This window comes from Poecile atricapillus, chromosome 2, assembly GCF_030490865.1.
Source record: "Poecile atricapillus isolate bPoeAtr1 chromosome 2, bPoeAtr1.hap1, whole genome shotgun sequence".
NCBI lineage: Eukaryota > Metazoa > Chordata > Aves > Passeriformes > Paridae > Poecile > Poecile atricapillus.
Genome location: NC_081250.1, coordinates 110,666,512 through 110,810,690, shown reverse-complemented (window position 1 = coordinate 110,810,690; position 144,179 = coordinate 110,666,512). Strand labels below are relative to the sequence as shown.

Sequence of the window (144,179 nt, the reverse complement as noted above, 5' to 3'; positions counted from 1 at the left end):
TAAAGGACCTTACTTGAGGCCCTTACCAAAAAATCTGACCTGAGATCTGAGATCCATCTTGCCAGATATTCTTAATGAGATAACACTGTATTTTGTTTGCTATGACTTCCGTATGTTACTTTATTATTCTGTTACCTTATTCTTTTTTTTTCTGTTTGAAAGTCTCCACCAATATTTGTAATACCAGAAGTTTGCTTTATAAAATTCCCATGGCTCACTAATACATAGTCATGGTAGAACAAACACAAAAAACACTGAATACCTGAAACTGGGACTATGCACTACCAAATATATTAGATAAGGACTTTCTTTAATTCCTTTATATAAAACAGCTATATTTTAGGTGTGTTTGCAATCAAATATGGGAAAATTCAGAACATGGAAGAAACAGATGAAGGAGAGTGTAATTACTGTAGAAATGTTCTTCTAGGAAAATTTCTGAAATATCTGTACTGTAAATTTTTTCAGCTGCTAATAATTTTTCCCTATTACCCATCATATTTTTATTTTACTAGTTTTCTTGACCCCTTCACTGCATGTCAGAGAAAGCTATCATTTTAGATCTTTTAAACTGCTTTGGAAATGTCTGTCAGATGGTTTTGATTGAATTTGTTGTTAACAGCTCACAGCCTTAGCTTTAGGAATCCAACTGTGATATGTAAAAGTGGTATCTCGGAATCTTTCTTTTAGCCAAATTCCCAGTTTGAAAAGTCCTAAATGATTCAGTTATTCTATTTTATTTTCACCAAAATCTTATCTAGAACTGGTGGTATAAGCACAGCCTGGACATGAGCAGTGTGTACATAACACCCAGATTTTTATCTTCTTTCAAAACCAAATTCATATTAACCTCTGAATGGGAAGCAGAATTTATGTAACATTGAAATGTTAGGTAGGAGGGGAAATATCCATCAGATTTATTACTCTGTAACAGCTCCTAATATGTCTTTGTATGGTTGAAACAATTTACAACTTTAGCATAGTTCATGGAAAATAATGCAGAAAATACACATGGCAGGGAAAATGTGATTACTTCTCTAAGGGGACAGAAAAGATCCCAGTTTTTCTTACCTAATACAGCTGTGGTTGAGCAATACAAGTCTGAGAATTGATTGTTTGGGAGGCATCTGGGAAAAAACCTGCAGTCTCAAGCACAGACTTTCCTACCCCATAAGCTTCAAGATCTGAAATTTTTCTTTAGAATAGATAAATTTCTGCCCTACATAAACATCTTCCTCCCCCAAACCTGTGTCACTACATCAACATACAGAAATAGTTTGCTCCTTCTAGAAAGGGTCTTTGATCAAACAAATAATATGCAATATTTACAGGAAACACTTTGGTTGATACATCCTGATTTTCATATCTCGTTCTGGTTTGTGAAACCAAGAGTTCCTCTCCCTTTTATTTAAGCCCACTTCTTAAATCCCGTGGGCCTTAATTCTGAGGAGCCTTTGTGGCTCAGCTGGTCCATGTGTGCACCATATTTCATCTACTGAATGTCTACACACTTTAGGACATGGCCTCAGTCATTTGTCAAGTGCTCCCTTTGTACATTGCAGCACATGTGAAGGACATATTATGAATAGAAAATGTAGAGGTATACTGGACAAAATTAAGACCCTGTGAAAGCCATAAACCATTTGAGTAGTTTATTATAGGTCAGTTCATTACCCAAAATGAAATTTTAATACAAAACCTTAAATGCCATCCTAGTATGCTTTTAATCAACTGGATCCTCTCCTTTTAAAAATACTGCTTTTAGAAAATCAAAAGAAAACAGCTGGGGAAGGTGAGTTCCCTTTTGACACATAAGTTGAATTCTAAGCATTGGGGAAATATTTATTATCCTAAAAGAGGAGCAAAAACCTTTTTGTCTGTGAGGAAAGGTGTCTGACAGCAGTATACCAGCTTGTAAAGGTTCAGGGCTTTGTCTTGTCAAGGTCAGGCAAATATTTACCAAATAGCTTTGAAAAATAAGCAATTGTGAAGGACAAAAGAAACAGAATGATTGCACTTCTTTAGACACCATGTGTGCTGTGAAATTTAGCTTGTAAATGATGAGGAGTCAATTTGATAGGACCACTTGGTGTAAAAATTTTAATCTTAAAAATGTTATACCCATTTGGTCTTGTATATACAGCAATCTGGTTTTACATTTCTTTTAAAGAAAAATGAAAATATTGAAGTGGTGTTATAACAGCTTCTTTAATTTTTTTCTTTATTTTAAATTATGCTTATTCACCCATACATTCTCTCTCTGAGTATTCATTTAGAAGGAAGATTTTGCAATAGTCACATTTAATTTATCAGGGTGCAATAATTTGTGTTTCCCAATCATCTTGCAGACTTTGGTTCATTATACTATTGTTTCACATGAGTAAGTTAGCAAAGTTTGGATTGATTGACTCTAATTAACTAAAACTGGTTCCAGGCTGTGCATCTATTGTCATGGTAGCTAGCCACAAAGCCCCAAACTGTTCAGTAATGGCAATATAACGTACTATCGATATGAAAACTCTGGCAAATGTTTAATGTCGGGCTTGTCAGCAAGAGAAAATAGCAATAGTGGAGGACGGAGAAAAGGGACATTAGGACATGCATGTCTCAGAAGGCTTGGAAAAAATGCAGCCTTTCAGAGCTGCTGGTGCTCTGATCTTTTCACTTATTGTCATGTTGGCCTCCAACATGGAAAGAAATGCAAAAAAAACTTACACACTGTTCTGTGAAAGAAAACTCCACATATATTTTTTGTTAAAAAAAACCCATAATGAACCCAAAATTCTAGACTGAAAAAACATCTCTTGAATAATGTATGTGGACATCTCCCTTTGATTTTTTTATATGCAAATATATTTTCCCTTGTTTTTGTTAGTCCACTTGCATAAAGTGTAAATCTATTCTCTGCTTATTACCACCAAAGAGACTCTGACCGATGTTAAATGCATCCTCTTACACATAACATGGTTGCACTGAAAGCTTATGATAATAATTAAATATTTCTTTCTTTGCTCGGTCTTAAGAATCCATCTGAAATTTATCAAAATTAATGAGGATCTCAAAGAATGAGCTGCCACTGCTGGCAGAGGTGTACAGCACCTCAGCATGTCCAGAATGTGAAAGTCTGAAAGTGTAAAACCTTTATTTCATCTTTGTAACATAGGCTGTCTGCTCTCCAGAGATGCTTCACGTGAAGTGCCAACCTCTGTGTATTGCTACATGGAAAATGACACTTAGAAGAACAGTCTTGAAGAACCAAGGTCAAACACAGAAGCTTGGGAATTCCAGGACTGCTTTCCTTTGCTTGATCTTCCTGCAGGATTGCATTGCTGCAGCATCCAATGTCTTGCTTGGGAGCTATTTCTAAGAGGAGACCTGTGGCAGTCAGTATTTACTACTCCCAAGGAGCAATTCTTAGTTGATGTTAAGTCCTTACTGTGCTACGTGGGCCTGTCTTTCCTATTCCCAAAGCATGTGATTCAAAACATGATTCAGTAACAGATCAGCCATTCGTTTCTCATTTTTCTATGTCCTGTAAGTGCAGAAAGTGTCAGAATCTGTCTCCTTATTGTAGGGGTGCACTCTCCCTTTTACAGACTTCTTTGTCCCAGCTTTGCAGCATCTGCATCCTGTGCCCAGGTGGACGTGGCTTCCCCTGAGGTCCCTGGGGTCATCACCTCTGAGGCTGAGGCCCCCTGAGCAGCCTGGCTGCCTCCCCTCTTCAATCCTTTTCCAGGCAAAAATCCTCTGCTTTTCCGTTTGCCAAAATAAGGACTTGCTTCTTATGGCATGACTGGCTTTAACCTTAAACACAGATAGTCACCAGGGTGAGAGGCACCTCCAACTTTTCCAAAGTGGCACAAATTATCACAGGTTGTTTCCAAGAAGCTCTTTGCAGTTTCATTTCTTCCCCAGCCTGGACTGAAGGATTGAGACCAAGGTTCACAGGCAGGAGTCGTGAGAGGCCTTTTGGTCCTGTTGGGTGTAGGCATGCAGCTCCAATCAGCTTTGATACAATTTACAACCCTGGGAGTGATGGAATTGGGTCCCAGAGCCTGGTGCCTCCCTGCTCTGACTCACTGAGTGCCTCCAGGCAAGACATTTAACACCAGGCTGTGATACCTCTCATTGCACTGCACATTACACCAAAAAGGGTCTCGAGGAAGTCAATGGAGCTACTTGTGGAGCACTTGTACTTAGTAAGTGTGTCACAATCTGGCCTTCCCTTAAGTTTCCCCTTTTATAGGAAATTACAGACTCATTTCCAAGGTTGTGGGGCTTAATTAGTTTATGTTTGCAAAACACATCTTATTGCTGGTGAAAAGAAATAACCATTATGATGATGATGATGTGTTCAGTGCATGGCAAGGTCTTAGGTCTGTCGAGGTTTTGCTTCATTTATTCTGTATAAAATAAAATTAAAAAAAAAGTCCTTCCTTTGCAATTATTTGAAAACCTACTTCTTGCAATGGTGCATTCATTCTTCTGTCAAAATTGTTAGTGAGCAAGGCCCCCCCAAACTTCTTGTGCAAAGCTCCCCAGAGCTGGAGCCTATGGCACAAAGCCAGTTGCCGCTGCAGGGTGATGGAGGCTGACCAGCCACAGCAAAGCTGTGATGTGAGTGGGGTTCAGATGGACTTGTTGTCTGATGCTTTCCCAAACATAAATGCCTTTCCTGTACTCAGAATATATGCTTTTTTAACCCCAAGATGTATCATATCTTTAAAACTTGGCATTAGCAAACGGGGGTCTTCTTCATCAGCTGTAATAATTTCTTTTAATTCTGTTTTTTGTTTGGTTTTTTTGTTTTTTTAATCCAAGTATGGTTCTCATGGTGTAGTAAATGACATTAGGCTTTTGTAAATTCTTGCAGAATATAACAGATCATTGATTTTATAACACAGTCACTGCTTTTGCATTCTGATGAGATTATTAGTAGCAGCCTAGAATACAACATCCCTGCATACTGTTAGTTAAAAAAAATAAAAGTTTACTAAATGGTCTCTTGTCAACTGTATCTGAAAATCATTATAGTTTCTCTGGTTTCCTTTACATGGAGGGCTTCTTCTGTGAGCTCTTGGGTTACATCAGTATGAAGTTACAGAATTATTGCAGGGATGCTGTTTATTTCTCTTTAGCTGTTTGTTTTTCTTCAGAAAAACAGTTTTTTTAAGTATTTATAAATTGGTTGTAAAAATTTTCACATGCTCAAGACATGTAATATTGTATCTGAGCTCAGCAAACATATTTTTCCTTTCATACTTCAACTGAAATTACATTAGACATTTATATCTCATATCAAAGCAAACACAAATCAAGCCATTTTCTGATCTCTTCACACATCCTGTGTTGTAGACTTCATTTGCCAATGAAGACATAAGCCACCTGATCTTTCCAGGCCAAATTCCCTCCCTTCCACCCTGCACTGCAGCTCCCCATTGTACATCCATGTGTACCTGCCCCCAGCAAGGGGGGAGTGCTGGTGACCCACACGTAACACCAACACAGGACCATGCTTCACACCCTGCTTACTGGCCAGAGGGGAAGGGGGGATTTAAGCCTGGATATATTTTTAACAGGCTAAAATGCTGGAATTAAAATCCAGCTACTGGCATGCAGCATTTTCTCTGCTTCCGTACTGTTATTAACATACATCTGTATTAACACCATGACAGTCCACCCTACAAATTGATACAATACCAAATAAAGAGCCTGCACTCTGCACCGTAATGACTCTACAGGAGCCATTACATCTGATGTAGTCAATATTATACATTTTTTAAAAATGTATGAATGCATATTTAACTGAGAGATCTGATCTGCTCCAGCAGTTCTGGTCTATCAGGAACATAATATGCATTTTAAAAAACTGCTTGCATCCATTTTACATTTTTACCTGAGAAGCTGAATGCAGGGACATATTTTATTTTCTGCGTCTGCCCATGACATGTTTGTTTGAAAACAAAACAAAAATAAGTGGAAAAGCTGATGAAGACTGGGCTCTGTTGCCTCATAGTGCCACCTCCCGTGTCCCCATTCCCTTTGCACTTCTCTCCAGCAGCTTTTGCTCCATGTCCTTGTGGGTATGTTTGCTGTTTGAACAGGTGTGAGGAGTGAGCATCTCAGCAGAGCATCACTGAGCCTCTGCTGTTTTACACCACTGCAGCTGGCGGCTGTGTCACCAGCCCAGGGTGAGCTGCATGTGCTGCATGCACCCACATGCACGTGTGCTGAAAGCAGAGCGTGTTGAGATGCCACCAGCACTCAGGCCACTTGAGCTGCACAGGGAGAGGGTCAGAGAGAGGGGACCTCAGCTGTAAAATCCTGATGGATACATCTCTCTCTCTTGAATGAGATCATACCCCATGGTTTTGCAGACAGAGCAAATGCTGCTGTGCCCCCACATTCACAGGGTGGGAGCAAATTGACCCGGGGAGCTGATTTTAGGATACCACAGGCATCAGCCCAGGCTGGGGTCTGCACTTGAGCACAGGGCCACTGGAGGTTTCCTCTCAATTTTGCAGATATTGCTTGTGGAAGGCATTGCACAGCCCCAGCTCTTCTGGACATGCTGTAGCTCCCCATGCAGCTGCTGGCCTGCCTGACTTGTTTTGTGTGTTGTGAGCAGGGGACACACAAGTTCAGCCATCCTCGCCACTAGACACGGAGTGGAAGGAAGGCATACAGAGAAAAGACATCTACGTATTTCTATTTTTGAAAAGTAACCTTTGCTTTTATCACTATCATGCAAATATTTACATATTAAAAATACAAGCAAGCAGCCTCATTCCCTTTCCCACCTGTATCTGCATGCATAGGTGTCCCCATACTCTCACCAGGCTATGCACAACAGAACTTAAGTCTGAGAATTCCTGTGGGCTTGTAGGCACTTTTCGTCCCTGGGAAGCGTTCCCCCCTCACCCTTGCAGCCCTCTTTGGCTTCCTCCTTTACACCTTTACAGAGCTCTGACATTCACACACATGTGCATGAAAGAACTAAGTAGTGCAATCCATAGAGGAGAATACCTTATTAATTACCCCTATTCATCCATGGAGATGGATGTAGTTTTGAGGCTAAATATAGCTTGCCCACATAGTGAGGATTTGGACTGCAGTGTCACCAGCATTGCCAGCTCTGTGGCAAATCTTGCTCATAGATTTTCCCTGAAAGCATTCATTCCTGGATTTGGGTGACGATGTGAGCAGTTTGGGCTTCTAAACAAAAGCTGTTTTCTGTCACATGCATCTGTGGTTTGAAAGCATGTAGCTGAAAAACTCTGGCATTGCAGTATTAAGAGTCAGATCTGCTTAGTTGTGTCTGTAGTTGTGGTTCTTTTATCTGGAGTCATGTGGAGGGGTACAAATGTGCACTTTAAGGGACACATGGAAGCCAAGTGTATACTGTGGGCAAAGCAGGCTGGTAAAGGTATCTCTTCAAACACATACAAAGGTGTATTTCAGAACAGCCTGGAGAACAATGGCAGCTCTAAGTGTTTCAGAGGCTGTGGGTAAATGTGGATTTCAGGGAAGCAATCAGTGACAGTAGGGGGTTTGGGGCAGTTTTAAGTGGAAAGGCAGTTTCTTCTACCCTGCACTTCTTTGTTCCTTGGGTGAGAGGATCTGGGGTACAATAATGTTAATAATGTTAATAATGTTAATAATAAAATTAATTTATTGAGTATTTGTTCAGTGCTGTTTAAGACCAAAATATGACTGCCCTTCACTGAGAGAGCTTCAACACAGAGATGGACACTAGCTTAAACAAGTGAAAACTCAGGACAGTGCAGAAGAAAAATGTTTTATAAACAGTTCCTGACCTTAGAGTTATCTTTATTTCTCTTATCAGAAGGGGAATTCAGTGTGCAAATATTATTAAAGAAGAAATGTATGAAATAATGAGGAACCATTTCTGTCAAATGGATATAAGATGCTAATTGGTGATATGCTGAATCCCAGAGATGCTTGACATTCAAAAAGTGAGTGAAGTACGGCAGAGCATTTGTATAGGCCATCTGGAGATGTACACCATACTCTACACTTGATGAGAAAGTGGCATCAAACTGAAATTGCTGATTCCAAGACCTAAATATGCATCAATCCAGGCTTCAAATTTCATAGATTGCTGGGAAGATCACGGATAAACAGCAATCTGGCACATTTCCGACTAGAGCAAGAAAAATGCTTTCTGCTTCCTTCCTTACAAAATTATTAAAGATTTGAAGACCATTCATAAACTTTAGTTGCAAAAGGTTTGGAAATCGCATTCCCATTTACACATATTTCTATCTCCTAGGGTAATTTAAGCATGAAATCTCTGTGCAGACAGGGATATCTAAAATTCCATGTCAGCAAAGAATGGTGCTGTTCCAGAAGAAATATGGTGCACAGCACAGTCAGAAACATCATACGAATCTGCATGGTGATATCCTCAGCTCTTCCATGACTTCAGAATTTCTCTGGTAAGAGAACAAAACCAGTGTAAAATATGTAGTAGCTGTTGAACACCCCCTTCTCTGATTTTCCTCCCTAACACAGGACACTAAAGAATTTTTGTTCTTGCTACAAGTATCTGTTACAAGGCACTTATACAGCTTATTAAACTCTTAAGATGATCCAGATGGTAGTGTTGGAGACATTACTTTGCAGATGTATACATTGCTACTTACTTCATACATTTCCACCAGATCTTAGCAGTGCTGGCAGCCCTTCCGGTCACATATATCCTGAACCCACGGTGTTAGATGCTGCCCCAACACAGAGCTGTGAGTGAATCGCAGCCCAGAGAGCCTGCAAGCCAAGAAGAGAGAGGCAGCACACGGCTGGAGGGTGCATAGAGGGGGACTTTCACATAAAGGCAAGGCAGAGCACTCAGCACAGCAGCTGTAGAACTGGTGTCAATTTTTATAGGTACCTGATGGGGAAAATAAAAAACAAACCAGAACAACTTAAAACAAAGAAGTGAATCTGCTGATGTTGGCACTGCGCTCTTCCCGCTCTTGAAGAGTAGCAACAGAGAAAGTGAGGTAGTGCCTGCTCAAAGGTGGCAGCTGGGTGGGTGGGAGCTTCTCTGATGGTCCAGGGAGCAGTCAGCATCTCACAGGGCTAAGGACACATAGGACATTGTGGTATTTTTTGGAAGGCAGAAATTATGAGAAAACTACATGAACACAGTTTTAGATAGGGCATTGGCACATATAAAAAGAGTTTTTTCAAAGCTGGCCCAGGCCACAGTGACCAACATCTTGATGTTGCAAGCAGGGAGACATTTGAAGGAAAAAATAAGATCTGTTTTTGTCATCTGAGCTTTGAACTGGTGGCTAGCTATCCTTAAAGAGATATCAGAAAAGCAGACAGTATGAAGGATCTGGCATAGAGATGTGTGATGGACTGAAAGACAAATTTCTTTGGCCGGGAAAGATGAACAAGAGATCATTTGAAGGGGACAAGGAACTTCTAGATGATATCTGAAAGAAGAAGAAAGAGAGCAAAGGCAAAGGAGGCTGCAAGGAAAGCAGATGAGCTACAGGAGATTTCAGGCTAGTGCAGTTAAAACTGCTGCCTGAAAATGGGCCCAAAATCTCCTTACTTACTCATTATTTTGGTTAGTCCTTAGCCAAAACAGTCTTCTCTCCCCACCTCCAAAACACAGTCATGCTGGCTGGAAAATGATGTGGGCTTTCACCCTTTGTGCCCTCTTGCTGCCCTCACTGTGGCACCCAGGTCATGCCAGCTCACCAGGTGAGGTGTGGGGCTAGAGAATAAAGCAGTGGGGAAAGAACAGACCTCAAGCAGCTTAATCAAGTTAATTCTTTCAGCTATAAATAATAACTATAAGTAATATAACTATATATATATATGAAAATACAATGAATAAAGCACAGTCGTCAGTAAAACTAGATCGTACAAGGAAGGGGCAAAAAATATAAACACACAGACTGAATGTGCTATTTTCAGGTTCATCTGAAGTTGCTTCAGTGTGCTCCTGCTTAGCCAACCACCCTTTCACTGTCTCCTCTCATTGTCTTGCAAGCTTCCTCAACAAGGTCCATATCTTTCTCAAATGCATTCTGCTTTATAGAATGGCTTTGCATGGGATGAAGATACAGAAAAAAATAACTTACACCATCTGCACTGATTCCTAGGAACAGAAATACAACAGCCCAGCAAAGTCTTAAATAAACATATTAAAAACATGGCATGAGACCTTTGTTACTCCATGCAGATGTCAAGAAACAATATGCAGAAAGGACAGTGTGTTTCTTTTCTAGCATAGTTGAAGGTCCAGGACAAAGTGCTCAGATCTTTTCACTTGTGTTGGATTTAGGCATGCTGGGGATCTCTGCCTCACAGGCTAGAAGTTCTTTTCCTAGTATATTTGGATAAATACATATCCTGGATATACGCTAGATGATTACTACATCAGCAGCAGAAGGCTGCACAGTCCCCCTAAGGCTCTGGTGCTGTCCATGTGTTGATGATGTCCAGCTCCCTCCCAATTTGTTGGATCAAGGTCCTTTTCTACACACAGACCAGGTGTGTAGGACCACAGCTGCAGAGATCACCTTGCCTGCTCCTCTGCCACAAGACACAGGAGTCAAACAAAAAAAAAAAAACCTGGAAAATCTTCCCGACATTTAAAATTTCTCAGTGGTGGAAACTCCATCATTTACTTGAACAATTCGTGAGCACATTTCACTGCTCTTGTTTCCAGAAAGGTTTTACTCAGCCTCTAAATATAATTTTCATTAATACCTGTTGAATTTAGCACTTCCTGTCCGACCAGTTAGGCTATACCCTTAGCATTAGGCTTTGATCATTTATTGTTAACACAGATTTCAATATATAGAGTTGTCAGACACGGTATTCGTGAACAGCTTTCAATTGGGTAATTAATCATTGCCTCTGTTTTCTGTTATTGTGATTCCAATTCTGCATGTGTATACATGATTGATTTTTAGACACGCAAATAGTGCCATTAAAGACAATGACACTTGTGGATTTACAGCTGAGCACGTATTTATAGTTTTGCAGAGTCAGGATATGGTAGTGACCATGTTGTTCCATAAAAATCCTCTAATTTCAGTCCTGGAATTCAGTTATCTCAGGCCATAGGTAGCCTTTAAAACTAGAATTGCTGAAAAGTCATTATTGACATTCTCTACCTTTAAAAACCAGTAACTGGCTTATGGCTACACCAAAATTATTACCGTGGTGATATTGTCTTGACAGCCCATATTGTTATATCCAGGATAGCATGTGCAAAAATAACTTAGAAAGTTTATTACAGTAAAAATTCTTGAAAATAAATATATTAATAAAGTCTGGTTTGACCAAGACACACATAATATTAGGTTATAAACTCAAATTAGCACTTCAAAGTGTTTGACTTTGAAATATATATTATTTTGCCCATTCCATGGGTTTTAATTAAGAAACATTCAGACTATTTAGGGGTGTTGCTGAGAGAAGTTATTATAAAACCATTCTATTGCTATTTGAGTGAAGCCTACTGTTCGATAATGAAATTGCACTAACTCGATCTATTTATTGTCCTTTGTTAAAATCTGATAAGAAATTTTCACTTTCCTGAAAATCCCAGGTTCCTAATGCTGATGTGAAATGTGAAATTTGTTCATAATTCTGTGACAGATGCTATGAATAGTTACGAGATTAGATGGGAGGCAGCTAGCACGAGGATATAAGAGTTAAACTCCACAGGGGAAAATAACATCCTGGAGAACAGCAGGGATGTACCTGAAAACAGCCCTGATAATCCTTGGAGTGGGCTCAGTGACTCCTAAGAAAATGCAGACCCTCAGATTGGAAAATTTCTAGAAAGGTCAAAGAACTGTTGATCTAAAGGCTGACTTATGCAGGGCTTGGGCTATAACTCAGAGGTTCAACACAGTGAAGGTGTCTGCCAGCACAGACAAGAAGCTGCAAGAACTTGTGTTTCTGCTGCTTTTCGCTTCTCTGGTTTCAAACACAGGAGGAACCCTTGCCAACAAGGAGGGACAACACCACAGCATGCACCAAGTGCCAGATCTGTCCTAACCTCCTCATGTTTGTGAGGTGAGAGCACATGGTCAATGTTTTCTGCACTTTAAGGATGAGCAGCTGCTCTTGTGCTGAGGAGCTGCACTGTTCTGCTCAGCCTCAGCTCCCAGGCAGCCAAGGGCACCAGGCAAAAGACAATATACATTTCTCTGAGCTTCAGGACGTACCTCTGTTGGTGCACTGAGCTGTGTGTGCCTGTGCTGAGCTTGAGAAAGCTCATGGGCAGACTATGCTATTTGTCTCTCAGAGCCCCAGGGCACAACAGCATCATGGCACAAAAGTACCTCACTACTCTCCTGAGGCTACAGGACGTTCCCACCGGGCAAAAATGCCACAGCCCTTACCTGTGAATGGGGTTAAATATATCACTAAGGTGGCTAAGGAATTAGAAGGGCTGACTACTGCCCTCCTCTTTGCACAGCATTGATGGTGACTGCAGGACACGCTGAATCTGCTGCAGCGTAGCTTGGGCTGAGCTCTTCACATTCCTGACAATTAGACTGGAAACCATACTATGCTCATCATCTGCTCCCCTGATTACCTCACTGCAGGAAAGAGCTGAGGTGTGAGGGAGAAAATGTCATTTTTCTGCTGCCCTTTTCTGCCCCAGAGGTAGTCTGTGGCTTTTCATCACTGTCAGGCAGGAGGAGATACTGCCCTGCCAAATTGATCTACCCACATAAACCAAACGAAGGCCATGCTTGCTTCTGTACCACCTTAGCAGGAAATGCACTTGTTCTGGCCATGAATTACCTCACTCTTGTAAGTCTCGGGTGCTACATGGAGGTTGCAGCATCTCAGGTTTCCCTCTGGACTCAGTAGAACCACAGGCAAAGTGGTCCTACAGTCCTCCATGCACTTACAAGGCTAAAAGAGTGAAATAACCTGATGTGTTGCACACAGTTTGGTATATCCCATGTCCTTCCAGGGGCTGTCTTCCAGTGGGGAATGGGTTTGCCAGCACCTCCCAGCTCTCCAGCTTGTCTGCAGGACCCTGCCTTCCACCACAACCACTGCACAAAAGGGCAAGGGATGCACAGATGCCATGGGGGCCACCAAGTACAACAGAAGCCCCACCACTGTCCCCCCTCCAGGGAAGCACTGCCCCCAGCAGCACTGAAAGTACCTGCCTGTCCTGTCTGCTCTGCAGAAATGCCAACCCCATGGGAATGTCCCTTGCACTGATTGCCAGAGAGATGTCTTATCCCGCTCTGACACTTGCCATCTTGCTTTTATCCATGGCTTTCAGTGATGAGATGGCCGTAGCTGCTGCCTCTATCTCCCTCAGCAATATGCCATCTTAGCTTTCCATAGTCTGATGCTGACCTAATGTTTCCCTGTGAAAAACTTTTTTTTTGGGAAAAAAAAAAAGCAGGCATTAAATGGAGAAGGAGAAATGACATTGCCTATTAAGAAGGACAGCACGCCAAGCTGCATCAATGTGACACTGAAGGTGTGAATGCAAAAGGGCAGGTAATATGGAAGTTAGACCCCTCACGTTTAAACAAGCAGTAAATAATGAATCAAGTTGCAAAGTGGTGATACAAAATACTCTGTGTGGCATGACCTCTGTTCATGGATTACTTTGGTACACAAAGTTAGGGCCAGAAAAAAATCACTTGGAGATATCTGTTAAAATTTCTTTTTCTTTCACCATTGCTTTATCTGCTTTTATTCTGATGTCATTTATACTTGTCTTTTTCTGGGCAATAGTAACACATCATCCATTCAAGGTGCAAAAGCAAAACAATCTCCCAACTTCAGATACCAATGCTCACTAATAAACATCTGAGATTTTTTTAAGTGAGTTGCGCAGTGCTATGTGCTTCATTTGGATATGTTGGATCCAACCTTGCTTTGGTTAAAGAGGTGTTTAATTAAAAGGACAAAATGTCAGCAATTCAGTAAATCTCACATTAATTTAAAATCATGTCATTACTAAATGTGCATTAATGAAAGATTCATAAATTGCACTCATAGCTGTTATTTTAAAGATTGCTTAGCTCTAATGAATGATTATGCAGTGGTTGCAGTTTGTCTTATTTTGCAGAGGCTGCCCTGCTCATCAGAAGCCATCACGCGGCAGCATCTGGGGTAGAGCAGCCCCTCCACTCTGGCTGCCATTTACACCTTGGCACTGCAACGCTGCCGTGTTGCCTGCAGCATTCCCCAGGCTGCCTGCAGGACCCTTCCGAGCGCGCCAGCCGCGCTCCCGGTGCTCCCAGCAGTGCTGTGTGGAGCCGGTGTTGTGAGCAGGGGAAATGGCTGCTGGTGAGGAGAGGATCCAGAAGGTGCTAACAGAGGCATCATAATGAGTGTGAGGCACTTATGTATGGGTTTCTTAATGCTGCTCTTCTGGAAAAATCTGATATAGTGATGCCTCTTTCCACAGGGCGTTTACATCACCCTATGACATCCTAGAAGAAGTGTGAGCTATAAATGCTGCTTGGTTCAATAGGTTAGCTCTTCAGTTCTCCAAAATTTAAATAATTCTCTAGTAAATCCCATCTGTTATTCAGAGCAATTTCTTTGAATCCCATCGGTTTCACCCCTATTATCTTCTCCAAGTTCCACTGCTCATGGTGAGTCAGCATGGTCTAAAAGTCTGAGTGTGAAGAGCCAGAAATGAGACATTTTTCCAGGAGGAAAAGTACATAAGCAGGATGTCCTTTCCAGATGCTGAGTTAGGGAATTTTATCTCGCTTAGCTAAATTCCCCTTGCAGCTTCTGGTAGGTGCAAAATTTTTCTTTATGTTCTGTCATAAACTCCTCTTCTGTTCTGCACTGCTGAGTACTTACCTCCAGCTCCAGGTTGCATTTCAGTGGTAAGCAGAGTCCTATTGGTTTGTGTTTCTTTGTGTTTGTAAATGCTTGGAGGTCCCTCTCCATAAAAGGTGCTGCATATAGTGCAAACTATATTTTAGTATTATGAACACCATCACTTGCAGGGGAAGCTCTAAATATATTTCACACTCATTGTAGCCTATCAAATTAATGTAATGATGAACATTAAGGCCTTTCAGAAATTAGCTGAAGGATGTAATTTTTTTCTCAAATTCTTAGAGAATGGAATAAATCCATATGCAGAGATAGTCCAAAAAGCCCATCTTAATCTCCCTAAGATCTCTCTTTAAGATTTTTGTGGTTTTTTTTTTTTTTCCTTTTTCTTACTAAGTATGAAAAGATGGGTAGCTGTACTAGATTTACATTGTGGCCAGGTTGATGGCAGAAAAAATCACCTTTGGAATTCCTCAGTACAATTTTCAAAGGTGGAGACGTGGTGTTGGGCTTGGGGCAGGAGGGTGGTGTTTGTAAACTGGATGTATTCAAGTCTATATGATTTGGATAAAAAAGGACCTCATCATTCATTCATGAAGAAGATAGAGCTCTTATATCAGTGCATGGTGAGAGGGCAAGAGACAACGGGGACAAGTTGAAAAAATGACATTGTCACACTGAGCCAAAGAGAATTTCCCCAGGAACACACTGAGGTAGTGCCACAGGCTGCCCAGGGGGCTTGTGCAGTACCTATCCTTGGAGCTTTGCAAGAAATGACAAGAGAAATTCCCAAGCAGCTGATCTGAGCTCACGGCTGAGCCATGCTGAGGTCCCTTCTAACCTGAATTATCCTGTGACTCTGTAGAAATCTTCCTGGCAGAAGCAGTAACAACTGCATCAATAGTTATGGCTGAACAGACTGCCACATCAAGTTTACAGAAAAATATTTTCTGGGATTGGAAGATTTCTGAATAATTTTCTTTCTAAAGTCCTTTTTTGCAACTTGTCCAAGCTTGCTAAGAAAAAAAAAAGTTCTCCTAACGACTGAAGAAGAAACTGTTAGGAAATTGGTTTGCATCGAAAGAGGGGGACGGCTAGAAGAAAATCAAACATCGGGTGCTCAGCAGGTACTAATTGGGTGGTTAGTTGTGAAGAAACTGTTTCCCTCAGGTACTGAGATAAGGCAGCACACAAATGACTTGAAATATGGATGTGACCCAATACCTCCCTTTTAATTCAATCTTTTTCCAGCCCATCGCTGGAATTTACACAACGTTTTATTGACTATGGTATCAGAAGCTATCAATTTGCTGCAGCCTCATAAAAATAAAATAGTGATACAGAAGAGAAACTGCTGTGTCAGACACACTTCAGCTATTCCCAGCTTTCCTCACCCCTTCATCTACCCTCTCATCATAAACATCACTATTCTGTTTGCCTCTTGCTTCTCCTAACCATTAAAACAGGGAACCAAGACCACAGCCCATAGGCTGTTAACATAAGATCCAGAAATGTGTCAAATATTTGGTGTCTGAAATATTTCTTGGCTCCAACTAGTAGAAAGGAACAAACAAGAAAGCAAATAGCATAAAATCAGGTGTGTCTGTGGGCAAGAGAGAGATAAAAGCAGGGCTATATATTTAAAATGGAGCAAGAGTGCTTTCGCACACCATGATTGCTATGGTAATTACCCATTTTAACGCATATTAGTGCAAACAGCTGTGCAAAATGCATATAAGTGGTGGAACATAAGTAATACTCTTTAATTAAAAAAATTACAAGGGTTTGTTGGTTTTTTTTAAAATGAGTTAAATGCATTTTGCTTATAGTGCTTGATCCCTTTTGACAGTAGTATCTCCCAGGGACCAGTAACAGGATGCACAGTAATAATTTGCCTCTTGCTTTAATTCCATGTGTATTACAGATACCTTTGTTGGGTGAATTCAACAGTAATTTTTGGAATAGTACCTTTGTTTTGGACCTGAAAATCATATACTTTCAGCAATACTAATGCTGTTTACTGTAAATCATGCATGTTCACATGTCAAAGACAGAGCATTTAATAAAAAAGGTAAGACAGTTTGGGTTTGGGATAGTTACAGTGCTTCTCTTGTGACTGTGCAAGGTGGCTCTGGTAAAATATATTTAGTAGAGGGAGCTGCAGGTATTTGGACAAAAATTATGGCCCTGTGTGGCTTGAAGCCATGAGGGACCACAACATATTGTTTTCCATAAAGAGACAAAATGTTTAGGACAAAACACAAGATGAGATCCTAAAACTGCAGTCTTCCCCAGGAAGTTTCAAGTCATTCACTATGGCGTTTGCTGACAAGAACAGTTCCCATAAGTATATGCCCAAAGAGATAAACTTTATGCTGTATGCCAACTTTATGATGTGATAAAAGTTTGTGTTTGAGGTACCTTACTGATTATCTATTAGGTGGAAGAAAAAGAATAAAACAACCAATTAAACAGTAGCTCTTGTGTCTGTATCTTAGCTAACCTGGTAATTGAAAAACAGCCCAAATTTTTCCCTCCCCCACCCATTTCCATGTAGCATTTCAAGAACTCTGTCCAAGAATATCACTATATGAAAAAAAAACCATCATCTCAAAATTATTAAAATCTCTGTGGGAATTCATGATTAATTTTAAGGCCTGGCAGATTAAAATACATTATTATGTACACTCTAGTGCATCCTTTCAGATATTTTCAGAATCTGATTTTGCTCTCTTGATACACACCAATGATTCTACATGTATCTAGTAGATTGCAAGGAATAGATTAGCATTAAAGAGGCAGTATTGTGTTGTTAGGTTGTTATGTGTAACTTGTGCTCATACATTAAGAAAAATGTAGCTGGCATTCCCTTGGACATGACCAGACCCCTTAAAAAAAGGAGAGAATTATTACTAGTTGGTTGTAATGCATTTGCAGAGTACTACTGAAATTCTGACCTTTAGTACATTAACTGGCTGTTTTTACCCAGTTCCCAAGCAGAGTAAGATCTACAGTATCTTGTTTAGGGAATGGAAATAATGGATTTATTAGTAGGATTTGTTAAACTTTTGATTCCTGAACATTTTACCTTTAGCTCTGGACCTAGCTTTCCGGTTATTCTATTGTTCTAAACAATAAAAAATCAACAACATTCAACATCAAGCAGACAGAAAAAGGTGGGTTTTATTTGGGACTGACTGACCATTTGCTCATTAGTGCAAAGTCATTCATTCACAGTTTAGCTTCATGAATGTTAAGGTTCCCAGCTTCGGCAGCTGTTGCATTTCTGACTAGAAATCTGAAGACCCATTTAGCATCGATTTTCCATCATTCAGAAACATCTTTATCCTCCATCCTGACCAGGTAAGTAGAAGTTTTCTCATGTGATTCTCACGTAATTAACTTTGGTACTCTTGCACATTCCACCTACAGCTTGGCCTCAACCTGTGTGAGTTGTGGGCACATAGACAGGACAAAGGACTCTGAGAGCCTTATGGCTGACACTGACAGTGTCCTGTTTATATGCTCAGACATCATACAGGGTTCAGGATCAGACCCAGCTGACCTGTCATCACAATTCCCATTTTTTCCCTGGCTCTGTTATGAAGATATTCCCTCTCTTTCAAGTCTTTTCCCCCTAGGTACTGCATATATGGCTTTGCTGAAATTACTGGTGTTTTGCACCCATTGTAACATCAATCAGACCCTCCTGCAGCAGGGATCTCTGCAGGTCATTATTTAACATGGCCACAAATGTCACGCCATCTGCAAACTCCTTCATAATGATTTTATCTTTTCTTCCATGTCACTGAAAATGTTAAATGATACACAGCCAAGAACCAATACCTGCAGAACCCTACTAGCAACCACAAACACAGTGAGTGTTCCTTGTAACTACATCTTGAGAAGTATCTTTTCACTAGCTTTAATGCATTTAACATGAGCCACACTGGTTTTCTTTTGCTGTACTGTGCTAATCAAAATACTTTGAATAACCAAGTAGAATACTTTACAAAACTTCATATATAATAACTCAATATAATTATCAATTAAATTAGCAATCTCACAAACATTTTAGGAAGTTAGTTTTACAAGAATAGTTTTCTATAAAACCATGTTAAATGTCACTAGTTAAACGACTTTATCTATCAATCAAATTCTCTGTCAGTAGTCCCATTTCAAAACTCAGAACTAACATGAGACTGAGAAGCCTGGGATGGAATCATAGTATTTTCCCTTCTTTAAACACCGGCAAAATGCTTTCTTTCTGTTTCTCCTCTATAACATCTCTCTTGTTTAAAAAATTACTGACAATCAACATAAAGGAACAAATCTAAATAAAACATTTAAATATCTCCATAAAACACCTGATGATTTTAAACAGCTTTCACAAAGGCTGTCTATCATCAGCATTACACACTGCTGGGAATGCTGTAAAACAGTTCAACAACAGGTTTTTTTCATTTGGTTATAAGTTTATTTTTTCCCTGAATGAAAAAGAGACTGCTTTTGAATGTTTCCACCATTTTGTATTATAAATGTTTATTCTAACAGGTTCATCTCCTTCATTATAAACACCCTTCAATTCAAGTTATTTTTATTCTTTTTAATCTAAAAAGATTCTTATTTTCTTTTTTTTTTTTTATCCATACATTTCCTCTTGTTCACTAGCTTGGATTCTATTTTTTTTTTCATTTTCTGCTTAATGTATGTTCATTAATATTGGCATCTCATTTTATAACTTTTTCCTTTTTGTTCCGGTGTTTAGAGTGGTTATATTTCCATGCTTTCTTAACTCATATAGCCTTTTTTCTGGACTTGTGTCAATTTGGTGAGATAACGATTTCTCAAACGGTTTGCAGCTACCATTCATATTTTTCTGCTTAAATTACACAGCTCAGATATTTTAGGCTGTGTAAAATACACCTTTTCTAAAGCAACAAACATGTTGTTTGGGGGTTGGGTTGTATTCTTTTTTCACATAAGAAACACAGCCGATTTACAATCATGAGCAGTTGTCAGATTTTATTTCAGACATAAATTTCTCTTCTTCTATTAGATGATTTTGTGTATAACTTTCATCGTTTTGGAAACAGCCAACATGGGGTTTTTTGTTGTTCTGAAAGTTATGAAGCTGTCATCCATGCTTTTAAAAGATTCCAAGAACATTTTAGTTCCAGCAGCCAGATACTTCCTGCACATGTCAATCACATTGAAGTCTGTTCATGTAATATAGCTTTTTTCCTCCTACATCTTATATAATGAAAGATGTTTAAAGGAATGGCCATTCTGTTTTCTTGTGTGATTTGGAAGTCCAGAGAAGCTGCCAATTGTTGCTTCATCTTATTCCTTATCTGCTATACTTTTGATTGTAAGCATTTGAGATAATTTCCTTCAGAGCTGCCAATGACTCAGAAGCAAGCAGTGGTGTAGTTGAGGCAGAGTGCTTTTCTTCCTGTTCCTTTGCTCATCTGGCTCTTCCTAAAAAAAAAAAAAAAACAAACAAAAAACCCCTCAACCAACCAGCCCAAAACACCACAAAAAACACCCCCAAAAAATCGAACAACAACAACAAAAACAAGCAAGCAAAAAACTATAAAAACCCCCGCAAAACAACAAAAAAAACCAACCAAAACTACGAAACAAAACCCCCTTATCAAACCAGGCATGAAATTCTTTTCATTTCATAATAACCACTAAGTAAAATAAAAGAGTTATTTGTGTTTGAAAATCACAGTTGTTTTATTGATTCACAGAAACATTTTCTACATAGCATTGCTTACAGACTCAAGACATTCCTAAGCCAGGGGGACTGTCCATCATGTGCTTTTGTCTCATTGCAGAATGACATAAGCAGTAGCAAAATGCAAGACAATGCAGAATCAGGCTAAAATGAGGGTAAATTACATATACTGTTGCTTTCAAAGGTGACTCCCTCTCCAAATGCCTCAATCCCTGGCATCTGAGCAGCATGAGAACATCTGCACTATCAGAGGCACCACACATCCCATTCCCATGTAACTTACTAAAATCTCTTAGTTTGGAGTTCATCCCCTCCTCTCTCACCCTTAGGTGCCTCTGAGGTAGAAGTCAAACATTGGCCATGCAGGCTGCTTCTCTAGTTCCTTCTGATGAGCCAAAACTAGAAACTGTTTTTGCTGGTGTGGCTATTTTCTTCCCTACACTTCAATGCACCTGCTTCTATGAAGCAGAATTGGTGAGAGTAGTGGGTGTGGAGAGAGAATTCTGTGAGGGCTCTGACAATCTAAGGTACATACACTGTAAAAATATGATCATGGAACATGCTTCTGCAGCTCCAGCGGTGCCGTCTGAAAAATGTATTGTGTTGCCTGCAGTGAAGGTCTGGAGCACTGATGAAACTTAGCACTGTTTTGTAGGCACTGATTTTTGTCAAATACTATTTTTTGTTTCTTTGTTTATTTGTTTGCTTCCCCTTGCCTTGCAGATGAGTTGTTTGTTTCTTACTTAGAGCAGCCCTGAAGAAGACTTCTCCTTCCTCTGCCACTTTTATAATTGGCTGAATCTTGGAGTTCAGTTGGGAAGCCTCAGGATTTCCAACAATCCCCACAGCTAAGCAGGTAGAGCAGCTTTATATCCTGTCACCCTCCCATAATGACAGGGTTGGCTGCACGGACATAGGGAAATAATGTGCACCTCTTCAATCAGAGAAATAATGAATGTATCTTTAAATAAGGGTTGGGGAAAGTACTCTGCAAGGTATCAGGTATTGCGTTAGAACAAATTTATGGCACTTGCTCACTACCCAGATCTGAGACTTGCATCCCTACTACAGTTGTTAAATGAAAAACTAAAGAGCAAGTTGATGGGCTGGTGCAGTATCCTGCACCACAGGGCTCATCTCCTCACCAGCAACCACAGGAGAAATAGAGAATGAGGAAAAACAATGAAACTGCAGCGCAGTTAGACAAGATCAGTCTAGACACAGAAGAGAGAATAAAATCAACAAACAGAAGTAGTGGTCACTCCTTGAGATGCATCTGAGAGTTCGTTTTGGAGGTAAACTTCAAAATAACTGGAAAGCTCTTTTTTTTTATTTTCTTGATTATGTGGGTCAGAGACTGAAGAAATGTATGCAAGTGTAGTGGGTTTAACACAGCAAGAAAACAAGGCAAAACTGAATGTGATTAGTCACAAAATGGATCTGAAGATTTAGAAGAGAATCACATGAGAATAAGCCAATAATGTTTAAAATTGCTTTAATTTCTAAAAAAAAGAATAACTGGCATTGGTGTATATTTTACTGCCTTTGACACTTTTTTACTAAAAAAAACCCCAAGCCTGCAAGAACTCAAGCAGTTTGCAGTCTTCATTTCTTCCTCGGCAATATAAATGGCAGAATTTTTTCCAGTGTAGAAAAACCCAAACTATCTCACTGCACCATCTGTCCACTACACCTCAACAGCAGGACTATCTCAACTTCAGAGAGACCTCCTCTTCCTGCCAAACATGTAAGACCACAACTTCTCCACCAAGCTGTGTCCATACCTCATTGGGAAGTACTCTGCTGCTTTGCACCAAAACTGACCTTTGTTTTTGTCTGCCAGGTGGGAAGAAGATTAAACATACAGCATCTGCAGTGACTCTATAGGTACATTTAATGCTTAACAGCTTAAATATCTCCACAAGGAGTTTCATCCTGGGTACTCATCTGCCGGTGACCCAAATGGACTAAAGAGGAGAAAGTTGGGCATGGAGGAGGTCAGGGTGTGGAAGTTACAGTACTCATGTCAGGAGGTGATCAGAAAGCTGATACTCTGCACTTTCCTGCTCCTCAGTGAACTGATTCACTCTGAATGGTTCATTTATTTATGTGACCATCTAGGGGGAAAACGTCTTTAATTGCAGGCTCCATAATGTGTTCTTCACATTAAATTCCAAAGTGCTGATTTCAGAGGATTCTGTTTAGAGGTCCATATAGTTTTGTTGGTGAACTGTGCTCATTCTTTAACTCTCTTGGTTTTGTTGACATTATATTTTTTATAACACTATAAATCACCTTTTGAAGGCAGCTAACTGTTATTAACCCCTTTGTACAGAGGGAAAACAAGTTATGACACTAAAAATAGTAATATACATTTACTCCAGTGCAGTCTATGTAGGGATAAAGTATAACTAAATATAGAAATGGGAAGTACATTCCATATTTTGAAGTAAAGCTCTCCTTAAACCCTAGTGTTCATATTTTGACAAAGGTAGATATATTTTTTTCTCTCATGTCTCTTTCTATCCTTGAGCAGGTTGGGGATTTTTACCCCCAAAGACATTATCTTTCCATGTCTTCTGACTGCTTTTGTAGGTTTTCTTAAAATAAACAGGAACAACAGGGCAAAAAAACCCATCCAAATATTTGCTGCCTTTCACTGCATCTAAAGATCAGTCTCAAGAGTGCAGAGACCTTCATGAAATCTAAAACAAAAAAAAAAATCAGTCTTGGAAGTCAGCTTTTCCAAATGTTAGAGATTAGTTCTTCAGGAAACAAAGTCCTGCCAAGGATTTCTCTGATACAAGTGGGTTTATCATGTGAGTACATTTGCTCACATCTCTTTTCCAGAAACCCAGGTGTTGTGTATGACACGTGACTCATCTTCTAGGTTGTGAACTACATTTTAACCCCATTTCTGAGATGCTAAACTCATGGATGATGGTGAAAAACAGTAAGGCGAACTTGCCTTGCAGCCAAGATTTTAAAAGCATAATAACTCTACTTTTTTAGATAGTCAGAAGTTAGTGAACCATTGAAAATGACCCAGTTCATTGAGCACAGCCAAACAGATGGAATTCCAGCCTTGCCATGCTTCGGTGACTCTCTGAACAATACAAAATCTTCCTTCAAATATGACTCCACCAAACTTCCTGCCTTATGCACATAATATTTGGGTATGTTTTGGTCACTTGTCAGTTCAGCTCACCATGTTTTGGGATAGAGTAGGTGACAAATTGCTGGCCTATTTTTTGGGCTTTTTTCCTCAGAGCTTCTAAAACTTCAGCTGTTTTTTTTAAGGCTTAAAAAAACAAACAAAAAAAGGAACCTATAGTATGGTCTTTGTTGGAAAATGTCTGACCAGGCTCTGGTCCTTGAAATGCAGTGGCTATTTTCCCTTTTTTCATTTGACTTTACTACAACTGAATGCTGACAAAATACATTTACTGCACTTTTGTGATTTACAGCAAGCTTCTTGCTCAGCAGCTCTAAAGGACATGGTGGCCCTGTGGCCACCAAAGAGAAACCACCAGTACTACCTGTGAGCTGCCTGCTGCAGCAGGGAAATGAGGAGGAAGATAGAGTAAATGTGGAAAAATTAAGTATAAATACAGTCAGAAGGCTGCCATCACTTCCTATGGGGCAAGAGCAGAGAAAGATTAAGGATGGAAGGCTTAGGGTGAGGTATTGATTTGCTAAATCAGTGCTGAGCATGGCAGAGACCTTCTCTTCGAGCCTGAGTATTGTATGTTTTCCTAAGAGAAACTGTCCAGGGCTCTGGTGCTCATGGACTGACAGCAGTGAGCAGGCCTAGGTGGGATGGGCTTCAAACTAAGTGCAGGAAGCTGTGTTTAGAAGTACTGTAAGGTATAAATCTTCCACCATGCCTGAACTCCTTGGAAAAAGATCTCCATTTCAAATTCATTTTGAAGTGCCTTTAGCAAACTCCCCACTCCTCTTCCTCAAAAAAGTAGTAGAATCTTAGTGTTTGTTTCTTTTTTTAGTGACTCCTTTTTTAGGAGTTGATTGACTAGATACTGCTTGGTGTCCTGGTTTTGTCTGGGATAGAGTTTCTTTTTTCTCAGTAGCTGGTGCAGTGGTCTGTTTTAAATTCAGTATGAGAATAATGCTTCTAATACACTGCTGTTTTAGGTCTTGCTAAATACTGCTTACCTTGAGCACTTAGTTGCAGGTTGGGGTTAAACTGTGACACTTGTGAAAAGAAGGACCCATACCAGTACATCAAAGGGTAACAAAGTAAAAATGGCCTGCTGAAGTCATTCAGCCTGGGCTGTATTAGATCACATAGCTGTGGCATGAATAGGGAAATATTCATCCACTGTGCAAGGAAAAGGTATCATCTGAAATAGAGAGGTGACTAAAAGGCAAGAAAAGGAACATGGTCTGGGCAGGCATGGAGAAGGGCTGGAAGGATCAGGGGAATGAAAATCTCTTTGTATGTCAGACCATAGGGCACTTACTTTGTGTAAGAAACAAAGCCTCTGAAGAGGTATTTCTCCTCTGGCTGTGTGCATCCATAAGGCAAGTAAAAAGATAAACACAGAGATGGAGCAGAGTCTACAGGACAGTGTAGGCAGAAGCACACATGGGTATAGGCTCATACTCAACCTGGATGTGGCTCTGAAACACCTGAAGAAAGTTCACTGGCTTCCTGCTAAACTGGGGTAAGCAAGACCAAGCAGAGCTCAGTGGTATATCTGGCATGGCTTCACATAAGGAGGGGCTCCCTGACCCAGAGCTCATTTCTCAAGTAAAGATGTCTGCACCTGTAACTAGTACTTGGTATTTATCCTAGGAGAGACATCTATCAGGTGTAAAGACAAAATCTTCCTTTTTTCCCAGGTTGGTGTGGTGGCCCTCTCCCAAGGCAATGCAGCCAGGTTTGTCTGCATTTCTACTATAGCAAAATCTATCTTTGCTATACCCATTTAGCAAATGAGGGGCTGTCATTCAAATGCTTTCCACCTGCACCTTTTTCACTGTCTTTTCTTTAAGAACATGTCCCTGAAGCCTCTCTGTGTGGTAATGGGGGACAGCAATCTATTAAACCTGCAACAATAACAGGCAATAACAGTGTCCTTGGCATGTGGGCAAGTCCCTATCTTCCTGGAAAGATTTTAGCCAATTTGTACAAGTGCCTCCCTCTTCAGTTCCTCTCTGTGTGCGTACACCAGCTGGGTTACAGACAGCTCTGCTACCTGCAAATGGCTGTAGCCACACCTGTAAAGGCCCTGTCCATCACACAGCCCTGGTCAGCAGCCCTCCTTGGACAGGCAACCGGTGCTGAGTCATGAGCACATCTGCTCCTTTTCAGGGAGCTGGCACAGATACCTGCTGTATTACCTCCTGGGTGAACCAAGAAGGGAAATAAAATGCAAAGAACTTACCGATCATCAAAAATAGTGACTCACATGAGAGGAGCTCTTCTCTGGTAGCTGTCAGCTCAGACTGTAAAACACTTGAGGATGCTCCAGTGGCTGGGTGAGGTTTATATCCATCCCCTGAATTCTCCAAGTACTCCTGTTTGGGGTACTTTGGGATTTACTAATACTAGGTGAGCCACACCACAGCCCTGTGGTAGGCAAAGATCACACAGGATTGTCACCATACACCATACTGACCAGATGGGATGCTGGGGTAGCCTGACTAGTGACTCACAGAAACATTTTCTGTCCTGTCTCAACCCGGGCAATTGCCAGCAGGCTCTCCTGGCTCCATGCAGGCCCTGAACTTTGCAGCAGGCACCCTGGAGTCCAGGGGAGGCCATGCCCTGGCCCCCACCATCAGCACGAATGGGGTTTGACTCGCTGGCTCCTAAACCCTTGGATGGGTTGCCCTCACTGGGCAGAGGGCAGGGCAGGCACTGCCAACCACCCTGGTCTGGAGCACCTTCCCCTCTTGGTGGGGTGCATATTCTCTGCTGAAGGCAAATAATCTTTGTTAAGCCTCTGCCCTAGCCACAGTGGCATCCATTTAACCAACAGAGAGAGGCAAAAAGCAATCATCTTGTGTGATCCAGCGGGAAGCTGGACAAGGAGAAACTATTCACAATATATTAATGCCTGGCTTGAGCCTAGTAAGTGTTGTTATAATTAGGTGGCATTAATTAGTGCTGGAAAAGACTGTCATGTTTTATACCAAACCTTCGGCTAAAAGATAGGAGCAGAATACTTTTCTTGAAAAAAATTCCATGTATATTTTCTTGTTTTACTAGTAGGGATTTTTAATCAGTTGAATGAACTTGTATGTACTAGTTAACTTTGCTGGAGTTTAGTGGTTGTATTTAAAGCAGATTTTATCCTAGAATGATATTAATTTGATAGGATCCCTGATCTGTAAAACCATTGGTTATCTTGGTCTCTCCTGATAAGAAAAAAAAAGTGCCGAGGGTTTCCAGTTGGTGAGCACATTTGGGCAGAATCTTTCACACGTCACAAATTGCAGATGGGAGGCAGTGATCTCGAACATGCAGTCACATTGCGTGACCATCTGACACCTTCCATTTAGAAAAATAATACTTTCCTCACAGCATACGCTCCCTGCTGCAACCAGCACCAAAAATTATGCCTGGGAGAGCTGTTCCTCCTAGACTAAGGTCTTAAATATTTCTTAGGCTGCTTTTAAAAGATTCATGCAGCAGCACCACCTCACTCACATCCTGCTAAACCAGAGAAAATACTGAAATTCTTCCCCAGACGGTGTTAATCACAAAATAGCTGAAAAGAACAAAAGGGGGAAAAAGACAGCAGGAAAATTATATACTCACACTAGCAGAGTGAACAATGGAAGGCTCTTGTATGTGTAATTCAAACATGTCCATGTAAAACACCACATGGAGTTATTTCCTATTGCTACCAGTCTCAGCTGCATAAAATCCCATAACTATGTGGAAGTTCAGCTTTCAAATGCCCTGGTTTTGTGGATAATTCCTTTTGACAATGTGGTGTACTGATGTTCGTTCATTTGAAATAGCAATGGCCATTTCAGGGTGTCCTTTGCTATATATTGAGGTGTCAGTAGTGATAAAAAAAATCTTTACTGTGTAAGGACAAAGCCACGTGAATTTAAAGGGTGACATCTCACACTAGCCTATTGTGTCCTCTTTGTTACTATATCCCAGCAAAAAACAAGAATAAAAATCAACCAATTCTCACTCTTTCTACCCAAATCACAAGGCTGACTAGGTACATATATATTAATCTATGTTATTATCAGCTGTAGCTTGGTGTGACCTGAACCAGGAGGCACCTCCTTCTGTTCTGCCTGAAGAGTGTAATCTTAAAGACTTGACCATGTTTTCCTATTCATCTGCCTAGCAGATGTGCCCCACAGCCACACCAGCCAAGTATTAAATTTCTGCAGTGTCTTCCTTCCCTCATCACATCATCACCATTTCAGTCTCTGAGTGCCATTGAGATCCACGAAGAGGAGATGCCTGGTTAGCTGTTAAAATGTGGGTGTTTTCCTAGAGGGTGGGGCACTGTTTGGTTGTTGTACTGGTGACATTTATCAAACTGATGGGAGGGCAAACATCTCACCTCATTTTGTACAGGGATATGCCACTCTGGCTGCTGTGCATGTCCTGTGAGCCACAGAAAATCCCTGCAAGGACCTCTCACATCTACCTTGCAGGGCTGAGTCAGGGAATGTCTCCTCCCAACACCCTAGCAGGGACTCCTCCAGCCTCCAGCAGTTTTTTGGCAGTTTTGTGTCACTGCAGATTTCTGGCCATTTTGGCCATCCTGAACCCCCCGTGTAGAAATACGGATGTTGCAAAGACCCATCATGCAGAAATAACAATTAGTGTCTGCCACCATGGGCCAAGTGTGTACTCATGGACCAGAGAAGAAAGGCTCTGCCTTCTTTCCTGTCTTCTTGCATATCCAGAAGATGTGCCAGAAGCACTGGGGAGGCCACACCTCAGTACTGGTGAGGCTGCACTTTGAGGGCTCTGTCCAGATCTGGGTGCTCACTACAGGAAAGATGGTGATGTGCTGGAGCGTGCCCAGAGAAGAGCAGTGAAGCTGGTGAAGGGTCAAGAGAGTGTCATGTGAGAGACATGGGGTTTATCCTGGAGAAAAGGATGGTCAGGGGAGACTTTGTTATTCTCTACCACTGTGGCCCTGAAAACTCTACTTTTCGATCTTGTTTACACGATTTCTAAGCACTTTCCCCGGACAGTGACTGTAAAAACAGATATGTGTACATTCTTTCTGATACACATCTTGTGATGGACGTCTCACACGACCAGTGTGATTGGAAAGGTGGTAACCTAACTATCCAGTCCCTGGTTATTGCTGAGAATCTATAAATACTGAAAGTTGTAAGAATAAAACCAGTTTTTTCCCTGTCATACAGGAGCCGTGTTTGTGTGAATCATTGTGTGTCCTACAGCAATATACCACTGCCTGAAAGGAGGTTGTAGATTGGTGGGGGTTTCTCCCTTCCCACTGCAAGCAACAGGATAAGAGGACATAGCCTCACCCTGGACATGGGTGGGCTCAGGTTGAACATCGGAAAAGGGTATTTAAGCACTGGAATGGGCAGTGTAGGAAGTCAGAGTCACCATCCCTGGAAGTTGTCAAGAAATGACTGGATGTGACATGTAGTTTAGTTGGTTTAGTTGGCATGGTCCTGTTCACTCAAAGGTTGGACTCAAACTTGGAGATCTTGTCCAGCCTAATGGTTCTATGATTCCAAGATCTTTTCAACACCCCAAGTCCTGAACTGGCTCTTTGAAAGCCAGTTTGAGAGATTAGATCCTCCAAACTCCTGTCTTGTACTTTCCAGCTCAGGCCTCCACAGACTTCCTCCTTCCCACAGCATCCTCTCCTGCAAGGTCTTCTTTGCTATGTTGCAGCTGTGTGAAGACTGTGCTGCTTTCACAAGGCACACATGACTTCTGGGCATGGTGTTACCCACTGCCTCTTTCCTGGTAGAAGAAGGTGGGCTCCCTCCCTGGCAGAGTGGTGAGTGCTGCACCTCTAGAGCTGCAGCTGCATGCAGTGTGCAGTTAGTGTGTCTGTGCCAGGATCTACAGGCAAGGAAATCACTGTGCACGGAAGCTGGGAGGACAAGGAAGCCCTGGTTCATGGCAAACAGCCAAGATGGGCATGAGGGAGATGTGCAGCTGCCTTATTCTTCCTCTAGCCCCCACTGTGGATGTGCATGCCACCATGGCCAGTGCCAGCATCTCCGTTCCCTTTCAGGTGATGTCCCCTGTGTGGTGTCTGGCTACACAGAGGCCCCTCCTGCCCCTCCCACCAACAGCCTTGCCGGAGGTGCTGGTGCCTCCTGGCCCCACAATCAGCTACTCCATCTACCCATGTGGTCATGGACTGCCTTGTACAGTGTCCTGGAGAGCAGGGGTTGCAGTTTTAGGGTGTTGCAGGACTGGTTCACTTTGGGCACTGAGGCAAAATTTTTCCCCTTGGAGCTAAAATGATCTGATTCTGAAGTGTCTCCCTCCTGAGATTATTTAAGCAGAGTATGGGCTTAAACCTCTCATTTTAAGTCTATAGGCACCTACATAGATCACCACAGACTGTGACTGTTGCCTTGTTAGGAACACAAGCCTCACGTTTTCTTCCCAAAAGCAAAGATCAAGTGGTGATTCCAATGTCCATCACAGGAAGAAAAAAAACTAATGACTTTCCAGAATAAGTTCTCCTCCCCAGTGGGAGTACTGCCTGCAGGTGAAGCCTGGGGGTACTCAGAATGGGAGCCAAGTCCTCCCTGTGGCTCAGAACAAGCTACATTATTTTGGGGCAGATGGTTGGATACCCAAACCCTAGACTTTTCTGCCTTGAATCCCATTTTTCTGACCTATTAGATTAAAAGTTGTGACCTGCTTCTTATATCTCATCCTTGTGCCTGCCAGGAGTCATCAGTGTGTCTGGATCAGTAAGGCTGAGCCAACTGGTGAACTTGTCTCATTATCTCCTTGCCGAAAACTTACAAGCGTTACTTATTCTTGGATACTTGTAATTTTTATGCTTTTCCTACCCAGAAGATTAGCTCAGGCATAGCAGAGCTCAGAGCACAAACCCATCTTTTGGCATTAACTTATCCTGGGCTGGCTGTCATTTTACAGTACTTGCACAAAAAGAGTAACTAGCAACAGCACTTACAAATCATAGATTATATTGTATTGGTTTAGCTCATATTGTTTGCCTTAAATTTATATTGTGCTTTAAATGTCACCCATTAAAATTATTAGGGCAAGGTTTGCCCTCAGTTTACAACCCCTCTCCCAAGCAGCTCATAAGAGAAGCTGCTGCACAGTTGTCCTCACCTCATTTTAGTCATGCTGTAGAAGTCAGAGAGAGTGTCCAGAGAGCTGTAACACAGCCTTGAGCTGTTTCACTCCCAGAGATCTCAGTTTGTTAACCCTGGTACCAAACCAGGTAAAGTGCCTTAGAAAGATGCATTTGCTTTCATCAAACCCCCCCCCCCCTCCCCCCCGCTAAATTCTTGACTTCTGGTTGGGTGCAGTTGTGCAAAAGTGGATTAGGGACCAAAAAGCCCCACCATGCCTTTGGCAATAGGTTTTTCTGAGTTCCCATCTAAGCCTAAAGATGGCCACTCCTTTATCTAGGAGAGTAGTTTAATTAATGTACTCCTTCTTACTGTTATTCTGTCCCATGTGTTGCTTTGCATTTTTTGTCTGTCCTCACATTTCCTCTAAAACACAGTTCTTAAATAGCTTCAGCCGTGCATACAGAACTTTCTGTGGATGTTCTTAATCTGTGAAAACAAGATGTGTAGCAGAAACAGTAATGCAGCCCTAAGCACAGAGATGCCAGTGACACTTCTTCAGTGCCTTTAAACTGGTGAATGTGATTTTATTTTGGCTAGTGACAAATCCCAGTGATGAAATGTCAGCAGTGTTTACACAGAAGTCAGACAGTGCAAAATTAACCCTTCCCAGCACTGCTCTCAGGGCAGAACAGAGCTGTTGTTTCCTTCTGAGGATGAGGCTGGCAGAAAAGAAAGAAACGGGTATGGAAGAATTGCCAAAGGCCCATCTGGAGGGTCAGCAAAGACCACAAGAAACTGGCCATGCTCTGTGTGACACACTGAACAAGCCATGAATTTCTTTTGAGTTGTCCTGGGCAGAGTTTTCCTGATGAAGACAACATCACAATTTGTGCAGCTTTCCCCGATGGGAGTTTGAACCAAAATCACAACTGTCTTCCAAGCCCATCTTTGCCTTTACATACATGATGCCCTGTTCTCCCAGCTTCTGTAGGACAATTTAGGTGTGATACAAAGCTAGACAAAGTTTAAGTGAGAAACTGGAAATATATTTCACCATGCAACCCACTGACTACTCATTAACAGCATGAGTAAAGCCTTGTGCAAACCTGAAGTTTTATTGTTGCTAACCAAAATAGCTGTAAAGCTCAAATGAAGGAAGAGGTCAGCTTTGAGTTTATGTGCACAGAAATACACAAAGGACTATAGACTTCCTTGTTGGCTTTGTTTGGAGCAAAGAGAAGTGCTAGCTGTGCCTGAGAATATGTAGGGTTCCCTGCACTGGTAAGGGAGGAAAGTGTTAATGAGGAAAAATTTACTAAGTCAGAGCTATTAACCTGTCTCTTTCAGAGATTTTATGACAGTAGCAACACCTTTCTTCTTCCAGATGTGCTGAGCAATTCTAGTTCCCCTGGAAGTTTAAGGTAGGTGCAGACATTTAGTTGCTTTGAAAATTATGTTGCATCATACTCACCATGTGAACTTTATTTATTTAAGCTCAATCCTTAAAATGCTCCTTGGAAGCAACTGCCCTATGGCTCTGAAATGTGAGCTGAATTAAACATAACCATCAAAGACAGACTTACCATGGCCTGTGTCTCAGCTCATGCTTTGGCACAATGCAGTATCTTTTACACACAGACAAGTAAGATAAGACATAAAGCTTCACACCTGATGCAACACACACTGAAAAGCAAAGAAACAGTGAGAAGAAAGGAAAATAGAAGGAGGGGTCTGAATGTTTGCTTCCTGGCACAGTTTTCCCCTTTTAGGAATTTGATTTAGGCTTGAAATGCCCTTATAGAGAAAGAAACTGCAGTCTTTGTTTCTGAGGCTTTAGAGCAGCCAAAGTCCTCTCTCCTTGCTTTTTGGTCATTGGTTGTGCTCTTCAGAGGCCATTTCATCATGTTGTAAGGTAAGACAAGAGTGTGACCCAGATTCTGCTCTCTTGGGTGCTGTGGCTCAGCTGTATATACTAATGTTGCTTGGGGTTTCACTGCTTCCACCCTTCCTACTGTTCAGGTAAATTTGATTTCCCACTGCAACACATAAAGAGCAACAATACATGCTCCAAGGCATCATCTCACACCTCTTTGTCTTCAGCCATGAGAAAAAGTCCCTTTTAAAGGCACTTTGCTTGCATTCATATGGCTTCTTCTCTTCTTTATAATATGTAATATTTTCATTGTATTTTCCTATGATTCTTTCCCCAAGATCTTAGATAAACCACAGAACACCAAACAAACTTGCAGTTACTTCCCAGGGCAATAAAAGCTAAGGGTCAAATGAAGGAGAAAACCTGACTTCAAGGTAGACCTATAAAACCTTGTTCATTTCAGGGTCAGCACAGGAGTCTGCAGTAGAGATGTCTGTCTAACAGCTGGTTGCCATGTCCTACAAACACTTTTCCTGCTGGAAGCATGTTGGAAGGCATTTTAAGGGCAGTGCTGGTTAAGGAGAGTCAGCCCAACAATGAGCATGGAAAGATCATTGGATTCTTGAATGCAGAATAATTCCCGAAGGATCCTTTTATATTTCACGTGACATAGTATCCTTCAGAATTTCATAGGGCTTTAATCAAATAACAGCCTCTCAAGTGCATGTGGTGGTGTACATTTTTCACTGGTTCCTCAGAGACTCTTCCCTCTCCCTCTCAACCTGGAATTACATACCCCTTACGCTTGTCAATTGAGAGAACACATTATTGACTGCACCTCTTGCTGGTTACTTATGGAGTGAGGAGAACAAAACAAGCATAGGGCCAGGCATGGCTTGAGAGGAAAATCCCCCTCTTCAGAGTCGTGGCCAACTTACTTATTGTGATGAAAGACAATAATAATGCTAAAAATGAAACAGACAATGTAGAGCTGACAACTTTGTTCCTGAGAGAGGCATAAGGGATTTGAAAAGGTTCTGAAGTATTTTCTAAAGAGATCACTTTACCCATGACAGAAAAGACAGAAACATGGCAACAGCTGTGGTAGCACACTAGAGCTGGGGAATAACAGCTCACCGCTTAATTCCAGTGTCTGAAAGGGTCATTTGACCATCTGATTCCATTTCAGCAAATCATCTTCTATGCAAAGCTTGTGCCTGTTTGTTGCTCCTTTCTTAGCAGCAGAAGAGATGCTTCTGAATGTTCACATCTGCCCCACACTAATATTTTTTAAAGGCTTTAAGTTTTATTCTCGACATCTCTGCGTGAAGTCCCTTTCTTCAGACAACTCAAGAATGCTTTGAAAATATTTTTTTATTGTAATTCTGGTGGCCGCAGCATAGGTGGCATTCAGAAGGATGCAGCTCACTGGACTGGAGCCATGGGGAGGGTGGAATTCAGCCCCCTGCATGCTTCACCAGGCTGTGCCCTGCCAAGCTTTCTCCTGCCTTGCCTCCTTGGAGCTGCCCTGTGCTGGAGAGTTAAAAGAAAACTGCAGCCATATCATGGGGGCCAACAACAGCTGGAGGTATAGTGTGAGAAGCACTTGCCACCATGAATAAACATTGAAATGTATTTTTTTTAAAAGTTGCTAATTCTGCTTGGCATTTCTGAGCCCAGCACTGAAAGCATCCATCTTGTTAAAAATTATGTTATTTGTGACAGTAGTAGTATTAGAAGAGACTGCAAACAAGTTTTCAACCTGCTTTCATAATGATTTAACAACCAAGAAAGTAATCAATATTTTAGGGATACATTTTCTACTGTGCCTTTAGTAGACTCCATTTTTGCCCATACAGAACTAAATCTACAGATCTAGTGGTGAAAATATCTGAGTGCATGTGTCAAAAATGTACATGGGAAATAATACACCTGCAACATTTACAGCCCAGCACTGAGTTTATACTGTGACTTCATAAAGTGAATTAAAAATCCCTTTGTCTTTACCAAGGGTCTGATAAAACCAGTCCTATCTATCTCTCTGATGAATCTACAAAATAAATACTATAGCTGTCTTGTCTTACATGTGTCTAAAAACAACCAAAAGAAGCTGGGGAGTTTTTGATATAGTGCAATATCTAGTACAAGGCACCAAAATGTCATTTACTGATAGAATCGGTTGACATTTGAATTTCACATCCTGGTCACAAAATGAGATTATGGCATTCTCAAGTGCTTGGGTAATTGATGTGCGGATGCTTTTTTTAAAGAAGTGGATTATTCAAACTGAATGGTTTACAAAGGGAAAAAAAAGGAAAGAAGCTCAGTTTTCTTTGTTTTAATGCTGATTCATTCCATAGCTATGCCACTAAAAACAGAAGCATTTCAAATGACTTTGGGGTCTTGTTTGTTTGCTTGTTTTGGCTGAGTGAATTGTTTTTACACAGTTTCACTCCTACATAAGAAATATTCTTATAAGACTATTTAATCAGAGAGAAAGTTCCTGAAAAGGTAGGTGTGGAATCTATGTCCTCTCTTCTTGTGAGAAATAGACTAATATTTTCTGGACTGGGTAATAATTATATTAGTTAGTCTTTAATTAGTCAATATTTTAACTGAAAAGTGCTCTGAAGTTTTTAAACCTGAGTCACTCAAAATCACTATTCCCTTAAAAAATTTTTTCCTGCAGCAAAATTCTCTGTATGGCCTCATTTCCCTGAGGTTCTTTTTAATATATCCCTGAGATAGATAAATATTCACATTATTATTTATAATAAGTCATACTAATGCAAATAGTAGCATAATTAACTTTGGTTGGTTTATAAGAAGCTTAAAAAGAAGCTTAGATGATCTTTTAGATAATTAGAAAATAATTAGACGCAGAATATCCAAAGGGTTCATTTCTAAGGGCCTTGTTTCATGTATGTTCAATTCATTAAGTCACATTCTCACTTTGAAGTTAATGGGAGTCTCCCTACATCCCCACAGGTTTTGATCTAAGGTCGTGGATGCCACAATACTGATGAATAGTTTTACCAACTTTTTTCTCTCAAATAAAATCCTTGTGGATATTTGGCCAGTGAATGACTCGTGGTGATAATGTTAAAAGTCTTGTTAATGTCTAGCAAGATTACTAGCTACATTTTCATTTTAGAGCACATGTGATAAACACATCCTTGGAAACTGATGCTCAGCTCACCTGGAGCTGGATTAGGGTCTATTTTTAATGGCAAGGCAATTGGATTATTCCATGCAGGGGCTGCTCCAAACTTCAAAACTTGATATAATACAAAATTTTACAAGGGTAAATGAACCAAATGACTTCTCCCTTTTATTTTAATTCAGACTTTTTCAATCTGGAGGTGGCCCAGCTGTCATAAAACACAGCAAGGGAAGCCAAGATAGCATGGATGGGTTTATGTTGTGGAGACTGGGAGGGCAGAACAGGATGGGACAGGTGAGGAGTTGCTGGAATCCCCACCTGAGCAGAAAGCCTGGTTCAGAGACCAAGCTGCAGGTTTGCAGTCCTGGGCCAGGCATGATGGCAAGTGCCATGCATGACAGGAAAGGGATGGGGCTGTGGGTGGTGCTGTGCAGCTCTGTCACTGCTTGGTGCTCAGCTCTGTGAGGGGAGAAGGGGGTCCTTCATCTGCAGGACAGATGTCAGATGGAGCAGCATTCCCTGGCAAGTGGCAGGAATTATTAGGGAGGTGGTGAACAGCTGTGGATAGAGCACAGCATGAAATGGAGTCACATTGCAAGGGACAAAAAGTGAAAATTGAGAAATCCTGATGCTGGGACATTTTGCTTAAATGGTATGCTACAGTAAAATCTCTGTTGGGGCATCTGAGATAGAAGTTGACAGTAAGAGTCTCAGAAAGTTAAACATTTCCTTTCCTCTGATCTTTACTCCAAATTTATCTCAGATTTGATTAGAAATCAGACCTGCATGAAAAGTAATATGCATTTTCTGACCACCATTCACTAATCCTCATACAACAACAGCTATGACCCTACTAGTCATTCCAGATATTGCTGACTTGGAGGATCTGTGTCTTCAGAAAAACATATGCACCTGTGTGAGAAATATGTGAGTCTGTAATGCCATCCCTAGTACCAAGCAGCAGCCCAAGATTTCTTAGCTGACCAACTCTGAAACCTGTGAAGTAGAGGAAATGCCTTCTTTGGGCATGGTGCAGAGAGACCCTTTTGGGAAGTAGAAAGATTTAGGAAGGATGTCCCAGACATGAAGACAAATGTTTCAGTTGTCTTTATGAGCATGTTTCCAGTAATTCAAGTAAGTGTCTATGGGTCCTCTTGCAAAGTAAATCCTTCAATGAAGCAGGAAATGGTACCTGAACCTTTCAGAGAGGAAGGTGCAGCTGCTGGGAGGTGCAAATAGTCCATGCAGGCTTCACTGTGGTGTCTTTTTCTCCTACCAATCTATCAGGCTCAGCAGCCAAGAAGGGCATACCAGGGCATCCATGCTGGGAAATGAGATGACTTGGGAAGCCTTGGTCTTCTGTGATGCTGAGGAAGCACCAGCTTCCCACTGATTGGGAGAGCAATGCCAGGCATAAGGTGTTCCACTGGTGAGCTATTCAAGACACAGACAAAAGGAGAATGAAAATAAGTCTTGTCTCTCCACACTGGGCTGGTGCAGCTATCCAGCCAACTTAACACTGGTGTACCAATCAGCTGGAGCCTTATTTTATCCCTGAAGAGCCCTGAAAAAAGTTATGTTGAAATAAACCTGACTAGAACATATGCCAGAAAAGTTTTCCACTGGAATATATTACTTCCATGACTTGATATCTTCCTACAAAAAATATCCCAGAGGTCTTCACTAGCTTTCCTACTTTATTTTCTGAATGTGTGAACCCAGATCCTCCCAAAGTTACCCATTTGCCCATGTTCTTTCAGTCTACCAAGCAAAACATTTGCAAAGCACTTAGCTAAACCAGAATTTTTAACAAATTCCCCTTCTGTGTGAAATGAAACAACACAATCCTACACCCCAGCAAGCAACCTAGTCTGGAAATTTTCCTTTTTATTTAGAATAAGAAATATTTTGACTATGTAAGGAGGCTAACAAAGATATTTCAGATGTTTCTATTCTTACTATTTCTATCATGTATGTGTTCTTAGGAAGGAAGAGGAGTGGGTATGAAGAGGAGTATCATCACACAGATCTAGGGGTTCACTGAAGGGCAGAAAACACCGCAGAGAGGAGAGAGCCACAGGACTATACAAGCAGGCACCATTAGTTACAGGCTGCAACATCCACAGTGGGTTCCTGTTGTCTGTTTTTGTTGAGGGTGTGCTCAGCCTTCGAAACCTGAAAAGTACAGGGGCAGGAGGTGACAAGTGGTTTAACAATTACAGGATGGTCACATGTTCTTGGTCCTTGGTCTGACCCAACTCCTGACCTATTACACAACTGCAAGCAAATTCTTTAACTGTTCCAGTCCAAATCCTGCAGTCTGCATCCAGGCAAAACAGTCCTTGCAATAAAATTCTGTCTTGCTAAATGTTTTATGGGTAACCACAATAATACTCTTTCCTTCCTCTTGCCCACAGCAAGATCTTCTGGTACCACAGTCCCCTGAGGGACAAGGCTAAATGTGCCACGATTTGGCAACAGGCTGTGATCAAAATCAAATCTAACACCAGTGTATAGCAGTGGTGACCCACTTTCACTCTTTATTTTCTCCTCTCCTCTGTGGTTCTCAAAAATCACTTGCCTCTAGCATTGTCACTTCTTTAACTCCCAGCCTAGAAGATCTGCTGTGCCAGAGCACCCCATGACTCAGAGAGATCCAAAAAGCCTGAGCTTAGCAGCATGCCTACTGAACTGAGACAAATAAGATGAGCAGGTCAGTCTGACGAGCTAATCAGAACTCTCCTCTAGGAAAGATTATGCTTCCAGGACATACTCCACATATTGCAGAAAGCATGTGGAATAGTGCCAAGGCAGAGATACCAACTCCAGCATAACCCACGTTCCCTCAGTCTTGCACATCCTCAAGGACAGTTTGTCTTTTGACCTAAAACTACAAACCTTTAGAAATATAAAATCCCTTCCTTCTCAGTGGGGGAGTGTTTCTCATCCCATCATTTTCTCTGGGGATTCTGCAGCTACCAAAAAATATCTCCAAGTGCCCAAGACAGTGTAGGTACAAGACAAGCCCTCTGATATTCCTCAGTTTTCCATGTGAGCCCACAAGGCCTGTATTTGTGACCCTAGTGGGTCTTGGAAGGTTTCTTAGCTGTGGCAATAGAACTGAAGTTATTACTTCCCTGTCTCAGGCAGGAAGAGCACATGCTGTGACAGAAGAGCTGCAGACGGCACCTATTGAGTCTATACAGCTTCATGAACATCATTTCAACTTCAATTCCAGTAACATTACCTAGACAAGCATTCTCAAGCCTGAAACTCATTGTTCCTCTCTCTGTTTTTTTTCCTTAATCACTCTATGGTACCCATTTCTCAGTCTTGAAAACACAACAGAAGATCTCAGCTGAAAGAGCAAATAAGCCCCTGATTTACACTCTCATGTTTTCTAATCTGAGCTCATCTTACCTAGACAACCATACAGCACTTACTGCTTATCAGTAGTCCTATTCTAATATAAAAAACACATCGTATTGGCTAAATAGTGCTCTGGGACTGACCCACAGTTCAGATCTAGCAGAGTTCATATCCATTCTGTGCATGGTCTGGCCTTGTGTGGCTTTGGGAAAATGGCAGGGAACTGATGAATAGCAGCCCCCCTCTGTGCATACTGATCCACATACTGCTGGTTAACACATTTGTGAACCCCTTTGGAAAACAGAAATTACACAGCTCTTCTAAGAAGAGACATTAAATGACATAGCAAGATTTTGTTTTGCTTTGCTTCCCTTAGGTTTTACTTAGGAGAATAAGGGCTAAGTCCCCATTTCAGAATTTTGAAGATTGCTATTTTACTTGGGCCACAAGTGAAACAGCCATTTTTAGTTCCACTCTTCTTTATAATTTTTGCACTGGACAGGAATAGTAAGACTTTGCATACTAATACCCATATGTTAAGGAGAGATCTGTAAAAAGAATAATGTGGTTCTTATCTGCAATATGGCTTTTAAAAAAGACTCAGCTACCACTGTTCTTTGGTTGTTGTTGCACCAAATTTACATGCAGGTTTAACACTGAAAATAAATAAGCAGTGGCTTGTGTGTGTGTGTGGTGTGTGTAGTGTAGCAGATACTGGGGCAGATCGTCAGATGGTGTAAATCAGCCTAGGTCCATTGACTTTAATGGAAACGTGCCAACTTACCCCAGCTGAGAATCTGATTATTGTTTTGCAAGTTCTTGCATTAAAGATAAGCATTCACACTCTGCTCTGTTACACCAGTGTAAATGGGAGTAACTTCACTGAAGACTCTGGGGCCTTGCTGCATGCACCTGACTTGAAAAGCAGAATTTGTTTCAAAATTTTAATGACAGTTAAAGCAGCCTTTAGCTCTCTACATTTAATATCTTCCCTTTTCCTTAAGAAAAAAAAAATAGAAAAAAGATAAGGAAAAAATATCTATCTGTCATGGAAGATCTCAACTAAATGTTTTTTCTTTCTGACTTTCATTTCCAGGCTTTGTGCAAATAGTTTATTTGATTTGACACCTACTGCACAAAAGGTTGCCCCTTCTGTTCTATCAAAGCTGGTATCAAGAAAAGAGAGAGAAAAATCGCACAGCTGGTAATACAGAGAACCCAAAAATATACAAAGCCGTACCAGAGGGAATAGTCATCAACATAAAGTGAACAAGCACCCAGACTATTGATTACATGCTGCTCACAGAACACTAGGCATTTCTGCCAACTTCTTTCCACTCTTACGCTGAGCTGCAGACAGCATGTTGTACTTTGCATCATCAGTTTTGATGAATAATGCACTGATAAACACTGCAGCCAATATTCTGGAGGAGCTGAGAAGCCAGATGTCATCTGGACCTCCAATAGTTTTAACCCTGGGTCTCTGACAGACACTGAAATAAACACTAGACATGCACTGCAGAATGGGCGATGCCCAAATGTGAAGTTAGGCACAATATTACACTGGCAGGCATATGAAAAATGAAGGGGCCTTGTAATCCTTTCACTAACAACTTCCTGAGGCACTGAGTTAGTGAGAAGGCAGCACCCTGCTGTGAGCTGCTCACTGGAAACACCTGCCAGGTGCAGCATCCCTGTGTGAGTAGGGGTGCCTGGACAAAAGGAATGCCATTATATGTGTCAGCTTGGCCCTGCAAGACACTGCTGGCTCCCCGTCGAAGGGACTGAGCGAGGGGCTGGCAGGCTTAGCCCCTTGAGGAAGCAGGATCCTTGTTCAGAAACACAGATGAGTTCCTCCCATGGCTGAGGACTGGGTGTGTTAGGATGTTAGGATGGCAGTCAGCTGGGCATCTTAGTAATACACCAGAGCCTACCTGCTCACAGGCAACAACATATAGCAAGGGCTCTCCAGCCCTTAAGTTTTATTTGGTATTTATTTCACCTGCATCCTCACCAGTGAGGTTCAATTGTTTGAAGCAAGAGGCCCCTTAGCCACCCCCTGCTCCCACCCACAATGAGTCCAACGCTCAGGGGACCTTGAGACCTGCGAAGGTTTCGTTTCACTGAGTCTCAGCAGCACCAGGTTCCATTTAAAATTGCACACAGTTTAGCAGTATCAGCACTGAGATTATGCAGTTTTGGAAGTAAACTATTCTACCCACCCACCTCAATAATCCAAGATCTCAGCATGCCTTGTAAGAGTGAAACTTACTTTTTTTTAATAAATGAGGGGAAAGGCTCTCTCTGTCTCAGAATTACACTGTAAAAGGCTGATTGCTACCTCGAAATTCTGTTTAAGGAAGATCTGCTTATATAAAAAGCCAAATTAGGCTCTCAAAGGCTGAGTGTATGCCCAAGCAATGGAAGAGTGGTTTCTCTCTGCTGGCACTGCAACACTGCTAAGGTCAGGAAGCCCCCTCATGGTTTGCTCACCAGGAGGAGGGTTGTATTATTTGAAGCATCCTAAATGTTCTGCTTTATTTTACCGCCAGAATTTTCCAACAAAAACTGCCTGTCGAAAAGAATATGAGGCTTAAAAATGGAAGTGTTTTCCCTTTATTTACTTTCACCACTTTCTTTTGCACCTGAGTAACCATAGTTGGCAAATTCTCTATGAAATGCCCTATTCCCACATTGAAGGGAAGTCCAAAAATAGGACAATATAATGCTATTTCTTTTCCATTCAGCTTGTCAAATAACTGACAAATGTGAAGCATGAATAAGGACCTCTTCAAGGTACGAAACAATCCAAAAAGAAAACCGGCATGCACGTGAGAAGTGGCTAAAACAAAGTAGTAGATCAGGAAATGCTTACATAGATAAGGGGTAAGCTGTAAAAAGGCAGAGGCAGTGACTACAGTGGAATTTCAATTATACTGACATTGATGGGCATAGCAGTAGTGGAGTCATTAAGGATGGATGCGTGCTTCTGAGTGCAGTACCAAACAGTTTTTTCGGTTTGAGGAGCAATCAACAAGACCAGGGGCTATTTTGGACTTAGTCCAAGGAAATGAGACTAGGTGAAATGAATAATGTGGAAGATAATAAACCCTTAGGGCTAGGTTATAATATCATTACATTGGAAGCACTTCTGAAAATATTTGTGAATGGTTATAAAAGTACAATAATTCTGAGGACAGAATGAGTTGTAGAAAGTTCATTGGAATCAACTGTTTGTGGACAATAATGGAAAAGCATGCAGTACTTAAGAAATGGAGAGACTGCTATTTCTATTCAGTTTATTAAAATCAAAGTCAAAATTATAGCAAAAACAAGTTAATGTGGCCTCAAAAAATGTAATAAAGGTATCAAAATGCTTTCCTTATTTAAAAGGCCAGGCATCCTTGAAAAATGGGAAGGTTTGGCAGTTTTAAAATGAATGAGAACAACATCGAGAGAATACCAACAATGAATAATATCCATTAAATATTTCAATCAAGACTGAAGCCAAGTTGCTCAACTGTATGCATGCAATGTAAATGGCAAAGAAGAAGAAGAAAAAAAAAAGAAAGATGATAGTGAAACATGGAGCACTCATTTGTATACATTTCCACAAACAAAAGGACCAGTGCACAGCCTTTCATTCTGAGACTAGCTCCCATGGCTATGGCAGAGAGAGGACCTGAGCTGGGGCTATTCAGGGAGTGCACCCTTTAGGAAGCTGCTGGCAGTGGGAAAACAGGTTAACTACTTTCACACAGAAAGATCTGATCTCACCCCTGTGGTGCTCAAGACCACTTAAGAGAGGATGCTTACGAGTCAGCAAAGGGTCTACCCTGGAAATCTGGTGGAAAAAGTGTATCTTGATCCATACAAATTACTACAAGTGGTTAAATAATCTGAGATGTGGTTCAAGCACACACATTTCATTTCACAGAGACACAGCCAGATACTGAGCCTCTCCTTGGATGGGCACTGCACCCGGGTGGAGGGTGCTGTAACCTTTCCCAGTAAGGCAACTCAGCCCTTTCCAATTTACCTCCACTCTCAGCTGCCACTTATGAGCAAAGTGGATCTTCTCCTGGACACCACAACTTCTCATACCAGAGAGGTCCCTTTTCCTTCTGCTCAGCTAGTGGTGGGAGGGTCAGAGTCATATGGCTAAGTGTTACTCTGGGAAGGAACAGGAAGGTGCTGCCTGGTAAGCAAAGAGATGGACAAACAGCAAACACACGTGAAAACAGGTGTCTGAGTGGTGGGTAAAGGGGAAGGTGCTGAGGGAGGTACTTTGACTCCTCCCGAGGAGAAACAGGGTGTCCTTGGTGAGAGCATGCTGCAGTCAGCAGAGAGCCCAGCCAGGCAGAGCCCAGGCTGGTCATGCCTGGATAAGCAGCACTTCGTGCCCCTGTAGGGATGTGTTGTTCAGCTGGCAGCATCTCCTGCTGCTGTACACAGCCTGTGACAGGGGCTGCTGCTTCTTCCTGGGATGGAGGTACCAGAGCTTTCCTTCTTCCTTTCCCACAGTCATGTATTTCTCAGCCCACGTCACCAGCCAGCTACACCACGAACTCCAACCTTCTCCAATATCAGAGAGGCTGGAATTACCTCTTTCAGTTCAAATTTACAAAGTGGAGAGCTCAAGACGCCAAGGTGCATATTATACCGCAGATTTTAAAGCAGGCCTCATGGCTAGCACCCAAGCTCTGAGACAACTCTTCTAATTTTACAGTGTGCTTAAGCTGAGGACGAAATTATGACTTCTCCTCTGTTTCACTGGTGACTATCAGACAGTCTCAGAATCTAAAAGAAAACAATTTAATTGTGGGTTTTTTCCTTCAGCTACAAATTCTGTCCTCCATGTCCTCCAAGTACTTTCAGAACAAAAGACTGTCATGTTGTTTCAAAGATAAAGATATCTTTAATAAAGGTTTATTTTGTCCAGTTATATGTTATGGTAAGGAACCCAGCACAAATTAAGCTTTACCAAATCCCCAGATGGGGACCGTTTAGTTTTGTGTTGGGGTGTGAAATGTGCCCAGATATGAGCAAAGATCATTCCTTTGTGTGATATCCTTCACCCATCTCCTTGGAGAGAGAGGATGGCACTGTGTGGAACTAGAGTTTATTGCATGAATCCTCTTCCCCTAAGCCCTTTGGCACCTCTCAAGCATTGAGCATCCCCCACCTCTCGCCACAGCCTCCTCTCCCTGCAGCTGCTGCACCACTGATTCAAATGCCTCACTGGAGCTTGCAGGACCCCTACTAGCCTCTACTGTAAGCTGGCCTGAGGAGACGGTTCACACTGTGCTCACAAAACCCACAAAACTCAGTGGAAATTCCAGCCCTGAGATAATGATCCAAATTTCCATGAGCCCATAAAACACTCTAAAAAATTAGCAGTGAGAGTACAAGATCATGCATACCTGTGCAGAATTACTTGTCACCTAGGCAGGGAAGCAGTGAGGAAGATGTTAAAAGAGGAGGTTAGTGCAACAGCAGGGCTACATTTCCCTCTCTAGAAAATTCAGAACTATGGAGGTGCAAACAATTACTCCCAAAGAAAATGGATACCTTTGTTTATAAGCAAAGTCTGGAGAAAACAAGACTGGCCGTGATCCATGAGACCCCGGAAAGCCCAGATCAGGATGTCCTCTTTTTCTCAAAGCATCTGTATAAATGGGGAACAAAGAAAGGATTGCAAAAGCACAGAAACCAAACTAAAATACTGTTTTTAAAAATTATTTCTAAAAATTCTAACACACAGTCTGGCCACGAAGAAGAGCAAGCCCCAGCCTTTGTGGCAGTGGAACCTGCCACATATTTGCCCTGGGTAATGAGCTCAGAGGAGGAGATTTGAAAGAAGACTTTGCATTGTTCGAGGAGGCTCTGGAGCAGAGGGAGGGTGGAATTCCATCTGTTCACTTCCGCGCGGTTCAGTGAGCTGCTTCACTTTTAATGGTTCACTAGGCTGTGACACTTAGCAGAAATTACGGTAAATGTTTTTTAAAACCTTTACATTATCATTTAAGAAGCCGCATGACAAGATCACTGAAAAGCTAACCCTTTGATCTCTGTCTCTTGTGAGGTTTTTTTGTCTGATAATGGAGACAATGTACCATGTGCTATTGAGGCTGGATAATGTGTTGATGTGCATACGTTCACTTTGTCCCCTGTCCTAATGACATTCTCCGTGGGGTTTTCTTTCATGCCATTGCAAAAATAAAAGCAGATTTTTGCCCTTATAATCTATAGTCACCTCGGCAGTTCCCATATAGCTCTTGGCATGTCAGGAGAGCTGACAAACAGCTCATACTCCAGCTCAGATGGGAAGTACCCCATGTTACCAATCAGGTGGAATTCCACTTTTCCTGCTTGAGTGACTCTGTGAACAATGTAAATCATTAAGTAAGTCTTTGAAACAGTGCAGAAAGGTGATGGGGGAAGGGAGCTCTGTATCTGGTGCTTGTTCAATGTAATTTTACAGGAGGACTGTTTATTTTTCATAAACCTTAGAAAAAGACCAAGTGGTAGTCAACAAACTCAGTTTGACTTGAACACTGGAAAAGAACATCATGGTAAATGCTTCTACTCTTCTTTGTTTAATCGGCATTTAGGACATGTTTTCTCTCCTTACATTTTCTCCTCTCCATCAGAGTTTTCAGTACTTTATTGGTCTTTTCCATCTGGAGGAAAGTCTGTGGAGTGCCTGGAAGACTTGGAGCAGCCATTTGGATGTCTTCACTGCTGTAGAAACTGGCTAGAAGTATCAAGAGAAAATCTTTATATTTTTGCAAAGAAGTGAAACAAGTACAAAGAAGTCAGGCTCCCAACAGATCCATGGCTCACAAAGCTCTCTGCTGCCTTTGCCCCGGTCAGAGGAAAAGGTTCACAGCCTCTTTAGACAGACAACACTCCCCCATCAACTATACTACATAGGCAGCACGTCTCAAAAACAGGCAGCCTGAAAAACAAATATAAGCTATAAGTTTCTGACCTTGAGTCAAGTTCCTTCCTTCCTTCCTTCCTTCCTTCCTTCCTTCCTTCCATTCTTATGTTTTCAGACCTTTAAGAATTAAATTTTAAAGGCTGTTCTGGTATTGGGGACAACTATGTGCAGATTCAGAAACACTTTTTTGCTTTTGTCAGTTTTGTCTGATCCAAGTCGTGGGCGTGAGTTCACATCATGAGTTCAAGCCCTCCATTACATGAAGATAATCCATAGGAAACAGATATCTCTGAGATATGGATTCTGAACTGGAATGGTGTCCACAACACTGACTTCATTCTGTTCACATTTTACCAAGGAGCATGGTTGTCAAAACATTTTGCAAGTAGGAATTTGGCCATCACAAGGAAATATTCTGCAGCAAAATATAGTTAAATGAACCCAGTGAATTAGTGCTGTATCTCTGCTACTTTGCTGACCCTCTTGATGAAAAAAGCCCATTTTCCTCCTGCAAGGGGGAATATGCCAGAAAAGCAAAAGGGTGCTCAGACCATTAATGAAAAGCCTGACAACTACTTGCTGAGAAGAGACAAAGAGAGGTCACCAGAGAGGGAGAACGAGAAGAAGAAGGAGGCAAGGACTGCGGCCAAATTTCAGGTGGAAGAATATGATACTTTGAATAAGCCAGTAGTAGTGAAAGGGAAGGAAGGAGGTGAGGTAGCTTGGATTCCAGCTATGAGTATCTTAATTTTGTCTCCTCTAGCTGTTGACTTGAGTAAGGTACTGGTGACCTTGAGAATTTGCCTAAAACCTAAAACAGCACAAACAAATTAAACAGAAGCAAGCAGCTAAATGTTGGCACCACAGGTTTGTTTTGTATTGCTGCCTACATCACCTCCATGCTGTCCTTTTCCCCTGGTCTGAGATCAAGCACACAGGAACATCCCGGAGCTCTGGAGCTCAGTAGCATCCAGGCTGGGGAAGCCCACATGCAGCTCTGTTCATAACATAGCTGCTTCTGGCTGTCTCTGATTTGTCTCAAGAGGGCACAGAGACAGAAAGACACCCCCATCTAATCTCCATCAACTGTACTGAAATTTAATTTCAAATATTTCTTTTCAAGAAGTTTCCAAGTATTTTTTTTCTTCCCATGTTGGGGGTTTGCAAAAGCTCATTTGAACTTGTGTCCCTGTGTTGGTAAAGTGGCCAGTGAATGCTTTATTTTACAGGGATATGCTGCCTCTCAAGCTAAATGTGGAATCCTTCCTGCAGAAATATCCCTATCTCATGAAACTGGAAAAGCATGGCCAATATAGAGCAAATAAATCTATCTGCATGTGGACTTTGACTGGTATCAAACTGGCTCATTTATTGCCACAACTCTTTGCTGGGAGATTTTTGTTCTGCTGTAGAGCTGCTAAATTCCCCTTGAGTACTATTAGTGTTGCTGCTTTTTATGTCTCTCTCCATGACACTACTCAATGCAAGTTATAATTAACTCAGAGAAAGTAGAAGGGGATGGACTCTGTCTGTTTAGGGGGAGATGGGTACAGATTAGGAAAAGATAATGCCAAATAACCTTTGAGCTTTCTAATATCCCCTGAATCTCAATTATTTTTAGACCTCACCTTTCTACTGAGAGACAGCCAAAAGCCTGTTGTCTGCTGCAAACTACAGCAATCAGGAATGATTCCCAGGGCTGAGGGAGGACTCGAATAACTTGACTTGTAAGACCTTCGTACTGGCCTTTTGTACAAGACTAGTTTTTAGCACTTGAGAAATACAGAAGCAACCCCTGGATGAGATCTTAGTATCAAAGGTGAAAATGTGTCCGTTTTCCAGCAACAGTGGACAGTCTGGAGAACAATTTACTGCTTAACTATTAAAGATTTAAACACCAAATGCAGGACCTACACTAGGCACACACCAGCTGAAGGGCTCTTATACAGCTGAGGGGTGCAAAGGCAGGCTGAGAGAGGGTAGCACAGGATTTCTGAAGGTGCATGCACATAAAGAGGAGCCTAGCAAAGTTTCTGGCATTTCTCAAAGTACTGAATTGTGGAAGAAGAAAAGGCTAAAAAAACTAGCATACTAGTGATCATATATGCTTTGGACACAGAAATTATTCCCCTGGCAGCAAACAGTGAGTGCTAACATGTTCTTTGTGCTCAGCTCGCAGAATCTTTGGAAGTTGACAAGGAAAAATAAAGTGTCCTTACTGACTTTGATGTCTCTCCTGCAGGTAAATTCAGCCATAAGCAACTTTATACAGCTGAGTAAACCTACCAAGTTCAGCAGGACCACTTTCATGTGCACATTACTCACTTGGGCCTTAGTAATGCACGCTCACCGTCTAAATAGTTGATACTTTTGAACTATTCAAAAAAGTGAGTTTCTGAACCAAGAAGCAATTTGAATAACTAGTGTGCTATTTTGATCTGCATTCTAATTTGAAAGCTCATCATTATTTACATGATAAATATAAATGGTGCATTTGGAGTTGTTATAGTCCATCATGTAAATCCGTATTTAAGCATTATGAAAAAGAGGATTTGTGATTCAGTAGATCATATTAGCTCTAGGGCAGTTATTCCTGTTGATCAAATCTATTTTCTTACTGCCCAATGTGCATCAAGTCCATGTGATAAAAAATCCTTATGACATATTTACTGCTGTGTGAAATGATGTGGTCATTTTTAATATCTTTGATTTTTTCCTGTAATATTCTAAACAGCCTGGCATTCCTGGAGGAGAACAGCAGTCTTACTCTAGGTGGCCCTACTTTGATCTCAGCTAGATGACCATGAGTGACAAGCTCCCATAGGTTTAACAAAGATTCCTAGAAATATTTTACCCCTCCCTCGATGATGCCTGTGATGCCTACATCCTCCCCAAAAAAACAAACATGCCCACTCCGTATACTCTTTTCCAAGCCAGAAAACATCAATTGCTGCTCTCATTTCCCTTGTTTTGTGCCATTATCCCTCTGATCCACTGGTCTTGTTCACCCCGATAGCCTAGTAGCAGTCAGAGCTGGTCTCCTTGTCCTGCAATTGTTTCACGAAATTGATTCAGTAGAAATGAACTTGGTGGTCTCCTGTCACCACTGCCCCCTGGGGCACTTGGTTCTCCTGCCAACACTGACTCTACAGCAGTGGATCACACAACCACTGGGTCTGCACTACCAGAGGAAGAGGCAGTCAAGAGGCACACCCATTTTCCTTCTGTTCCTCCCAGGCAGGCAGATGAAGGTATTTCCCACATGCTGGAAAATCTCTATAGCTGGTGCTGAAGGGAGAGACAATCTCTCCTAGTTGGTGCACAGCACTACACGCTTTTCTTACTTCATGCTGGGCCAAAAAGACCAATTCCATTCTTCTTGCTGCTATTGTCTGTGTGGTATCAAATACATGTGCATTCAGAGGAGGCTTTCAATGTAAACCAGAAAAATCAGCTTTAGCGTTTGACCATTCCTTCTTGTTTCTGACCCAAGAGCAATCAGAAAATACCTGCAATTACTGTGGCTTTATTTATATGGCACAAAGATTTTAGGGACTGTTAATGAGCTCATGTGTTAGGATAATCTGAACTGCCATCATTTTGTGTACACTCTCCTTGCATGCTTGAAGGGGGAGCAGAGTCAGATTTTTGTCCCCTCAGCCTCCTGCAACAGAAGGACCATCTGTTTTTAGCATTGTCTCTAGTTTAAGGTTTGTTTTGACAACTAAGGGATAACAAACTTCAGTCCAGATCATCAAAGATTTCTAGAAACCTACACACTTCAGAAAGCCAATGCTTTGTTATTAAAATTGAGGTTTCCTTTAGAAAGCCCCAGTGGTTGTTGGTGACAACCAAAGCTTGTAAAAGATGCCCAGAAAGCCTGTTTCCATCTGATATGAGGACAGCAAACAGTGGGGCACAGCCCATGCACCCCTGGACATTGTGACCTTCTGGAGTAAAATCTGAAGCAATCTGAAACTGGGAGATGGATCAGAGAATACTGAAAAAAGATGGAATAGGTAAAACAAATGAAATGTTAGAATAAGGGCAATGATTTGATTAGCAGGTGTCTGGTATTCCCACAGTCTTGTTACCTGTGTTTAAATATTTGAGTCAACGCTCTTGGTTTAAAAAGCAAAACAGATGCAAAATCTGCAGCTAAATGTTAGGAGTGTATGTCAAGGCACAACAGGCAATGTCCATCTCTACTGGGACTGTGTTTTTTGGTCCAGGATGGGAAACTTGTTGTTAAAGCTGTTCCCAGATTATATCCCACTGGCCCTGATTACCTTGATGTTGGGAAAATGTCTCAAGGGACGTAAATTGCCTGGAATCATTTGCAACAGCTGCCAGCAACTGCAATTCTATGTTATTACAAAAGCAATCTCCCTTCCTGGGAATTTGATTTGCAAAAATAGAAGAATTAATAGAAATAGAAAGAAAGGGTTTTAAACAAGATCAGTTTCCAAAAACCAGGCACCCTTTTTGACACAAGTATCCCTTATGCTGTCAAATGGAAATAATTATAGAAATGACTGTCACAAGATGGTACCTGGTTATGAAAAATAAATCTCTCCCTTGAATTTAGGCAGGCTCGAGTCAATATTTCTTGCAGAAGAAATCTCTCTTTTAAGCTCAGTATATTTTCTGGAACAATGGATATTGAATTGTGTCTGTTAATATAATCACTTGACATCTACCATTTTGTATATTTCGTGTTCCAGTGAAACCTTCTCTGTATTGCTAATGAAATAATTTTTTTATGTTCTCAATAATCATTATTCTCTTTAATGAAAAGTTAGGGCAGATCTTTCAGTCCTTACATGTGGGAATAATTTCTACCCTCACATTGCTTTCTTGAGTTACTTAAACTGACTTGAGTGAATTAAAGTTTTGTAGGGATGGCTTGTTCATAACTTAAGTGCTAATTGACATCTATTTCAGAACATGACATTCTGGAATAAACCCTACTGTAAGACATTATTGCAATTATGGTTTTTATAAAAATTAGTGTAATTATGTTTGAGATAGTAACTAGTAAGTCATTGCAGTGGAATGTAAGGGAATGTCTCCTACCAGCTGCCTTTGAAAATCTTCTGTCAGAGACAGTGAGAAAGGTCTGTCCTGATTCACATAAAACATCTCCCACAAATATGGTGAAATTAAAGGAAACATAAGACTTCTGTCTATTAATTTTGAGGAACAACCAACTGTAGTGCTTGGAAATTCCAGAGTTCTGTTATCACAGATGAAACAAATTGTTTCATTTCAATGCCTTTGCATCAAAAAAAGAGCCAGGTCTGGATACAGTAGTCAGTATCACAAGAAATTGGATAGATAAAGTGTACCACTAGTACTTCAATTCCTGTCCCCTGCTCTGCCTCCTCTTTAACACCCAGATAACTGTCAGAAGGGGACCCAGCTATTACAGATGACAAGGGGTAAATGCCTTCATGTTGTCCTCCAAAGGTTAAGGTTTACCAACCCCAGTTGGAAGCCACAATCTCCAATAACCATTAATCCACTAAACTCCAGTATGAGTGAACATATTTATGGCTGCAGTCACTAAAGGGTGAAATAAAGATTAGTTTTTAGTTAGGAACGCAAAGCTTTTTAGATCAATACAGACCCACTGCTGAAATCAATCTAAAGTTTGGAATTTTTAAGTAAAGATTTACTGGGCTTCCTTGTACAGTTAATTTTCCAAAGGGAGAATAGTCTCAGCAATGTTACATAGTAATCAAATTGAGTAAACACTAGTCAGTTCGTAAACTGACCTCAGTTATGCGCATAGCAAATGAGTGTACAGCAATAAAAATACCCATAATGTGGATAGTAAACTTGCCAATAAACAGGTAAAGCCAAAATGCACATATAGACTAACATGATAAAATATTAGTAGCTACATTTGCCTATTTGAAAACATAAATAATCAATAGACATTAATAATGAAGTTGTTCATGCATTTCTTTATTACTGTGCATATTAAGTGTTTCAATTATTTCTACTTAGTTTGATAGATAAATGTATATGAACATTTTGTGCCTTGAAAAGAACATAGGATTACTCTTCAAAACAACAGCTACTGTTTAGATGAAAGAACAAGTGGACTGGAAATACACAGCTTGTTATACCCCTCTGCTGTTCATGTTTGATGCATGTATACAATTTATTATGCAATTTCTTGAGATTTGACAAAGTAATTGTCTGGCAAACCATAGCTTTAATGATGGTTTTTCTGCTTCAGACAAAAGGTCTGAAGGTAGTGTAGGAAAATGGCTTAATAGATCAGTGTCTATAAATGCTGTTAATGTGTATTATATATATATATATATTTGCAATGGTAACCCAAGTTATTTTCTGAGTTACCGCACAATATGTTGTGAGATTCCATGTGGTAAATTCATTTTTGTCATCAGAGCTACTGCATGAAATCTTGTATGTTGAGCTGTAACTTCCAGAATAACTTGGGTCACTGCCCTAGTTTTAGTCTGGGTGTCTGTCACTGGGAGCTCTTGACAGTGGACCCGAGGCTGTGAAAAAGCCTGGATATTACAATAGTGCTTTAAAAAGACAGAATATCCATTATTAACTCCATTTTAAAGGGTTTGTCATTTGGCACTTAAAATCCATTCAGATCTGAAACCAAAGTCAAGGAGCAATAAATAAATTTCCTTTTCATCTTATTCCTTTTTAATCATCGTAGCTGATTATTCTTGAGACAAGCACCACAGAAATCCTGAATTTTTATTATTTTGAACAATTTTAAAATATTTTGTAACTAAAATATATATGACTTTGAAAAAAAAAATTCTCAGCAAAGGGATGTTCTTCATTTTGCCTGTCTCCCAGTTTTATCATAGGTAAAATAGTAGTGGGCCAGATTTACACCTTGTGTGAGAAGTCACTGGGTCCACCAGGACTGTCCCCTTCTATCAACAATGAACTGTCTGCTGATGAGCTGTATCCAAATGAACTTAAAAGGGAATCCTTTTTTCATTTTTCTACAGCATTATTTCTCAGTTTTAGATTTTTTGGGATATTTATTTATATCTTGGTGTAAATTAATATGAAGCATTGGGCAGACAGGAAGATGTTATCTTGTGAGCAATAGGTACCTGAAAATCACCCAGGCAACTTGAGCCTAGGGAAAAAAAAAAAAAAGAGAGAGATTCAATTCTCATGACTGGGCTCCAACATCAAATATTGCTTTGTTCTGTTTCATCACCATTTTTTAGAATTAATGATATCTACCTTCACACCCGCTTTTTTAACCTTCAATACAGGGCTCAAGAATGAGCTTGTTGATATCAGAGAAAACTATAGTGTCCTCTTAATCCTTTGGTACAATAGAAATAGAGCTACTGTTGATTTCCTCACTTTTCCCACTTGACACCATGGAAATCTTTGAAAAAGTGCAGGGGAACAATTTCCAGCTGTGAATGGCTGCCATATCCTTCCTGACAAAGCAGACCATAGATGATCTGCTTGTATTCCAAGGCAATGTCACTCAGAGCCAAATATAAGGATATTTTTATTATGTGAACTAGATGCTGGGATGAAACAGCTGGCTGGTGACACACAGAGCCCTGCCAGCCTTTCAGTGATGACTTCTTTTTGGTTTCTAGTGCCTGGGCCAGATTTAAACCAGAGAAAGCTGGACACAACATCCCACTCTGCTGAGAAGCAGGGAAACAGTTGAGCAAAGCAAAGGGATTCTTTTCTTTCTCATCATTTTCCCCCATATTATCTGATACCAAATTCATATAAACAAGAAAAAAAAAAAAAGTGGTATTTTACAATGCTACACCAAACTCAGGTAGCTATTTTGCCAGTGGAAAAAAGACAGAGGACTTGTTTATCTGGGTTGGGTTAGCTAGTTTGGCTAGTTTGGCTAGTTGTTTACTAGTTGGGTTAAATTGGAGCAACTGATGGATTTCACAAAAATCACCCTCAACAATTAGTGAGGGTCAAAACCAGTTAGGGGAATAATGCTTGACCTTCACTGACTACATAAAGTTAAAGATTACCTGGTTTTAATCTCATGAAGCCCTGTCTCTATGTTTTGTGTTTGTTTTTTTTCTCTCAGCAAACTAACTAATTTGAATTATGAGGTCTTGACTTTAAAAATACAATTTGGTAAAGGGGAGGAGCAGCACATTCACTGTTTCACAATGGTGCTAAGTCTGTTTACTAAGAAAGCGATGACACATGATCTCCACAGAGAAATCAAGAGAGACCACCTTCTTCCTCTCTGCAGCAGAACAAGACTGTACTATTTAAGCACAGCCCTAGTCTTTAAGTAGCCAGGTCACAAGGTGCTCTTTGTTGTCTTAGAAAGATAGAGAAAACCAAGTGGAAACCATAAATCTTAACTCTCCTTTTCTTTTTACACGTATGCCCCTAAAATTGTTAATGAATAAGCATCACAGTGGTCAAAGCTAATGCCACATTTTATCTTACGTCATTATTTTCACATGAGGGAGTGGGTATCCAGTGAGTCCTCTCTGCCACATCCAAACAGAGAAGACAGTCCTGGGGCAGTTAAAAAGGAGCACTATGGGAAAGATTTCTGTCCCCAGAGCTCTTAGACTGATGGAGAGCAAAACTCTTTGTCAGCAGATTTTGCTTGAAAAGGATTCAAATAATTTTTTGCAACTCCTTTCTCCCTTAAAAACTGAAAGTGTTCTCTTGGGGCTCATGAGAGTCACATTATACCTATGGATTATATATTTCTTCAATATAAAAATGTACTCTAGCCACTGCAATCCAGTTGGTTCCTGTTGCTCTGAAGCTTGCCCTTTCCCCTGCGTGTCTCAAAGTGCTGCCTCAAGAAACCAGGCAACAGGGATGAACACTTACAAAGCCTGACTGTGGCTTTAGAGCAATCAGAAGTGTCACTCGCCACCAGTGTATCCTCCTCTTAGTTTTGCAATGAGTCCTGTGTGCACCAGGCTGGGAAAACTCAGCCAAACTGACTGGCAAATGCAGACACATATCCCACAACAGGAAGGCATTCCCTTTCAAGAGAGTACTTAAGAATATGGTTTAAGAAATGCTTAAATGCTTTCCTGAACAGAAATGGACTTAAGCACAAGAGAGTATCCCTTAATTGGGAGTACAGTGCAGACACAATCACTAAAGCTCGTATTATATGCCTGAAAATCGAGTCCCAGAGCGTAAGCTTTTCCAAGTGATGGTTAGAGGGTTCCTAGTTGTAGCATGGTTCTGTACAGAAGGATTTGCTTAATCCACCTTGCTTTTAGATTGCAATTTCCCCAAGCTTAACTGCTTCTTTTAACAGTTCTGAGTTCTGCCTCCCCCCAAGTTATTTTAATAACTCTTTCAGAGGAAATACCTTATATTTTGATATTTCAGAAGCTACTGGTTTTCTACAAACTTTATTCATATCATCTTGATTGCACAGCATTGCATTAAATGACTTTCTTCTTTTTTTTTTTTTTACTGACATTTACTCTATTGCCTTTCTGTGGACTGTGATAGGAGGAAAAACTTGCATTTCAGTGCTCTTAGGATCACTCATTTAGGGCACTATGTAGCAGCACCCAGTCCACCCCCATCAGATAATTTTGGGTAAACAGGGAAAAAGTCTGAATACTTAATGGTATTATGACTCTTTGTTACAGTACAATTTCTGTTTTGTGTACATCCTGGCACAGGAACAATACTTCACAATATATCTATATTATCTATACTATACAGTATATCTGTGAGTGCAAATAGAACCAGTCAGTACTCCTGGGGGAATCTCAAAGCACTAGACAAGCAAGGATTAACCAGGACACCTCACAGGCAATCAGGATGCCTGTGACACCTCGGGCCCAGCTGTGCCAGTCTCTACAGTCACATAGTCGCAGTAGCCACTGGCATCACAATCGTGATGGTAAACATTCAGAAATACCCAGCTGGGTGTGAAGCTGGGCAGATGTGCTCAGCAGGGCTGAGGAACCACAAGCTGGGAGAGACTTGGACTGCACTAATGAAAACCCTTTTTAGCATTTGTTAACTGAAGCACAGAGATATTAAAGAATGCACCTGGGTCAATGTTGTTACATCTATATTAGACTCAAGACAACTTTTTATTCTCTTGCCCTCCCAGCTCCTTGCAGTGCCTCACAGCTCCTTGGTTTCCAGGTGTGCTGGTTTCCTCGGAGAACAAGGCATTTAGGAGCTCTGAGTGCTTCCCAGGTGCTAAACTAAAGCTTTCAAGCCAGCGTAGGTACAATCACTGTGTGCCAGTGGTGGGAATCCAGATGTCCAGACTAGTTGGTCTAACAACCTGGACCACCATGGCCTCCTGAAATATTCCACTCCTGCCCTACTCCAACACTGACACTACCAGTGATGAAGTGAGTAGCTAATCTGTACTCCAAGAACTGTGCACAGGGATGCCAGGTCTGCCTTCAGAATTGTGAGCTTACAGACATCCACGTCAGAAGCTTCAGGGTGGATTATACAACAGCGCTCAGCAAGAATAGCAATGCCACTGGTAACTGCCAGGACTGTTCTTGCTCATCCCTTTGTACAGCACTTGTACCTCAAAAGGGACTTCTGCACTCAGATCTGCCCAAGAAATTAGCATGGCTTGTTGCCCAATAAAAGCAACCCAGCACACCTGTAGCCTTCACCTTTCTGGAAGTCCTCTGGAAAGAACTTTCTTTTCTGTGGTGGCTGATCCCGTCCACATCCAGTTGGCTCTGGTGAGTGCCAGAATCTCTTTTCTACCATTTGAAATGCAACAGCGGCACAAATGCAGACTGTTGAAAGAGTTCAACAGGCCAGATGACTTGCACAAAAGATAAATTCTGTGCCCCAGAGAGGGGAGGCAGCTGAAGCTCTGTTTCTGACAGCAATCTCATCAACAAAAGGGCAGGTGTTCAGAATTGACACTTACTTCTGTTCTTAATAATAAAGATACTGTGCATGGAACTTGATTTCTGAGATGTACCAGGATACTAGTACATATCACAACAAAATATGCAAAAAAAAAAATCACCAATAACCATCAGTTCTGCAGACATATATTTTATATTAAAAGCACAGACAATAAAGGCATTTGAAAATCCTCTTTTTTATAAAATTAATCATACTGAAATGTATTTACCTTGTTTACTTACTGAGTTTGTTCTCTAGGATTTCAATGACTGTGTCTTATCCTGTCTTGATAAAAGCCTCCTCTGCACCAGGACCTCTTCCTTTAATGGCAAGATGTGATTTGGAGCTTGTAGCATTGGCCTCCCCACCACAAGCCTCTGCAATCAGACTTTGGTAAACTGAGGAATCTGCAGGGATGGAAAGAGCTGAGGAAGAGTATGATGGCTAAAAGCACAACATCTCCAAACCCCTGGCTTTGAAAAGATGAAAGCATGAGCCACTGCCCACTGTTCTTTGGAAATCCAGTTTAGGAACAGAGCCCTATAGCAATGACAGCGAAGGCTTCAGGGGTCTTATTTATTCAGTGCCCCAAGACAGATGGTCTTTGCTCTCAGTGGTTTCCCTGAAGTCTATGACTGTTTTAGGTATATAAACTAGAGATGTGAAGTCCCTTCTTAAACCAAGTGTCAAGTACATCTACTATTGCTCCAAAGAAAAAAAGTGGATAATTTTACATGGTACAGGTCTGGGAGTAACACAAGAAGAAATCAAGCACATAGTATTTTCTGCCAACAGCCTTTGAAATCAAGCACCCACCTTAGAAACTTTGAAGTTTCCCTTGAAAATATTTAATATCATTTAGAAAATACCATACCCAGGACTTCTGGAAATATTTGTCCAATGTAATTCATAAGTGACTACAAATCATACACGTAAGTTAAGACTGAACTTTATTTCAACCCAAGTTAGCAAAGCAAAGTTAAATAAAAATTAACCAGGTCTTTTCACTAAAGAGCAAAACATACCAGTATGCTAGTCCAAGAAAATTGCTACCAGGATGTATTTTGGCAGCTTACAATGGTGCAAGTGTGTGTGACACATCAGTCAGTGCAAACTGATACAAAACCCCATGGGGTTTATTTACAGCCATTCTGGCAGCAAAGTTCAGTGTAAAAAGCCTGATATAAAAATCATTCTTCCAATCTACTACAGTTGGGAGACAACTCACATCACTGAAGACACTGGCTACTATCAAAATGGAGGCATCTTGTAATTCACATTTCTCAGCAACTCAGTAAGGTCAAAAACTATGTGGCCAACAGGATACAGGAGGGAGGAAGCCACAACTAGAGCAAATGAAAGAACGTTGTTTTAGAAACAGCATAGGATGGTGTTGGGAAGAATACCATGCCCCACAACACCAGCTGCCTTACCTCTCTTGGAAATTTTCTGCAGAAATAATTGACATCCAAGGAAGGGGGAAGGGATCTATCTGGCAAGGAAAAAGGGAGAGGTACGGCAGAATTTCTTTATTAAGGTCACCAGAAAATAAATAAAAGCAAAAAACTGCCTCGATGCCTTTCAGTTCCAGTCCTTTGCATTCCTGAGCAATCTGACTCCACTTCTGTAAATGCATTGGCATCCTTGGCCAAGTCAAAGAGAAAGACCATGAGACCTGGCATTCAAAGTCCCACTCCTGGTGTGTGTTTTAATTAACAGGAGCCTGAGCATCATCTGTGAAAGGGGATGGGGCTTGAGGCTTTCACACCAGGTAAAACTTTATGTGAGTGCTTGTTTCAGTCTCCTTTCATGGGCATTTCATTCAAGGGCATACATTCCACCTTTTTTTTTTTTTTTCTTTTCTTAGGTTTTTTGTTTTGTTTTTTTGTTTTTTTGACAATTGGAGGTTTGACAACAGAAGAACAGAGCTATAAATGTGAGGGTACAATATATCATGAGATAAAGTGTGGAGAACATGTCCTCTACCAAAATGTCCCTTGGTGGAAAGGAAAAGCCCAAAATCTCTAGAATAAGAATTCCCTCTGCTTCTTACAACTATAAAGGAGCAAAAACCAAAACAAAGCCCCAACCCATGGGCTGTGCTATGCACGTTTCTAGGGTATCAGCTCTGGCAGAAAGTTGAAAGGTTATGTTTGTGAAATAGCAGCTGCTTTCCTGCCATTTGGTTCAGGCTTCTGCTTTGCAAAGTCTTGAAACCGAAAGACAAATCTGACAATATGCTAATCTTCCAATAAAAAAATGTGACTTCTGAACCCTTATCTGTTGAAGAGCTGACAGTGAAGTTCAGAGACGGTTGTCTAACCAGAAAAAACGATAGAGAAAATATGCCTTCAAACAAGATCATAAATCTTGAACAGTGCAAGGGAACAAATGTAAAAGAAACGTTTTACCACTAACACCATTTAGTAGCCTCACTTTCTCTCCCTTCCACCCCTCCAGCCTCATCATACTTGCAAGGAAGGAGGATGTATTCTGTCAAAGCAATAATATGAATACAAGGGGATGGGGGGTGACAATGTATCAGCTACTGAGACCAGACATTATTTCCATCACTCCTGGGGTGTGGGGGGAGAGCAGAAATACAAAACAAATACTAGGCAACCTGAATACAAGACTTACTCCCCCCCTGATCCAACCCCCCCAGCAACACACACAAAAAAGTTTGCATATTGCACAGGGCCCTTGAAGATCATAAATCTATGCATGAGAAAGATGTAGTGGAAATTTTTGGGGGGATTAGAGTTTATTTTTGTCATCTCTGTGAGACAGCTACTCATTCATCCAGATCACAGCTAAGAAAAAAGCTGGTCACAGAAATTAGCAGTTTCAGCTCAGCAGCAAAGTCGCCAGCCTGTGAAGGCAGAGAGAAATTGACTAATTAGCAATGCGCACTAAAACTTGACGGTTCTTTATAGAGAGAGAGAAGAGAGAGGGAGAGCGAGAGGGAGGGAGGCGGGGGGGGGGGCTCGCTTTTTCCCCTTCTTTCTTCCAAAGATGTTTGAAATCGCAGTCATTTACGCTCGACAATTTTTACAATAGCCTTGAGCCATAATTTTGCGAGTCTCTCCAGCATCCATCCCCCTGTATGGTCTCTCTCCACTGGCCATGCACGACCGTTTCTCTCCCCAACCGTGGATTTCCTATTACTCTCGTTACGACTCACTGAGCCCCAGGCCCAAGGATAATGATGTGTTGTTTCTTGGTAGCATAATTTGTCACACGTACATTTTTTCTTCTTCTTCTCTTGCAGAAAGCTCTGCGCTCTCTCTCTCTCTCTTTCTCTCTCTCTCTCCTTCTCTCTCTCTCGTACATTTTCTTGCTGTTGCTAATTCATGGTGATCAAATGATGTACGACAAAATAAATTGTAAAGAGTGACTGCTCTGAGTTGGGAACCAGAAGGTTTTTTTTTTTTCTTTCTTTCTCTTCTCTCCTTTTTTTTTTCTTTTTTTTTCTTTTTTTTTTTTTTTTTTTTTTGGAAGGAGCGAGCAAACCTTTAAAAAGGAAGGACAATTGATTTTTTTGGGGGGGAGCTTAAGTGAACCTTTACTTTGGCAGCTGGTTGTGGAGCAGGTAAGTTTCTGGCCTTGTGTCTAACCGTCTCCGTGCATTTTCTAGTGCCTCCTCATTTGTTTGTTGCTGGGGGAGAGGAAAGGGGTGTTTGTGTGTGCGGGGTGGGGGGGGCAGTTGTGTAACGAACGCGTTTGCAGAATAAACTCCGATTGCAAGAAATGGGCAAAACGAGAAAGAAAGAAGGGGAGGGAGAAGAGGAGGAGTGTATGTGTGTCTGTGTATGTGTGTGCATGTATGTACGCGTGTGTGTGTGTGTGCGGTGGGGAGGGGGGAATTGACCGGGTCCACTTAAAGGGAGAGGCTCCGGGAGGTTTCTGTATCCGCCGGCGGGGCGCGGAGCGGGGCTGAGAGGCGCCGGGGCAGGGGAAGCGGCTGGAGGGAGCCCCTCGCTGTGCCGATAAATGGGGCGAGGCGGGGGTGAAGGGAGGCAGAGGAAGCCCAGTATTGGCGAGAAGCGACTGGGCGCGCTGCAATGGCAGGAGCAGGTCTCGGCGGGATCCCGCTGAGGAGGAGGAGGAAGAGCGGCGGCGGCGCTCCGCGGGGCGGGATGCGGTCAGCGCGGGTCGGTGGCTGCGCAGCCTCCGCAGGTGCGGCCGCGGCTCGGGGCAGCCTCGCCGACCCCCCTCCCCGGGCCGGGGCTGGGGGCGCGGCGGGCTCCGGCCGGACCGGGGGGCCGCCGGGCACGGCCCCGCTCCCCGCCGCCCACTCCCGCCTCCCCCGTCCTTCCCCCAACTTGAACTTCACATAGTTACCGGAGTTGCGGCCGCGGCGCCGTCTGCTGCGAGGAGAAGCAAGCCGGGCAGGACGGTGCCGGGCCGCCCCTCGCCGGGCCCGGGGCTGCCGCTTCCATCCCCCCCCGTCCCCGCTCCGGGGTGCGAAGTATTGCAACCCCCGCGCTGGGCCGAGGAGTGGGGCTCAACTTCGGTGCCGGCCAGTGCCGGGGTCCCCGCTCGGGGCACGCCGCCCCCGGGGAGGAAGCGGGTCCTGGCGCCGCCGAGTTGGCAAAGCGGCCGGAGGGGACCGGGGGCTGGCGGCGAGCGGGGCGGGCAGGGCTGCTCCCCTGCCCGGCAGAGTTTCAGTCACTTGGTAGTTTCTCTGGGCGTCGCGGAGTTGGGGTCTGGGGGGGGGGGGGGGGGGGTTGGGGGGGTGAAGGAATGGTGGTGTTATTTGGGGTGTGTTTGATTGCTTGGGTGTTTGGGAGGGGGGGGTCCTGGGAGGGTAGCTCCGCTTTGACAATGTCCCCGGCTTCCTTGCTCCACCCCTGGAGAACTGCCCGGTTTGCACCGAGGAGGGAGGACAACGGGGGCGGGAGTGAAGAGGGGAGAGGGAAAAAAAAAAAAAAAAAAAAATTTCCTCTAGCCCTCCCAAGTTGCAGCCCCTCCGAGCGAGCCCGTCCGTGTCCCGGGCAGGGGGGGGCGGCTCGGCTCGGCGGGCGGAGGGGAGCCCGTCCCCCGGCTGCGCCCCTCGCCACCCTTGCGCACACAGCCGGGATGCGCCCTCCGGGCCTCTAAAGCTCTGTGTTTATTGTTGTGTCGTCCCGTGTGTCCCCCCACCCCGCTCTCCTCCCCACCCCTCTGCCCAGGTTGGAGGAGGGCTTAAAAGGCAGGTGTGCCAGAGGCCGCTCGCCATGTCCAGATCCGGGGACAGGACCTCCACCTTCGACCCCAGCCACAGCGACAACCTGCTGCACGGCCTCAACCTGCTGTGGAGGAAGCAGCTCTTCTGCGACGTGACCCTGACGGCCCAGGGCCAGCAGTTCCACTGCCACAAGGCCGTGCTGGCCTCCTGCTCCCAGTACTTCCGATCCCTGTTCTCCAGCGGCGGCGGGAGCGGCGGGCACCCGCACGCCCTGGGGCTGGGGCCCGGCGCTCAGGACGGGCTGGGAGGTCCGCCGAAGGAGCCGCCGCCGCCGCAGACGCAGGAGGAGCCCGGCACCCCATCCTCCTCCCCGGAGGACAAGCTGCTGGCCAGCCCGCGGGCCATCAACAACCTGGTGCTGCAGGGCTGCTCGTCCATCGGGCTGCGGCTGGTGCTGGAGTACTTGTACACGGCCAACGTGACCCTCTCGCTGGACACGGTGGAGGAGGTGCTGTCGGTCAGCAAGATCCTGCACATCCCGCAGGTCACCAAGCTCTGCGTGCAGTTCCTCAACGACCAGATCTCGGTGCAGAACTACAAGCAGGTGTGCAAGATCGCCGCCCTGCACGGCCTGGAGGAGACCAAGAAGCTGGCCAACAAGTACCTGGTGGAGGACGTGCTGCTGCTCAACTTCGAGGAGATGCGCGCCCTCCTCGATTCGCTGCCCCCCCCCGTCGAGTCGGAGCTGGCGCTCTTCCAGATGTCCGTGCTCTGGCTGGAGCACGACCGGGAGACCCGCATGCAGTACGCCCCGGACCTGATGAAGCGCCTCCGCTTCGCCCTCATCCCGGCGCCGGAGCTGGTGGAGCGGGTCCAGTCGGTGGATTTCATGCGCACCGACCCCGTCTGCCAGAAGCTGCTGCTGGACGCCATGAACTACCACCTGATGCCCTTCAGGCAGCACTGCCGGCAGAGCCTGGCCAGCAGGTGAGCGGCGGCGGGGAGGGGGGCTGCCCTCACGGGGAGTCCCGGCGGGCACAGACCCCGCGGGGCCGGGGCCGGGGGCGGCGCGGCGGCCGGAGCGGCTGGAGGGGGGCGGCGGCGGGGCCGAGCCGCCCGCCCCCTGCACCACCAAACTTTTCGTCCCCTCCCCTCGGCCCTCTGGCCGCCCGCGCGTTGGGAGTCTGGGTTTGGCGGGTTTTATTGACCGTAATTAATTTATTTTTTTTTCTCCCACAATGTTATTCCTTAACAAGAGGTTACGTCTTTAAACTGTAATAGCCAAGTGCTAAATCTGTTGTTTTCATAAATAAGTGCATCATCTATGCACATGCTGATATTGCTGGTGGTGGGGTGATGTGCATGGAAACTTGTGACTTCAAAGTCCTTACATCTATGACATGTCAGTTATTTTCATTTAATAAGGTAATGAATCATGATGTCAAAGATTGACGATATGAGGTTGGTGTTAGGAGGTGAACGCACAGCACATAGTTTAACAAGGAGTAAACATATCCAAATTTATTTATCTTCATTTAGAATGTGTTTGTACATCATCCACAGATGGAAAGACAATACCATCTTGTAGTGTTGGTATAATACAGTTGCGTGGTAGCACAGAAATCAGACCATACTTTGTCTCAGTTTATTATAAGCTTTGTAACTAATAGGTGCATATTACTAATTATTTGACAGCAGCAAGAAAGAAAGTAGTACATTAAAAAATATTTTAGATAATACATTCTATTAGCATTAAATGCAGAGGATTCTTTATATTCTATGTAATGGGCACTCAGATGGTTTAACTTTGTAGATGGCGTGCCCTCTTTTATTATTTCTGGCTAGGTCACTCTGTTAGTGTTCTGTCATGCTTATCACCTTGTTGTCTGATTCTCACTCTGAAATCAAAAACATCAAATACAACTATTTTGCAGCATAAAGTGTTTCTGAGATGCCACTGTTGTAAGCTGGTGCCTACCCCTTGCATTTCAACACTCGAAAGTGATGACTTTCAAAAATGCAAACCCCACAAACTCCTCAGGCAAGATTCTGCACACCGCCGGGGGCAAGCTGATGCTCGTGTCCTGGTGGATTGCTGAGATACCAGCCGGCTTGGTTCAGTGAAGATACCTTTCCAGCTTCAGTGGTCCATGTCATTTGAAGGATATGTAGTGGTGTTCTGACCACTGAATGCTTACAAGTGTCATGGATGCTGCAAGAATCTGATACTGCTGGTGCTGGGGGCTGGCTTTCCCTGTAAGCGAGAGCATACACAAAGGGATTGCACTTTAGGTAGTCTTGGATGGGAGTTGCACTTAATGACTTACAGGAGACTCCAAATACCACAAATGCTACTTTTTGTATTTGTAATAGGTCTGCATGTCTGTGCAGACAGTGGTATTTCAGAGACCTTTAAACACAGTGGGTGAAAACCTGCTGTCACCTTCCCAACTTTAATGTATGTCTAATGTACATCTTGTGTGTCTACGAGACTGTTGTCTTGTAACTAGCTTCTCTTGATTGGGTTCTTTAGTGGCAGTGAAATGGGAGCAAAACCATTCAGATTTATTTATAAGCAGGCATTAGAACATACTCCAAATGTTAAAGTGTTGGAGATGTTGAAATGCTTAGTAATGCAGAATGAAATTGTTATATTTTCATTTTTGGTCTTGGACGATATTCCTGGAAATTCATAAAGGTCACAAAGGCCCATCTTTGAATCTTAATCACTTTAAGATTTTGCCAGGCTGCCTAAGTGTACAAATGCCTTCTTAAACATGAAGGAAGAAAAAAAAAAGAAATGTTCAAGACTACAGAGATTTCCAGATTTGCCCTCTCTGTTACTCATAGTTTCTCTAAAGTAGCAATTTTAATGGGTTGATGTCCATTCAGTAAAATTTTATTTTAAGGAAGAAAATCTGCAAAGAGTTCCTTAAGTTACTAATTTGCAGAAGGAAATCTTAAAAGTAACTAACAGTGAAGTACATGTGCAAATACATAAAAATTATTACACAGAAAAACTCTGATTACTTTTTTCTGTGAGTAATGGTGACTTTGGTAATTTGGAATTTAATGAAAGGTCATTCGCCAAAGATTCACATGTCTTCAGAAAGAGATTAACTGTTCCTCTTGTGCAGTGTAATAGCTCCTGCACAGTACAGTAAGGGTTGGTGAGAAATGCAAGCAGCCCAGTACCATAGCCACCTGCTTCCTGCATATTCAAGAAATGAAAATTGCACTCAGTGTTAGAATTTGCCAATAACTTTTCTGCATTTTTTGAAAGAACTTTTTTTTTTTTTGGTGTGTGTGTGTGTGACAAGCTACTTTTAAAAATACACCTATGTTACATATCCATATGCACACTTTGGAGTACGCTGGCATCAGGGCTACTTCCATTTCTTAATGGAATTGAATGTAACGGGAAGCTCAAAATATGCTGATTTTCCTCTGAAATGTAACTATAAAGTTAATCCTGTGGTCAGGGCTGGAGGAAAGAGATTTGGGCTCACAAGAGGCAGTCTGTGCTCTGTGAGCAAAGGTATTTATAATGTTTGTGCCACAAATGCAGATCCTGCAGTGCAAGTGGGACTAGAAAGTACCTGAGTTGTCTTTTGTGCTGCAGTGAAAAACACTGTTTACCTAGAGAGAGAGTAGGGAGTTTCTTTTCATGAAATTTCCTAAGAGAAGGTAATGCTTCAATGTCTTGATGTATTTTTGTAAAATTAATTTTTAAGGTACAGCAATTAAATGATCAGGATTTTAAAAGTTGAGGAATTATGTTCCTGACTTGTGAGCCTTGCTGTGCACTCTGAGATTTAGGACTTCACCACAGGGGATGGATATTTTGGCTTTGATTTGACATTTAATCAGGTGCTCAACTCCAAGCAAAGTTAGCAATACTGTTGGCTCAGTGATGCTCACCTCACCAGGGCCTCAGCATATAAGCTGCTGTTAAAGCCTCTGGAGACACAGTCAGTTTTGATGTCACTAGGAAAAATCATAGTTGATTTCTACTTGGAGTGGGGTGAGTGACCCTGAACATTAGGCTTAAATTATGTTTGTCTGTCCCTGAAAGAGACACGTAGCTTTGTGCTGTATCATCTTCTGTAGTTCTGTGGAGAAAATGCGTTTAGAGGAAAGTTCATATTCCAGACATTTGTTTGATTCTTGGATCCTCACCAGAGTATTGGGTTGATTAAAATGTCTGTGCTTCACAGTGTAACATAATGTATTTTATATAACACATGGTATGTATTTTTAATTTTTTGAAAGTTTGGGGATAGAGCATTACCACCTGCAGCTCCTCTCACCAGCAAAGGGTGTTTGGGCTGGTCTGCCCCTCCCAGGATCTGCCGGCAGAGCAGCAAATACAGCTGCATACCTGAAGGCAGAGGGGACTGAGGGAAGTAAAACTGGGAGAGAGGGGGAAATGCAGAAAAATAAATGAGTTGAGATACCCCAGGGGAGAAATGGAATATAAGCAGCAGAAGCAGTGAAGTACAAATGAGGGAGCAGGTGAGAGAAGGATAGTTTTAAAGGCAGAAAAATGTAAGAATAGGATACCAGACAGGAAAGGAAACTAGCAAGATGAAAAATACCTCGGAAGATAAAAAAAGATAGGGAATTAAACAAAAGTGGGGACACTGATTCTTAAGAGAAACAGCATCTGTTGTCAATAGCTGAGTATTTCAGTTTCTGGAAAAGCTTTTTCAGGTTTGGGGGAGGAAAAATGGATGGAGATCAACCAATTGACATAAGATAGGAATAGTCCTAGGCAGAAAATACAGAATTAAAGAGCATAAGAGAAAAGAGGGAAATAAGGAGACAAAGAGATAAAAAGGCTAAGCCTGCCTGTGCTGTTTTATGGGTTCAGCAAAGTCCCAGCATGTACAGACCCATCTGGTTTTTTGTACTTTTGTTCCCTGGACTACTAGACCTTGGGGAGATTAGAAGTGCAAATTCTGGTCCTGCTAAAGCTATTTGTAGAGGTGGTTTGGTTTACTGTTTGTTTTTGGTTTTTTATTTCATTTCAGTGGAGAGAGAGTGTCATCCAGACTGTTTGGTGTTAGGCAATATTAGTGAAAGTGATGGTGACAGGTGATGAAGATGATATGAACAGTTTTCATTCAGTAGGAAGATGATAACTCTTGATGGAGAAGGAAAATGTATTAGGTGCTGAACAGCGTGAGACGGTGGCATTTATGTGGAAGACATATATGCCTGGTGTGTTTTACTTTCTACAGAGGAGATTAAAAATTTGAAGAAACCAGTTACATCCCTTGGCAATTAAATAATTTCCTTCTTGCATACACTATTTGTCTCCAAATCTCACAGACCGTAGTTCAATTTGACTTCTTTTTCTACTGAGATTTTTGTAGAATCTCGGCAGAGATTCCCATGTTTGGTGGTTGTAAAAAAAGTGTGTGATTTTTCATTGAAATGCACTCTGTGTTCTGGTTACAACCACCTACCTGTCCCTTTGTGATCATAACAGCAATATTTGGATTTTTAACTAATATACTTATTCATGCTTAATTGCAAGTGAGAAATACTACAGATCCCGAATTTACATCCTGATAAGAAAAACATATCTTAAAATGTGAGTTATTAAGTTTTGCGTTACAGTGTGGATGAAGTGGATGTGAGGTTCTGGTTTATTTTAGTGAGCTTTGGATCAGTTTTTATGTGCTTGAATTAATATCAGGAAATTGTACATGTGCCAGGTCTCTCTCAGCTGAGCTGCAGAAGGGAGACTGACACATTAGAGGCAGTGGGGTAGTGAACCACAGACCTGTAGTCAGTTTAATCCCAGTTAGTCTCACCTACTTTCCTTACTTGCCTCACATGCATTCATTTGCCATTGGAGACAAGCTCATGCTGAAGTGTGAGCAGAGACATGTGGAGTTTCCAAAAGGGTGGGGGCCTGGAGCTCACGTTATGAACAGGGGAAACACCATTGTCCTGAAAGGACTGCTATGGGTCAGGAAAGTCCTTGGGAGCCTTTTTTAAGGCCCATGTGTCCTAGCTGGTAAAATCCTTGAGAACTGCAGAGACATAGGTGATAGGCATTTATTTGGCTCAGTTATAATATTTGTTCGGAGACACATAACTTATGAGGAGCATTTAATGGCCTTTTTTTATGGACAACCATCTTTCCAACAGCTGCAGGTGCAGAAGGGCTGCCAGGCACCTTGTGCGTGTACCTTGCCCTGCCAGTCAGTTTTGCAGTTGGAGGCACTGCTTGGAATAGTGTCCTTTGGGAACCTCCTGATTTATGTCCTTGGATGATAGAGCTCTTCCCCAAATCCAGTCTACTGAACTTTACCTCTGTCTGTCCTCTCTCTGGAATCCTCTTACCCCGACTTCTGAGTGCTGCTCCCACCAGGCTCCTGACTTTACACACGCACCAATCCCCACTGCTCCAGACCTCTGTGATTGGGTCTTTGGAGGGTGCTGCAGTTTGCTAAACTTTGCTTCTCCTTGGCTTTGTCACCCTGTCTTTTCAGCCCTTGAAGCAGCTTCAAATACATACATCTGCATCTCCAAACTCTTTTTCTGAGGGGAAATCTTTTACTGGGTTTCAGAGCAGCTTGTTCAAGGGGGAAAATTAAACTATGTTTAAGAGCAAGTAATCTTACTAAACCACTCAAAGTGATGAGAAAGTGCCTATGAAAATGGGAACTTCTTCCTTAAATGCTGGAGCAAAAATGCCTCTTTCCACCACCTGTGACAGTCTACATAGCAGTTTTACAAGTCATGCAGGTCCCTAAAAGCAGAGCTGTCTGTCATGAGTTCCAGCGCTGTTCTTGCCCATCCTTTGGCAACACAATCCATCTCTGTCCTGTTGGGAAGTACGTAGGTCGCGAGTGGTGCGGAGCCTTCCAGACAACAAAGTCCCATTTCAGACAAAATCCTCCTGGAATGATTTATGCTTAGAGTGTACCTTTTACAAATGGAGTGCCATAGGCTCATGGTGAGCATCAGACATGTATGTCTTTGCTACTGGTCTGAGACTTTTCTGTTCACTCTCTGCCTGATGTGCATCCCCTTCACATGGAGAGAAGAGATAGAAAAGAGAGGGTCTTAGAGAGCATGTTGTGGCCTGGGGTCACTATAGTCTTTATAGCAGAAGAATATGGAGGTTCTGAGTCTGTAACTGCTGAGCAGTAAATGGAACAGAGCTGTGCTGGTGTAATTGTTTGGATTTGTACTTGAAGAGAAGGCACAGGGAGCCTTGGAGGCAAGGGGGGTGAGGAGAGTTAACGTGGAGCACAAAATCAACAGAAAGTAGTTTGCTGGGAAAAAGCTTTGGTTCTGTTAAACTCATGTTATGAAAAAAATCTATATAATCTGTAAAAACACTGTTTCATCTTTTCAAACAACTCCTGTGTTTTTAGAATCCAAGACATTTTCTAAATTAGAGCAAGGTTTGTTATTATCCTTTGCTCAGCATGGCCTGAAAAGATTGAGCAGGGAATAGGAATCCTAAAAGAAGCGCTTGAGCTGGTCTCCCCTGCTCTGTAAACATCTCTCATGTTGGTTTTGTTGAAACAGATTCTGTTTGGTATTACATGTTTACCAAAGGACCATCTAAAGAAATTGAAGACCATGGAAAGTTGAAAACTATTGGTAGATACTTCCTGGCAACATTTTTCATATTTGCTGCTTCCCTGAAATTTTCTTTAAAGACTGTCATGCCTAGTACTTAGTAGTCAACACTTGCTGTATTCTTGGAAAGCAGACAATGAACTGAGCAAATATTGTCAGCTGCCAAGTTCAATGGAAGCAGACGGTTTGCAGTGAAGCTGGAAGTAAATAGAAGTTGGTGCCACAGTTGGTTCTTCCTGCGTTCCCCAACTGATGCCTTCTTTCAGTAAAAAAAACAACCAAAAACAACAACCCAAACAAACCAGTAGAAAAGGTAACAAGTCACACCTTGAGCGAGCTCTGGCAGCAAGGTGTGTTTCTTTCCTTTGGCTTCCTAAGGAAAAGGAGCCTCAGCTGGAGAGAACACAACCTCTGATGCAGAGACCTTCTGTTGACATGGACATCAGACAGAGAATCAAACAAAAAAGGACTTTCTTGACTTTCCACAGCCTGAAAATCAAAAAAAAATAAGAGTTGGCTGAAATTTCCTAGGGGAAAAAAATTGAAAAGATGATTTGATGACTTTGAAGCATTCTATAAGGCCATTTTACAACCTCTGTCAGAAAAATAAAAAAATAAAAAAAAAAAAAATGGAACCAGCCAACAAACCAAACCCAAAAAAAGGCCAAACAAAATGAAGTGAGGAAGGGAAAGCAATTTGCAAAAGCACTTACTTTTTACTTGTTTATTTGTTTGTTTTGTTTGGTATTTTGTTGTTTGTTTTTTTTTATATTCATGATAAAGGGAATTACTTGAAGGTTTTTCAGAACTTCTGTCAGTGCAGAAAATCTGTTGTTTGAATAATTTTACTGATAAGATTCATGACACGGGAGGGTTTGTGTCTCATTCACCAATTTGGTTTGCTAGTAACATTCCTTTGAATTTACCTCCCTTACAATGCTCCAGATACTCTGTGTGTGGCTAGTAAGGATATCTTTAGCACCTGGTAGTGCAGGAAGGCAAAGAAGAGAAAGACACCCCTCTGTGTTCTTCCCAAAGGAGCACTGGATAGGTGTCACTCTTCCAGGATAATTACCACTGCTAATCTACCTATTACATCAGAGGCTTTTACCCCAAAGAGGAAGGGACATGGACTTTAAAAAATCTTCCAGCTAAAAGCTGGAAGCTAACTCTTAAATATTAACTTAGAGATCAACAGTAGTGGGGTTGGTTTCATAAAGAAAAATGGGACTTTCAGAGCTTCAAACAGATTCTAAGTTGTTTTAATATAGAGGATGGAAAACTTCATGACAACTTTGTAAAGGAACTTTAACTTGTAAGGTAACTTTGTAACAGTTAAGTGTGGCCTGCCAGATAAAATATTCACTTACCCTAAAACTTACGCTTTTAGGAGGAAAAGGAATGATTATTGTTAAAGCAAACCTTAACTAAATATTTTCTGTGCCTTTTTTTTTTTTTTTTTAGAGTATTGGACAATTTTTTTAAAAAAAACTTTTCGTAGATTCAGAGGAGAAAGCCAACAATCAATGTCTGCAGCAAATCATTCTCAGCTTAGTATTTGTCTTCCTAAACTTCATTTTGTCAGTGGTCAGCAACATGTATTAAATTAGTGTCATCTTCAGTGAACATTACTGTGAGCTCTGCTGCAATGAAATCTGGTACCTGGGGCCTTCTGCAAAGCATGCCTATATGGAGAATGAAAAGATGAAACCCAAAATCTTCATTATAAGACTGGTTTTTACTATTTCCAGAAAGCTTTTTCACATTCTTTCTGGTATGCCTGGGGCAATAGGTGAAAATTAGAAGAGGCAAAAAAATCCATTCATAAAGCAACTTCCATGCATTCAGCAGATTTTTGAAGATTCTTTGAACTGAACAACTAAACAATTCATTGGTCATAATTTGCAAGAGACTTCATCATGCTTTACATTTTGGCAAAATCACGATGTTCTTAATGTCTGTACTTTATCCATAAGGAGAAAGACATGCAAGACTTGGTCTGTTTACTGTGAGAACTCAGGTCCTTCCCCTAGCAGTGCTGTAGGGTTAGGAAGAGATTCTGGATGCCTATTCACCTATAGGTTATGATGTTTGTTAATTCATTTTATGTGATAACTAAACCTCATAAAATTCCTTTGTCCAAAATAAATTTTACATTGTACCTTATGGCTTTCATTGAGTTCATCGTTAAACTCCCGGATAATTAGATTTCCTCTCTATTAAACATGTGTTACTAATCATGGCTATCTTTGCAGTCAACTATGGAAGCCAAAATCCATTGAAATAAGCAGTTTTCATATGACACTTTTGTTGCGCTGAAATGCCCATCTAGGAGCTGGGAAGTTAATTGTTGAAGATCACATCCCATGTTCTCAATGGCAAAACATTTTTTTTCCAGTCATGGGCAAATGGATGCTTGCAACATTTGTTCAGTTTTGTAGACTGCAGCTGGGTTGTCAACTGCGTTTTGTTGAACACAGCACCCCTTCAGCTGCCTTTTGAGAAGAGAAGGGTTGCTAAAGACCATCCTGGTTTCTGAAGATGAAATTAAGTTTTTGGTGCTGACAAACAAAAGGTCTGCAACTGAAATGTCGATTGAGATAGTATGTACCTCTCTTTCTATTACCTAGAGGTTGGTATCTAAACCTCTCTGAAGTAATTTGTTTCTGCTGCAGGTTAATATAACCCCCTTTTCTGAGATTCTTGCTTCTTATTTTGACAGTATCACTGTCAGACTCCAGTTTCTCAAATCCCTTGATGTAATGAGGTGTGACGATGTAAGTAAAACCCACCACGCATTCACCCTCCCGTGCTGGGTCTGTGCTGGTCTTATGGCTGGTTTTGCTAGTGCTTGAGTTCAGTGGGCAAACATCTGGAGTTCAGTTTGGCTCTGCTGTGTCTAAGATCAGCACTGAAACAAGAGAAAGGATGCCATCATATCTGTCAAGTCCCTGCTCTGAAGAGCTACCTGGCTCTCTCCATACTCAAAGCCATGGTGACAGCCTATATGAAAAGATAATTAATGATCCAAACTTCTGGGTTTACTACGGCCCTGATTTAAGAGAATAGTATAGTTTAATGCTTTTTTTTCTTTTTTTTCTTCTTTTTTTTTCTCATTGATAACCATGATCACTTATATGCCTTAGGATGCATTTTTCTTTCTGATGTGTAACACTACACTGGATGCATTAAGAACCACAGGATTGCCACTTCATGGTTGTATTCTTTTCTTTTCTTTTCTTTGCATTCCCTAATGCAGAGAACAGAGCCTTAGTGCATTGTTTAAAAACTGGAAGAGTCTGGAGAAAACATGTTGTTGAGGCTTGTTTTCTTGCCAGCTTTTGTAGAATGAACTTCTACTAATTGCCCAGATAAGGAAAACCCACCAGTACAAGATTGATGGATATGTTAATAAAGAAAAACAATGTACAAGAAGAGTATTTCCCATTCATGCGTTTTCTATTAACATGAGGCCATCAAGGTTGCAAGAGTAGGAGTGGTTGTCACGAGCGTTGAGGTCTCTTGCAGCCTTTTCTACTGATTTCTTGTGACTCTATAAACTCTCTTGGGCTCAGCCTCTTGCCATTAATATGCATTGTTAGTTTAGACCATGGACTGGTGATCTGAGTTTTAGAGCTGATGGGCATCTGCTGCTACCTTTGAAGTGAGTAGGATTTAGTTATGTTGATGGGTATCTCTGAAAATGAAGCCACTTCTGTGAGTACTCAAATTCCTGGGTTTGTGTGCCTGAGGGACACTATACAAGTTTGAAAATGTTGACTTTGAAATATACTTTGGTTTCCAGCCTTGTAAGTTGACAAAATAAATTTCACACCACATGAGGTACTCAGGAACTTAATTAAGGTGAATTAAGTGTTTTAAAATCTTAGCCGAACAGAAACTGCAATGTGTGTGCAGAATAATAAGAACACGTGCATGTTCATCAGTGAGATCTAAAGATTTGGAGTCTAGATCTAAGTAATGCTTTTAAGATAACATGTGGATAAATTTATCTCAACTTTTTTGCCATGGCATCAGCCTGCCTGTCCACGGTTTAGCCTTCCCTGACCAAGACCCACTAATGTTAAGAGAACACAAGGTGATCACAGAATCCTTACTGGGGACACTGTGAACCACAGCATGTAACTGAATAGTATATTAGACTATAAAATAAGGACTGTGGGAAAAAGGAGTGTGTCAGATATAGTATTATCCAAATAGCAAACATGTAATAATACAAGAAAGGAGAAAGCTTTATCTTGCTCAATGTATTATATGTATTTTTAAATCTTGTCTTTATCGTAGTGTTTCACTGAATTGCATTTTTATTAATATTTGGAAAAGTCTTCTGCATAAAAGCAGTGGTCATTTACAAGTTTTTCATATTTTAGAATGCATTGTAAGATTCTGACAGTACTGCTTAGTGCAATATGAAACATAAATATGACATAATAAAGAACATATTTTTTCAATACCTAAATTGTAGCATTTCACATTAAAACTTAAAAGCTAGATTTGGCTCCAAGGAAACATATCAGTTTAAAGCCTGGACATCTTTAGCCACTGTATTATCTTTACTTGGTTCATTGGAAGAGCTCTCAATGCAGACGGATTAGATATTTTGAAAATAAGTACCCAGCTCTTCTTTGCCATGTGAAATTGCCCTGTGCTTTTGGTAGAGACTTTGCTGACTATTAAGTTCTTACTAAACTTTTACTAAAAGTCTCTGTTCTTGCTACTTCCCATATGAAACATATTAAAAAAATTAATAGTTTATAAGCGTGCCAATATAGCAGTACTGCTCCTTCTCAAGAAACAGTAGTTTCTCAGACTGTTTAGCTGAAAAAGTAATGTTAAGGACAGTTGCAACTGCCAAAGTCTGGAAACTCAGAGTTATATCTGACATTTCATTCTTCACCTTAACTATTGAGCCTTGGCCATTCATTGGATTTTCACAGTGCTTTGGAGTTAGAAGGGAGTTTTACAGATGAAAGATGAAAATCAAAATAAACTCCTTTATCAAGTAAACCTTGCAAGGGCATTCTGAATTTTACAATGCACGGGGAGTTGATTGTGATATAACATACAACACAGGAGGGTTGGAATAAACAATTTATTCTCTATCGTTAGGGATGGCCATGCATAACTGACTTATGGCTCTGGTTTGCTCTGCCACTTGTTACGTGTGCAGTCATCCCTAACTCATACCAAAAACAGTTTATCATACTCCCATGTTGCATAGTTTTTATCAAATGTTCTCTCATTAAAAACTTTACTGGGAAGACTGAACGTTAAAAGACGCTGGCAGTGCTTTAGTAAGCTTTCCTCAGAGCTTGGTCTCACTATGGAATCTGTGCTGACAGTGATCATGAGATGGTTCCTGATATCCTACACAGCCACAGTCTGCTGGGCAGGTAACAGTCCTCATTTGACAGCACATAGCAGGTGCAGTGCAGGCATCAAAGGCTGGCTTGTCAGAAAGACTGAGGCACTGCAGGGGTTCTCCCCAGTCTGGGAGAGAATCAAAGGGTAGGACAGCATGGGACAGTGTCACTTCCCCCATGGTTTAACTCCTGCTCCTGCACTGAGGGTTTTGTTTCATCCACTGTCAATTCATGACCTTCTCTGAACCCTAAATCTGTTTAAAAAAATACAAATAAGGCCATATGCCAGATAGTTTCCTGGCCATCCTTGTCATAGATGTATCTGTAGTCTATAATTGCCTTTGGGACAGCCATTTGACAAATTTTATTCTGGAGCATTGTGTAGATCAAGCCCTCAGCTGTGTGTTCCCTTCCTGAAGGATGTTCCTTGTGGTTGGTGCATGTCTGCAGCACAATCTAGTTCATTTTGCCCATTCTTCTCAAAAAATGCAGTCCTGCTACAAATGCAAATCATACAGATTGTAAATCACCAACACACATTCTAGGTAGCAGCTGGAGTGAAGCCATGAGTGTGCCTCAGTCGTAAAGCTCCCACTGCTAGAGTGCACTGCTGAGGTTGGAGCTCCTGGGTGGTGCTTTGACCCCGCCAAGAGCATCTCTGGTGTTAGGCTTTGGTTCTTGGTGCTCTGTGCCTTTTGTGGCCGGGGTGTTTGCTGCAGGCTGACACAGAGTGCTACCCGGGTGTTGTCATGCCTGGAAAAATGGTGTTTGACAAGGGTGTGTTCTGTCAAATGCAAGGTCCCGCTGCAGAGTCATTCATATGGATGGATGTGTTCCAGGCTACGTCACCTTCCTACCTAACAGGAACATTTTGAGCCTAGACCTTTATTTCAGTGTTATCTCACCCAAGCTAAGTATAACCGGTGGGAGTTCAATTATATGCAAAGTGACTATTAAAGCATCCAGGGCTCATCTGGGGGTCTGGGCCTCCCCTCCAGTTTTCACTTACAATTGTGTTAAATCCCTTAATGCTGCAGAGAAATTGTACGTTCATCAGGTGGGGCATTGGAGGCCAGGGTGCAGATAACCACTTTTACTGCAGATGAGACATTGCAGTCCTGTTCTTAAGAACTGCCAGGCAGATTGGGAATCACGGTCACGGTTAATAGCAGCGAATTGCCAGCTCTTGATGGGTGGGTAGTCACTCCTTTCAGTGGTTGCCCCCTGGGGGAGAAGGTAGAAAAACAGAGGGAGGGAATTAGAGTGACTTTGCACAGTTGAGCAGGTTCATGCCGCTGGATCAGTGGCAAGCATTGGCAGGGCTCCACTCTGGGGAGGCTCACAACAACATCACAGTCTCATTTTTACCAATTGGTGTTGCTATAGCCAGTGGTGCACAGGGGGAGAGCGAAGACGAGGGGGAGAGCCGGGGGGGGAGAATGAAAGCAAGAGTCTGGACTAAATTAAACAAACAAAAGTGCTTGTAAGTAGCATTTAACCCATAACCATTAGCCCAGTGCTGCTAATTGTACTAAACTATATATCTGAAGTTCAGTGTGTGATTAAAGAGTTGGCTCACAAACTCTCTGCATAACCTTAATTTTTTCAAGGTTCTTTGAGTGTAGAATGGCTTATAATAATGATTTTGACTAATACGATTTTTGACATGCAACTTTAATGCTTAACCTTAGTACAACTCCAGAGCATTTCATGTGTATTCAGCTGTAAAGAGTGATGATTTAAAGGGATAATATAAGAAAAAGGTCGTTCTAGAATGAACCTCTAACAAATTGCATAAAGGAAGCTTATTATTCCACGAGTAGAGAGATATGCAGCTTTTCTGATCATTTTTCTGCTTGGTTCAAGAAATTGTTGAGACATGATTGGGAAAAGAAACACAAAAAAATGAAATAGGAAACTGCAAGCAGTGAACATTCTTTTGATGGTTATGATTTTGTTGCCACTAAAAATACTCCTCAGTAATGTGGTTGTTCATCTTTCCTCTTGTTTTGGGTGAAGAATTCGTTCCAATAAGAAAATGCTGTTATTGGTTGGAGGATTGCCTCCCGGACCTGACCGGCTACCCAGCAATTTGGTTCAGTATTATGATGATGAAAAGAAGACGTGGAAAATACTGACAAGTAAGTGGTTTATTTTTGTACAGTTGTCTTGATGAATTTAAAAACATGGTTAATCAAATTAGACTCTTTATTGATTTGTTTCTCTTCAGAGATTTGTTTATGTATCACAAGGGGCTTCACAATGGAGCAATAAATTGAGATTGCAGAAGATGCTAATTTTATAATAGGATAGGCCTAAATTAACATTGGCTTAAAATCATTCCAGTAAGTTTTTTTTTTTAAGTAAACTTGTAAGTCTTTCAAGCTGCAACATGAACCCATGCATATTTATGTATATATGAATAAAATCTTGTTTAGGAAAAAAAAGGCAGTTTTTTCAATACATTTTTTTCAAGAGTCAGATCCCTGGTAAGGCACAGTACTAGAGCACACCTTTGATTCTCTTTTGCATTTTCATTTCCTTCTTCCAGCTTTATCTGTTGTCCACAATCATTAAAGAAAGGTTTCCTCTGTACTACCCTGCGTCCATTGCTGACAGAAGCATTGGTGGAATATATCAGCTACAATAAACAGTGCATGGAGGCTGCTATCTCAAAATTCTTTCCCACCTTCTTTTAATAGTGGATTGGTTTTAGAGTAAGTATTTTGCCTCGAGCATCGAGATTTGGAACTTATTGTTATGTTGGTTGTGATTCCCAGTCTGACTTGGTCATGGAATCAAATCATAGCTTCTTGAGTGCAGCAGGCTGTGTGTGCATTAGTCCCCTTGTGGCTAAACTGGCTGCATTGGTCAATAAAACTAAATTTTAACTGTCAAAATTGCCCAAAGCAGTATAGATAAAATAATAAATGAGCAATTTTGATCCATAAATCAAAACCATACTTCTAAAACTGGACAACTGGTAAAACCTGGATTTCCTATTAGACCTGCTTTTTTTTCTTCCCCCCCCCCCCCCAGTAAAATACATTTTACAGGATTTTGTTCTTTTCCCTTATCCAAAGCCCTGTAATGGCATACATCCACATTAATCCACATGCACAGGTTAGGATGAAAAAAAAATTAAAATTGCTATGATGCAGGACTTGAAATAATGCCCTTGCAGATTGGTATTTTTCCCATGGAAGATTTAGGAGCCTTTCACAAAGTGGTGTCACGTAAAGACTGTTTAGGTATAGATGACCTGGACTAATAGTTGAGGGTGTTGTGTAGGAATGACAATTACAAAAGGTTGTATGAAGTGTACATTATAAAAGTTTACAGCGTCTGTGCTAGGGAATATATTATGCTTCACATTTTTCAGAGTAATGAGTTACGATACTCGCCTCTGTACACTACTTCTAAGAAAATTTTGAAGATGGTAAGTCAGTGAAAAATCAATGATACTGCCTAAGGCAGAACTGTCCAGGTGTTTTTTTCATTTGCTGTGTCTAATCCAGTGGCTCAACAGGAGAGGCAGGAGAAATGGATCTCTTGCTTCAAGATCTGAACTCTCAACTGAATTAAAGTAAAAAGCTTTTTTCTGAATCCTAACTAGCTGTAGATTGTCAGAATTTGTAAGAATGGAATTTACTCAGCTCTTGGTTATTTACATTGCCTTGCAGTCTCCAAGACTGTGGGAAATTACTCAGAGGCCGAATACCTTAATGCTCTGGTTAAATGTCCATCTCTAGTGTTGGAGTAACACTGTCTATGGTGGTGTTGAGAGATGTTTCAGAATAATTTTATGTAGAGAATGTAGTCTTTCCTGTGTTGCTTTTAGAAACAGGGAAGAAAAGTTCTCTTTCCGTTATGTCAGTTCACGAAACATTCCATGCTGCGGTTAAAAACAAGGCATCTGTTACAGCCCTGGCCAGCTCAGGTTCAAGCGCTTGCTGCTCAGCACTGGAAGTCCTGAAGGTCCCAGGATCTGTCTCAGTGCTGGCTGAGACAACAGCTGTCAAATGCACAGCCCTCTCTTGACATGAGTAATCCTGTTCTTGCAAATCCTGCCAGAAAAGGATGCCCTCTTGGCCTGGGCGAAAGTTTGAAGAACACAGAGGAGAATGCCTGTCTTTTCACACTGAAAAGGACAAAATGTTAACAGGCATTATTTCTTAGAAAATATTTTACTACTCACAAAATGTTAGCAATAACTATTAAAAAAAACAACAAACAAAAACAGGTGAAATAAGAGTTTCAAGTATCCCCTTGTTTTTCTAACTTAAGAGAGAATGGAAGATAAGTCCAAGTAGATCTTCAGTCCTTTTTGTGAAACATTGAAGAACTACAGCATAGGAGTGCAGGGACTTGAAGAACTGTAACTGAAAAGTTTTAGGAAGACAAGAGACTGTACAAGCCTACAACATAGTGGTAGTTCAGTGCAGCTATGGTGTGGTTTCAACATACTATGACATTTAGGGGGAATGAATTTAAGGACATAGTTCTATCTTTATTTGTCATGTACTTTTTTGCAATTTAGTAAGGAGTTTTCTTTCTTTATTCTTTTATCTCTCTCAATCCACTGTTGTCTTATCAGAGATATTCAATCAGCAGCAAAGGCAGAAGAATTTTTTTCTGTTGGTTTTTTTTTCCCCACTTATTTAGATAGTGCTTTCAGTCCTGATGTTGCGGTTCATTCTCATTTTGTCAGTGCAGATGAGGGGTTTGCTCCTTAGTGAATAGGGACAGAGCAAAAGGTACGTCCTGCTCATGAGGTTCTGTGATGGGAAGAATTTCAGTTCCTGTAGTCTGGTATTTCAAAATGTTCTATTTTATTATCGCCTTAGGTGTGTTTGATTTCCTTCTGTTACAAAGTTTTTTCTTTAACCTTCTGGCTGCCAATAGGCTCCCCCACACACCAACAAAATGCCACATTCTGCGCTTAGGGGCTTACTGATCCAATGTAAGTGTGCACAGAAATTCCCCCTCCCTTCCTCCAAACCCATTTACATTCCTTGTTTTCTGCTCTCTGTGCCAGTGGCATTTGGGGATAGGGATGGTGGGAAAGGAGCGAACACTCAATCCTGGCTGCAGTGGCAGGGCCATCAAGGAGGAGATAGATGAGAGGAGCCTGAATCTCTTCTTGTCACTCTCCACTGAGAGGAGCCCCAGCAGGGTTTACAGACTCATTTGAGAGGGACCTGCTTGTCTGTTTCCTTTTTCCTTCTCAGCACGGAGAGTGTCTCACTTCTCAGCACTCAGTTGCTTAGGGCTCTGTGTCCTGCCTTGTGTGATGCATAAGGAACAGGAGAAGATCAACCATCAGGAACTACTGACTCCATGGCACTGCAGTTGGAGCTGCGAGGATGGGTGCAGGTGGAACAGCACGAGCTGTCGAGTATGACAGCTCAGCAGAGGAGCAATCTCATTTTGTTCCCTAGACAAGACTAGATCTATTGGCAGGGGATCCTGCCCACCTCTCTCTGCCTGGATAGCCAAAGCACCAAATGCATCAGTACTAATGGGAGTAATTCGAAAGGTATCAGGAAAACAACTTGCCTTGTTCATAGACCCAGGAGAGGAGGGGAAGCATGCACCCATTTCCAATTTTTTAATGTCATCATCTATAGGCAAGAATGCTATGGCTCAGGGGATCGGTAGATTTTTCACAGTCTAGTATTACTGTGTATTTTTCCTATCTGGTATTTCTCAGAGAGTTATTGTTTATATGTTGACAACATAGAAGGAGAATAAAGAGGGAAAAAAAAGGAATAAGTAAGTGGCATTTTACGAACATTTTTTACCACCTAATTTTTCTTGATATGGGCACAATCCTAATCTGAGATTATAAATAATATTGTGCACATCATAATGTGCATGTTGGTGTTTAATTTGAAACACTTACTGCACAATTGTGCCTGAGCCAAGTCGAGACTTTATGGCAAAGTACAGCAAATATCTTCACTGCAGTTTCTTTTCAGGCTTGCCTATGTGTGCACAAACACCAGTTCACTTTTTAACTGGGTACTACATAGGTCATGGAGCAGCAACAGGCTACTATTGCCCAGTGACAGAAATGGAGCAGCTGATGGGTGTGTGACAGTCCTCAGTAACAGCAAAAGTTCTGCTCTGTTAATGGGTTTTCATTATTCCATGATATTTTGTAGTCTTCATAACTACTTACTGGATATGGGGCAGTGGCGGGGGGGGGGGGGGTGGTCTCTGTGTCACCACCTCATGCCTCACTGCTCAGAACCAGCCACTGCTGCTTGGGTTTTAATTACCAGTTAAGGTCCTGCCAGGAGTCTGTGTTTAATTCTAGAACTCCTTTGGTTGGTTGTTTTCACTGCAACGTTTAAGATTAATTAAACTTTAAGGAAGTGAAACAATGTTTTGTTTGTTAGAATTATTCCATAATAATTGCAAAATCCAGAGCCTATAAAGATTTTTTTGTGTTCAGAATTGCATAGCTTCCCCAAAAACCCTACTGCTAAGGCAATGATGTATTACTTTCACTTTCATTATATGTTTTTAATCAGAGCGTGACTTCACACTAGACAAAGCGATGCTTTATGCATGGTCTCCCTTGTTTTTTGCTAAAATCTTTTGACATGATTAATTTTACTTTAATGCTTTTGTCTTGTTGTAATGGTAAGGATGATGGGTATAAACCAGGGCAAAAAAATACATGCATTTCTGTCATAATGCTTCTAAGCATTTAAAAATATATTAAATGAAAGAAAAAAGTATCAGAAGAGAATGATCTAACTGGAATTAAATTTCTTGCTATGTGAACAGAGAATGCAAGAAATAAATAAAAATGATGCAGTCATTGTTTTAGGTGAGGTTTTTTTGTGGGTTTTTTTTTTCCTATAGCAATTTATCCATCTGTCTGATTAGAAGCGATGACTAGAAGAGAAATTGTGTCTTACAGGTTTCTAGATATACAGCAATTCCCTGCTTCAGTCTAAAATTCCCTTTTCTTTGAAGCACAAAAGGTAAAATGTTGGAAGCATTACTGAACTCTTACATGGCGTGTTCTATCCACGTGAAGCTGCAGCTGCAGCAGATAGTCTTTTCATATCAGTACTTTGCTTTTCAATAAGATGTTAGTTGTAACATTGCTTAACCTCCCTAGTTCACCACATCAGCTGGGTGAACCACAGAGAATTCAGTGAATGTCACAATAATGGCAAATACACCTATGGGCCATAATGCATTCATGCTTAGGGATTGCACTAGGTTTGGATTTTAATCCAGCATAAAAGCCAACATCATTGTCCACTGAGAACTGTCTCATATTTTTTTGGTAAAGATAGGGAAATGTCCAGAAAGTTGCCAGACTGAGAATTTAGTCAGGATGACCATCATCTCTTTTCAGGTTTCTTCTTCTCCTGGTTATCCCTTAGTCTTTTTTTTCTGTTTGTCTTGGCCTTCCTGCCCTTTGCTAGATATATTTAAGTCAGCTGTGTTTGGTCAATGTGTAAAGACAAACAGTGAAACAGGCACTTTGATTTCCTTCTCAGTCCCTCTACTTCCTGCCAGCATCAATCACACAGTGTTAAAGAGTTGTCATCTTCAACTGATTCCCTGACCATAATGAGGAGCCAGAAACCTTTCCATCCTTGATACTCTGATAAAGGCAGTCCACCTTTTCCTTCCTTCCTTCCCCAGGTTGGCTGTGCTTTCATTTTTACATGAAGCAGTCCCCTGCAGGTAGTCTGGTCTGAGTACAACATATTATTTCTGTCATTTTGACTTTTTAAAAAGTTTCCCTTGAATATGTTCTGTGACAGTACAGCAGACCTCCATCTTCAGTAACAACATTTTTGCATGTCAGCCAACATTTAGGCATCCTCATGGTTCTCGAAACCCTTTGAACATCATTATTTATGTACTTTATCCAAAGGGAAGTCAAGTAAAAGGAAGAATCATTTACTTCAATGTCAGCATCAGAGAACCCGGGTCACTCCAGTCCCCAGTCTGCATTGTTTCTGCAGGAATAGGTTATATTTCTTTCTTCCATGTTTACTTTGGCAGTTCTATGGTGCTCAGTTGTATCAGCCTTTCCTATACTGGATGATACTCTGTCTTTCCTGACCATATTAATAACAAAACTCATGTTCCTCTTTTTCTGAAATGTCTTTGGAGTCTGAGAACTTCTCAATCCTTCATGTGTTGGAGTGTTTTATCCAATTTTCTATTTTCCAGGTTGGCTACTTATAAGACAAACAGTATGATTATAGCTCACATCAGAGGTTCTTGGAAGAAATTTTCAAAGGCTGAAGTGTCAGCTTGAGTACTAGTAGATGCCTAGCACACGTTGTGCCTTTGGAAATGTGGTATCTTTCAAGTAAATACATTCATCCTCTGTAAAGCTTTTACTTTTTTGAGGAATGATAGTGTATTAGAAGCAAAGGCTTCCTCCTTCAATTTACCCCAAAACAATTAGTAACTGAATAAAGAAGTGATGTTTGCAAAAAATGTATGGAATCAGATGGACAAGTTGTCTTGATAAATGCTTTTTCTAATTTCTTCCTCCCACTCTTTTTTTTTTTTTTTTTTTTGTACTTGTGAGAATAGTGCACACTTTTGTTAGTCAAAAAATGTGTCTTGATGAGCACTTCTTGGCAGCCCTGATAAATTTCATCTCTCTTACTCCATTTATCCAGCAGTTGGGGATGCTGCAGCTTCTGCTTCAGTGCTGTGTCAAGGATGGTTTCAGCACCGCATTGAAAAGCTTGAGCAAGCATTAGCATATTGCTAAGCCAGTAGTCTTTATATTACCCACTAGACAGGTTTAATAAATGTGGTAGATGTATGTAGAAGTTGTACATATACACATATGCACATGCTTCTATGTATCTTCCTTAAAGAAACACATGGATTGCACTGAAAGCTAATTTTGAACATAAATTGCATCTATATTTTTCATCCTTACACTTAGACCCTTTTGAAAGGTTCAGAAGCAGGAAAATACAGTCACAAAGGAAGAAAGATTCACACACAGAAAACTTGGCTGTTTGGTATGACTATCCAGCTCTAAGCCTGGATTTAGGAGATTAATTCAAGGTGGTCATACACACTGCCAATAAGCCACAGGTTTTACACCTACAGGGAAGTAAGAATATAGAAGTGGGAAACAGAAATACAGTGAGGAGTATTTTTTTACATGTGACATAGCAGAGGTTAACCACAACTCCCATTCTGAGGATGATGCGTGGGAGTTCAACTGTGCAAGTGCCATTAATGGCGCACGCCTGCGTATCGAAGAGCAAGACAGAAATCTGAGAATGAGTAAAATGTAGCGGGTGAAAATGTAACAGGTTCTCACAATGATTGCTTTATTTATGTGTTAAATATTATTTTCTTCTGCACTGCCATTTGAGATAACTTTCAAGAAATGTCAGCTCTCTTTGTGCACATTTTTGTTTTTGATTACAATGTCAGCTTCTCCGTTTACACAAATGTTACTTTATTGTTTCTTCTTTTCCCTGTGCCTTACTCATAAAAGTGGTGTGTTGAAAATTCTGAACAGCTTTCTATTCTTGTGCTCCCAGTCCCTACACATCTTGCTGTGGTGTATCTTTGAAACAACTCTTTTCAATGCATTCAGTATGTTTGTGCTAAGGCTCTCAACAGTCTTTCAGCTTCTTTTGGCTACTCTGTCTTTCGTTATGAACTTGTGAACACCCTCCCCTGTGGAAACCAGGCTGTTCATTTCCTCTTTCATACACAAAGATCCCTGAATCTACCTACTCATCTTCCTCCTCAAAAACGTCATTGGCAAAGTTACCTCCAGGGAGAGTCCAGAAGTGTTACCCAAATGTCCTGTTCCCAGCCAGGAATAGTGTGCTCAGCCAGGAGACCTTTTGTGGTTCAAAACCTGAGTGGGATGAGAGAACAGGGCACAAGCCCCTTCCAAACCACTGAGGAGTGACCCTTCCTCAGGCAGGGCACTGAGGAAGTGGAGAGCTGAGCAAGAAGGCAGCAGGTGTAATAAAGATGAGTTACCCCATGATTGTTGCCATTTTCACAGCTGATGTCAGGCTGCTGTGGGGGCATCTTACAAAGAAAAGAGCTGGCTCCTGGAGATGTCACTCCTTGCTACATCCTTGCAAGGGCATCAGAACCTTTGACTCAAAGCCTTCCTCCTAGATCACAGAGCTTACTCTTTTCCAAGTCATCTTTCAACTTGAGTTACGTATCTTTACAGATGGCTTCAGGACGACAGTTCCGTTTTGCAGCAACTTCTACTGCTTAGTTCCAAAGCAAAATGGGAAAAAAAAAAAATTCAAATGTTTTTTCAAAACCATAGTCACATCAGAATATCCCTTCTCTTCTCAACATCTCTTGTGGAAGAGGGTCGCAATTAGAGCACTATTTTCCAGCTTGTGAATTCTTTATGTATGTCCCAAGGGGTATTTCACAGCTCCACCAAAGAAAGTTTTGTCAAACTTTGCAATGCTAACTGCAAACCAGAAACTGCCTAGCTACAAATGCCAAGTTGCTATGACTAGACCAGGTGATCAGCAGAATGTAGATACCTGGGCTTAATGCCACCCCAGAGGCTCTGCAACTTTTTGAGTCCATCTCAGCCTATGGGCATTGCCTGTCTGCTGTGTGTACACACGTGACCCACTAGGAACTGGGAGCTCTGTTGTCCTGTCTTCTGTCCAAAGCAAGAGTCCCACCTGGCTAGATACAGATTTCAATAAAGTCGCATAATTTCTTCATTGCCAAAATGTCCTCGCCACACCTGTTTGCGTCGGTCCCTCAATACTGTTTGGCCACTGTCTCTAAAAAAATCAACCATGTGGAATAACTTTAACATAAAATTATATGTCACTGTGCAAATTCAGTGCACCTTGCAAATATTGCTTTCTGTTTTTCAGATGATTCCAGGTAAAATTTGTGTGTTTCTTCTTAGGTACTTGCTCTGGGATTTATGTAGCATTAATGGGAGCTAGGCACGTATGGCAATGAAAATGAACTCAGGTGTGTTTCTAGTTTCTTACTTTGGAAAGCATTCCCTTTTCCAGTGGCTAATGTGGCATTTATGTAAAATGGGTTGCAAACAGGATGGCAGAACACTGCTAGCTGGGTAAAATGTACTAATAAAAAACTCTCATTGAAATCCTCCGATTTCTTTGAGAAATTGGTACATTTTATGAACTTTCTCCTCTCAAATGTTCTTAAAAGGCAGTTTCCTTCTCAGAAGTGTTTTGTACACAATTATTTTCAATACAGATTTCTGAAGCCTGCCTTAGCTTTCTCCATTTTTCTAAATGCTTTAGTGGTAAGAAGTGAACATTTTGCATCCTCGACTTTATTTGCTGTTGTATGTTCTTACTGTGTTGTAGAGGCTCATTGTTTATAGGAAGTAATTCTCTTTTCAGTTTTCCTCTATTTTCTCACAGCTTAAGTTCCTTTCTCCCTTCCCCATCCCTTTCCCCTTCCCTACTGCCCCCCCCCTACTCCCCTACCTTCCCTCTGTTTAAGACAGAAATAAAATTTATTACATACTTGAGAAGGGTTTTTTCTAAGCTTTCTGTCTCATACCAGGTGTTGTATGAGCTACTGCTTTGATTTAACTGAATGCTGGAGTATCTGCAGGAACAGACTAATATGTCTTTACAGGATGGGTTTTGGTATGTTGTTTTGTCATATTTATATATTGTGATTCTACTCCCAAATGGGGATTGTGCTATACAGGGTATGCAACTGCAGAATGACAGTTCACACCGAGGAAAAAAGTGTTAACAAATTGAATAGTAATGAATTAACCTGCAGAAAAAGCATTTTGCCCTAGTACACAGAAACCCTGCATAACTAGAGCATATAATTTTAAATGAAGCAGGCTCTGGGAATGCCTCAATGGATGTGATGTCGACAGTAGCTCATAATTCATGGATATGAATTATGGCTGAATATCAGGAAAAAACTTCCTGACATTGAGATCTATTAGGTTGTGGAATAATCTCCCATGGGAAATGGTGGAAGTCCCATTGCTTATGATCAGCCTGAGCACTGGGAAAGGGACAAATCCTGGCTTGGCCTCAATCTTTTAGGGCAAATTAATTAATTGCTTTAACATATGCCTTCCCATCAGTCTAGACAAGTGATCTCTTCTGGTATTTGCCAGGCAGGAGCAACCAAGGCAGCTATGGTATGAGCTGTCCTTCCTTGCCCCACAGCTGTGCTGCCTCTGCTTGTGAATAGATAACCCCCAGGCTGAAGGAAAAGGCGTGCCTCTGAGTCCCTCCAGAGCTGTTCTGGACAACTACTCTGATGGCTTTTTGGGGGCTGAGTGTGAAATAAACAGGGCTGTGTTTTTGCATGGAATGGTGGCTGGTTTCCTGCTGCGGTGCCCTAGACTAACCTGCATGTGAGGCCTTAGGTGGGTGAGCAAGCCCAGCACCCCAGCTGTTTGGTGTGAGAGGTCCCACTCAGGATCCTTAAGCCCATGAAAGGGAATAGGAATCTTTTCCACAGTGCAAGCAGCTGTTTTCCATGAAGTGGGTAAGCCTACCCAAGCGTTCCCTGGGCTCAGCAAACACTCAGAGCGGACAGTGGCTGATACGAACCCATCGTTTGCAGCAACAAATTATCTGTGACTGAATCGTTTTAAATACTCCCATTTTATTACAAGTAGATAATGTATTTAGTGCACACAATTTAGCTTTAATTTGGGGTGGGGGAAGTCTTCAACTCTTGAGATGGCTGTGGCTAAAACTATTAAATCAAGCTTGTTTCCTTGTGAACAGAAACTGCGAGTAAATGCAAGTGAGGGTTCTGCAGTGATGACATTAATGTATATGAGTAGGCCCATGCTTTGAGTTCTGATTATTTTAAATATAGATATGGATTGAGAAAAAGGTTTGACTCCAAAACTTACTAGATCGTAAATGTTCCTCCTAGGCTAAGCTGCAAAGGAAAAATTGAGAGATGTGCTTGCATCACTTTGAGGTGGGGAGGCTTGGTAAATTATGTTGTTAGAAATCATTAAAATATATTTAAATAGAATTACCATGATGAGTGATGTAAGAGCCATGTTTCTTCTCTTCTCCTCCCTCCCCCCCCCAGTTTTACATGCAGAATAACAAAGTGTGTGGCTCCAGTCTGTACTCAACAGCAGCTGCTTGCTTGCTGGTCAAGAACTGCAGCTGCTGTGTGTGCATGGCCTCAAACAGCATACACACCATATGTAAAATATATTTTCCTGATTGAAATGACATGAAAGTAATGTCAAAGACCTGCAGGATCATAAAGCAAAACCAGATTGGTTTTTTTCCTTGATTATAGACTAACAAAAAATAAGTCCAATTAAAAAGAAGTTTTCTGCCCTCATGCATATGAAAGGCATTGTGCAGGCATAACTAAGGCAGAATTTGACTCCCAAATTAACTCATTTGCTGGATGCAAAACTGAAAGAAAATCTTTATGTCCAGTTTATAAGTGTATATAATGAAAAACTGCAACAGCAGAAAAATGTATTCATATTATATCTCTAATTCAGCAAAGTATTAATCACACTGATGTTCAGCAGCCTGTTTAAATACATGCTTAAGTACTTTACTAAGTAGTGCCTGTAAACAACTCTATATGATGGTGCATTAACACAGGACAGAGTTTATCTATATACTCTCTCCAGAGGACTGCAATTATTTTAAGTACCATGGCAGCCAGTAGCACAGAGCTGGATGATCTGTGGTGTCCAAATCCCAGCCTTCTGGCTAGTCCCCATGCAGCCCTTGTCTCCCAGCTGCATTACCACTAATGTCTGCACAAGCTCGTTTAAACTTTGTTTTATTCAGCAGAAACATGACTGCTGGAATCAGCTGGGCATTTACTGGCTCCCATTAACTTCAGCTCCAGGAAAGAGAGGCATATTCAGGGCAGAGATGTCCCATGTAAGGATTTATCGAATACTCAAGCTTCCAGCTTAAGTCCTGTTAATGCACAGGATGTTTCAGGGGTTTTCTGCGCCAGAACATATTTCACCCAGCAAGATTAGAGCCACTGTCCTTCTGTCAGCTCCCATGCTGTCTCTAACACTGCTCCAAGAAATGATCACTTCAGCACTCAGAAAATTTGATTTTTCTTAACTGCAAAGATTTACAACATCAATAAAGCCCTGACATAGCATCCGTTTTCCTGAAGCCATGATTTGGCTTCACTCCAGCAGCTTTATTTTAACAGCCTGGCTTTTCCTGAGAGGCAAGGCTGCCATGGAAAGGGGTTCCTCCCAGGTAAAGCATTGGTGCCCACCTGAAGTAGTTGCAGTCACCTCAGGGCTTTCATTTGAAACTTTCAATACTGGAAAATAATTTATTGTCATCAGAGAAAATAACAAACGGAAAAGTGTTCTGGCTTTTCATGGTACAAAGCAGTGCTGTTCAATGGGAATGAAGCTACATCTTGATACCATGCTTTTTTTACCTCTTCTCCTAAGTCCCTACCTTTTAGCAGTATGCAAAAAATGTTCTTGAGGGCTCTGTGTTTTTCCCCTGAAGCTTAGAGGTTTTGCAGGCTGCTGCAGGGTTAGGCCTCAGTGGCTGCTGGAACAGCCCAGGGGTGCAAAGCCAGGGATAGGAATCCTCTTCCTCTTCACAAAAGCAAGGCTGCAAAAGTGGCACCAAAGTGGGAAATGAATGATTACACATCTGTTTTGGGTGTCAGGAGCCCTACAGAGGGTGCAGCTGGGGTTGAGGAGTGACCACCTTTGGCTGGTTGGGTTGGACAATGAGGGCAGACACAGGAGCTGCTCACGAGTCCACAGCTGGAATCCTTCTTGGGTGGCCTCCAGAGGCTGGTGGAAAAATGTCAGGCAAGTATAGCAGGAAAAAAAAGCCCACACAAGCAAAGGAGAGTCTGGGCTATTAGAGGTAAACAAAGAGAATGGTGTGGACCAAATTCATATCACTCTTTGAAATATATGGGTGAAATATATTAAGAATTTAATGTCTATTCTACTTATGAATGATTTGTGGTCATCCAGTAGAGCAACCCAAAGACAGACACTAAAAACAGGGAAGAAATATTAAATTTACCCATTTTTGATCATTCATATATGCCTTTTTAATGCATTTTTTCCTGACACAGTAACTGCTGAACTCGGGCCCTAGACCAACTGGGACCTTTAAAACAAAGGAGAATTTGGGAGCACACCAGCCGGGGCTAGCTCAGCAACATGAAGTTAGTTCAGTTATTACTCTGCCACAGCATAACAATTTTGGTACTCACAGTTCTACCCTGGGACTGTCCCCTCAGAGCACAACAATAACCCTGCCCTTTGTCATGCACCCAGATATAGCCTAACTGAGTACCTAATTCTGATTACTTCAGGGAACTCACTGCAGTTACATTAGCTGTGTTGCCAACAGCTTTATCTCTGATCTTGCACATTTAGTATATTAAGACAAAGCTGTGTGATTCAACTGATTGTTTTCAAATGGGAGGTTTTGATCTTATGGTTGAAAATTAAAAGTCAATTGAAAGCAAATTGAGGAAAGTAAATTGAAGGGGCATCAACCATATGTAGTCGTTTGGATATAGTGGTCTGGCTTGTAATTTTTGAAAATGGTTTGGGTTATCAGCACTTGTACTGTAGAGTAGACAACAAATAACCAAGCCTTCAAGGTAATATGATTTGAAGACAAAAGTTTTGTAGACTTGCTTAGAGTTCATTTTTATCAAAACTATGTTTATGCACACTGGTGCTGCAATAGGAATGAATTTATTTGTGAAGATTCAGTGAAATGGATCTCAGCAAGTGTCCCAAACAAGTGTTTGCAGTAGTTCAGATGTTCCACATACTGCAGAACACCAAAAAGTACTTTATGTCAGCAAACAAAATAAATTGGAGGACTTACCATTTGAAAGCTTACCTATAGCTGATTATATGGAACCATCTTTGCAGACTTAATGGCTAGAGTCTGACTTTAAGGGCTCAATAGAATTTTAACAAAATTATTTCTGCAGTAAATATTCCATACTGCTTCTTGGGAAGGTGCAGTCAGTACAAAATTTCAGAGTTTTAGTATTGTATAAATAGGGTACGCTGGCATAAAGAATAGGTTGCTTTCAGCAGCTCATTTTGCAGGTGATTGCAATTCTTGTTTGTTTGTCACCTTTAAGTTGAAGTTTATTGAGTCTGGATCTTTTGTAATTCTGTTGTGGCCAAAGGATTGCAAGAGATCCAGCTGATCTCCTTTTTCCCAAGGTAGCACTCAGCAGTTGAGACAATGCCTGCTAGTACTGGTGTTCCTAAGTGGTTACAAATGTAAGGTAAAATGTGCTCATTTAAACAATGTAATCAGTGCTTAAGCTAGTTTAAACTAGTGGCTTCTTCTAATTGTAAAGCCTAGGAGCAATTACCATAGCCCAGCTGATTAGTGGTGACTTCCTCAACCAAGGAAGTGACTTCCTCAACACCAAAGCAAGTGTTTATCATCTGTTTCTGCTCTGTAGTATGAACCAAAACTGTTTGTATCAGTGGTAACCTAATTTGTGTAAAAACACATTTATTTTAGCCAGATGTGGATCAGCAGTCTCTCTATTAATATATATGATCAGATGCACTGCACTTGGGATTATATTCTGTCTATTAATTTATATAAAGACTTCAAACTCCTTAGGCAGGATCGGTCTGCATTAATGTCCAGGAGTGATGCAGTGCACATTTTATCAGCATTTTTGCAATGAATTATAAAACCAACAGCTGAAATGCACTTTCTCATTTTATTTCCTTTGTGTTTCTTTTTCTGCCACATTTTTTATACCTGCTTCTCTTTGTGAAAGCCCACATTCATCGGGAACAAAAGTTAAATTGAATTTTCACCTGCAGGGTATGTGACAGGACACACTGTTGGGCAGGCACATATCTGTCTGCCAGTGCTCCTCTCCCAGTTCACAACTAAAGTGCAATCCTGCCAAATCCCAGTGCTGCACTGCCACTTGGGTGTAACCCCTGCATGTGGCTCTTTCAAGGTGGTTTTTGAGACCAAGGGAGATGAGTCTGTGCAGTATTGTCTTTGACAGACTTCAAAATTCAAGTTGTTCCATTGCTGGGATAAAGAGGAGAACAGGGGATGTGGTTACCCCCACCTGTACTGCTGCTCTGTGTTAGCAGCATCCCCAGCAGCTGCTCTCAGGTAGTCTTCCTCTGCTGAGCAAGAGGACTTTCCCCAGTCATACCATACAAGGAAAAGAAAAAAACTGACTTCAAAATCATCCTAGCTTTTTGCCCTCCTTCTCTTGGCCATGGAGAAGTAGTCTGTAGAAGCTTACAAAGCCAGGCAAGGTCATGAGAGGGTACTGTGCAGGGAATCTCAGATGTTGGTATTTTTGTGGGAAGCTGGAAGAAGCTGGATGTTGGGAAGGAGTGTTTGCTTGTATTTTATAGACAGGTTTAATATAAGCATTGTTATTGGGATGGATGGTGCCTTCAGAGGGACAATTGTTCTTGTGAGCTGTTGGGGAGGAGTGAGAGAAAGCATAATTCAGCAGCAGTGGAAATGCAGGTAAATACAAGTCCCTTCACTCCTTCCTGGATGGACTAGACATGCTTCAGCTTCATCATGCCTTCCCCAAAAGATTACTCTTCAGGAATATGAGAAGAGAGCTATAACCTGGCCACCATTATACAGTATAGTTTGGGACTAACTGAGTAAAGCTCTGTTTTTCCATTGGAAAGGACTAACTCTTTTAGAAAGGATTTTTTTCCTCCTTTAATTCTGTGGTTATCTTTTTGTGTTGCAGTTTCCTCATGTCCTCTTTCCTCTTCCTTACCCCTGTAAGGAGGAAGCACGCTCTTTCTAAAAGCGAGCATGTTGTTTTTACCCAGCTTCCAGATCATTATTAAGAGAGAGAGGGAGCGAGATTTGGCGGCGTATTGGTGGGGACGGGAACTGTGCCTGCTATATTTCACTGGGACTGGCGCGTGGAGTAGAAAAGCAGATGTGTGTGGACTGCCAGAGAAATCGCTGACTGATCCTTGCGCAGTCTGGGTTCGAGGAGCTGAGACAAGACGAGGCAAAGCAGGTATGACTGATACCCGTGCCAAAGCCTGAGCACCTGCCGTGCCCATTGCAGGCAGCGGGGGCTCAGCATCCGCCAGGATTGATGCACCGAGCATTCCCAGGGCGTTGTGTACTCCGTTTGATTTCTTCCCTTTCACGCCGAACACGGGGAACAAGCAGAAGTTAACTGCTTGGGAGGAAGCTGGCTATGCCTTTTTTTGTGCTGCGTTTCACCTCTTTTGTTTTTTGGTTGGCTGCAAAACCTGAAGCCAAAAGATGATTGAAACGCCTCTCCCCGGGGAAGGGGAGCCGAGCACACCGCACCCCATCTAGCGGCTTAGCCTCACACTGCCGGCGGCAGGGAAATGCGGCAGCAGCAGGAGGAAGAGGAGGAGGAGGAGGAGGGCTTCTGGAACTCTGGCCATGGGCTTCCGAGACTTCGGACTCCGCGACACCTACGTGGGTGATCCGGAGATGCTGAAGCAGCAGGGAGGTGTTAGCTGTCTGTCAGATTCACCTGGGATTCGCACCCAGCTCGGAAAGAGTGTTAGACAGACGGTGATACTAAGCCCTCCGGAGTTAAGAAATGTGAGAATTAAGCTGCCTCTGCAACCTTAATTCGGCCTCTGTTTGCATAAGCACTAAGATAAAATCTCCAATGATATCACACACCATTCTTTGTCACACGTCAGTGCACAGAAGGGAATGAGCTGAATTTCTGCTCACAGCATTTCTCCTCTGGTGTTCAGCAAGTAGATCTTGTCTGTCACATGCTTCTGAAATATTCTTCAGAAGACAGAATTTTTTCACAAGGTTTTCTTCACAGACTTCACAACAACAGAGGCCAACTGTTTCATGGACATTCATTGTGGTATTTTTGAGAGGAGCATGGTCTATCATTGTTCCCATTTTGCAGATGAGGAACAGAGGTGTAATGTGATTCAAGTAAAAGGTATCCTTTATTTTGGGGTGCCTATTTCAAGACTCCTCAGACCATGCTTTCCAGATGGCCTCTTCCACCTACTTCTGTTACATCAGTGAGCACAGAGTGCTCCTGCATATCAAGCACAGGGATCAAATCAGGCTCTGAAAATGAAGCACAGATAACTAGTGATCTCAGAACAGGAGAAATGGGTAACTGTAGGAAAAAACATGGCTTAAACGAAAATGAAAATATACTTTCTTCTTTTTGGGATAATTTTTCTGTCAGATTCTTGCTTTGAAAGGACTCACTGGAGAGTTCTGAGAAGACACTGGCCTAGCGTGACGAGTGGCCTGGATTACCTGGGCTTTAAGAGGGACAGGGCCACAGCAACCCTGGGTTAAACCCATTTCAATGGCTTGGTATTATGTGCTGAGGTTGTAGCTTCACAACCATTGCAAGCTGATCCAAACTGGTGCTGCTGCTAATACATCAGTACTTCCCTTCTTCTCGTGGCCTTGCACTCCTGCTCACTCCAATTCATGTGGCCTGGGAGGGAAGCCTGGTGGGGAACAAATCAGAGTTAAATTCAATGCACCTTGAAAAAATAATGTGGTTTCTCAATTGTTTATTTCTTGGTTTCGTGCATGCCTTGGCCATCAGAAAGAATGATGAATCCTGAGACATGAAGGGGCTGAAATGTTTTTTGCAGTGGCAGTTTCCACAGATCTCTGGTGGGCATGGAACTGAACCTTCAGGAAGAAGGTTGGCCTGGGATCCAGGGGGTGTAAAGATGACTGGGTTGCACCCAGATGTGCTGACAGCAGAGGAATGTGAAGACTGCAGGACTTAGAGTTCTGGATCAGTATGTGCTGCTGTGTTTGCAGGTTTTGCTGTCTCTTCCTTCAGTCACAGTATTTTTGCTGTGTCCCCTCTGACCTGTGCTGATCCATCCTTGCCCTTTGCAGTTTAATTCCCTTCTTCAATTCAGTCTCCATCGGAACCTGGATCAGAGCTGTGTTTACTAGCGCAGCAAGTCCCAGTTTTATTCATGCAGACTCTGTGTCTCAGTCCTTGCTTTCCTTCCCCTATCCAACTGAAAATTATACCTTCCTGAACAATCCTCTTTGCAAAATAAATGTCTTCAACAAAAGATGCAAGCCATTTGAGGATACTTATATTAAATATATTATTATATTATAAAATATGCAGGTATATTTTAAGTTTTTGGGATTGATCACAACAGCTTTACTTTAGTCTGCTGTCTGTGTTGAATCCAGCAGTGCCAGCATGGCCAGTGATTTGAATTAACATGACCTTTCATCCTGTTTGAGTGCATGACCATGCACTAGTGTGTGATTTTCGTATTGTTATAAGTAGGCATCACAACACATTTTTCACAGCTGTTTTTTTTAATGAAAATATTAAACACCACTGTTTTCATACAAAGCAGAAGAAAAGTATAATATAAATTTAGTCCACATCTATTAATGGGGTTTTTTTCACCTATACATTCTGATTTTGTCTTCTGTATACATTTACAAAGAAAATCTGTGCAAATTTTATGTAAGTATATGGTTTTGCTGCCAAGGTCATTTCCTGCCCTGAATTTGAAAATTTCCTGTGGGTCTGTCTCTCCCTTCCTTAGGAGCTCTACTGTAGAGAGAGGTCTAGGAGAGAAACATTTCTGCCCTTGTTTCTGTTGGAGAAACAAATCTTTGGTGTTACCTAATTTATGTGGTTCAATTCCTGTTCTTCCTTCTGTATTGGTATTTGTCTAGCTACTATGTGGACAGTCCTGCTTCTGCATGCTGTGATTGGGCATGCTGGAAGTTAGGCACATTGGAGTTTCAGGCTTTTTTTCAGATACCCATATGAAGTATATATCTTCTGAGAAAGGAAGATGTTTTTTTTTTTTCCAGGTGGTAGGCATTGGACAGATCTTTCCACCGTCTTCTGCTTTAGGTCTAGCACTTTAGGTACGGGCTGGACTTTCTTGTAAACAAAACCTTTTATTTGCAAGTATTGAAGTATTTAAAATGAAAACTTGAAAAATCCGTAGCAGTGAATTTTAGCCGTGAATTCCAATTTATCTGTTATGAATTAATTTGTTAGATGTATTGAAACTGCTTTAGTAGGGTGAAATATGGGTATATCCGTCCTCCATGTAGAGTTTTCCAAATGGAAAATCACATTTTTCTTTCCCTGGAATGACTTTGAGAGTTAGTGGGAAGAAACAAAACCCTAAATAATTCTAAAATAGTATGTCAGTCAAGAGCTGAGAGCAGAGCAGGAAGTAGTGAGACAGAGAGAAGACTGTGGGAGACTTGGGTTTTAGGGCAGTAGGGGCCAAGACCTTGCTGCATGTGATAAATGCCTTTAAAGCCATGGGTCCCCAAGGAACATCCACCGGATCCAGCCAGGAAAACACAAGGAGGGGCTGTGATTGTTCTGAGCTTGGAAGGTTGCCTTCAGAGGAGACCAGGAGAATGTGTGCATCTCAAGGTCGGGTAGCAGTTGGGCCATAAATGAACACAACTGGTCACCAGCAGTTGGACATTAACAAACCATTCCTGGTTACAGTTTTCCGCCCTGTGGCACTGTTGGAGAAGGGAATGCATGTCCTTGAGCTGACATCTTGGAGAATCTGAAAGCCCCCAGTGGGACAAAATTGTGTTTCTATCCAGAGCTTTCTAGCAACTCTGCAGTGTTTTTCTCCCATCAGGGACTATTCATCATTTCGTCCATGAGAAGCTTTTGTTGTGCAAAATGTCACATCATGAGACTGTTATGATGTGACGAGATGTCATTTCCCAGGAATACATGTTGGGCTCCACTTAAGCGATTGTAAACCCAGGCCTGAGTAGGCACACAAGATATTCTGCTGGGGAGCTGAGGTAACACTGAGGTAACACTGCATAACTCATGGTGGTGGACAAGTGACTCTTGATAAATGATCTGTGGAAATCCGTGGGGCGTCTGGATGGCGAGGGGCAACCTTCAGCAGGTAGGTGGGTAAGCAGGGAGTAATGAAACAAGAAAAATGGTCACTTTGAACCTTTCCACAGGACCATGCATTACATTCTGCACTCCAAGCTGTGACAAGATTGTTGGTGTATTCACTCACATGAGCTTCTCAGACCTGCATCAGCAGCTCAGCTGCACAGAGTCATTCCCATGGGGAAGGCAGCAGGAGAGCACAGCAGAGTATGTATAGGTTTTCTGTGCACTTCATGGGGAAGATTGTCATGTTTTTGATACAGTAACATCAGTTTCTAAGGTGGGAGTGCAGTATTTGTCTACCTTATTTAATCACTGTTGATCCAAGTAGGCACCTTTATTCAAATGAAATCCAAATGGTTGCTTGCAGCTTTGAAAATATATGGATAAAATTTGTTCATGCAAACAGCCAAATGTATATGTTGCTGGAAACCCAATAGAACATTCTACCATAGGGTGAATTTCAGCCTTGGAAACAGGCAGGTCTGTACTCAGAGCTTGCATCCAAGTAACTTTAAAGCAATTTATCTTGGGAGGAAGTTGAGCATGCCAGCTATTCCTGATGTTATGTTTGCCTGATCTGTGTGTCAGCATGAATTTAAGTGTCTTATTTTAGATGCCCACATATGAAAAAGTCAGCTCACTAAAACAACTATACCAAGAAACTCCCTGACCTCTGTAAAAACCTGGCTGGTGTTACTCCAGGGAATGTATAAAAGAATAACTCTTGACATATGAATGATAAAAAAAAATAATAATAATTAAGAAATATCTTCACAATGAGAAATACCATCATTAATATGATCTATCATTCACTGTGTTGTGAACAGACTTTGATCTGCTCAGACAACTCTTGGTGCTTATGTTATCCCATAGCCTCAGCAGAAGTATGGACTCTATCCTAGATGAACTCAGTAGCTCTGTGCCCATCCTACTTGTGATGGCCTGGATGAAGTTGCCACAAAGCTGGCATGGAAAGGAAGAGGTGGGGAAGTTTCCAGCTGAGCTGATGATGCTCTCAGTGGTGCAGCTGGACCAGAGCTGTATTAGTTACATTCCCTCAAAGGTGATTTTGAGGCACAGTGGTTCATCATAAGACTTTCTGCTTATAGTACCTGCTGTTGGATTGTCCCAGGCTTCCCCCAGTGAGCTGAGCTCAGACTCAAGGCTGGCATTGGTATGTTACTAGAAAAATCATTTCACATGTATTTCCTTGAATTTGAGGTGACAGAATGCCGTTTGGCCAGGAATATTAACAGGGGTATTTTCCATCTATGTTTATCATTCTCTTAACTTTCTTTCAGTATGTTTTGAGCAGAAAATATCAGTGGATGAATATCTGATGCCTTTAAAGCCAGTACACAACTTACCACCATGTTCACCAAGGCTAGAATTTCATACTTGTTGTGGTCAGTCTTTCCCCACAGTTATTAAATAACAAACAATTGAAGAGAACAATTCACAGAGGAATCATAGTGTTTATTTATATAACCTCCTTGGTGAGAAATACCAAGTAACATTCTGTAATAAATGCGTAATCTTTCTGCAAATGATGTATGAAACACAGAAAGGTGAACAGTATCTGATATTTTGTTCTCAGGGAATAATTGGACCAGCTGTGGTCTGCCCAGCATTTTGCTGATAGGGTTGGGAATGAAATGAATATCGTGTCTCTGCATGAATATTGCATCTCTGCCATAAGCAAACCACAGTCTCCCAAACTGAGTCTGTACATGCCTTCTGTACTGGAAAGAGACATTTCTCGTTGCACTGCCCTCTTCAGAGCTGTAGAAATAACCAGTTTTCAAGAAGCAGGAGTTGAATATTATGTAGTCAACAGGATAGGCTGTTAGTATTGTCGAAGGTCATTATTGAATCCATATGTCCTCTCATAATGACATCTTTGTTCTGGAAACACACTCTTCTCTTGCGTCATCTGCACAGGTCATTAGAGATGCTGAGCATGACTTCTTGGTGTGTACTGAGTCTTGAAGGGGCTATGCTCAAGCTGTGCAGTAGTTGAGGGAGAGGTTTCTTGGCTTTCCTTACAGTACCTCCTGTACCTCAAGCAGCTGACTGCTTCAGGGCAGTGAAGAATCTATGGGGTTTGTTTTTTTTGTTGTGGTGGTTTGGTTTTGGGGTTTTTTGGGTTGTTTGGAGTTGGGTTTTTTCCTAGGTTTTTTGTTTATTTATTTTTGGGGGTTTTTTAGGGTTTTTGTTTGTTTGTTTTGTTGTGTTTTTTTTTAATAGAGGAATCGAGTAGAATTTCTGAAAGGAGTTTTTAGCAGAGCAGGGGAATGGCTATAGCCTGTATCACAGACTTCTGATCTCCTGGGACCAGAGCTCATTCTCCTTCTGTCTTGAGAAGTGCTGTTCCAGTTTTCCCTTCTTTCCTGGTAGTCATTGTTGAAGTGATAATAGACAGGGGAAGGTGTAAGGAGGAGGAGGAACTGATGACCCTTTGATTAATTTATGGAGAACAACCAGATGCTGTTTCCTAAATGTGCAATAATTGGCAGAAACTAAGCAAAAATGGGTAAGACAAAGAACACACATTGTTGCTTGTTAGGTGTATGAGGTGTATCATGGAGGTGCCTTTGAAGCATCATTGCATCTGGTTGTCCTCACAGGCTTCATAATTGAGAGTGTTTGATTTCATGAGCCTTTGGCTATAACCCGTAGTCTCTGATTTTGAAAGCAGGTCCCAAGAACATTGTCTGGTACTTTTTGTTAGCTGAGCTTTGGCATATGTGAGGAATTTCTTCTTGGGATATCTATCCCAATATGCAGTGCTGCTGTGTCTTCAACTTGCATCTGTATCTGAGGAACAACTGAGCGTCATCTCCTGCACAATGTCGCTGATGTCCGTGTAGTAAAGGATTTCTTAGCAAATACCACTGCAGCCTTCCAGACCCTTCTCAAGTATAAATATTCCATTTAGCTTTGACTTACACAGCTTTTCATTTTACATATCTGTATCTGGGAGATTTCCTCCCACCTTACCAAGTGTCTCCTACCAATCATACATCAAATGCATGGGAAGGAGGCTGGTGGGAGTACTGTCATCAGCAGGGCTGTTTGGACTTGTTTGTGCTCTTGGTGCAGGAAAGCACGGGCATCCTGAGCTTTGGCAAATGTGTGTGAGGGCAGGGACTTAGGAGAGGTGGTTTCTGCCCACTCCAACTACTCTATTTATATCTCTCTATCTCACATATTTCCCTGGCACCTATCACCTTGGCATGTTTCTCAGATGACCATGGCTTTTTTTTATCTTCTTCTCTTTTTAATAGTGTTTTCGCCTTCTTTTTAAATTGGTCTTTAATAAAGTTGAGAATTTTTGCACAGGGTTTTATAAACATGTGTTATTAAATTTTAAATCTGTTTTGAAAGTGCCTCTATCCTACTCCCTCCTAGTAAAGTGACCTTTTTAAATGGAGGGAAGTGGGTTTAGATGACAGACATGATAAATGCGGTCATGTTCACTCAATAAAATAAGGCCCAGTGCATTTGAGGATAAATCAGTGAAATGTACAGCCCCACCTGTCTGTCTCCATCATTCATTTCCACTGTCACTTTCACAGTGGCTGATGGATCACAGTTGCTGTAAAATTAGACAGCCTTTAATCTCATTTCATCCTGATTAGCTTCTCCTTACCCTTTCCCTCTAACTCACTGACTGACACGCTAAAAACTCACGCCGGGCTGTGTTTGAGCGTGGCGTACAAACTTCTCTTCAAATACCCTTTTTGTGGGGCAGGCAGGTGTTCCAATGAGTTGAAATAAAAAAATGAGAAGATGGGATTTTCACACTATTAAAGCCAAACAAAAGACAAAGACTGAAATTAATGAAAGCAGCAGCCTGGCCAGACTGTGTGATGGGCCAAATTCTTCCTGTTACACCCTGGCAAGCCCAGTGAGTTTGAGAAGATTGCTTCTTCCAGATACTGAATTTAGCATGCTCATTGCCATGTAATTTTGACTGTTGTCTGTGAAAACTTAGGTCCTAGCTGGGTGTATGTTCACAAGAATCATGGTTTTTAGTGCAAGTTTTTTGTACTCTTAAGGGACATTTGATAGCAGAAAACGAAATATGTTCATTCATGTAGTTTTGATTTCTGTGCATAACACCTGATTCTGAGGGGTCATGGAGGAAGACTGAGAGGTGGTTGATTCCTCAGAGTCCCTTTCCTCTTAGCCGTCCACAGTGTTGCTTAATCCTTCCTGTTTTGTCCAGCTCCCTTCAGCCCCATGGGTAGATTCACGAGACTAAGAACTGAGTTTTCCCCAAAGCTCTGAGAGAAACAAAGGTCACAGGAATGGTCTGCAGTGTTTTATTGCAGTCACCTTTCTTTCTCAAGGCCAAATACTACCCTCTTTTCTAAGGCAAGCTCCTTTTAGCTTTCCTGTGAGTTATGGATGGTAGTTTGGGTCATTTGGGCCCAATCCTGTATTAGTGGGAATGTTGCCATCAATTTCAGTAGGAGCCAGGATTAAGCCGTTAGTTTTCAAGGTTTAATTATCATAATAATTACGGGAGTCTTATTGCATACCTTATATGCAGAGGAACAGCAGAAAAGCTTAAAGCAGAATTTCTTCATCTACTGACCCTGCTTGTGTCAATAGGGTGGATAAATAAACACAAACATATGCAAAAGTGAAAACACAATGTGAAAAATATGCATGTGTGCTGCCTGCAGACAGTTTTTTCTATAAAAGCTGGAGCTCTCCAGGCTGACCAACAGAAGAGGTTGAGGGTGCAACCACCAGTTTGGATGTAATTGGAAACTGTAACAGAGCACTGTATTACTTAAAACTTGAAGCCCTTACAGACTGATCCTGGGGAGTCTCTTCTTGAGAGGAGGGGCCCCAAAAAGTATCTAAGGAAGGCAGCAAATTTCTCATGGGACACTGAATTCCTTATTTACTACAAGCATCCACAAAATTAAGAAAAGTTCTGTGGTTTTGAGAGAGAAGATTTTAAAATAGGAAAATGTCTAAGACTAAAAAGTAAGATAATGATGATATGGTGTCTCAAAAGGTAGCAAAAATGGACTTCATTCTTTCATCCTACTGTAGGAATCTCTAGGTAGTATAAATTTTTTGCAGTGTCTAGTAAAAGATTAGTTCCTAGTTAATATAAATTAAATCAGTAACAAATAACCTTAATTAATGAACTTCCAGTGTACCTGGCTGCCTAATTTAAGAACTGCTTCACTTACATGACTTGTAAGAGCACAGACTATGAAAAAGATATTCGACCTTTACTAGAAACTAAAAACATACCTTATTTATTCATCATAGCCTAGGCAAAAACTTCAGTAAGAAGCTTAAATGAGCCCACTTGATCTTTAAGAAAATGTGTCCTAAATAGCAAAGCTGTGCGTATTTCTTCTTATTATTATTTGCATATGCTATACTGCACAACTGCATTCTGAGAAAAATAAAAGATAATAAAACAAATGAAATGAGAGATATATCACCCAAAATAATCCAAGTGTGAGATAGGCTGCCTCTTTTTTTTTTTTTTTTTTGGCATTGGCAAAAGAGCACAAAGTAAGAGCTGGCCCTGAGTCATATTGATTTCCCACTGCACTGGTTTCCTAAGTGCTCTGTTGATCCGTGTCAAGCAATAAGTTCCCTGCCTGTACATGCACATCACCTCCCCATTTGTCCTCACCTAGATTTAAGGTGCCCATATGATGAGCTGAACAAGGACATCATTTTTCCTACTGGTGTCACTGGGCCAAAACTACTCTATGTGGTATAGTAACTAATGCTGCATAAGTTTACATTTTCCTTATAATATCATTATGGTGGGTATGGCACACTGCAATAATGTGTTTATTATGTACATGTAATCTTTGTTTTTTGCATTTTAACATTTGCAGTGGAAAATGTAAATTTTAAGAAATAGATGTTTGCATCTGTAGCTGGTCCATGGTAACCACGATACCTCCCCCCTAAAAAAGGGGTATTGCAAATCTAATGCCACAGTTTTGATCTTTGTTAACAAAGGGCTTCCTGATTAGATGAATAGAAGATGTGTGATTGTGCTGCTAATGACATTGTACAGGAAATTAAGCGTATACATTTGGAAAAGGCATTAAATCAGCAGGACCTTAATTTAAAAACTTAAAACTGTATGGAAATGCAGCTTGTTCATTGCTGTGTAATAGAAAGCAACTGAACATACCAACTCTTCTTGTGGAAATATTACCAGCAGAACAAAGCCAGGCTGAGATTTTATTTTTAATGTTTTCTAGCATACTAGGATTCCTAGCATCTGCTTATTTTCAGGGAAATATAATGCAACTTCACTCCTTTTTACAAGTTCTTTTTAGATCAGCATGTATGGTACTTGGGCAAGTGAGGGGCCACTGAGGGACCAGAATTCCTGATTTTTTCCTTTATTCTTTGCGGAATTGAATTGCATAAGTTTACTAGTAAATGGCTTTGTCTGCTGCTAAGTCAGTGTTTGTATATGCCTGGGGTGACTCATTCTCATATTATTTCATACAGATGGTGAAGAGGAAATATTTGATAAAATCAGTGTCTTGAGCTGACAAAGAATTCTTGCTTTGCTTGCAGTTATGCCATACAACAGTGCCCATCACTGTGTCGTGGAAGTGGAAAACTTCTTGTTTGTGCTGGGAGGAGAAGACCAGTGGAACCCTAATGGTATGTATTGAATACTAAAAGGCAAAGGGAGCATCTACCTTCCTGTGGCTTCCTGTCTGTCAGGTCAGCTGATGTTGTGATTAGCAAGGGATTTTGGGGACCTTCAGCCTAATTGTTAAACCTAGTAAAGGCTATTCTTTGGTATTGATGTAATAAATATCTGGTACTTTAGCATTAGCATCTCTGTCATTCATCAGCTCCCACATCCCTTGAGAAATGCCACAGGCAGCAGAACATACTATTTCAAGTGCATGCACCAGGCAGCAGCTGTTAAGAATTTTAACCTTCATTTCCAGGCTCCTTCCAGTCATAATATAATAATGCAATTGCAGTAGATGAATGCTTCTTTTCTATTGTCAAACAAGATACTCGCAGCTCAAGTTGTTAATGTGTTAATTATCTAGACTTTGAGATTCTTAAACGGATCCTTTTTTTAGTCTTGTGCAAGAGCTTCTCATATAGATTATCTGCTGCTACCTTCTTTGATTTGATTACTTCATAAATTTACCGCAAAGAGAAATTAAACAATTTAACAGGCTTCTGAGCAAAGCAAAAGGAGAATACCATGCCTTGCAAAATTCACAGAATTGTCAAGACATTGTTAAAAAGCTTGCACACGAAGAAAGAGTTGTAGTTGTAGCAGTCTGTGTAACAGAGATAATTATGACTGAGAAACCATAAAACAGCTTGCAGGTACACATTTTTACTTTAAAACACCAGAGGATCCAGCTGAAATTACATATACTGCATATATTTTATTGTGAATGCCCCATTTCAGCATCTGCACAAAACCAAATTATAGAAAATTGTTACATCTGTTCACTCCCTAAAACCTGAGACAAACAATCCGGGCCACCCTATAAGCATGTTTCTGGTGTAGTTAAGAATATCACTATATGTCTTAGGAGAAGGGCCCCCTAGTTCTATCGTTGCATGTCCTTTATTTGAAGCAAAAGGCAGTGCAGGATCACTAATGACAATTTCTTTTAGGAGTATTGGCCATCCATCCAGTGAGGGCTCCTGTTGTATTTGCTGGTAGGCATATGGATAGGCAGACCTTGTTCCAGACAGTTTATAATTAAATGGCCATGTCACATGAAGGTTAAAAGAAAAGAAGTATAATTGCCCACATTTTAAAGATGTGGAAGCTGACTTGTAAGGTGATGGAGAGATGGTAGAAGGGGTACATATCTTGCATCTGAGATAGGAGTCAAACACAGTTGTTTGTGAGATGAATAGTACCTAAGGCCTGAGATAGCCTAGATGTGGATCAACTCCTGGGCTGAATATGTTGCTGAAGATATCTACCAATTTCCCTGTCCTGTGAATACCAGTGCTGGGATTTTTTCCATAGAGAAGACAGCAATAAAAAAAGATATGAGCATTGCTATACTGATCTCTTTATCAAATGGATCTTACTTGTCACTGAAAGTGGACCTGAAATCATAAACTACAGCCTGTGCTACTGCTGGGTATATTCTTTCTTGAAATCACCTTGCTCTAAATGTGCAGCTACATGGGGGCAGCTCACACATGCCCACTTGAACTTTTGTAAAGGCCTTTGTCTGCTAGCCTCAGAGCACAGGAGGGACTTCAGATGGACTTAACTGGAACCACCTTGCCAAGGTTTTTCAAAGCTTCTGCTTCAAATGAGAATGTTCCAGGTGTTTTTTCCAGTGTAAAGAAGTATCTTAGAGATGGTGGCAATGGAAAGACATTGCTTTAGCTATCAGACTGTCTGGTTCTTGAGAAACAAGGAGAAACCCGCCTCCTTCATGCTCTGCTGACTTGCTGACAACCCAGGAAGTATGGGAGACGTTTTTTCTCATTTTTTTATGTCCTCCAGTAGCTGTGCCTTTCCAGTCACAAGAGGCTCTTGCATGAGTAAACACTGATGAAAGCAAGGTGCACAACCTAGGCATGGATTTCAGACCAACCTTGATAACCTTTAGAGCCCATCACCTTCTAGCATGGCTGCAGAGCAGAGAACAGTATCTGCCTCCTTTTGTCCCATCGTCCTGATTTGCTAATCCTGATTTTTGTTCGCTTGTCCCAAGTTCTCTGTTCTGACAGAACAGGTGCATCCTAACATGTGCAATCTCCTGACTGATAGGCAAAGCAAAAAATAGGTAGAGTTCTCTCAAACTGAAGTCCAGACTTAAACTGCAGTCAAACTAATTACTCCAGGCAGATTAACTAGGTCATCAAGTCCTTTTCCTGCAATTACAGGCATCATATAGTCCCATTTTGTAAATTTTCTAAGCTACATTTGAAAAGCAGTTGGATTTCTAGCCCCCACTTCTCCTGTTGGAAAGCTGTTACAGAATCCAATTGCTCTAAATGACTAGGAGCCTTATTCTGATGTCCAGTAAAATGTATTCTTTGACTGTCTAAATCACCTTGTTCTCATGCCAAGGCTGGAAAAATACTGTGTTTCCCCTCCCGGAGATTTGTTCCTCTAAAGTATTACAGACAGCACTCCTATCCCCTTTCAGCTTTTGTGTTTCTAGCTGCAACAGGCCAAGTTCTTTGTCTCCTGCTATAAGGTAAACTTTCTGTTCTTCCTGTTGCCATAGTAGCTTTTCTCTGTGCCTGTTCTAGTTTGATTTCATCTCCCTTCCTGTGAAGGGCCCAGATTTGTATCCTGCATCCCCACTCTAGGCTTACTAAACCCTTCTTCTGCCCCATGCCTTACAATCTTCTACATACATGGTGTTTGTAACTGAGTATGTGTATGACACGTATGAGGCAGCCAAATTACAGGTTTGTGTGACAACAATGAACAAGCTGCTGTATAGCTAATGAGCACTGAAGTCCCAGTAACTCTGAAAGATGTAGTGAATACAGCAGCATTAAAACCTAGAAAAAAAAATGAAAAATGGAAGTTTAAACTTAGGATCAATATTTATATTATTTTGAATTCCTCTTTTTGAAATACAAATAGATTAGCAAATGTCTTAGACAGTGAAACCTAGAGTCTGTTCAAGCTTGCTGTTACTGTTTTGCTGCTTATTGGATCTATAGCTCTCAATGCTTCCTTCTCTAAATTGTCTGTGTAGACTAAAGGAATCCAGATAAGGACCAAAAGCAAAGCCTCACTTCACTAAGCCCTGTGGCAGAATAACCAGTTGCCCTTACAGTATGGGAATCCTTCCCTATGTCTTGAGATGGTGCTGAGATGGTCATGTCTTTGAGTGGCACTCAGCGTGGTCCTTGTTATTTGAATTTGAAGGGAAGTGCATTACTCATCAGTCTTCTGCTTTACCCTCCTCATATAGAACATGCTTATAACATGGCGAGGAAATCAGTTTACTTCCAGAGCGGTCAGTGTGGCTTCTTTCTCTGTTTTCTTGTAGAACATGATCCTAAATTATTAGGAATACAAATTCTAGCTGTATTGTTATTCCTCTCTACAGTCTTGATGGTCTATTTGCACATGCTGAAGTAGGTGTGGAATAAAGCAGGCAAAGTGAACCAATCCTGCAGAGGTTTGTCTGATGCAAAAATATTCACCTTGTAGAATGCCCAGTGACCATTTATAGAACTGTGACATACACAGTTAGGTTATTCTGCTGGCCTGTGAAGCCTCTAATTCAATTTTTTAGTCACACATACATAAACAAACGTTTTTGTTTTCAAAATGCTCATCTATTGAAGTCTCAGGTGTTACAGGAAATTGCCATGCACTCTCTTGCTTCAGTTTTCTTGCTTTGGTGTCAATCTGCATGTAAAATAAGGTGAAATCTTAATATCGTGAAGACATGAACACAGTTCTTGGGCTTGACATCAGGGAGAAGCTAGTTAGCTGGTGTATGTTGCTCATGCTTCATATTTTAGCTAACACAGTTGGAATAAAACTCTTAAGAGTGTATTCCCCCTTCGATGCACATCTGTAATTCCTTCTAACTTACACTGAAAGTACATGGTAGAATAAACTATCTAGTGCAAACACTGCATACCCCATGCTGATGGCTTATGCAGCTCCTGGTTATTTGCACAATGGGGTTTTGCCATGTTCTACACAGAGGTGATGTAAGGAGAAAGAAGAGTGCATGTTCTCCCTTTAATTTTTTTACCTGACAAAATTCTAGTCATAAAAATACCGTGGGGATGCCCTTTTTGGCCAGTAATTTTGTTTAGTGCTGTGATTTATTGTGGCTGTGAAAATACCTCAGCATGTATAAGTAAATTTAAATACACATTTTCAAGATCTTATTACAAAGACCAAGAATAATCGCTATCTGCTTTTACTGCTAGTGACTGCTAATTCAAGCCTTGCAGTGCCCCATTTGTTGAATTATTACTGTACACATAGTGTAATCATACATTGTTGTAAAAGGGGGAACCCTTCATAAAAGGTGTCAACTTGTGAAGTATATGTAATATATATTACAATCATGATGTTAAATACATGAAACAAACAGCTGAGTGTCAAAATAATCTATCTTTACAGGGAAACACAGTACAAACTTTGTTAGCCGATACGATCCCAGGTTTAACAGCTGGATACAACTTCCACCCATGCAAGAGAGGTAAAAACCTGCTATGTGTTTTTCAATTTCTGTTTTCTCATCCTAGGAGCAGCTGAGGTTTGGCTTAGTTCTGGGAGTAAGGAGGCCTATAGAAGCCTTGAAAACACAGATAAAACTGCAGCATGCAGTTATGTTCCATTTGCCTCCTAATTTTTAAAACTTTCCAAATTCAGAACTCCAGATGCCAAGTCCTGCAGTGGTAACTCATGCAAAATAGCCATGGACTTTATGCAATTACTGGTTACCTGAGTACAGTCTGAAGGATTTTCCTGAAGTCTCCATAGTGTCCTGTCATGTTCCCTGACTGAAGTGTCATGATGAATTTGCAGTAAACAAGCAGTAATTATAGTCAGATTTCTTAGAGGGAACTGAAACCTTCATGTGTTGACTCCATCCTGTTTTACCACACCAGCTATGAAAAGCTCTCCTGAACATGTCTCCACTTGTCAGAGAGGACTCTTAATCCCAGGTGGTCTTTGAGTCAAGTTGCTGTCAGTAAATGCATATTAGAGTAGCTCATGTTTTAACCTTGCTGTGTACCAAAGAGCGAAGGTGGATGTGGACTTGAGCAATGACCCATAAAGATGATGTAAAACTTAACTGTGGATCCCAAGTCCTACCCTGACGGGAAAAAATTCCATAAACCTGAACAGAATTGTGTGTGTTTCATAAGAAGAAGCCTCCAGGCAGAAGATACAAAGTTACAATGTTATTTGAAGAAAATGTTTAGTGTCCTTCCTTCAGTTCAACACCCATCTTCTTATGGATCCCACATAGAAAAGATCTCAAATGCTTTCTTTATTCCATGTCAGTATTACAGTTCTTTTTTTGTTGACTGTCTACACTATTCAGGTGTCTGGCAGTCATAAATATATTGAATTCAGTGCAGCCTTGTGATTCAAGGTATGTCGTGTGAGATGCTTGGAAATATGGCTGTCTTTTCAAATTTCCAGGGGTATAATGTCAGTCTGCAGAATTTTTGAAGGACCTTTCTTTGTTCAAGATTCCATTTGATTGACCTAAGTCCCTGCTTTGGCAGCACCTAGCCTTCTCCCTCACTCCTACCAGCACTGTGGGATAACCTTCACAGCTGTGATTGTTTACTTTAAAAGAGAGGAACACCTTTCCCTCTGGGTCAGCTTCCTAGAGTGAGTCACAGCCAGTTTAGGTGCTAGCATGGGGGAGACAGGAGGTGAGCATCATATTGGGCATCAAGTCATCCTTGCTGAGCTGGGAGACTGACTAGGAGACCAACTGGTGTTTGTGTGAAGCCTGGACCTCTTCTGTGGAGCCTAATCTGAGTCCTAACTAGGCCCTCTGGGTATCTCCAAGCCAGATTCCTGAGGGGTGTTGTCAGCTGGCTGAGCAGTTGGGTTTATTTGGCTGACAAACCACAGAAAGGAGAATTAGGCAGCTGAGGGCTGGAGAAAGGAGGCAGTAGGAATTTTTCCACCTCCACATTGGCCAGTTGTGTTTCCTGGGAAACCATGTGGTAGACGACGGGCCTTGTGCTCTGGTGGAAGCTGCTGCCTTCAGCCAAGAGGCCAAAACTCAGCTGTGCCCCATGCTCCTGCCCGTAATAAACTGTAAGGTATGTAAACACCACAGCGCCTTACAGAGGGACTGAAATACAATGGTCCAGTCATACATAGTTCCTTCTGCAAGGGGCTTCGCTATGACAACATTAATTGTCACCTCTTTTGTTCAGAATACATAGCTCATCGGTTTGCCCGTTGTTTTTCTATAAAGGCTCCTAAGCATTAGGGCTATTGTTGGAAAAATGAGATTTTACACTCACTTTCTAAAATGTGTTTGATGATTTGTTTGCTGAGTCCTAATGACTTCCTCAGAGTTTTTGCAGCTTTCAGAGGTATGGACTGGCCCAGTCTGTAGGAGATCATACAAATAAGAGGGAGCTTTTTATACAGTTTTCTTTGCCAGCTCCTTTAGTGAGATAAAGTTCCCATTAAAGTCACCAGGCTGTTTTCCCCCTGCTAGGAGTACAGGGTCATGCCCTGTCTCTGCTGGTATAATGCAGGCACCATTGACAAGACAGACTGTTAAATGGGTTTTTCTGAGTCATTATGGTCCATCAAGTCAAAACCTATTTAGGAATTTTAGTCTGAGAATAATTGGCTGGATAGATTATAATAGCTCCTTTGAAATGACTGCCAGGTAAATGTGGGACTCGTTCACAGGCAGTATATTCTCAAGTCAAAAATCTGTATGAAATATTTGATAAGTAAACTTTTATCTCACATGCCAAAATCCATATCTGATTGATTTTACTGTGTGAGCTATAAAGAAAAATTTAATCCCGTTATGGATTCAGTGTTGCTGGTGTATTTTCTTTAAAGCCAATTTGGTTTCTTTTCATTTGAAGACCATCTCAAATATAGATGCTTTTGAAAAGTATGTACTATTATCAGGAGTTTGTTGTTTAGAGAACCAGCAAATGACTCATAAGCTTTGGAAATAGACATCTGCAAATCATGCCGTAACAACAGGAAGGTTTTTTGGAGAACAGTTCAGCTAGACTGTGATGGCTGCTGAAGGAGCAGTCTTTGTAGCAGTTGTATCTGAGCTTGTGGGTGTAAGCCCCAGGTGGACACCTCAGAACTGTTGCACCTTGCCAGCTCAACACAGAGCTTTTCAAGGTCTGTGGAGCAAAACATTATTTAAAACAATTTTTTTTTCTTATATTCTGAGTTAACAATTTTTGTTTGAAGACCAGCCAAAAGCATTGAAGAAGCACAAGTGGAAGTGGGAAGTAAGCAGGCACTCCCTGAGGCTGAGTGAGCTGAGAAAAGGAACAGAAAAAGGGATTTAAAAAAATCACATTTTATTTTTTTCTTTGACTTTAATAATAGTAATGTCAACCCCTATTAAGATTATTTATTTTTAAAAAGCAATACATGCTCTATAAGTGACTCTGAAATCAGGTCCAGAAATGACAATCAGTAACAGCATTGGTAACTTTGAACCTCAGACTGGTAGTTCTATTTGGTGTTTCAGGACAAAAATTCATCATGCATGAAAATCATGAGGAAAATCTTCCCTTTTATATGTGCGTACATGAAAGAAGAAGTTAGTTGGGTTGATGGTTGGGTGAAGTGTGTGAAGGAGAAGCATCTAGGAGATCAGTGAACATCGAGTACTTTCAAGTCCTGAAGAAAATCACAAAATAATTGTCTTATTGTCCATATTCAGATCCTGAGGTACATTCTAGTTATCTGATTAGAATCTGATAGTGTCTTCTCAGTATTGAGAGGAAAGTTGTCATGCAAAGATTTTTGTGTTATAGTTTAATCTGAATCATATTTTACAGCAGTTTAAAAGTCATCACTTGACAGCATGCCCTTACACACTGCATCACTGAAAACTCAAAAAACCCAAAAAGCTTAAAATATTTGTGACAGAAGGTACTAAGTGAATGTTGACATCCAAGCAGAGGAGTCAAGTATGCTGATGCTTTCATTTTTGCTCCTTATAGTGACACTGTGTGGATGAAACCAGGAGTACACATACAGAATATTATCAGTGAAATCCTAGTTAAGAGAATAATACATGCAAGTTGTGTTTACCTCTGTTAATTAAACCTGAGATTTAGGAAAAAAAAAAAAAAAAGCAAAACATGCCAAGAGCAGTTTGCTAATGGGTTCACCAGAGAAGGTGCACAAGGACAGATGAGTGGATGTGGGAGCACTGAGAGAAGGCACCCTCTGGTTTTGTGCCTGATGGTTGCTGGACACAGAAAGGTTGAAAAATGTGTACCTGCCCATGTCTAATAGGAGGTGACCTCTGCAGCTTTTCCTACTTTTGGGGAAACTGTAGGCTGTGTTGCCTCAGGCCCATCACATATTCTAGAAAGCTTATATACACACTTGATTGCCTGTAACACCTATAGCCTCTGTCAAATTAGAATGAAATCAGTCAGCAGGGTTTCTTTTAGGAGACAACAGTAGGCAGACATGGGCACATGTACAGTGTAATCAAATTAGCTTTGTTTCCATAGAATATCAGGCTAAAAACATAGATGCACAATTTGCTGCCCGACCATGCGGAGCAAAATATGCCATCAGCTTCTATCTGCCCACTGACAGATAAATTAAATGGTCTTTTTTAATTCATCACTTGATTTGGAGACACTTGCCAGTATTCCTGTTCTCTTATTTCCACGTTTTTCTTTCAGAAGTCTTCCCTATGGTGGAGTTCCGAGCCCCACTCAGAAAGGGGTTCTGTCCCACACCATCCAAATTGCCCATGTGCAGGCAGGGTGAAAACAAAGAAGTGAGCAGGAGGTGTTCAGTGACCCTGACTGGTGAGGAGCTCTGTCAGGTGTGCACCAAATCCAAAAAGTAAGGTCAGAAATCGGCAGTGATGCATCAAATCTGCTCCCTGAATGCCCAGACAGCTCTGCTGTTTCCATGGCTGAATCTCTTGGTGTCTGCCTGACTTCTCTTCCAACTTATAAACCACCAGCCAGTCTCAGACACTTTTAACTAAGAGGGAGGTTTTTCCAAAATGTTAAAGGATGCTACAGATTTTGTGAGAATAAGTAGCTGTGCAAAAGAGCAAGATCTTATTCCTGTCTTCACTGAAGGAAATGCTCCTGAACATGCCTGGCTAGATGTCAGGTTAGGGACAGGGCACCGCAGACTTTGCTAGCTGATCTGGTCATGGGATGACTCTGGGAAGCCGGGGAAGGAGTTGGACATACTGAAGCTGTTCATTGAGGATGCCGTACTCTGTACCACTGCTCATCCAAACGCTTTGCAGTGCTCCGCAGGTTTGAGTCCTTGATGGTGCAGGTGACCATCAAGGCCCCAAGATTTAGTGCATGATTCAGGAGTGAAATAAGCAGCTGCTCCCAAATTCAAATTAAGGCATCTGGGCATGAACCAGAGTGCATTGAATCAGCTACAGAGCATGGTTTGGCAAGATACAGCCACACTCCAGAGTGCCTGCTTTGCAGGAGCTGTCAGAAGTACACTTTGCTGTGCCTGGCCTGCCTGCATATTTCTGGGCTCCCATGTCATTCAATATTTTGTACAGCTCTTCATCCTAGCCCAGCTCTGCTCTTTTGCAGTTTTCTTTCTCATGTTATTGCAGCTTGAAATTAAAGGTCTGTACTCTAGCAAACCTTCCTGCTGCTGAATGATCCTGGGAGCTTTCCCTGAGAGTGGATTACACCAACCAAGGTCTCTCAAAATCATCTACAGCTCAATTTTTACTTTGGGAACAAACACCATTAATTTTGGAGGCACAAGGAAGACAAACTAATAAATGCCCCACAGTCCTGGCCAGAAATCTTAATTCTTTTCCTACACACCTGAGTTGCATGTAAAAGCAGACAGGTGGCTAAAACTTTTCTCAGGGTTAGTTGGATGGAGACAGACCTCATTTGAGTTAAAAGGTGGAAATGCAGTGTTGTGGCTAGCATAAGGGAAGTTGTTCTATTTGCAGTACTGCAGAAGGAAGAAAAAAATGATAATTGAAGAAAAATTTTGATGATGTGGTTCTCTTAGTAAATTGGGAACAATGACCCTTGAAGGACCATAAAGAAAGTGAATGTCAAGATAATTTATTATTGTTACATTATCTACCTCATTTTTCACTTTGTCTTACTGAGTTGTTATATCCCTTACAAGGTAATGCCCCATACATTAATGAGCACCTTTTTATCTTTCACGGGTGTGAAAAAGCAACAAACAGCTTTGAAAAGGGGCATTTTCTGGCAGTTTTATGTGCGCCTAATTGTTTTGACACAAAAAATGAAGTATTTTTTCACGTGTAGTATTGTGTATTTGATTAGCAAAGCAGACACAGTTTCTAGGATAGCTGTAAGCATGTGAAGCTCCCTGACGCTTCTCTCTGGTGTAGCATGTGAAGGAGCAACTCTTCATTCACGGAGTCAGCTGGAGAGGGGAAAGAAATGTTTGACATGGCTAATGGGTTTGTTGTTGGCTTGTTTTGTTCCGTTCTGCCCTGTCCTCCAGGAGAGCCAGTTTCTATGCCTGCCGCCTTGACAAGAACTTGTATGTCATCGGTGGAAGAAATGAAACTGGCTACTTGTCCAGCGTTGAGTGCTACAACTTGGAGACAAACGAGTGGCGTTACGTGTCTTCGTTACCACAACCCCTGGCAGCCCATGCAGGAGCCGTTCACAATGGCAAGATATATATTTCAGGCCAGTGTCTTGAATAATTCCTGCTGTATGGCAAGAACACCAACCCAAAACCACCATAAAAAAAAGCACGAACCACAGAACCCCAAAACCAGAGAGTTAAATTCCAGCTGTAGCACAATGTCTTTATTTGTATTAATTAACTGATGTGTATTTACTTTGCAGGAGGTGTCCACAATGGAGAATATGTCCCCTGGCTGTACTGCTATGACCCTGTGATGGACGTCTGGGCCCGAAAACAGGACATGAACACAAAACGAGCAATCCACACTCTGGCTGTAATGAATGACCGACTGTATGCAATTGGAGGAAACCATTTGAAAGGTCACATTTTTAATAGCAAAAAAATATCTCAGTGTCCCACATCTCTGATAAAGAATATTTTTGTTAGACAGTCACTGTTAAATACATTAAAAGCCAAGTAACACAATTTAACAGGACACTTGAGCCAGCAATTTTAAAAACATTTTATGCAAATTATTTTAAAATTATAACAGTACATTAAATATATGAGTAATGAATGCTTTAGATAATACAAATGGGAGCTTCCATTACTCAAAGGCATGGACAATTTGTCATTACCAAGAATTCAATGAAACAAACAGATTATTCTTTGACCCGAAAGTCCCAGCAATATTTTCCTCTGTAAATCATTTTCCAAAATGTGCAGTTAAAGAGAGCTTTATTCAGAGCAACACACAAAAACAAGCTCCTGATTTAATGAAGAGAAAAAAAGAAGCAAACTTCCAGCCATCAAATATTAGGACTAGGCTCTTTAAATCCCTTTTTAGTATTAAATGTAGCTCGTTTATTATAATTCTTTTTAGAGATCTCTTGTTTTTACCTTTTGAAAAGCTCTCATATTAAAATAAGTATTGCTTAGGCATCTGGTATTTTTATCTTAATACCTGTATGTCATTGCTCTTAAAGATGTTTCTTAATCCAGCCACTTAGACAAAAAGCACACCTCCCATTTCTTTATCCCATGATAATATTTGATAGTTTATATTCACTTTTTTTCTTCTTTCTCCCTTAATTTTTAAAACCAAAACATTAGAAGACTCTCAAAACAAAAGAGAAAATCATAATGTAGAACAAAAGGTAAAAAAATATGTAAACTGCCAGTAAGATCAGGTCATGTCTGACTCCAGCCCCCCGGGTCCCCATGACACTGTAAAGCCACACGCTGCTTTTGGAGATCTGAGTGTCTGTGGAGCATGCAAGGGACAAAGTCCCAGATGTAAATTTTCCCTGATGAATAGTACTGGTGCATAAAACCCTGCAGACAGGTTCAATGCTGCTGTGCCTCCACTCCCCACCCCCAGCTGGGATGGCTGCTTATGGACTGGACCTTATAAGGTGAAGAGGACAAAAGCTTCTTGCCAATGAACACCTAAAAATTTTGTAGGTTTCACTGTTGGCTTTTCCTCCTACAAAAGTAAAACCTTTCACAGCTCTCCTCAAGCTGAAGCACGTGCTTTGGTTTGCAGAGGCTTAAATTGCTATTTATTTTTTTTTCCACGCAGTTTCATCTACATCTAATAAGCTTTGCATTTTTGCCTCTACAGCTGTTGTCCTGGGTGCCTTTGTTATGCTTGAACTGCTCACTGTTGTGAGAGGTATTAAACATCCAGGCTTCTGAAAAGATGTGGCTCTCTGGTAAAAGGACTTTTTGGGAAAAAAATGGTTTCTCCTATATAGTGAAACAAAAAGAAGAACTGCAAGGACAGGGAGGAGGAAGTGTGGATGAAATGTTACAAATTCTCCACTGGCAGGGAATAGTAGGGCTCCCATGGCAAAGCCCTCCTTTGTGAAGCTGAATTGTGTAGTAGTCATAGCTGTGAATTTACCACATCACAGGTAGTCATGTACATACTGCAGTTTGCTACAGAGCTTTTGACAGCTTCTGGGTGCACAGCAGTGGCCTTTTTATGGCCCCTTGAAAACCTTAAAGCAGCAAATAATTATTTCATATTATTGTGAATTATTTCATATTAGTTCATACTCATTCCAGACATAAATAATAGTTGAGCAAGCAGCTCCCTTGTGAAGTGCCGATATCACCAAATACCCTTTTTACAGAAAATCTTACTTCTCTTTCCTGTCATACCTTGAAGAGAAGACAAAGGGTTAAGAAAAGCACTTCAGCATATTAAGAAAGCCATACTTTTACCACAGTGCTCTGACAAAAAAGGTAGTTTGAAATAGGGAATTTACTAAATATTAGAGTAGGAGCTTGGACTCCTGTGTTCAGTGTCTGTGTTCAGCTCACTTAATTCATATTAACTGATACAGCTTGAGAATCTTGAGCTGAGACCCCTCGGCCCTTTGGTGATCAAACAGCAGCACTCACTTGGAGCATTGTTTGGCCTACCAGGGAAAGATGGGACCACCATTTTTGTGGTTATGTTTTTTTGTTGCCAGAAAGACTTTACCCCAGCTGTGTGCTTTAGGGTACACCTTAAATCAGCTGGGGAATTGAAACTGGTCCTGCACATCATGTCCAACAGGCTAAGCACTTTGTCCCTCTAGAACCAAGTGGCATCAGTTGTCTAAGCTCTCCCTTGTTAGACATTGATTTCTGAGAAAAATTCAATCTTTCCAATTTTGAATAGATTGGATCTGCTGAATTTTGTGAAAGACTGCCAGGACAGTCTTTTCCTACATGTTCAAACTTGTGTTAACACTGATAGACAAGGAAGAATTTTGTTTGAATCTGCTTGTGTCACTGATAAATTATTGAGCGTTTCCTGACGTGGTCAGGTTTTATATGGACTCATGATTTGTAGAAGACTGTAGAAGTAGTGGTAAAAACTAACAGGTTTATTTGAACTGAAATAATGAAACATTAATATTACAGAAGTTGGCTTAAATGTATATGAAAATATTTTCTAGTAAAATATTTAACATTTATAATTGTAATAATATAATTGTAACTGTAATGTAATAAATTTAACAGTAAAATAAGTACTAAAACAGTATGTCATAACACGTGTTCTCTTAATGCCCTCATCCAGGTTTCTCCCATCTCGACGTAATGCTTGTGGAATGCTACGATCCAAAAGGTGACCAGTGGAATATCCTCCAGACTCCTATTCTGGAGGGTCGCAGTGGCCCTGGCTGCGCAGTCCTTGATGACAGTATTTACCTCGTAGGAGGCTACAGCTGGAGTATGGTGTGTACCTGCTTCCTACAATCACCCCTCTGTTCCTTCTGAGTTCTTGTGGCCAGTCCGTATAGTATGCAGATGGGATGGAGAGGAGAGGGGAATTAGCTACAGGGGCAGGTTTGGTTGGTTTTCAGCTTGTGGAGAACATGGAGTGTTTTTTAACCTTTGTGCTTCTCTATTTAGATGAGTTATTATTACACTTTATTCAGCGATATGGAGTAATTTATAAATCAGAAGGAATTTTGAAAAAGTTATTGATGGGACTATGTGCTTACAGCTCTGCTTATGAGGTGCTTGTAAAGGAGATTGATTTTCAGCGTCTGGGTGCTGAAAAAACCATAACCTCTTGACGAGCTTCTAAGTTAGAGCGACCCCGAGTCACTTTCAAATATCTTTAGAGCTGATGTGTGACTTGGATTTTACCAAAGCCACATTTAATGTGACATTTTGTTCTGCTACAGGGAGCTTACAAATCTTCTACTATTTGCTACAGTCCTGAGAAAGGGACTTGGACAGAACTGGAAGGTGATGTTGCGGAGCCCCTTGCAGGACCTGCATGTTCGACTGTGGTATTGCCGGCCTGTGTTCCGTACAACAAGTGATGGGCCAGGAGCACTGACACGAACACTGAGTGCATTTGGGAAAATAATGACGGGTGACGTAAATATTTTATTAGAACAGAATTCCTGTTAAAACAAAGCTACCATAATTGACCCCTCATTCCATGTTTATGCTTTAGGAGCAAACTAAAAGAAAAGAAAAACCAAGCGTTGTCCCATCTCAGATAGGTGCCGGTGTCTTATGAAGCAAGAAGCTAAAACACACCGAACATTACATGCTGACAGACTGCCTTTTCAGACTGATTTAAACTTTTCCTGCTGCAGAGACACTCCTCACATCAAATTTAACTTTAAAAAATAAATGATGGCTAACTCTTCAAATAGAGCCTGAAGAGACACGATCAGTATTGTGCATTGTATCTACCTGCATGTGATCTGTGTTGAAGTCATGAGGATGTTGTTTTCATGAATGTTTCAGAATTCAGATAGTGAAAAGCTCACACTGCATTGCAGAATTGTCTCCTCCTCTGTAATCCTAACCTACAACTACTTCATATGCTCTGCAAGCAACACAGCACCAGAAGATTATAAAAGGTAAAGAAATATCATTCAGTTTTTGCACAGCTTGGCAACTAATACACTCTGCCTTCAAAGTCCCCATGTGCAAGTGCAGCAGAAAGCAGACTACAATGAAAGCTATGCTTTACAGAGCACTTCTTGCAATAGCAGCTTAGGGATTAGGATCAAATTCTTCTAATCACACTTGTGTAAAGTCAGAGTCATTTCACTGAAATCACATGGAATGACTGGTTCTACATTAGTATAACAGAATTTGGATCCTCCAGCTTAAAATCTGGTTTTGTAAAGTAAGTTATTTCTATGACCACTTAACAAAGCACCAGACACCTTACTTCCTTTCCACTAACCTGTTAGATATCAGCATCTGTGTGAGTTCTTTCCAAAGACAAGAAGACTGCATCTAATCATAAATTTATTGCTTTGGACTCTGAAATGCTTATGTACATTTTTGGAGAGACGCTGGTAAGTAGTTAAAGTAGTCCTGTGTGGTTGATCCTAAGATGCACTCTGAGAGAGTTTTACTGTTGATCCAAAGTAATATAAGGCTAGACTTTCCACTGCCTTATAGCCTGTGTAATTATTTACACATTGCAAAGTGAGTTCAGAATGCTCCCACACGGTACTGGTAGCATTTAGGACTTGCTTCATGAAGTCATAGTTGCTTGCACAAATCAGACTGTCTATGTGTTAAGCTTATGTCTTTCTGTCCTGGCTTTGCACAAGCAGGGACAAAATCTGAGCCAGATTCTTCACCACCTTGCAGTTAACAGACATAATCATCTGCACCTCATTACAGTATGGGCATAATTCTTCAACTGTGGTTTACTAGTGCTGCATCCATTACTCTCAGGACCATCCTCTTTACTGGTGTAAACTGACATTGCTCCATTGAAGCCAATGGATGTACTTTAAGTCAGCTAAATATCTGGCCTTTAATTTGCCTAGTTGTAGCTGGCTGCACTGTGTAAAAGGCAACGGACACTCCGATCCTGCATTTTCAGCCCTGCACATATCTTTCATGACAGGACTTAATGCTAGTGCATTAAGCAAGGAGCAGGCAGCTACTGGAGGTTGGTTTCTGCTGCAGAGGCAATAGATGGAAGAAAGACTTCATTATTTGCTTTGCAAAATAGAAAAAGGGTGAATGTACACAGAAATTACACTATATATTGATGCTTGAGAGCAATATAAATAACAACGAGCAAATATCATGGGACTGTTTCTCTCTGGCATCAGTCTAGTTTTATTGAAACTCCCTTGCTTGCAGCAGAATTACACAACTTGCAAAATTGGAGTAATGCAGTAAAGACTGGTACCACACAAATGCAATAATCCAATTGATGAAGTAGCTGCACAGCTGTAAAAAAAAAATTAAACAAAATAATTATCTGAAGATGCTAATATTTGAATGAGCCCTTGGGGAGTTTTCCAGTGAGCATCACTAAGGAATTCATAAAGGTGGAGTGTATATCCTGAAATCTCAATCCATTTTCCTACATAGTGCAATCTTAGTTGGTTTTGTATTTATTTATATTGTTCAGATCCAAGGGATCCCTTGTAAAATATATTTGGTGCAATCATGACCTTTTTTCCTTTCCTGTTGAAAGTATATAAATATAAATATATATAAAAAAGGAAACTGTTAAGATACTAAATGAGGAAACCTTGTATGACATTTAAAAGGTCTGCCACTGAACACTGACGATCACCTGTCTACTAAAATATACCATTTTTAAAGGATACTTCTTGTCCTTTTAAATGGTTCCTTTTTTTTTACCAAAATAATTTAAAGATTTATGAGGACTGTATCTAAATCTTCCTATCTATCAAGAAGGCATGACCAAGTAAAAAATGCTAACTAAATAAGTCACACAAAAAATGTAAATTTTGTACAGTACTAGACTGTGTAAATGAAGCTTGCTTGTAGGGGGGAAACTTTAAAAAAAACTTTATGTACTAATTCAACTGTCTGCCATATTCCTACTTATAAAGTGTATGTATAAATAATATCTACATTAAATTCTTTGGAACTTTTTTTTATCATGTAGATGTGTGAACTTGCTTTATTTTCTGCTGTTACATAATGGCCTCATTGTTTTCCAAGTGTCATTACTCAGTGCTTGTCAGTGCAGTGGCTGCGGTAAAACAGAGGTCTGTAGAGAGTCTTTCTTCCCCTGAGCACAGTGCCTGGCCTGGGAAAGTGGCACCTTTTTCCAGCAGGGAAAGCTCAACCCCTGTGCTTGCTCTCACTGGAGAAGCCGCTGCATGCCTCTGAAATGTCTCTGCCTTGCACTGCTCCCTGTGTTTCCCTGTCCCACAGTAAGTGAAAAGGACCCTTCTTCTTAAGCCCAGTCTTGGTTTGGGGAATTTAGTGCTTGTTGTGGCAAATTCATACCTCTTCAAAATGTTCCTTCCGTGACAAAACCCTTCTAACTATTTCAGTATTTCAGTTCTTGGAGGGGTAGTGCCTGCATGGGCGTGCTGTAGGGGAGTAGACACAAGAGGTATTGCCAGGCTGAGACAAGGTAAAAGCAGGAGGTTCTAGCAGGAAGCAGAAGCATCAGCAATGCCAGTTACTATTCATGCATTGTTTATTCTTGCCTACAAACCTTTGGCAGGGGTCAGAGCCTGCCTGTGCAAACCAGGGGGGTGCACCGAGCAAACTGGCCACCGGGTTTAAAGCAGGTGAGGGCCGTACTGGATAGCGCTAAGATAGCATGATTAATAGGATTGTTTCATTAATGAGTTTATTTCTGCAGAGGAAGGAAGGGAGATTTGTGCTTTTTTTTACATAATGTGGAAGAAGGATGAAGAAGAGAAACTGGAAGCAATGGGCAGAGATATGATTTAGAAAGGAAGGGAACAAAGTAAATGAAAGGACAAAATAGAAAACAAGACTATGAGAGGAGAAGGTGGGAAGTTTTTGAGGATTGAGAGCACAGAAAAAATCAGGATGAATGAGGGAAGCAAAGATGGTTTTTGAGAAGCACATATCAGAGCTAGGCTGGAAAAAATGAGAGGAAAGGCAATACAAAGGGCGGAAGAGAAACATAATAAAATTCAACAGAAGACAACATGAGATAAACATGAAACTAACTAAATAAGCCCTTGGGTGATGGCATTCAGCTAGTCATTTTCAGTGGTCTAGCTGTCAAGCAGAAGGATAAATCAGCAGAGTACTGAGGTACTTAGGTACAGTGTTCAAGCTTTAATGCACAGACTTCAGCATAACAAAACCTATCAAAGAGATGCCCAGCAACACCTCTCTGCAGGGCCTGGGCTGTGGCAAGCAGCCAACCACAGCCAGCACCTGTAACAAGGGAGGAGAGCTGATGCTGGTGGTGGGAAGCACAAAAAGAGCAGATGAGCCACAATTCCTGGTCCCAGCTGCATTGGATGGAAGAGCCCTGTCCATTTCTGATTCTCTGATGAGAGTCGTCTTTGGGACCTGGACACGTGGACTGTTCTATAGTTCTCTTTCTCTGCTGTCCTTCCTGACAAATCTTAATCTTCTCCATTTCACCCTCAGCATAACAAACTTGCCGAGGTACTTTTGCAGAGCGGGACCTGGAAAACAGAATGTTTCCTTGATCTTGAGCTATGGTTCCATCCACTGGCCAAGAAGTGTGAGAAGACTGATTTGCTGGTGACTTGCAACCTGTACCCATGCCCTTAAAAATGACAAGGAGGGCATTTGAAAAATATGCTTTTCATTAATTACAGCACTGTCTTTGAAGGTACTCTGCACCTGCCTCCCAAAAACTGGTATTGCTTTCCCTCGTGTTTGTCCCCCTTTCTGCTTTTAATACACTGATTTCCTCTGCTAGCTGCATCTGTGAGACAATTCTGAGAAAAATCCATGCCAAACCTCATTATATATACTGGTTAATATTGTATTATAATCACTCATCAATAAAGTACTCTAGTTCCCTTGCTTTTACGGGAGAGACCATATTTCAATTTAAATAGAGCTTTCTAGTACAGACAAAGGAGAAAGAAATCCCAAGCAGTGCTAAAAGGCCAAGATGAGTGCCAGTGCACACAGTCCAAGGCAGTTTTAAGAGACACATTTAATTTCTGTTAGTGCAGCAGTGGAAAGGAGTCAGTGTTTCAGCCTCTCGGGTCCAGTCCAAGGAAGTAGTGACGGCAGCACTGGAGGTCAGAGTGGTTTGCAGGAAGGGAAAGCACACTAATGAATTCTGGAGGGCTTGTAATGCCATAAAAGATTCAGTTAATCTGCAGCATAGATGTTGATCAGCGAAACTGAACCTAACTCTCTGGACCTTGTCAGATGTATTCTGTGCATGTCAGTGTTCCACACCAATTACAGATTTTAGAAGATGCTCTCATGCAAAACTATGCGCCCTAATATATAAGCCAGCTCAGATGTAACTAAAATTAAAATCTGACTGTGGCAAATCTCTGTGATCCTGATATATGAAAATCCAAATAAATGATTTGTTCCCAGAAATGAAAAATAACTTCAGCAGGAAATTTCAAAATTACTTATGCAGGATTAATCCAGTTCAATGAATGCATCTTGCGTTGATTAATAAAGCAATCCTGAATTGCAAACTAAAACGAGAGGAGACTTCTGGTGCTGATATATTTGTGTATTTCTGAAGCTGGGGAGAAATACACACTTGCAAGAGATGTGGTCAACCAGTGTAAACAGAGATTGAATACAAATAGTGATTTTCTAATTGTCTGTCTTCTCCCTGCAGCAGAAAACTACCTCTTTGTCATTGATCTTTTCCTGAAGAACATGGGTACTATGTTACCTGCCACATATTGAATGAGAATAGGGCATCTAACATGATTGCACAATGACTCCAATTAGTATCCAAATGACATCTGCAGTTTAATATAGCAAAGGAAAAAAAAAAAAAAAAAAAGAAACTTGAGCTACTTTCTGCTGATTTTCTTGCCACACAGAGTAGAAATTTTGGTCTAGTAGCATTAGCTTTTGTGATCTGCTGCCCTTGAATTTAATTGGGATTAGAGGTGAACAGATACAGGGAACCTATTTGGAAAGTGAAAACAAGGGAAGGAGATATAAATGAATTAACATTTTCCCAAAATTTTCATTAACATCTACACAGACAAAAAACATTTGTTTTATTTATTTAAAGGAATCTCATCATTAAATCTAAAAACCTGGTCTTCAGTTTGGAGAATTATCTTCAATCATTGCAGTGCTATAAAAAAGAGTAGTTATGAATGGTTGAGGTATTTTTCAAAATATCATTCAAATCCTTATGGTTTTATTTTTTAAAAATGGTTTGTCATGGAACACAAACATCTTCCAAAAAAATCACGCTTTCAGGATCAGATTTGTAAAACTTCCTTAATATCTTGGTATATTGTGTGGTATTCAGTTCCTGATCTCTATAAACTCATTTCCATTTCTGTTTCCATTTGTACAAAATAATTTGGTTTTCAAGAAACTTTGGCTGACCAAGACTATTTTGTATGAATGGAGGGTGTACTTAAAAGGTACTTCACTGGGGAATAGTGAGTACCAAGACTGATGATCCTTTTCATAAACACAAACTGAAAAAAATTGTTGCTTCATGGGAATGTAGGGGTTTTGCAAAATGTACACAAATATACATGTACACAGTTGCACCCAAAAAATGACAAGTTCATAGACCATAGCAAGGACTGCTGTGCCATTGTTTTTGCTAAAATTGTTAACTCAGTAACAGCACTGAAACTTGGATGTTTTTCTTTAAAAACCACCTCTTTAACTGCAAAGATGCCATTAGTCACAGCAGGGAGCATAACCAGAAGGAGGATGTCTGTAACTATAGCAAGAGAGCACATTAAACTGTAGGTCAAAATCACGACTGACTGATTACCTTCAGGGTGAAAGTAAATCTTCAGACTTGCCGGAGTGAGAGGGAACAGGACTGGCTGGGGCTTGCCAAGGTCATCCCCTGCCTCCCCCACAGCACGGCAGGGCCGGCGATGGCCAGCACGCTCCCAGCAGACATTTGCTGACTTGCCTAACCTTCGTAGCCATGTGTGACGGGATGGAGTCACCGTCATCATCAGAAAATGCTTCCTAATGTCTAGCTTAAATGTCTCATTAGTTTAAGGAGGTGATTCCTGGAAAAACCTAAAATAGAAAACAAGTATTTTCCAAAAATCTGAGTCCATAATTAAATAATATAAAACTTTCACAACAGACAGGATCTTCAAAGCTGCTTTTTCTTCACCTGCTTTCAGTGGAATAAACAGAACTGTTTATTCCCACTCTGCAACAGCTTTTTTTGCAAACCCAAAGACTACCAGTCTTCACTTTTCTCTAAGATTGTGACTCAATCTCTCCCTGACTATGGAATTTATATCCACCAGCAGTTCTGGTTTTCCCTTTTTACCTGATCTCCACCTGGCCCACATCTTCACCTGTACAGTGACCAGAAGGTTTCTGTCTATCTTACAGTAATGCAGCCCAGGGTTGCAATGGACTGAAGCTTTGCAATGAGGTCTTTCCATCCCTAGGAAACCTCCCTATAACTTGCCCAGGTCACAACCGATCAGACTGATATTTTGGCAGTATTAAAGACAAAATATCTCCCTCTTACCAGTGCTTCCACTGAAGATAAGGATGAAAGCTGTAATTTGTGATGACAAGCTGTGTGAGATTTAGGTAGGGAACCCAATGAACTTTAGTGAATGGAGTTTACATACAGGGCTGTGTGAAGATTAATTAACCTGCTCTAAGAAAGTGTGGCCCTTTAATCAGTGGCTGGGCACTCAGAAAAAAATTACTGATGTCTTTCAAGCTCTTTTGCTACTTCTAGTGGAATAAAATGAAAGATACTGGTGAAGTATTATGTCTGGAACATCATCACCTCTTGTGAATTATTCTCCAAGCATTCACTTTTGCCATGATATATTCCACTGGTTTCAAGAGCTTCTGAGCGCTTCTAGTACCTGAACTGAAAAGATATATTTCTCCAACAATGGTCTGTTTTGACTAGCACAAGGGTGCCAGGCTCTGGATCTCCTCATCTTGTTTTTAGGCAGTTGCTCAGAGCAAATATTTCCATAGACAGATGTATTTATGCTTCTGGAAAACATCAGCTCTCCTGATTGTCTTGTAAAAAAATGTCATTGGACATCAACTTCAGTTGATTCCAGTGTGGATACTTACTCCCTCCCTGGCCCTGTAGTTCTGAGTTTAATCAGAAAACCTTTTGCTGCAATCCTTAGTGATACTGGATCTAGTACCTAAGTCTTTTCATTCAAGGTTGCAATAACATTAGCCATTCCTCTTACAGTGGGGGGGAAAAACCCCAAGAGCTGTAGCCTCGGTCTGTAAAGTGAATTGTGTGTTAGACTCCATGCCTAGTCCAACCCAAAGCATCAATGAATGAAGCCTTGGACTAGCCCACACCCCGGTCACTACAAAAATCATGTTTCCATGCCAGCCCATCAGGCAGGCCACAGGTTGTGTGGCTTCACTTCCTCCTCTCTCCTCCGTTCCCTGGAGATATGCAACATCTCTTCCAAATGCCTCCTCCCTGGTGTCTCTCCTGGTATTCCCCAGGCTGTGCTCAGCCCTGGCCTTCCCCAGGGCCTGCTATCACTCATGGATGGGCAGCACGGCTGGCATTGGCCATGTGTTAGGGACTGCCACTGTGCCCTGGCCACCCTGTTTCAGATGAAGTAATTAAACTACATTGCTTTGGGGAATTAACTGTGCAAACATTTTAGGACCCAGCTGCAGAATTGAATTGACACCCTCATACTTCACCAGAGGGCACTTATTGATAGCTGTGAAGAAAATTCACAAAATAATTTTAAGACCTGAATAACACTTAACAGATGAGAAAAAGAGTCGTCATTCTGTACTTTTTGGTTGCAATTAGGGGATGAACTGTCCTCTATTTTCCAAAGCATGTTTAATTTTGAATGGGTTTCTCATGAGCAGTGGGCTACCATAGGCAAATCTCATTTTGACAAGTACTAATTATGGACAACGCAGTGGCAGACTGTAATCTCTGTCATGAGAGCTATCAACAGGGATGCAGCGAAGGCTTTAACAGTGGGTGGCAGTACTCTGGGTCAAATTAATCACCACCATAATGACAATGAAATCAGTAGAGCTTTGGGATGTTAAGTTTGATAAAAGAAGCCATTCTGTTCTCTGTCTGGCTATTTACATTAAAGCCTGGCCTCAGCTTGAGCTAATCCTTTGTCACAATGTTCAGGGCTGGATTTTTTTGGCATGGGGAAGAGAGAACAAAGAGCAGTCCTCCTTGCAGAAGAAATGTTTTCATGTCCAGGTCTGAGTGGCTGAAAATGGATTACCTAAGTGTGAAGGAGACAGCCCCAGATTTGAACAGGCTGCTGTTTTGAGACACGTGAAAGGACTCAAAAGTTTCAGTGGGATTTTTGGGGGCACAGCATTGGAAGTGCTGATGTGCTCAAAGTCAGCGCCATTTAGCTTTGGATTCTTGTGAAAGAGGTTTAGGAAGGTCTGTTTTCCTCCTTTGCCTCCCTTTGCCACGGCCACAGGTTGAGGTCTGAACAAGTACACCCCTGGAGCATGATGTAGGCAACTGCCAGACAAAGAGAAATGCAGTGAGTGCAGACACAGCTGAAAAAAAAGAAGATTCTAGGAATAACCAGGTGAGACAATTCTGCATGTAATGAGGCTACACTAAACTGTGTCAAATCTGAACCCAAGTCAGCCTTGCCCTACAGCTATGGACTTGCTCACCATGAGTGCTTCATAGTGCTTAATTCTGCTTTAGATACATGTTTCATGCTCTGCTGCTAATGGCAGTTTCTGCAATACCGAGCCTTGGAACATTCCCTAGCAATGATCCGTGTACCAATGCATACCAAGGCACAGGCTCCCTCTGGACCCACAGGAAGGGCATGTGCAGGGGTTGGACAGGAGCTGCTGCCTTCCCTGACATCTCTTCAGGCTTCACATCCCAGACAGCAGGGTCCAAGGCGCTGTTCAGTGCGTTCAAACAGGTCCATATGGACGCAGACACAGTGATGGGCTGTGCTGCTTATGTTCTGCTGTGGCACAAGCATGGAACAAGCTCCTTGTTTAGCCACACAGGCCTCCCCCATCCCCTGTCCTGTCCCCCTCAGGGTCACTGCTCCATGTTCTCTGCATCTTCCGGCAACTTAAATACTGCTTTGGTGAGGGTGATATAGCCCAGCTTTTTGTCTGGGGAAACAATAGAGAATTTTCATTCCTACATCCACAATCCCATATAAATGGAAGAATCAAATGTAAAACAGTCTCTTTCCATTCACCTATTTAGTATCCCAGACTGGTTACAAAAATATATAAGTACCCTAAAATCCAAATAAACTGCCAACCATCCGTTTTGGATCCATTTTGTAACTCTGCAGAATAATCTGTTCTTTTATTAGAGTGGTTAAAGGAGATTTAGAGGGAGGAAAGAGCATGGTGACTTCCAAGGGAAGAGTGAGTGATTCAGTGCAAAAAGGGTAAATTTCATCTGCACATTCTTAACTGCGAGGACATTCTGCACATCTCAGGAGTGCACTAAGTGGTGCAGTAAACCAGTAAATTAGAAGAATGTAAATTCTTTAGTAGGAATTGCACGCAAGGGAAAAATGCTTCCTCATGCTCATATTTGTTTTCATGAAAATAATGTACACTCTTCCTAAAATCATACTGGTACAGAGCTGAGTAAGACATCAAAACCAGTAATAGATATTACACTGGACTAAGAAATGGCAATGACACAATTATCTCCTGTGTTTCTGATGATCACTGTGATAAAGCCAGGAGCTGGAGTACTTAGAGCCAGCTTGTAGCCTTGTAGCTCCCTTTCCCTCTCACTCTGTCTGTCTTATTTATCTCTCATTAAACTAAATTGTATTCTTATTGGCTGACTGACCTCTGATACTGTTATTAATTGATTTATATAATGCCTTTTGCAAGCCTCAAGGCACTTCAGAGAATTGAAAATACATATAAGGATCACTTCACCAATCACCTCAGTGCAGCCACCTCTGGGCTGGAAACTGGTGGCCACTGCAGTGGCACTGGGAAGAGTTTGGGTTAGAGAAGAAGGCAGAGTTGTGGAACCAACACTTCTAGCAGTTCTACGGCCAAGCTGCTGCCTTGCTATCAGACTGGAAGAGTTGAAAAACTTTAAGAAAAAAGACTATTTCTGGAAAATAATGAGTCAACAGAATACATTCAAAAGTGAGCTTGAGGCAAAATATTTTCATATAGGTGAATTCAATGTCCAAGGGCTGTGGCAAGGCCTTTTTCAGGAGATCCTGAAGACCACAGAACCCCACTTGGCATAATTTCCTCTGAACTTCTGCCCAACATCAGCCTCCTTGCAGCACTGACCAACTTCCCCGCTGCATGTGCAGCATGGTCCCACGAGCCCGAAGGGCTGCTGCAGGTCTGCCATGAAGAAATGCCATGTACAGTCTTGATCACTGAACAGCTACTGGGAGCCAGGTCTGGTGCTTCCTCCTCTCACCATGTCAGGCACTTGGGAAGCTGACAGGGATTTCAGAGCAGAGCCTGGAGTTTCCTAGCTGTCTGAGCTCTGTTTAGCTCAGGACCTAAAGCATCCTGGACAGTGTGGAGTGGCTGCTAGCACCGCTGCTACACTTCCTTGATGCCTGCCGTGTTACGAGTAATGAAGAAAAAAATGTAAAAATAGGTGGACACACATACAGTGGGTGGTCACCCTGACAGGAAGGTCACACACCAAAAAAAGGATGCAGATCTTCTCCACAGAAGGGCACCCAGCCCTCTTTATCCTTACCCTCAGTGGTGACTCCCAGCACCAGAGAAGAGCCATACCTGTGATCCATCAGCGTTGATGCCCACTTCTCAAATGTGGCAAGGCTGTTGTTTTTCTGTATAACAGCTTGAGCATTCACAATAAACACTTTTAATACTTTCCCATCCATCACAGATGAGAGGGCTTTGTGTTTTTTCCCAATATTATAGTTTTGTCTTCATTTGAAACATCTGAATGCCTCTAATTAAAAAATAAAAGGAAAGGAAAAAAAGAAATCTTTCCAAAGGTGCAAACATAACAGAGAATATCAGAAATCTCCCTGATTATGTTAGGTCATTAAAGCTACTTAGCAAAATGCTTTGTATAAATCTGAAGGTTTTGAACCCTTCCCCATTAAAATGAACCCTGAACATGAAAGTGTGCACCCCTTTCCAAAACAGAATTAATTTCACTAACTCCATTAACAAGCAGGTCTGCTCTTGTCTTATCTTTCAAGAATTCTCTACCTGATTGCATTTATGTTCTCATTTAGCATCTCAAAATGGGCACTTTCTCTCAAGAAGGGTTAGTGCATGACTCACCCGCTTAGTTAATCTGACTAATTAGCATACAGTCACCCATTAACAGCATTAGAACAACAACTGTAGCTCTCACTACCTCACTGCTTGGAAAACAGACCTCTTTTAGTTTGCAAGGACATTGGTTGCTCCCTGTCTTTTGACAAGAGTGGGGTTATTTATTACACCAGCACAGGATTTGCAGATAGCTCTGGAAGGGGTGATATAATTCTTAATATCCTGCAAAAACCCTCACATAATCTTTCCTAGCAATTTATTGAAAATTATTCTAAAATTAAGTCCTTAAGTCTGCAAAAAACCTCTCTGACATCCAAGCTGCTCCCATGCACCTCTTCCAACTTCATTGAAAGAAACCAATGGTGGAAATTAAATAAGTTTTTCTGATGTGCGATAAGTCACAATAAATGTATCAATATTAAAATCTTTCATACTTCAACCATTCACAGTGGTCCTCGACTTATTTCCTACAGCTATTCTAGATGTATCAAGACAGAAGTAAGATTTGTGGGTGCTTTGAGGAGTAATTTTCTGGGAAGCATGCTTTGCAAACCAGGAACATTTTTATTAATGGAGGTGCTGCTGGGAACAGCAGGTTAAAAGACTGAACTAGGGAGGCAAAGCCAACAACTGCCAGAACTCCTTAAGACAACCGCAGAATGCCCAAGTACTCAAGGAGATTTACACACCCAATTTCAGTCTTCCCCAAATAATCTGAAAAGTAGGACCCAGATAGGTGTGAATTTCTATTATTTATTTCAAAAGGTTGTTCACAGGAAGCCTAATTTTGGTGACTTAAATGCCAGGACAGTTAATCTTTCCACTGCTGCTCACCACACCAGAAATCCCTATCATCTAATAGACTTACCCTGTGCCACGAACACACAGGTGAACCTTCACACCACTTCACACCCAAGGAATAAAACCTGCAGCCTGCTGTGCTGCACAGTTCTCAGATGGTCCTCAAAGCAAGAGGGGAAGTATTTAAACCCCCTCGCTGTTAGCATGAAGCTGTTGGATGCTGGCGTTTGCCTGGGTTTTTAAAGTGAGGCTGGCTTTGTTGGGTGCCTTAAAGTCAGCTCTGGTGCCCGCAAGACCTTGAAAATTTGTAACCTCTGTACCTCACCTCCTCCTCAGCCAGAAGGGAGAAGCAGCAGACATACATGGGTATTCAACACAGCATCACAAACTTTAGAAATCTGAAATGCTTAGTGGACCTGCATGTTTTACCTGATGGCAATGTCACTGTTCACTGTCAACAGCAAATACAATCTTTGGGCAGGCTCAGGCTGGACAGTGCCAGAAGTCGTGCTGAGTGAAGTTTCTATCTGCTTTGAGCAAAAGCTGAGCCACAGATACCCTGACCAAAGATCCCTCACAGGAGGTGATGCTGCTTGTACCCCTCTCCTGCTGTGCAGCCATGCCATGCCACTCATAATGACTATCCCTGCCACAGCTGGGACTGAAAAGCAAAAGCTCCTAGCACAGATGGAACAACACCAATGTCCCAGGAATCTGAGTCAAATTCTGGTTTCAAAGTGCCCCTGATGGTACCAACGAAGATTTTGTCCAACTCACATTAGCAGTTAAACTAGTTTCAGGACCAATGGAGGGCAATATTGCTTTGGCTTCCTTGAATAAAGGTATTGAGGCATCAGCTAGGGCACAGAGCTGCTGTTTGCAAGGCAAAGCCCTTACTCTGGGCACAGGATGACACTTTTTGCTCCACAAGAACCAGCCCCCAGTGTGTACAGCCTCTGGAGTACCAGCTCTGCCTTTTGGAACGCCTCACTTGCTGAACATCAGCTTGCTGTAGAAATTGATGCTTTTGAATAGACACCATTTCCCCAGACTCGTACACAGAGAAAGATAGAGGTGAAAGCAGCTCCAGGGTGAAACAGATTCTCTGTATGTACCTCTCTTACAACTTCTGCTGTTTTCCTCATTAGGAGCTTGACACAGCATTCAAAAATTTCCCAATTCTGCATTTACCACAAGTTCATGTCTAAGTAAATATATGAAGGAGATCAAAAAAACAGTACTTAGGCTCAATTTTGTGGAAATATAGTCTAGTTAATGCAGGACATTAAGTACTTCTGGATTTGAGCAAAGTGTTCAGAAGTTGAAGTCAGCAAGTCTGCAAAAGTAGCATGTGACTTAAAATATTTGCCCTTTTTAAAAGGAGCTCCTTAAACCCCTTTCATCATTTCAGATGGCTTATTTTAACTGTAAGAGGGAATGCTAATATATTGTGTTGCCTCTCTTAGCACTTTTGAATCAATCTTGCAATTGTATGGCTTACTCTGCTATAGTTTCTCTCCTCGGAAAGCAATGCCTTGTACTGTGGGCATTTCTCCTTTTTCATCTTTGGTGTCTGTGGAAAGTGATGGCTGCTTGTTGGCAATGATGGAGCAGGTGGCTGCTGGATGACTGCTGCTGCTGGGGTGGTGAGTGGGCTTTTTCAAAAGATGGGACAAGAGCAAGAGGGCTGAAGCCTGGTTGGATAGAGATGGAAGGACATTGTCCAAACAATGGACAAAGCTGGGGCACCTGAGGGAAAACTAAAGCCTGATGGGGTTTGGAGGATAGAAACAGCATTTGTGGGGACGAACATGAGGTTTTTCCCTCTATCTCCTCACTCATTGGGTGCTGCCACATCCCTGCCTTGTCCTACTTTCCCATCGGTCCTGCTGTGTCTGGGAGGACCACATTACCCATGAAGGGTCCCCCAGCAGTTGCCATCAGAGTCCCAGCACAGACCACCAGCAAGCATTGACAAGTCTTGCTGCCCAGACTGCAGTGGGGGAAAATTTGTCAGGAGAAATGATTTTTTTGTTAGACCTGTTACTTGGTTGTAAAACCACAGAGAAGCTTCCTAGCTTTTTTTATCTGCAGAGAAATTTGTGCCTGAAAACATATTTTTTCCCAGCTATATCAGTTGCCCCAAGAAAAAAAAAAAGTGTAATTTCTTAATGCAGTCTGTGTCTGTCATATCTGCAGATATGTATCACAGCTACCTCATGATTCCAAATTTAGCACGTGCCATTCAGTGTGAGCTGCAGATCTGTGCCTGCAGAAATGCTGTCCAAGGGCCACAAGTGCGCCTCCAAACCGTTTTTTAATTGCAGCCTGTATACGTTCAACCTGACCTTTACAGACACCTGAATTTATTTACACAGCACAGAAAGTGGTAGAAGACTGGAACTGAAGCTTGGAGAGCCTTAACATGCTATTGGGATTCCTTTTTGCATGAAAGAAGCACCTATATTTTTTACATAGAACTATGACATATAACATATAACTAATGATAGGATAGCAGCAAAAATGTGACTCAGTGGAGGCTAGGTACTTTCTCAAGAGTCATGGATTGACACAAAATATCTGTATTTCACCTTTAACATGTAACTACAAAGAACAGGTTGGCAATGCAAAAATCATTCCTCTTATTGATGTTGTACATCCATGTTTCTGAGAGAGTTTTGATGTTAAAGCTACTGTCAAAAGCTTTAGCAAAGACCTGAAATAATCGTCAAATAGATCATTCAAAAACCTGAAATCAATTTGGGGTTTGAATTTTTTGTCTTGTGATTCCACCAGGGACACAGAGAAACCACAAAGGTTCATCTGCTTTTTTCTCCCATGTTGTAGTACTTCTTCCCCAGGGAATTACATATTATTGCATTATATGTACAATATAATGCTGGCTCCAGAAGACAGGAAGGAACCCAACTGAAAAGCCTCTACTTTTAATGACAAGAGATGCTCAATGTTAAGTAATCTTAGACTTCAAAAAAGAAATATACTGTACTTGTGAAGACTTGCACCATTGCCTGTCTGCAGCTCTGAGGAATTCCTCAAAATGGAGGAATCCAAAGAGACTGTGCAATTAAAAGAGTGCTGGCACATCACATGGCACAAGAATGTATTTGTTTTACTCTATTGATACCATTTAGTGCCTCTTGTTAAATCCATGCTTCTCCATCCCCTTTAATTTGCATACTTGCCAACAGCCTTGCTGAAGTCAAGCTAAGCACACAGGCAGGGTTAGTCTGACTCACCTGTGAAAAGCTGAGAAAGAAAGTATTCTTTTCTACTATTGCACTTAGTGTTCCATTATTAAAAAATATTTAATTAGACCTTTATTTATTTAGAATTAGTAATTGTCACATGGGTCTTTAGCTCATTTGTATACACAATTATCTTCAATCCACAATCCTATTGGATTTGAACATGTGATCACAGGGAAGGACACCATACATCTTTAGGTTGTCCTCTGACATATCTGTATTCTTCAGACAAAGGTGACTCTAATGAAAGAATCACTAAACTTTTGGCAGCTGAGAAAGTCACAGAGAGAAAAGAATTTATCATTTATCAGGATTGCCATCTGTCATGGGGTGACTTTACCTTTAAGGTAGTTTTGAGAGCTAAGGAAGTTGAAGTTGCTGGTGAGTGATGGGAGTTTTTTCTCCTGACCAATTATCGGCCATTACTGGGAACTGACAGCAGTTTTGACCATTGAAAAGTGGGATCAACTTGTGAACCCTACCTTAAGATGTAAAGTCAGAGCGCTCTTGTTCTTTTTGTTTCCTGGCTGTGAAAGGTAACAGAGCTCCGGCTGGCCTCCCGTTCCCTGCCCAGGCCATGCGGCCCCATGGGGCAGGGGCTGGGCTGGGCCGTGGCTCCCGGCCGGGAGATGGGGCCTGCGGGGCTTGCCCCGGGCTCTGGCCAGGCCAGGCCGGTCCCTGGCTCGGCTGCAGGTTTTGCTGTGACTGAATTCACCAGAGACTGCCGAGTGAAGAAAGGAGAAAAAAGCTCTTGACCTGCGGCAGCTGAGACAGTGACCACACTCTCCAGAACAGCCATGAAGAATCTTCTATTGAAGACAGCTCCAGCTCTTGCTCCGGCAGAGATCACAGAACCATCTACAAAAGCCTGGGCAAGATTTTAACCCTTTCATTACCCAGATGAGACTTGCAGATTAATTTTTTTTATCCAGAGAAGGAAAAAGAGAGTAATCAACATGAAAAGAGACTTTATAAACTACCAGTGACAGGAAAGAAAAGAAGCTTCAGGAAAGGTAGAGAATAAGGAGATTCTTTTATAAGCTGAAATATCTTTCTGTTAAAGCTATGGAGATGGACAATAAAGTCCTGAAAGAACTCCTTTAATTCATGATAGAGTATGTAGGGAGGAATGGAGTGTTCAAAGTGTAAATTTTAAGTAAAAAGTAGAATAATTGTGATACAGTGAAGTGCTGGAAGATTTGAAGCCTTGAGAGGCAATGAGAAAACTGTTTTTCTAGTAGAGCTTACAGAGACAGATGAAGAAGACTTTTTGCCTTTGAATAACTCATCCTTAAAATGACATCCCTAAACTCATGGCCCATACACACCTCAGAGTGATGTGAAATGGGAGGAGTGAGCTCTGATACCAGCATTTCTGGGCAGCTGACATCAGGACAACAGGAAACTATAGCAGAAATAGTTTTCCTGTGAGAAACTCTATAGATTAGCAGAAAGAGACTTCTGTTTCTCTACAAAGACTGATGAAAAGACTCTACCAAGAATTGGGACTGTTTTAAACACCAAAGTTCCAAAATTTTTGTCTCTGTTGTCATGTGAACAAGGGAATGGTGGGTAGTAGGGGATAAAAAAGGGTTTTCTGGAAGTTTACTCTAGTGTTCTTATTCTTGTAGTTTGTTAATAAACTTTCTTTATTCCTTTTAAGTTTTAAGCCTGTTTTGCTCTTGTTCTAATCCATATCTCACAGCAAAAAAATAAGTAATCTTTTTTTAGTTACTGGTTTAAAACCACGACACCATCTCAGTCTGCAAAACTGGCAAAATCTTCTCAAAGTGAGCTTTAGATCAAAAAAGCCTTGTTCCTTTAATCTTATTTAGAGGAAAATAAAGAAAATTTCCAGATCCACCTTACTTCCTTTACCTTCATCTTTCTTTAAGTGCTAAAAGTGTTCAAAACTGAACACCATTTTTCAGCTGAACACCACACCTGCACTGAGCAGAGGAAGAAAACTTCATCTACGTTGCAGACAAAGGGAATTTTTTTAATACATTTCAGTACAATATTTGCCTTTTTGCCATATCATTAACTCATATTCACTGTAACTTCCAGATCTTCTCCATGACTTTTATGGTGTTGCAGCGATTTCCAGGTTTCCGGGATTTGAAATGCAGGTTTTCATTTCTGAGTGTAGGATTTTACCTTATGAACTTATCCAGTGTTTTTTTCTTATCTCCTTCTTCAAGACACCAAGAATAGTCTAGATTCTAACTGTCCTAAAAACTGTGTGCAGGTCTCTTAGCTTGGTGTTTTCTGCAAATTTAATAAACATGCTATTTACTTCATCACCCATGTTTCACTGAAATTTACTCTGAATGAATATTCAACACTAATACCAGGTCCATGACAGATCTCTGGGACATTCTCTCTTGAAACTTGCTTCAGTGTGACAGTGATCTACTAATTATTCCCTTTAGTTTTTGAAGTAGCTTAGGACTGATGTACCCGGAGTGTATTTTCCTTGTGTGCTTATGGGAATTCCATGTGTAACCATGACAAAAATCTCCCTGAAGTTGTGATTTACAGACTCTTATTCCTTTTTCCCTAATCCACAAGGTCTGTTATCCTGTCACAGAAGGAAATTAGGCTGGTTTAATACAATTTGTACTTGACAAATCCCATTTGTCCTTGCAGCTTGTTTGATTATTTGTTCCTTTAGAAAGCAGGGAAGGCTCTTCCTTTCCCTGCTTTCTAAAGATAAGCTTTACGTTTATCATTTTCCAGGCTTATCCTGTGTAACTTATCTGGCACACATTTCATTACTTGTTTTCATCTCCAGCTTCCTCTGAAGGTGAGATTTGGTCAACTTCACCGGTCATCAAGCAGCACTCTTTTAAGCTGACACACTCCTGTGCACTTTGTAATGTGCATGATCAATGGCTCCAGAAGAGCTTTGGAGCACTCCCTCAGTGCTAACTATCCATATTTCACAGAAGATATCAGTGCTCACACTAGTGGATAAAGTACAGCCACAGCTGTCTTAGTCTCCGCAACCACAGCACCACTTGTTTGCTCTGCTTTGCTCAGCCACAGCCCGCAGTAGCCCACAGTAATTTTGCTGCTCCACCTTAACCACAAGCTCCAAATTTCAAAGTCATCTTTGAGGCAGGTCACTTCTTGGATTTTGATTTAATTTAAGGAAAGCCATGCCACCAGTATAGCACAAACAATTATGGTTTGTAAAGGACAGAAAGATCAAGTTTCACAGTCTGCTTCAGTCTTCTAACAACTCACCAGACCCTGTGTGAGCCATCCTGGCTCCTCCCACTCTTTTGGTCTTTCCATTTCACCAGGCCCTATCTATGCCTTATGAAGCACAATGTTGGAGAAATATGCAATGTGGAAAACCCAGAAGGGTGTGGAAGATGATGGATGAGGCAGCTGTGAAAAGAGAAGAGGTGTATGGAACATCTTGTGGTGGTGCCTTCCACCCACAGCCCACCTCCACCTGCCCCCTCATCGCTCTCTATTTAATTTCAGTTGCAACATGAAGCAGAATTTAGGAAGTAATAGTTGATTTGAAAAAATGACAGACTGTCTCCAGAACAATTGGTTGCATCAGTTTGAAAACAAGGCAGGAGATGATGACTTACTATGGATTATTGGTGCTTAAATGCCAGCACAGCCCCACTAACAGCTGCAGTACCCAATGCTGCAAACCCAGCAGCCACATTACGAGTAGCCATACATCCATGGATGGCAGCACTAGATAGAAAAGATATGATCTTTATGGTCTCCTTACAGGAAGACAATAAAGAGAAATTTGTTTTTACTTGGGAAGGTGTACAGTGTACTTTAGCAGACTCCCCTGGGGGTATAAACATTCACCCATGATTGCTCATGCTGTGCTTGGTGAACTTGCTGAACTTTTACAGACAGTCTCACTTCCTCAAGATGTGAAATTATGTTAATACAGATGATACTGTAATTGCAGGAGATTCACCTGAAAAGATGGGGAAGCATTAGTAACAGTGCAAGCACTGCATAAAGAAGGTGAGATCCCACCAGAAAAGTATGTCAAGGGTCAAGTGAAGAAGCAAAGATTCTGGGTACTTGGTGACTAGAAGGCAGTACAGTAATTTTTCCAGACACCTTAAGAAAAACAGAACAGCTGCAGTCATCCCAATCTAGGAAAGAGTTACAAAAGCTAATGAGAACTCTAGGATATGGGAGAAAACAAGTATCTGGATTTTCTACCACTGCTTGTACATTGTATTTGCTTTTATGAATGGGAAAACTGTGGAGGTGGAATTTGGAACATGAAGAGGCAGTCAAAACCTTATTACAGGAATTAAAACTGTCAATCACTGGGACCAGTATACCCCCATGACCCTGTCATAACAGAATGGAGATTTGCTGATCAGGGTACTTCCAGTAACCTATTTCAAAATGTTTCAGCAAAAAAGATAAATGGTAAATGGCAATGTAAGGCTGCTGCACTAAACATTAACACTGGCAAACAAATAATAGAAGAAGGTGAAGGTAGTACACAAGTAGGAAAATTAAGGCCAGTTATTTTGGCAGCACAAAATGGAGGAAAAATTATATATGTGCAGATAGGCATCACACAGTGGTTCAGTCAATGGAAATACCTGAACTGGGAAGTAGGTAGATCTTCACTTAGGAGAACTCAAGACTGGCAATTACTTCTTGATATAGACAGGAAAATTGTCTTATCAAGAAGTAATATGGGATGGGTGAAAGCTCATGCCAAGGGTAATAAACCAGCCACAAACTATTATCAAAAAGTGGATGAACTGACTAAAATTAGGGAGATAAAAATAGGGAAGTGTTTAAATCCTGAGTGGTATCAATTGGGAGAAAAGTCACATCAGAAATTAGGTCACACTGGCAAATCGGCTCGTTATTTTTCTGCACAGAGCAGAAGCTAGGAAACTTGTGGAGCTACTCTTACAGAATGTCATCAATGCAACTTAAAAACACTATCAGATCACCCTGCTAAAGCATCATCCTATACATCAACCAAGGGAAAACTTTATAGTTTTCATGGCAAATTGATTGTGTCAGGCCATTCAAACCCTCTGTAGGATATCAACATACCCTCACAGAGTGCAGCAGTAGTCTTCCAGCTTACCTACAGTGACTAAGTGCTGAAAGGCTGATGGATGAAAGTACAGGGCTTATGATCTTGGTTCTTGAGTCTACTCACTCCCCATATCATTCAAATGTGATACTGGTTTGCACTTCTCATGTACAGAGGTGGAAGGATGGGCCAAGCAAGAAGAAATTCAGTGGATACTACACACTCCAAATTACCCCAAATCAAATGGGATGGTAGAAAGACCTTAGGGATTATTATAAAGGAGCCTTAAAACACACAGTGTTCAGTGGGATACTTAACTTTCTAAAGTGCTTCATCAGTTGAATAATCAGCAATCTGTGAGTCAACCATTCTCCATAAAAGCTGAACTTGATGCTTTACTGTCCTCTGTCCTGGTTTTTATTTACCTTCCAATGAATGAAAATATCAGATAGCATTACAGCCAGGACAACCCATTAAGGTAAATTTACCACAAGTGGAAACTGTGCCTATGACTGACTAAACCATACGGCTTACATGCTTGGGAAGCTACTGATAGGAGTGTTGAAAAAACAGAATCAATGCACAGTGGATTTATCCTGCATCACAAAAGGGATAACCCATTCCACTTTTGCCATCAAAACCTTTCATTTCTTTTCTTTGGCAGCAGAAAAAGAACTTACATTGACAGCAATGAAAACAGCTGTATAGCCCCAACACATGCTTGGTTTAACTCTTGATTGAGAAAATAAAATCCCTCCAGATCACAGGGAAAAGTCTTGGAATCATGCACTACATTATACTGAAACATTAGGGGATCCTGCCAAAAGATAAGGCAAGCTTAAATCTTGTTACTTAGTTTATATATTGAAATGAGGTATATCTAAAAGATAAGTGAAGATGGAAGATGTTACATGGAAAAATAATTAGAATAATAATAATTGTAATACTAGGAGAGGAGATCAAAAATAAAAAGAGGGTACTGGGCAAACAACAGATCTATCCCAGAAAGTCCCATGAAGATTAATAAATACTATACTGATTTTTTTCAAACCAAGAAAAAATGAGTAATCTTTCTATAAATTCTCAGAACCAGACTATTGGTTCAATTTAACTTTTACACAACCCCTATTCACATTTTGCCTCTGGGTAAACAAGATGTAGAACTATTATTTGATTTCATTATTGTTAAACACAAAATGTGGAATTTGTGTACAACAGGGTGTCTATGGGTTGATGATATGTAATTCTAAATGCAGCTATGCCTGATCTAAATATATCAGCTGTAGCACTGCACAATAACATCTCCTTTTATAGGCAGGAATGGATTCATACAGATTAAATATATAACCAACAAATTCCATCTTTAAATGGACCTAAAGGAGACATTTTGACAATAGTTTGGGATACACTATAAAGCCAATCATTGTGATGGCTTGAAACTATATCTGATAGAACATAGACTATGGGGCCAACAAAATGGGCACAAAGCTGTTGATGTTGGTGCATGTGTTGTGCAGAAACAACAGGGATTTATTTGTAAAAGTAATACCCTTGTGACCCAAGACATTTGTTTGACACTGAACAAATTGTCATTTTGAAATGCATTCTGATGAAACCCTAAAATTGTACTTGTATATGTTGGAATTAGATTTTGGGTATTTTGAAAACTCTTTGTGATTCTATACTTAGAGATAATACCACTGCAGAGACAAGCAATCAGTCAAATATTAGTGTCTGTAATTTTAAAAAATTAGGATGAACTTTTAACCATTCAGCTCCTGTCACAATCCACCAATTGTTGCAAATTAACTGCATCCCACATCAAGATTTACCACCTACCCCCTTTTACCTTGCTGAAGAAACTACTAGGAAATGATGACCTGAGTCAAAAACCACAATACATGTCTAAAGCCATGGACATAGAACTCTAAGCACTGATCATTAGGACACAGAAGATACACACCCTGTCCTAAAAAGAACAAAGAAGGACAGAGAACATCACTAGTGGGATACTTGGGTGGTTCTCATCACCAATACAAGCTCAAAATTGAATCCCATTGTAATTTTATTTATTTATGTCATATTATGCTTGTTATTTAACAGAGTGTGGAAAATAGCTGGATGGGTGGCACAGTTGCAATGTCCTCCTTACATATGTAATACTACTCAATCATGTTTAATGAAACCTAAATAATTATGTAACAACCAAAAATTTCCCTCAAATTACAACTGAAATATGGCATTAATCTGTTTATAGGTCCAGAGGAAAGAGGCGACCCCATCACCACTCTGTGGAATAAGATGAATTGACTTTAAGTCATGGGATGGGTTATGGTTGTGCATTTCCCACACCTTCATGGCCCCCTTAGACCTGCTCTGTGACTTCAGCAATTCCCATTAAGCTTTGACCATACCAGCTGGGCAGTGAAGCGTCCTTTGACTTTACGAGTTGGGCAGTGAAGCATTCCTTGACCATACCAGGAACTCTTGAATTGCACAGCTGGGAGCGGCACTGTTCACACTCAGGACATCCATTTCCTGACCAAGGTGGAGAACAAGGGATAATCAATTACTCCCTGACAGCATTGGAACATTACTTAGCTGAATTGTAACCCAAGTGGAATGGTACCATTGTTATTGGACTTCTGAAAAACTTCAGAAGTTACCGACTTGGGTTGTGGCCAGAATTATGGCCATATTGAATAAAGTCAGTGTCCTAGTTTAGGGCAAATTAGGGAGGAAAACTCCAAATGGGGATTTCCCCAGGGAAATGCCCCTCTTCACTTTCTGGTCCGGGAAAAGAGAGGAAAAGAAAAAAAAAAATTCTTTGGAGAGAAGTGGAAAAAGCTGTTTATTTAACAGAAATTGAGTAATATTAAATAATAGTAATAAAACCTCTTGCTGTTCGATGGGGTGGCAAATCTAGGAAGAAAAGTCCTTTTCATGTGGTGAAGCTCGGCTCGCTCAGGTTCTTATCAGTCCCTCCGGCGCTGGAAAGTGCCGAGGCCCAGGGCCCGGTGGGCCACAGGCTTGTGAGCTCCCGGGGTTTGGCTGGGTGTTCAGTCCAGAGCAGGCTTGCACAGATCCAGAAAAAAAGGAAAAAACAAAAATCCGGGGAACTCTGCCTCAGCTAGCTAAAACTAACTAAAAACCAGGGAGAAGCTCTGTCCCACTGTCTGTCCGTGCTGCAGACAACACAGTCCAGGAGCGAGATGTGTGGGAGTTATATTTTCTTTAACACAAACTGTGGCTTCTTCTACCCCCCTCTCTTGCTCTCAGAGTCATTCTTAAAGGTGCAGAACTTAATATATAACATAAACCAGACGATTGGGGATACCAGTATCATAAAGTCACCCCAGGACAGTCAGTCATTTTGTGATCCCATAAACAGGGGACCTAAGTGAGTCCCTTTGAACTCTGATGGATTAGTGGACTGTGATAGTACCACTGTCTGAAGGGGATGCCTCTCAGAGCCCACAAACTAACTCACAAGTTTGTGATACTTGAAGGGCCATCACCAAAAGCTGGTGGGGTGTGGGCTGATACCCTCCACTCTTCCCTGATGGCTGATGCTGGAGTAGTTCACTGAACTCAAGGGGAAGTTTTAACAGGTACCTTATATATATATATATATACATACATACATACATACATACATATATATGTGTGTGTGTGTGTGCACATATATATGTATATACACACCACTGCATCTGTGTCTGTGCATTTGTGAATTTATCCCAATTCCCTCTAACAGGTATAGTATGAATGTTGCCATCCTCAATCTATAATTAAGTAGCTGTTGTGACTGTAGTAGATCCTGTTGGATCACTTTATAAATACTAATCAATAATTATGCGCCACTAAGCCCTTTAGACATAAATTGTTGGTCAAATATGGGACTTAGATTGGACTTGGCTACATCTAGGATCTCTCAGGAGTTTAGAAAGCAAGGGGGTTCTCTTTGAACTTCGTGACTTAACAGAAGAGTCTCCCTTATCCTCTTGCACTCTTACCCTTTTGCATCCTCACTCTCAGTGTAAATCATTCTAAATTGATTCTAAACTGACTTTCCTTTGTATTATTCTTTTCTGTAGTAAGTAACAGAGTGAATCTTGCCATTGAACTCTGTTATGCCACACTTTCCCAAATTCATATTAAAACCTGCTTTTGCTAGTAACTTTGGTGATGATTTTGTTTAATGGCCTAAACTACTCATTCTCAAGAGTAGCATATGGGGAAAATGCTCTGTGGCACAGTGGGCAGCACAACATCATCTTTCTCAACCATGCTCCTTTAAAAAGTTCGAGCAGTGACTTCAAAATTTCTGGTGTACAAATAACCCGAGAAGGTTAGCAATAATAATATTGAGCAGAATGGTGCTCCCCAAGAAAGCACCAATTTCATACAGTTGGATTGTTCTGCAGCAATATTAAAGGTTTCCAGGAAAACTGTGAACATGAAATATTACAGAAGCACAAAATTGATAATGTGCTTTCTGTTGGAATGGAAGAGAGGTTGTCATGCAGGTGTGCAACCTGTGTGTCCCACTTCAAGAGTCTGTTTTACCAAACAAAGCACATGTGGCCTTTCTCAACATTTTTTTTTTTACTCTCTCCAAATAACTTTCAACTGCTTGATCAATATTTCAAATGATGTTCACAATCACTCCTTCATCTTTGTGTGTGTGTGTGTGGACCTGGATGAAAGTTTGGGGTTTTTTAAAATGTAAATCAAAGAAAATGTTCTTGATTTAAACATCGCTTTTACTTAAGGGAGGCATGCCTTTTA

At 41.3% G+C, this 144,179-nt stretch overlaps 1 protein-coding gene and 2 long non-coding RNA genes across 8 annotated transcripts; 1 reads left to right on the top strand and 2 right to left on the bottom strand.

Moving 5' to 3' along the window:
- Window positions 1-34,502: 34,502 nt before the first annotated feature.
- LOC131576473 (uncharacterized) lies at window positions 34,503-45,095 on the bottom strand. 2 transcript variants are annotated; one of them, XR_009276988.1, is made up of 4 exons: window positions 45,027-45,065; window positions 44,836-44,932; window positions 43,304-43,462; window positions 34,503-37,329 (listed from the first exon to the last, which is right to left on the bottom strand). It is a non-coding gene; the product is annotated as an uncharacterized LOC131576473 (long non-coding RNA). The 2 variants fall into 2 exon arrangements; XR_009276987.1 differs by having other exon boundaries at window positions 44,836-45,095.
- Window positions 45,096-45,905: 810 nt separating this feature from the next.
- Window positions 45,906-61,591, bottom strand: LOC131576474 (uncharacterized). 2 transcript variants are annotated; one of them, XR_009276989.1, is made up of 5 exons: window positions 61,451-61,591; window positions 58,540-58,598; window positions 58,335-58,452; window positions 57,336-57,513; window positions 45,906-46,021 (listed from the first exon to the last, which is right to left on the bottom strand). It is a non-coding gene; the product is annotated as an uncharacterized LOC131576474 (long non-coding RNA). The 2 variants fall into 2 exon arrangements; XR_009276990.1 differs by having other exon boundaries at window positions 45,950-46,021; window positions 57,349-57,513.
- KLHL14 (kelch like family member 14) lies at window positions 60,035-120,962 on the top strand. 4 transcript variants are annotated; one of them, XM_058833218.1, is made up of 9 exons: window positions 60,035-60,698; window positions 62,281-63,263; window positions 77,288-77,409; window positions 103,802-103,891; window positions 108,345-108,423; window positions 114,423-114,613; window positions 114,776-114,934; window positions 117,628-117,785; window positions 118,241-120,962. In XM_058833218.1, exons 2-9 carry the CDS (start codon window positions 62,326-62,328, stop codon window positions 118,379-118,381), a joined length of 1,878 nt encoding a protein of 625 aa, XP_058689201.1. In that variant the 5' UTR covers window positions 60,035-60,698; window positions 62,281-62,325; the 3' UTR covers window positions 118,382-120,962. The 4 variants fall into 4 exon arrangements, with proteins under 4 accessions (XP_058689201.1, XP_058689202.1, XP_058689199.1 ...); XM_058833216.1 differs by lacking the exon at window positions 60,035-60,698 and adding an exon at window positions 60,901-61,285; XM_058833217.1 differs by lacking the exon at window positions 60,035-60,698 and adding an exon at window positions 61,460-61,784.
- The last annotated feature ends 23,217 nt before the right edge of the window (window positions 120,963-144,179 follow it).

Coding starts and splice junctions, on each gene's coding strand:
- KLHL14 (XM_058833218.1), top strand. CDS start 62,326: ATGTCCAGATCCGGGGACAGGACCTCCACCTTCGACCCCAGCCACAGC. Junction 103,892..108,344: donor AGACCAGTGGAACCCTAATG/GTATGTATTGAA, acceptor CTATCTTTACAG/GGAAACACAGTACAAACTTT. Junction 117,786..118,240: donor GAGGCTACAGCTGGAGTATG/GTGTGTACCTGC, acceptor GTTCTGCTACAG/GGAGCTTACAAATCTTCTAC.